Below are 143541 nucleotides of genomic sequence, written 5' to 3' on the forward strand. Positions count from 1 at the left end.
CCTGATTTGAACCACGAAGTGTAAAGACGTTTCTGAGATAGTCGGGGGAAGCTGAGGCCAGCCTGGGCACTAGATGATGTTGAGAATTTATTAATGGTGTTAGGTACAAGGATGGCACCGTGGTTTTGTTGTCTAAAATGTTCTTTCTGTTAGAGACACACACTGAAATATTGACGGTGAAATATATGTGGGATGTGCTGTAATAGCCTGCCCCCAAACAACCCAAAAGGTGGGAGGGGTGACAGGGTCCGAAGCTGGATGACAGGTACGTGGGAATTCATTGTGCCCCGTTCTCTATTTTTGAATGTCCCTGATATTTCTCATACTAGAAAAATTTTTTAATGTCTAGAAACCATTTCCTACAATATACAGAGTATCAAAGATACTTGATATAAATGATTAAAGGAAGTAAAAACACTTTCATTTCAACAACAACTCCCGTCTCACAGATCAAGAGAGATGTAGAATAACTTGCGAGGCCCTGAGATGAAGCAGCACATGTGCCGTCCTGCAGCTGGATCCAGGCCGGGAAGCCCAGCTTGGGTTCTCCCACACTGTGTCCTGGCGACTGGCCTGTCCACTGACATGTACTTTACTTAGATGGCTGGGCTGGCTGAGGTCAAGACACGGGGTGGGAAAGGGAAGGGATTCTGACAGGTAATTACTGCCAGGCTGATTGCCAGGGAAGACCAAAGAGCCATGATATCTGCCCTAGCGTGCAAACAGCACACACATTCCTTTTATTAGATACGCACTTGGACGCCAGGAGCCATCACTCATTAAATGGAACTTTTGACACATTAATCGTAGTATCCATGAAACCTGGAATTTTTTTCCTCAGAGAAAACCTTATTCATAACCGAGGAAAACCCTCAGCACTGTTGTTACCATGATTAACCTTCAGTCTACTACCTGGCAACGCAGAAACTCTTAACCCCCGGGAAGCGCTGGAGAACAAGGTGACGCCTGGCTGCAGGTCACTTATTCTAACGTGGCTCCTCCACCTGGGCAGACCGGGGTGGGCCTCTGTGGCCTGGTCCTGGTGCTCAGGAAGGGGGCGTGCAGCACGGAGCCCGGGCGGCTGTGGCACTGCCACCGGGGCACCAGCGGGGAGAGTGGACGGAAGAGGCGCTTCGGCAGCCTACAGCTGGCACACGTCGGGCGGATGCCCTTGCACCAGCCTGCGAGCCCTGAAACGCGTACTTTTTCCTCAAGAACCTTTCCAAACCCCAGTGAAACTTCTGGAGCCACCAGGGAACTTCTTTTTTAACAGCGCTCCTGAAAACCAAGCACTCTCTCCGGCACAAGCCAGCCCCTACTCATTATAAGACTTATAATTGGGAGACGCAAGAAACATAGTAAAAAGCCATAAACGTCGTCTTTGATGAGGTCACTGCCTTGGCCTCCCAAGGCTTTTCTACAAAGTGGATGGAACCCGCATGGGAGGACCAGGCCACCACCAGGGCCTCACCACGAGGCGCATGGAGACCGTTTCCACTGCTCTGTGAAGACGCTCACAAGCTACATCACCCTCACAGGCCAGGAAGGCACTGCGATGCTGAGCCCCCAGAGAAGCTGGTGTCGGACGTCCCTGTCACTCGGGCTCTGCAGGCGACCGGACCCTCACCGCCAGCCAGGAGGGAGGCCTCTCGCCCCATCTACGCGAGGACCAAGGCCAGAGGGAGGAGGACACGTGAAACACTTTGGCCCCCTCAAAGGGAAAGGACGCTCGGCACTCCTCACCTTTGAATCCCTCTTGGTCACCAGCGTGTACAAGGTCTTTTTATTCAAATCGAAATGGCTGCAGACGTCCCTGGCAGCCTCTGGACCCTGGGTCACCATGGTGGCCATCAGGTTCAGGCAGGCTCGAGCCATCCTGTTCAGAGACAAGAAGGAAAGCAGGAGTGTCAGGACAGCAGAAACACAAAGCCACCCCCCGAGAAGCAGCTGCACACTTGGCTGTGTGGTCTGCTACCCCCAAACCAGAAAACGGAAGGAAGGAGACATGCAGACACACTCTTTCTTTAAAAAAAACCCTCAGGAAATCTTCAAAGAAAGCTAAAAATCTGAGTTTGAGTAGGATCTAAGAACACAAAAGGCAAGGTCAGAAGAAGATGGCCGCGTCTGTGTCCAGTCAATGGTCATGTATCTGGACCCACACCACCCCTGCCTTTGCAGGGCACGGCGAACACTTCCGCACAGTGAGCATCCCCAAATGCGAGCTCCTGGCTGCCTTCCCATCCTGCAGTTACCCCAAATTCACGGCTACTGAGCACCTACTATACATACTAGGCACCGTTTAGGTGCTGGGAGGATGGCGTTTTACAGGACGGTCAAGGCCTCCACCCGCAGGTACCCAGAATTCTAGGGGAGGGAGACAGCGAGTCGAGACGTCGATTATGGCACACGTATAGCTGTGGATGCGGCGGCCAGAGAGGGCCTCCCTGAGATGACACCTCTGCAAAGCCCTGAAGGCGGAGAGGGAGGGTGCCCGTGAGGACCTCGGGGAAGAGCTGTCGGGACAAAAGAACAGGCAGCTTGAAGGAGGTCTGAAGTGTTCCCAAGACATCAGGGAGAGCAGCAGGGCAGGAGGAGAGGGCCCGGTCAACAGAAGGAGGGGCAGAGCCACAGTCTTGATGGCCCCGGAAGCTGCTCCGCTCTGTTTGTGAGTGGAGGAAAGGTCAAGGGCACTTGTGGGGCGCGCAAGGCAGACCAAGCCCAGGGCTAGTCCTGCCACGGAAAGGCGGGCAGCTCACCTGTAACCCGAGGCGTACAGGGACTCACAGATGAGCTTCATGTGGTTATTCATTAGCATTTTCACGATGTTGGTTCCCACCACGTGAAAATGGGAAAGGTCACTGGCTGTCCGCAATAATATGGCCTCCAAAACTTGAAATATTAAAAGCATCTGCAGAGACAGAACCGAAATGCTTACGAACCATCTCCTTTCTTTTCCTCTTCTACATATGTTTTCCTCTAGTCTTAGCCACAGCCACCTGCAGGTTTAAAACCTTCAACTTGCAGGATGACGCCTACCCAGATCCCAAGGCAAACACAGGGATCTGCCAGGCCCCAGGCTCTGGAATCAGTCTTGTTCCAATAGTCTAGCTAAATAGAGAGAAGCTTGCTTACAATTAAACCAAATGAAATTCAAGGAGAAATTTCTGCTACTGATTCAGCCTCACTGCTTTGGAGATATTCAGGTCTACAGCAATAATCCTGAGATTTCAACAGGTTCATAAATATCCCAAGCTTTGAACCTCTTTGGAACCAGAAAACAACAGCTCAATATATGTCTGTACCTGTGACACACAGTCTTTACCTATTTCCCTTTTGTTAAAGCAAACCACAGTGAGACTAAGTGGATCTAGATTAAGAATCTATGATCTTTCCTTCTGGTATTATTCACCAATAACAAGTTACTATTTTCCACTAAAATGCTTTCAAAGGTTATAATGCAAAAATGAATGTATCCCTACAGCACAGGCACAGAGCATCATTTTCTGTAGAAAGCTGGTAATGTCTTGGAAATTTATATCACATTTCTCTTCATCAAGCTTAACACAACAGTAGCATTAACTTTTTCTTCTCTCCATCAGGCCAGGTCAGAAATAGCATACTTCACTTTCAGGGTGCTTCTCCCCACTCAGGAGCTGGAAAATCTCTGCACACTCAACAGAAATCTTTATGTACCCCTCCACGACATCATACACATCTTCTCGTGGCAGCTTCTTGGCCGCAGAAACAAAGGCTTCCAAGGCTGAAATGAGAGTTAGGATCAAATGTGAACGAGGACAGTCTAGAAACAATCTCAGCCGCCACTGCAACAGAGGGAGATTTCAGCAGGAACACCCAGGTGACTGGAAGTGCCGCTTACTGAGATGGAGAACAGAGGAGCAGGGAGGAGACGGGGAGATCAAGAGTTAGGACACGGTCTTTCCTCCATCACCACTAAGTCATAGGCAACATCTTTCAAGGGCACTGGTTTAGAGCAGAACGCTTCCTCATGCAGGTATCCTCCCCGATGTTGATACTCACCCACTCCTGAGCACCCTCTGGGCCTTTATCAATCTAACCCTGCTCTCCCCTCCTACCCACCCCTCCCCCACCACCATGAAGGGACTATATAATGGATAGAGAAAATGTGCGATATCTATACCTATATACAGAAATATATACAATGGAATATTATGCAGCCTCTAAAAAAGAAGGAAACTCTGCCTTTTGAGACAACATGTATGGACCCTGAGGGCATTAAGTGATATAAGTCAGACAGGGAAAGACGAACACTGTATGTTCTCACTTACATGTGGAATCTAAAAAAGCCAAACTCATAGAAATAGAGAGTAGAATGCAGGTTGCCAGGGACTGGGGGATGGGTAAAATGAGGAGATGTTGGTCAAAGGGTATAAACTTACAGCTATAAGACGCATAAGTTCCAACGAATCTAACGTACAGCACTGTGACTATAGTTAACAACACTGTATCATATACTTCAAAGTTATTAAGAGAGTAGATCTTAAATGCTATCACCACAAAAAAAGTGGTAATTATATGAGGGGATGGAAGTGTTGACTAACCTTATTTGGGTAATGATTTCACGCTATACATGTGTATCAACTCACCACATTGTACACCTGAAACTTACATATGCTATATGTTAATAATATCTCAATAAAGCTGAAAAAAACAAAACAAAACACAACAGAAAGAAAACCTTGCCTAACACCTGGATGAAAACAAAACCCTCTAACATTGATCAAATCCACTTCTCTGATGGTCCAGTGAGGTGATCCTACCACAGAAAGTTACGAGAACATATCAAAAGGGAGGGAGAATCCGAGACCAGATTCAAACACAAATCCAACAGAGCCTCACACAAGGGATTCACACTTTCACCCACTGCCTTCAGCCCTGCCACACCTCCCAACTCCTTCATCTGCACCCAGCACCTGTCAACCCTGGTTTCCTTCTGAAACCAGTTCAAATGCAGTGCCCAAAAGTACAGAGCTCTGGGCAAAACCACGAACGTGTCTAAGGTTACAATCCTTCAAATAATTAAACATGCTCTTTCTTCCACCAGAAAGTCTCCTATCCCTGTCCTTTAGAGGACTTGTGCTGGAACAGTCTGTACATGATTTTACAGATTGACATCAGCTTTTCCACTTGATCGTTCATAAGCTTCCCGGTGGCAGGGCCCACGTGATTCTTACTCACCATTTTATCTCTACCCTAGCAAATAACAACCCCTTGTAAATAATGAACAAATGAATGTATGAAATGTATAATTCTGTGCTACAGCAGGTATCATCTTCCTAGGACTGGCTAGCAGTTGCAGGTATCAAACGTTTAAAAACAAAATCTGTGGGGCTTCCGTGGTGGCGCAGTGGTTGAGAGTCCACCTGCCGATGCAGGAGACACGGGTTCGTGCCCTGGTCCGGGAAGATCCCATATGCCGCAGAGCGGCTGGGCCCATGAGCCATGGCCGCTGAGCCTGTGCGTCCGGAGCCTGTGCTCCGCAACGCGAGAGGCCACAACAGCGAGAGGCCCGTGTACCGCAAAAAAAAAAAAAAAAAAAAAAAAAATCTGTGGACGACAAACTGGAAACTGAGGGTATTCTGGCCATTAACTTAATAATTTTTCAGTTGAGAGAAACACTGTCACTGTTTCATTTTGACACAGTGCCAGTGTTCCACATACTAGCATATTCAATTGTGTTTTGTCCTTTTAAATTAAATACTTTCTAACGGATTACAAGGAGTTGTGATGGGTGGTCACACTTTTCAAAAAATGAAATTATAGAGTCTGCTTTATATCAGTCACTAGTCTAATCCGGGTCAACTGACAAGTCCTGTGGTGGCTTCATGTGACAGCTTATTACCTGTTATCGGGTCAGTGTGAGCGTTGGAGAATCAGAGCTACGGAAAACAGAGCTGACAGCCATGGTAGTAGCAAACGTGCTCACTGAACAGCCCCGAGATGACTCACCGGCAGGACTCCACAAATAACCTGCTGTGTGAATGAGTAGTACAGTTATTCACTTTCCTAGCAGTTGCAGTAAAGGATTTTGGAGCTTGCTGAGGGATGCTGTCCAGGAAAGGGAAGCATACAGTCGCAGGGAACTGTCACAATCAAGCAAGTCGGGGCCCTGGACTCGAAAGCACCCGGGTCTCGGTTTCCCGACTTCAAATCGGGAGACTGGTCTCTGCAGAAAGGAGCGGCTGTGTCTGCACATGGAGGCCCCACCCAGACCGAAGCCGGGAGGCAGCCTCGCACGCTCGCACTCTCTTCCCCGAGCCCCACACTCACCCGGCCCAGCGCCCTGCGGGTCCCTCAGCTGAGCCTTGAAGCGCACGCCCGTGAGCTCTTCGGTGCGGGCCCGCTTGGCTGCGCCCGCTGGGGGAGCCGCGCCGTCCTGGCCGCCCGGGGCCTTCCTCTTGGGGCGCCCCATGGCCGAGAAGGCGGGGGCGCACCGGGATCCACACACCCGGGGTCCTGACAACAGGACACACGCGGACAACCAACGCGTGTCTCGGGCCAACACGTGGGCTGAAAGGGGCGGGGCTGGCGGAAGAGGCAGGACCTCCGGAGGGAGGTCGGCGGAAGGGGCGGGACCTCTGAGAAGGGCTGTCCGACGGGAAGCAGGTAGTGAAGGTGCGGGAGCCCGGCGTCCTGGGTTCCTCCTTGGTGCTAATGATCCAGCTGGCTTGCTGACTGCCCGGGGCAAGCCGACACTCCACGACACCCCCGCTCGGCCGCGGCGGGGAGAGGCCCATCGGCGGCCTTCTCGAGCGTTCTTGGAAGGAAGAACCCCCAGGTCCTTCACTCCCGGAGGGCCCGAGCCCAGACGCGTGGTAGCAGCACAGTCAGATCAGTTCTTGACCTGAGGGCGCTCTGATGAAGCCTCTTGAACTTGATTGACATGCAGCGGGATTCGATGCTTTGCCTATTCGAGGCCCTGCGGGTTGGCCGGGAGGGTGGATGCCCCTGGCTAAATGCCAGGCGGGCTTCTGCGGGGAGGTCCTTGGTCAGACACCCAGTTCGAAGTCGTATGGATTCCCCTAACCCTGACCCCTAGCGTATCTCACATCTCGGACCAAGACCAGCTTGTTTGGTGGGATGTCGCCCCAGACTGACCTCCACTTCCCCCAAACTAATGGGAGGACGGGCACCCTTCCGGCCGTGCAGGGTGGGAGGAAAGGATCAAATGAAGTAACGTCTGTGAAAACCCTTCGTGGACAGCACGGCAGCCTCGACATCTAAGCCACCATCATTAAAATGGAGACAGCAAAGCCAGCTGTCCTGAGCGGAGAAAATGATGCAATGCATGAAAAACTGCTCTGATGGGAAAAAAAGTACTGTGTGTTTTTGTAAGATGTTATTAATTGGCTTGAGAGTCACATTAAATGTTCTGAAATAAAATGGAGGCATAAATAAATAAGTAAAAACAGGCTGGTGCATTTTTTAATACAACTTCATCAATACTTGGTTATGTGTTCAAATAAATCATGATCCATTAGATGAGTAATTTGGTGATTGCAGGAATTGTCTGTCAGCTTGTCCTTTAGTTTCAGGAAGTACCCTCCTGTGTTCTGTAAGCAGATCTGTGGTGAGCATCTGAGAACGTGGTTTTTTTGTGGCCTGTTGGAGTTTCAGAGTCTCTTATAGAAAAAGTCTATGGGGTTGACCCTGAGTCCCTCACCTGACAAGACTATTGTGCCTGTGGAAATGTCTACCTTGTAGGCAAGTCAGAAGGAGTGGCCTGAAAAGGTCTGAGCTCTTGCAGCGGTACTAAGAGAAAGGGATATGCCCAGAATTCAGGCTGTAAAGGGCAATACTCTTGTTAGCAAAGACAGACTTAATTCTGACTAATTGTCCACATGGGTTCTCTTCTGTGGTTAATTGCCAACCACCAAGTTTGTTTTCAACCAGGGTGGACCTGACCAAAGAGACAGCAGGGAGAGGTAGGAAACACTCAAAAACTATTCAGTTTCTGCCTGTGTGGCCTTGGGAAACAAAGAGAGTGGGAGAACTTGGCAGTACTACCCAGCTGATAAGTAGTGGACCACTCACCCTGTGTGTCCTAACCCCAATTTAAAAACCAAGAAACAGGGGACTTCCCCGGTGGCAAAGTGGTTAAGAATCCGCCTGCCAATGCAGGGGACACGGGTTTGAGCCCGGGAAGATCCCACATGGCGTGGAGCAACTAAGCCTGTGCACCACAACTACTGAACCCGTGCGCCTAGAGCCCGTGCTCCACCAGAGAAGCCACCACAATGAGAAGCCTGTGCACTACAATGAAGAGTGGCCCCCGCTTGCAGCAACTAGAGAAAGCCCACGTGCAGCAACGAAGACCCAACGCAGTCAAAAAAAAATAAGTGTCTATATAAATGAATACAGAGACCTGGGCCTTGAGCTTGGTTAATGTCAATCTATCCTAAAAGGCAAGTTGACTAAGTACGCTGTCAAAAAGCCTCAGGATGCAGGTTTTCAAATCTACAAGCTTATGAACTGGTCCTTGGACTGTGGTGAATTAGCCAAGGGAAGAGTCCAGCCTCTAATAGACAACCAGTTCATCTCCACTGGCCATATTTCTCATTCACATCTGTTAAGTGAGTGTGTTTATTTATTCCCATTTCAATCTTACAAGGTTAAGTTCAAGTTCTGGAAATGGATAAAAGGAGAAGCTCAATCAAAGACTGTACCAAGTTCATATTAAAGCATGTTTACCACGGACTCTCAGGATGTGAGAATGATATATTGCTGTACACAAGCTGAGAGTTTACCCTGCATTATTTCATCTGGTTAAACGCTTGTTAATGCAATCACATTATAGAGAGGAGAGGTATGGAATTCCTTTCTCTATTCTGATACAAGTTTTAGTCTCTTTAGTGATGAATGTTTTAATATGACACTTACCTGCGATCAAAACTGTTCCATTATCTGCTTGTTTAGCAGTGGGAAGAATGAAGCATTCTTTCAAAAACAGTCACTATGAACTCCAGTGAAAGATAGTGTCCATAGGCTAGAAGAGATAAGTAAACCTACAGCAATATTTGCTATGTGCATTGCATTATACAACCAGCCATAATAGATTCCAAAAAGTATTACATGGTAGACTTACCCTCAAGAGATTTACAGTATCACTGGGATGATAAGTATCATTGTGATAACCCGATAAGTTCAATCACAGTAAAGAATTTAACCAAGAACCCAAGATGATATGAGATGCTACAAGGCCATGTAATAATTATCAAATGAATTATTTGAGCAATAGATACATCACATTTGTATGATCCAGGCTAGGTTGTTGTGAGTTTCTTACTGAAATGAGAGTAAAGCAGAGAAGAAAACGGAAGCATCGTATTTGCCTTTTTTTCTCCTCTGAGACAAAGTTGAAGAAAAGCAGAAAATGTTCCCCTCTTGTCCAATGTGGAACTAGCCAAAGTGTGAGGCCAGTCGATAAAAATCATGACATAGATGATGCTGTCTTCTTAAATTTCCCCAAGTCCACTCTCTGCTCACCTCCCCACACATGCACACACAGCACCTTCTTGCTGCCCCCATCTTCCCAAAGCCCCAGTTGTTGCAGCTTTCCCAGAACTTATATCCCAGGACAATGCTTCCTCCAGAATTATTCATTTTTCTGCCTCCCTCCCTATGCTAAGTCCCCCTTCTTCCCCACACTTTCTCCTTAACCTGTTTCCTTACGAAAGCTGTTTTTAGCTAGCTATCAGAAGATAGAGAAATTTGGTGAATTTACCATAAGGTGTTGGAGAATAATATCAACTTGCAGCCAACCCATGAATATTTCTACACTTTAAAAGAGGGCATTTGGAGATCACAACTCCCCCAGTGAATTTCTAGTAGTTGCATTTTAGTCACTGTGACATTGAATGGGGGCTGGAGCTGGGGTACGAACAGGCAGGTCATGGGCCAGGAGGCAAAGAGCTTCTGAACATTCTGCGTGAACTGCCTGTGAATTCCAGCCATTATCCCATATTTTATAGTTGGGGGGGTATGCCCCCGTGTTTAAAAATATACTTTCAAATCCATTCAGGAAGTATGCACTCATCCTACTAGGACAACTCCCATGAGAGTCATAGCCACAATAAATACGTATTGTGTTGATGACCAGGGTTTCAGATCAGACTGCTCAAAAATACTAGGTTGGGCTTCCCTGGTGGCGCAGGGCTTGAGAGTCTGCCTGCCGATGCAGGGTACACGGGTTCGTGCCCCGGTCCGGGAAGATCCCACATGCCGCTGAGCGGCTGGGCCCGTGAGCCATGGCCGCTGAGCCTGCGCGTCCAGAGCCTGTGCTCCGCAACGGGAGAGGCCACGACAGCGAGAGGCCCGCGTACCGCAAAAAAAAAACAAACAAAAAAACAAAAACTAGGTTATTGAGTTGATGGCCCTAATCTTTGAACAGTGAAATGTAGCAAAATCCATACCCAATTAAGAGATTAAAATATCAACAATAAATTTCAAAGCTATTGTGAAAACTGGTCTAACATCTTAGTCATTGGACAGAAATATGGGAAAATATAGAAAATTTAAATAACAATGTATTCAAACTAATACCTGGTATGAGAACTTTATACACACAAACAGAATACATGTTCTTCTTAAATAACAGTGAACAGTCATAAAAATCGACTACCTCCTAGGCCACAAAGGAGGCCCTAATAAATTTCAAAAAAAAAAATCAACATCATACAGACCATGTTCTCTGACCATCAGGCAATAAAATTTGACTTGATAATAAGAGGGTAGGTTTTTAAAAATCCCATAAGGGGCTTCCCTGGTGGTGCAGTGGTTAAGAATCCACCTGCCAATGCAGGGGACACAGTTTGAAGCCCTGGTCTGGGAAGATCTCACATGCTGCAGAGCAACGAAGCCCATGCACCACAACTACTGAGCCTGCACTCTAGAGCCCACGAGCCACAACTACTGAACCCACATGCCACAACTACTGAAGCCCTTGCACCTAGAGCCTGTGCTCCACATCAAGAGAAGCCACCGCAATGAGACGCTCGCGCACCGCAACGAAGAGTAACCCCCGGGCTCGCCACAACTAGAGAAAGCCCGTGTGCAGCAGTGAAAACCCAACACAGCCAAAAAAAAAAAAAAAAAAAAAGTCATGTAATTAAGAAAAAAATCCCATAAGCCTGGGAGAGGGAAAACAAAAACAAAAACAAAACTTCTAAGTAATCCTTGGGAAGCATTAGGGAAATTATGAAAGACTTGGAATGCAATAAAACGAACACTTTACATTGCTTAGTCTGTGGGACACAGGTCTTAGAGGAAAATTTATAGCTTTAAGTACATTTATCAGAAAGCAAGAAAGGTTGAAAACAAATGAACTGATAATACATATTCAAATCAAGAAATTGGAAAAGGTACAATAGAATCAACCCAAAGAAGTAAGAAGAAAAAAGTAGCAAAGATAAGGAGAGAAACCAGTTATAAAGAAATTGAGAAAAACAATAAAGAATATTCACAAACCAAAAGCTGATCGTTTTTTAGATTAAGTAAACAAACCTGTGGCAAGATAAATGGGGAAGGAAAAAGAAAAACTGCAGAACAACAAGACACAGGAGTAAAGGGGGAAAACAGGATACAAACATAGGTTTCTAATAGTAAATATTTAAATGTATTTAGAAACAACTATTCACAAAAACTTTCAAAACTCCAAGAAGTTAACAAATTACCCTTCTGGAAAAGGATAAGAATCCCAAAACTGACACAAAAAAACACTAGAAAATTTGGATAGACCAATAATTGTTAAATAAAATGATATGGTAACCAAACCTTTCCCAAGGTACAGGTGATTTTCGGGTAAGTTCTTGCAATCTTTTAAGAAACAGATAATCCCTACCTTATTCAGTTTGCTTCATAAAACAAAAAAGAAGGAAAGATTCCCAACATCTTTTATGAGGCTAATATAACCTTAAACAGAAAACTAACCATAGATAATACAAAGTAAGAAAATGATGGGCTTATTTCACTTATGGACATAGATGTGTGTAAAGAAAATATTAACTAACCTAATCCAACACTGCACTTAAAAAAAAAGACACAAAATACAAGGATGGTTTGATGTCACGTCTATGCAATGCACCACATTAACGGAGTAAAGGAGAAAAATCAATTATCTCAATAGATGGAAAAACGCATTTGAAAAAATACCTAGTCATGATTTTTTAAATTCATATAAAACTAGGAATAGAAGGAACTTCTTTAACTTAATAAAGATTATATGTACCTAAAACCTACAGTCACCATTTTACATAATGGAAAGATTTTAGATGCATTTGAATTATGACTGGGAACAATAGGAAAGACACAGATGAATTCACACTCTGCTGCTCTCTATTACTAGAGGTCCTGGTTAATGAAATAAGGTAAGACAAAGAAACAAGATATGGAAGAATTAGAACAGACAAAACTGTCATCTACTTATAAAATTCAACAGAAATACAAACTAAATAAAACTTTAGCCAGGTTGTCAGATATAGGATCAAGTTACCAAAATTGGTATCATTACCTCTACACTAGCAATAACTAATTTAAAAATGAAGCAGAAAACAAGACACCATCACAAAGGGAAAAAAACCTGTAAATTATTTCAGGATTCAACTAAAATGACTGCACAACATCTTTAAGGAGAAAATTGTAAAAGAAGATCTGACTAAACAGACAATAAAATGTTCATGGAAGAATGTCTTCACAGTGTATATTTGTTAGTTAATTCTTCCTAAATTAAGCTATAAAACAAATTATTGCCATTCCAGTCAAAATTAAGAAACTCAAAAAAAATCATGATAAATTTGTGTGGAAAAATAAAGGTCTATGAGTAGCTGAGTCCAAAATACTTCCTTATCATGCATGAAGACATATCTTAAAATTATAATAGTCAAATTAGAATGGTAGTGGTAAAAAAATAGACAAATAGACTGGCGTAACAGAATATAGACTCAAAAACAGACCTGTGTCATGGAGGTATAGGTTAACAACTCTGAAACTGCTTTTATGCATCCTGGAGTTAAACGAATAAGCAAATGGATGGAAAATGACGGGGGTCAGGTTTCTCACTGTTGAAGAGGGCAGTTACTAAACAACAAGGTAAGGCTAGAATGAACCCTGTGGGACTGATAAGAGTTGGAGATATCACTATGATCTCATATTTAACTTAATATAAACAGAGATAGATTGATACAGAAATAAGTATAGATATGTATTATACCTGGGTTTGTACACATGCATATATTTCCTAGCTCTTTTCACTGACAGAACCTAGAAGCAGTGACACCCCAGTAGCAATGAGCACAACCAGTGCCCCCATCTTGATTTCTAATGCCATTACCAAATAAAAGGAACCAGGACACTTTGGAGAAATGGCAAATTCTAAGGCTGGGACAGAGCACGTATTGAACAAGCCCTGAGCATCTTGTAGTACCAGAAAGTAAGACATGTTTCCCCAAAAATGGAGGATATGTCAAAGGGACACAGGAACCAACTTGAAATAATTCCCAATGGAACAATTTGAGTGACAAAATAATTAACATACTATTGGATTATAATCCCAGGTATAAAATAAATGTACATGCCTATACAGATTATTAAATGATGGTATAAATAAATAAATGGGGAGAAGATCTTTCTTACAAGGTAAGATTCCTTACAAATCTTCTTACAAAAGTAATCCAGGGCTTCCCTGGTGGTGCAGTGGTTGAGAGTCCGCCTGCCAATGCAGGGGACGCGGGTTCGTGCCCCGGTCCGGAAGGTTCCCACATGCTGCGGAGCAGCTGGCGCCCTGAGCCATGGCCGCTGAGCCTGCGCGTCCGGGGCCTGTGCTCCGCGGCGGAAGGGGCCGCGGCGGTGAGGGGCCCGCATACCGCAAAAAAAAAAAAGTAATCCAAGTAATATATGTAGTTACTTCCTGCTCCAAGAGATGGAGCTTAGTTCATACACTCTCTCCCCACCTCCTCCAGTGTAGGCTTAGTGACCAACTTCCAAAGATTAGAGTATGGAAAAGGAAAAACTGTAACTTTATAGTGGAGAAACATGACAAACACTACCTTAACCAAGTGATCAAGGTTAACATCACCAGTGGTAAGTGCTGTTGCTATCAGGTACCCTTGACATGATGTGATGAGAAGGGCATTTCACGTCTATAGCATCCTTCCCCAAACCCATAACCCCAGCCCAATCATGTGAAAGACATCAGACAAATCTAAATTGAGGGAGTCTAAAAAATACATTACCTGTACCCTTTAAAACTGTCAAGATCATGAAAAACAAGGAAAAACTGGAAAACTGTCAAAGATCAGATGAGACTGGGGAGACATGACAACTAAATGCACTGTGATGCCCTGGGCTCGATCCTGGGACGGGAGAAGGACACTAGGGGAAAAGTTGGTAAAATACGAATAAAGTCTGGAGTTCAGTTAACAGCAATGTACCAAGTTGGTTTCTTACTTTTAACAAAAGTACCAAATAAGCATGAAAAATATGGATATTAGATGAAACGGGATGAGGGTGTATGGAATTCCTCTTTTCAACTTTTCTGCAAATCTAGCATTATTCCAAAATTAAAACTTTATTCAAAAGAAAACAAAGATCGTTGCATATACAGGAGCTTGATATATGATAAAGGTAGCACTACGTTTTTCACAACGGGTTTTCCACCAGAACACAGCTGTCATGAAACCCACGGCTGAATCTAAGCCAAAATGGGAAAGGAAAAGACTCATATCAACATTGTCATCACTGGACACTTAGATTCAAGCAAGTCTACCATTAATGGCCATCTGATCTACGAATATGGTGGAACTGACAAAAAAAACATCGAAAAATTTGAGAAGGAGGCTGCTGAGATGGGAAGGGGCTCATTCAAGGATGCCTGGGTCTTGGACAAAGTGAAAGATGAACGTAAGTGTGGCATCACCATTGATATGTTGTATCACCATCAATATCTCCCTGTGGAAATTCAAGATCACCAAGTATTATGTGACCATCATTGATGCCAGAGGACACAGAGACTTTATCAAAAACATGATCACAGGCACTTCTCAGCCAGACTGTGCTGTTTTTGTTTTTGTTTTTGTTTTTTTTTTCTGGTACACAGGCCTCTCACTGCTGTGGCCTCTCCCGCTGTGGAGCATAGGCTCTGGACGCGCAGGCTCAGCGGCCATGGCTCATGGGCCCAGCTGCTCCGCGGCATGTGGGATCTTCCCGGACTGGGGCACGAACCCGTGTCCCCTGCATCGGCAGGCGGACTGTCAACCACTGCGCCACCAGGGAAGCCCTGTGCTGTCTTGATTGTTGCCGGTGGTGTTGGTGAATTTGCAGCAAGTGTTCCAAGAACAAGCAGACCCATGAGTGTGCCCTTCTGGCTTACACACTGGGTGTGAAGCAATTAATTGTTGGTGTTAACAAGAGGGATTCCTACAACCGGAAAGAGATACAAGGAAATCATTCAGGAAGTCAGGACCTACATTAAGAAAATTGGCTATAACACTGACACAGTAGCATTTTTGCCATTTCTGGTTGGAATGGTGACAACATGCTGGAGCCATGGAAGGTCATCCATAAAGAAGGCAATGCCCGGCACTTCCCTGGTGGCGCAGTGGTTGAGAGTCCGCCTGCCGATGCAGGGGACACGGGTTCGTGCCCCGGTCCGGGAAAATCCCACATGCCGTGGAGCAGCTGGGCCCGTGAGCCATGGCCGCTGAGCCTGCGCGTCCGGAGCCTGTGCTCCGCAACGGGAGAGGCCACAGCAGTGAGAGGTCCGCGTACCACACACACACACACACACACACACACACACACACACAAAGGCAATGCCAGTGGAACCACACCGCCTGAAGCTCTGGATTGCATTCTGCCACCAACTCATCCAACTGACAAACTCATTTGTCTGTCCCTCCAGAACATCTACAAAATTGACGGAACTGATACCGTCCCTGTGGAGCCGGGTGTTCTCAAACCCAGCATGGTGGTCACATGGGCTCCAGTCAACGTTATAGTTGAAGCCAAGTCTGATGAAATGCACCATGGAGCTCTGATGAAGCTCTTCCGGGGGATTCTGTGGGCTTCAACATCGAAAAGGTGTCTGTCAAAGATACTCACCATGGCAATGTGGGTGGTGTCAGCAAAAATGACCCACCAATGGAAGCAGCTGACTTCGGACTGTCCTAAACTATCCAGGCCAAATCGGTGCTGGCTATGCACCTGTGTGGGACTGTCACCCGGCTCACATTGTTTGCAAATTTGCTGAGCTGAAGGAGGTTGATTGCCGTTCTGAGAAGAAGCCAGAAGATGGCCCCAGATTCTTGAAATCTTGTGAGGCTGCCATGGTTGATACGGTTCCTGTAAGCCCATGTGTGTTGAGAGCTTCTCTGATCCCCCTTTGGGTCGTTGACTGTTCGTGACATGAGACACACAGTTGCTATGGATGTCATCAAAACAGTGACCAAGAAGGCTGCTGGAGCTAGCAAGGTCACCAAGTCTGCCCAGAAAGCTCAGAAGGCTAAATTAATATGATCCCCAATACCTGCCACCCCCATCTTGACTGGTGGTAAGAGAATGATCTCAGCCCTGTTTGTCTCAATTGGCCATTTAAACTGGTTACTCATATCAGTGTATCATAAAACCCTTCAGATGGAAAGAGAATGAATGGCACGTGCGCATGTGTGTGTGTGTGTCAGTTTTAAGTTATTAGTTTTTAAAATCAGTACTTTTTAATGGAAACAACTTGACCAAAAATCTGGCACAGAATTTTGAGACCCCCTTAAAACAAAGTTTAATGAGAAAAAAGAAAAAAAAAACCACCAAAAACGATGGCACCAAAGATCAAGGGGAAAGAGATGGTGTGGTACATTGCAAAGCTCATCCACAAATCTCTCCCAGCCTGGAGTGCAAGCCTCTTGGCAGTGAGACTTCGCAGTTCCTTCCTCCGGAGGGGGAGGTGTTTCTTCACCCATCCAGGAACAGTTTGGATTCAGAGGTCTCCGCAGCCAAGTACCACTGCCACCGTAGAGTATTCCTGGCTTTGCTAGTTTGCATTATGACAGTTCTGTGCATTTTCATTATTTCCTTTACTATCTTTAGTCTTTATTCTTCAGTTTACTTTTTTTGGTGTTTGTTAACATTTTCACTACATCAACACTGCAATTTTACTTTGCTGCTATTGAAGTAATCCTGGACCACTAATTCCAAATGTAATTATATTTTCAAAGAGGTTTTGTGTGGGGCAAATCACCCCTGAAAGTGCAGAATGGTAGGCAGGTCAACTTGAGCGTTCTGGAGATGAGTAAAGCCTTGGGGTGGGGGGATGGTGACTGGTGTACACAGGGACAAGCGGACAGCCCTGAGTGAGTGAGGGTGGCAACCCACGGGGGAAGAGCATTCCAAGTAGCAGCTACAGCAAATGCAAAGGCACTGAGGGGACTTCCCTGGTGGTCCAGTGGTTAAGAATACCCCTTCCAATGCAGAGGACAAGGGTTCGATCCCTGGTTGTGTAACTAAGATCCCAAAGATCCCACGTGCCACAGGGCAACTAAGCCCGAGCCGCAACTACTGAGCCCAGGCTCTCTGGAGCCTGTGCACCACAACTAGAGAGATGCCCACGTGCTGCAACGAAAAGATCCGCATGCCACAACACATGACCCAACGCAACCAAATAAATAAATAAATAAATATATATATATATATATTTTTTTAAATGCAAAGGCACTGAGGTAGCAAGGCAATAAGAGAGTTCAGGAAACAGCAAAAGGGCCATTGTGTCTGCAAGGGAGGGAGGGCCAGAGTGGTAAAAATGAGGTCAGTTGGAGAGTCAGCCAGACACAGTTTATGCAGTTCTTGTTGACAAAGTAAGGTCTTCATAATATTTGGATTGTCTAGATTTGCAGTTCCCAAACTGGGCACCAAACTGCCCAGAGTACCGCAAGAAACTCACATATTGGAAGGTTTTTATAAGTTGAGGGAAATACAGCAATTCCTGACATCTATTGCAAACCATGAACTCAAGGTAGTTCATAACTTCAACATTTAGATTGTGCTACTTTTCCTTTTTTTTTTTCTGCCTCTGCAGTCACATTGTGTTCTCTTTTTAAATTTTTATTTATTTATTTACTTATTTTTGGCTGTGTTGAGTCTTCGATGCTGCATGCGGGCTTTCTCTCGTTGCAGCGAGCGGGGGCTACTCTTTGCTGCAGTGCACGGGCTTCTCATTGCGGTGGCTTCTCTTGTTGTGGAGCACGGTCTCTGGGTGCAAGGGCTTCAGTAGTTGTGGCACGCGGACTCAGTATTTGTGGATCGCAGGCTCTACGGTGCAGTAGTTGTGGCACACGGGCTTAACTGCTCCATGGCATGTGGGATCTTCCCAGACCAGGGATCAAACCCATGTCCCCCTGCATTGGCAGGCGGATTCTTAACCACTGTGCCACTGGGAAGTCCCTGTGCTACTTTTTTTTCTTTCTTCTTCTCTTCTTCTTTTTTTTTTTTTTTGGTGCTATTTTTCTATCAAAGATGTCAGAGCTTCACAAAGCTGGGATTTCAGTGGTTACTGTAATAAAAAGCAAGTACCAAGCAAAACCTACATGAAACAGAAAATAAGGGTGGCAGAGTCCAATCTGATTTCAAGGTTGGAGAGATAGCGATGTGCCTAATGGGTGTGCATACCCCCTTAGTAAATAATTGCGGTTATTTAAGGATAAGATAAAAAATATTTTTTCTTTTACATAATATACATTTTCCCCAAATAGCTACTTAATTAATTGTTAGAACATAAATACTTGCTAAGCTGTTTGGATCTAGCTATTTAATAAATTTTTAACAGTTCAATAATTTTTTTGGCCTGGGGGCCCTGCAAAAATTCACTGGGACAATAAGGGCACCATGAACTGAGAAACTCTGGGAACCTCTGCTCTATACCCTTAAATGGAATTCACTTTCATTGGTTCTGAATTCCTGTTAATGGACTTTAATTTGTTTTTTGGGGTTTTTTTTTTTTTTTTTTTGGTAGCTTTAAGCTTCCCCTTGGGAATGATCATTTAAATTAAAATTTTCTTTTTTTTGTTTACCCAGGTTTCTAGCTGTATCATTCACAATAGCCAAGACGTGGACGCAACCCAAGTGTCCATCCAAAGATTAATGGGTAAACAAAATGTGGTGTATACATGCAATGGAATATTATCTAGCCTTAAAAAGGAAGGAAATTCTGTGACACGCTACAACATGGATGAAACTTGGAAGCATCAGGCTCCGTGAAAGAGGCCAGACACAAAAGGACAAATGCTGCATGATTACACTTAGATGAGGGACCTAGAGTAGTTAGATTCATAGAGACAGAAGGTAGAATGTTGGTTACCAGGGTCTAGAGAAAGAGGAGAATGGAGAGTTCTCGTATCATGGGAACAGAGTTTCAGTTTTTGAAGACGAAGAATGTTCTGGAGATGGACGGAAGTAACGGCTGTACGACAATGTGCATGTACTGAATACTACTAAACTGCACACTTAAAATGGTTGAAATGGTAAATATTAGGTTATGTGTGTTTCACCACAATAAAAAAAAATGATTTATGAAATTCATGGACCGCAGTTATTATTCCTAAGGCAAATTAAGATTCTCACCTACAGAGGGCGCCCTTGTCAGTTCCTAGTACCTTTCCTTGGTGGGTTGCAGAAACTACTGTCTGAAGCTGCAGGTTTCTCCTCTCCCAGCACCTGTGCAGCAGTCCTCTCCCTTCCAGCCTCTCCCTCACCCTTCTGAGGATTTTGCTAAAGGATTTTTACTGCTGTTGACCAAAGGGAAACAGACTTGGCTTATACATGACCACCCTTGTCTTTTCTTTCTTCTCGGAGAGACACAGTTACGAGAGGCACCAATATGGTCTATATATTCACCACTTAAAAATGGTGAACATGCACCAGTCAGAATGGCCATCATCAAAAAGTCTACGAACAATAAATGCTGGAGAGGGTGCGGAGAAAAGGGAACCCTCTTGCACTGTTGGTGGGAATGTAAATTGATACAGCCACTATGGAGAACAGTATGGAGGTTCCTTAAAAAACAAAAAATAGAATTACCATATGACCCAGCAATCCCACTACTGGGCATATACCCTGAGAAAACCGTAATTCAAAAAGAGTCATGTACCAAAATGTTCACTGCAGCTCTATTTACAATAGCCAGGACATGGAAGCAACCTAAGTGTCCATCAACAGATGAATGGATAAAGAAGATGTGGCACATATATACAATGGAATATTACTCAGCCATAACAAGGAACGAAACTGAGTTATCTGTAGTGAGGTGGATGGACCTAGAGTCTGTCATACAGAGTGAAGGAAGTCATAAAGAGAAAAATACCGTATGCTAACACATATATATGGAATCTAAAAAAAACGGTCATGAAGAACCTAGGGGCAAGACAGGAATAAAGACACAGACCTACTAGAGAATGGACTTGAGGATACGGGGAGGGGGAAGGGTAAGCTGGGACGAAGTGAGAGAGTGGCATGGACATATATACACTACCAAACGTAAAATAGATAGCTAGTGGGAAGCAGCTGCATAGCACAGGGAGATCAGCTCCGTGCTTTGTGACCACCTGGAGGGGTGGGATAGGGAGGGTGGGAGGGAGGGAGACGCAAGAGGGAAGAGATATGGGGACATATGTAGATGTATAGCTGATTCACTTTGTTATAAAGCAGAAACTAACACACCATTGTAAAGCAATTATACTCCAATAAAGATGTTTAAAAAAAATGGTGAAGATGCTACATTGTATGGTATGTATATTTTACCACAGTAAAAACTAATTTTAAAAGAAAAGAAAGGTTATATAGTGTCAGGCCTTTGAGGACTGGAAGAACTGATGACAGATTCAACCAGTATTTTGTAGGGAAACGAGATCCCAAGACCTCAGGTATGTCACAGAGGACTGGGAGACAGGGATGCTTCCGGGCAGAGGAAGAGCGTGGAGGCTGACAGAGTGGGCCAGAGGTGAGGAGAAAAAGGGGCATTCAGAAACCAGAGTCAGGGAGAATTCACAGAAAGCAAAAAAATTCTGGTGAAAAAGCCCAGCCCGGTTTCCTGACAGGGGACCAGGGCCACTGTCGTCCAGAGGAACAAGTCGGAAACTATTACATTTCCATCATTACCTAACAAGGCAAAGGGCATTTGATCACAAAGACATCCCTAGGGGTTTGAATGGAAAGCAAACACTGTCTTATGCTCAAGCAATAATAATACACTAAGGCCACGAGATGGTTATGTTTATTACCGTGTATGGGGCTTCTGCCTTGACTTGCCTCTCATCTAGGTCCGCTCTAAACTGTACCACCATCCACAACTCAAGTACCAACAGTGGCAGAGCTGGGATTCGAACCCTTGAGCTCTGACCATGGAGGCCATACAATTACCCACTGCCACACGCTGTGTCATCTGGCAGGACAAGCTTGGTAGTTCAGAGCTAGATGTGTTTCTCCCAAACCAACTATGGAACATCCTTCCATCAGCACAATTTCCCTTCTGATGGCACAGAACGAGGTAGGAAGAGTAGGGGACTGTGATCTCTGGAGAAAACTTCCCTGCTCTCAGGTGCGGTCCAGGCAGGCTGGATTCCCTGCAGCATTTGCTGTGTCACTGGCAGCAGGGAGGAGCCTCAGGGCTTCTGTGGGAACAGCACTTTCCAGCCTCAGAGGGGAAAAGGGTGTCTGCTCCTTCCAGGATGGAGACATGCTCTCCTCCAGAAACGGAGTTTACCACCTTGAATACTTGGGAATGTTTACGCTGAAAACTCCCAAGAATCAGAATTCAATCATTCACAATGCTTCAGGAATCCCCCCCCCCAAGTTTGCTCATGCTACATTCTTCTTCTATAAAGAGAAAAATATGAGCAACATAAAAATAAACTGAGAGAAATGAAAATATGTATTTAAGAAAACATTAAGGAATGTCTTGGAACCAGTATCGATTTAGCCCAATTTCCTGAAATCCTACATCTAATTTAAATAGGCTGTGGGCTTTTAGAGCCAAAATGGACTTTTTGAGTCCACCATTTTCATTTTGCAGACGAAAGTCAGGGAGGTCCAACGCCTCCGTCAGTGGCTGTCTGTCAGGGGCAGAGTACAGGCTATGGCACTTGAAGCCTTTGACCCTGGACGGACACCAGTTTTGAGCCCATATTCTTAAAGGTTTCCTTCCATAGGCTTTTGGGCCAAACATTCCCCCCACGGCCTCTCAAGTGCATCCCAGCTTTCACAGTCTTCAGCAAGCAGCCCTTTGCTATCGATGTGGCTCTTTCGTGCCAGCTCTAGGAACAAACCACCGTTTGTTGCTTTTTAAAAATAAGCCTTTTTAGCTCTGGACATCGTTCGGCCTCAGTATCCTGAGCTGAAAGGTTGGTTTCTTTGCAGCTGACAAATGATGGCTTATGTCTTCTCAGAACGGCTGCAGCCCATCTTTGTTGAAAGCCCCAAAGCCTTACTTTGATAGCCCAGTGAGAGCACAGGTTCAGGCTGGAGTTTAAGTGCCCAGCACACAAACATCCTCCAAGCAGGTTTGGCTATGTGGGGAGGGGAGTAGCCAGGATCTCAAGGAAGGAGGAAAATAGAGATGTAACTTAGAGCTGGAAAGAAGGCACAGAGTTGCTTCAAAAGGAAGGGAAAAAAAGGCAGGAATCAAGGTATGTAATTTACAGTATCCTGCAAGGATCCTCTTACACACAGAACGAACGCTCCAGGTACAGAGGCACTTCTCAAACTCACATGCGAGAAGGGGCAAGATAGCCAATGGTACCATCACATAGAAAGGAACGCTCTTAGTTAACTCCATGTTGACATTCATCCCCTAATTTCTGCACCTTTGCAGTTTAAGAGGACTTCAAATTCTGCCACAGATGAGCTGTGAGGGTCGTGCTGTCGGTTTCCATATCTGAGACAGGAGATACTGGTAGTGCCTGGGCCAGCTTCATGGATATGTGGCCTGTGTAGTAACTCAGGACCCTGTGCTCAGAGCCCATGCTGGGTTTAATGCCCTGCTATCACTATCTTGAAATTCGGGATAATTTTTCTACAAGGAGCTATGCGTTTTCATTTTGCACTGGGCCAGTGAATTCTGGAGCTGGTCCTGGTTAGTACCCCATTGTTTAGGTATTTGATTGAATAATATTTTCAGAGAGGGAAATGGGGGCGGGGAGTAACTGGCTTCCCTTTTGTTGGGGGCACACAAAGTATGAGGACCAGAGGGGAAAATAAATGGAATTCTTTAATTTTCTTGCAAGATTCCAAAATTCTTAAAGACATCAGGTTAGGAGTAAGATGATTTAACAGGGCGCAGCTGAGGGGCACAGCAGAGGGCAGGGAGGGACCTGTCCTCCAGCCTCGTCACTCACATCCCACAAGCACCCAGGCACACTGCGCTCTCCATCCTTCCCGAACACTTTTCCAACCTGGCCACTCCTCCCTTCTCTCTGGACCTGCAAAGCGCCAGCCCAATGCTCAGTCACAGCCTCCAGGCTCCCCTCCCCTCCAGACCATCTCCCTGGACCCACTTTGCAGTCTTTGTTTGATCTTTTAAAAAAAATGGCTTTATAAACAACAAGGTTCTATTGTATAGCACAGGGAACTATATTCAAGAGCCTGTAATAGGGCTTCCCTGGTGGTGCAGTGGTTGAGAGTCTGCCTGCCGATGCAGGGGACACGGGTTCGTGCTCGGTTTGGGAAGATCCCACATGCCGCGGAGCAGCTAGGCCCGTGAGCCATGGCCGCTGAGCCTGCATGTCCGGAGCCTGTGCTCTGCAACGGGAGAGGCCACAACAGTGAGAGGCCTGCATACCGCAAAAAAGAACCTGTAATAAACCATAATGGAAAAGTATATGAAAAAGAAAAGAATTTTTTAAAAGAATATATATATAGTATATATACATATACATATAACTGAGTCACTTTGTTGTACAGCAGTAATTAACACAACATTGTAAATCAACTATACTTCAATAAAAAATTTAAACGAAAAAACAGTTTTATGGGGGAATTCCCTGGCAGTCCAGGGGTTAAGATTCTGCGCTTCCACTGCAGGGGGCACGGGTTCGATCCTTGGTTAAGGAGCTAAGATCCCGCATGCCGCTCTGTGAAGCCAAGCAAACAAACAAAGCCACCCCAGCTTTACGGAGATATAATCCGCACACCACACAACTCACCCATTTATGGTTCAGCGGGCTTTGGCCTATTACATCATTCATTTTTTTGAAGTTGTGGTAACTACATGACATAAAAATTGCAATTTTAAGTGTACAATCAAGTGGCCCTAATTACATCCACAGTGTCATACAGCCATCACCACCACCTATTTCTCAACTCTTGGAAACCTCTAATCTATTTTCTGTTTCTACAAATTTGTGTATTCTAGCTATTTCATGTAAGTGGAACTATGCAATATTTATCATTTTCTTATCTCACCTAGCATAATGTTTTTAAGGTGCCTCCATGCTGTAGCATGATCAGAAGTTCATTCCTTTCTATGACTGGATCACATTCCACATTTTGTTTATCCATTCATCCATTGATGGACACTTGGGCCGCTTCCACCTTTTGGCTATTATGAATAATGCTGCTATGAACACGAGTGTACAAATATCTCTTGGAGTCCCTGCTTCCAGTTCTTAGGAGTATAATCCCTGGACCCACTGTTGACCCCTCCAGTCCAGTTGCATTCAGAAGCCAGAGTCATCTTTTACCAACACACACCTGATTGCATCACTTATCTGCTTACAACCCTTTGCTGGCTTAAGACGGAAGTGCTCACAAGGGCTTAGGATAAAGATGGAAGTGTTCTGGGGCTTCCCTGGCGTTCCAGTGGGTAGGACTCCTCGCTTTCACTGCCAAGGGCCCGGGTTCAATCCCTGGTTGGGGAACTAAAATCCCACAAGCTGTGCAGTGTGGCCAAAAAAAAAAAAAAAAAAAAAAAAGATGGAAGCGTTCACCAAGGTCTCTGGGTCCCTGAGCTCTGGCAGCTGACCTCTCCACATCACCCTGCTCTCTGCTCCACGTCCTGCATGCATTTCTGGAGCCATGCTTCTTTGGGATTTCACATATGCTGATCCCTTTTCCTAAGATGTTCATCCTCCCCAAATATTGATACCTAGCTTTTGCTTGGCCAACTCTTCCCGTCTTTCTCACCCATCTTGTCTTAAAAAGGTCCCTAACACCTCCTTCCCTCCCTCCTTCCCTCCCTGGGTCTCGTTCCCATGGCTCCTTGGCATTCCCTTGGCATTACCTGTTCAATGTCTGTCTTCCTCACTGTACCAATGACTAATACTAACTGAGTACTTACTCGTTCCAGGCCTTGTCCTACCCATGTCACCTGTTTCAACTCATTCAATTCTCACAATAAGCCTGATGCCTTTACAGGTAAGAAGATCTGGGGATGCTGTCACACCTAGTAGCAGTGTCCACACTGGCAACTGGAAACCAGCACATCCCTACGGGACAGTGGTGGCAGCCACCAGCCCTGAGGGAGCATGGTTCCCTTCCCGTGTTAGGAGTGTCCCCAGGTACGTAGGTACCTAATTCATATCTAAAGTAGATGGATGAATGGAATGGAAAGAACATCAGGGAACCGAGTTTTAAGCAAACGTCTCTTACTGAATGGCTGCTAAGTGCTGGGCATCCTTACCCACCCTCCCTGCCTCAGTTTCCCCAGCCTAGAAGTGCACAAGAATACCTAGGTCCAAGGGTTATTGAGAAGGTTGAATATTTTAATGTAAATTTTAAAAATCATTGTGCCTGGTAGACTGGGTCCCACTAACAAATATTGATGTTTGCATTTGCCCCTCTCACCCCTAGCCCAAGACAGGGAGGTAATGGCCGGAATCCGAGTTCTCCTGGCCCTGCCCCTGCCCCTGCCGGAGCACGGTGTGAGACGCAGTGACATCCAGCTCGCCGGGATCCTTGTAGCCCACCTCTAAGAGGTTCCCCCAGGTAGGCCAGCGAGTCTCGGTTTTCTCTGTCCAGGCCTCCCCGCCGCACTCTGCGGCGTGCGCGGTGCAGTTCAGAGCCGGCCGGCGCAGGGCGCCCGGGCCCGCCCTTGGGCCTCATGATCTACATTTCCGCGTCAGGCCCGCCGCGAACTTGGCATGCCCTCCCGCGGTGTTCGGGAACACTTTGTGCCGAGAGCCCGCCCGCCCGGCCCTCCTCCTTCCCGCCGGCGCCGCCTGACCCGGACGCCCAGCGCAGTCCGCGGGGTTTGGGTTCCTGGACCCCAGGTACCCCACCCGGCGCGCGGCCACGGAGCCCCCAAGTACTTGTCCTCGGTTCCCCCGAGCCCGAGCCGTGCAGCCCGCTCCTCGCGCACGGGCTGGGCGTCCAAACGTAGGTTGCACCGCGCGTAATCGAGAGATTCAGAAAGATGCTGTGGCCCATTTTAAAACAAAGCCCATTTATTGCGTTCGGCGGCTGTTTGTGCCGGTCCAGTGTCAGATCCTCTGAGCGCGGCGGACAACCAGGACCCAAAGGAAACGTAGTCGCAGAGAAAAGAAACCGGCTCTGGAGCCATCTGATCCGTTTTCAGCACAATGCACATCCCTCCCCCACCTCCACTCCCCCCAGCCCCGAGATGGTTCCCCTCCTGGCTGCGTAAGCTTTGGCGTCGGGCAATGCTCCGGGTCTCGGTCTTCTCTTCTGTGAAATGGGGAAAACTGTGCGTGCTTGGTGATTCTGCACGTGGAGCGCGCTGGGTCGCAGAGACGTCAGTGTTGCGGTCCCACACCTCCAGTACCCCACCTTCCCGCGGCCCCCACCCCGGGGCTCCCGGGCTCCAAGCGCGGCTCTGGCTCCTAAGTGCGTCACGGGCACCGGCCGCACTCCACAGGCGGCCAGGGCGAGGCTGGCACGGGGCCAGCGCGGGCCAGGCCAGGGGCGCTGAGCCGTCTCCGGGGCGGGGACCCGGGCGTGGAAGGCGCTAAAGTTGCGCGGCCCTCGGCGCACTGTTGGGGGCGCCCTCCGCGGCGGGCAGCGCGCCAGGGACCGGCCTCCGCAGCTCTGGGCGCGAGAGGCTACACTTTCCCTTCGCCCCCCGCCCTCGTTTCCTCCCGCGCGGCCGCAGCGCAGATTTCCTCTCGGGGAAACCACGCGGACTCTTCCCGGGGCTCCTCGCCCCGCCCCAGTTCTCCGCCCCCTCCTCTTTGCTGGGGAGCCGGTGCTAGCCCGCGGCGGGGAGGAAGCTCTGGCAGCCTGGGCCAGGAGGTGGCAGGGGGCCGCGGAGCCGCTGGCTATCAACTCGCCCTGCCATGTGACGCCGCCCTCCGCCCAGCGACCCCCCGCGCGCCCCGGGCCCGCGCTCGCGCTCTGTCGCGCCGCGCACCATGCTCCTGCCGGGACACGCGCGCCCACCGCCAGCGCCCCAGCCAGCACAGCATCCCGGCCTCCGCAGGCAGGCAGAGCCTCCCGGGCAGCTCCTGCGACTCTTCTACTGCACCGTCCTGGTTTGCTCCAAAGAGATCGCAGCGCTCACGGACTTCTCCGGTAAGAAGCGACCTCCCTCGCTGTGCGACCCCGGCGCCGCGGGGCGCCCAGGTGAGCCCTCGGTTGGGGGCAGGCGCCCGAGGGGGCAAGGCCGGGTTGGTTTAAAGTTGGAGCGCGCTCAGAGCCAGTTTTCTTGCCTGATAATAGGAGCCCTTAGCATATTCAGTAGCTGCGCATGTGGGATGGTGGCAGGGGAGCCCCCCCCACCCCGAGAAGGAAGGGTGGGTAGGGTATTTGGAGTTTTTCCCTCAATGAGTTGACCTCCTCGTCAATTTCCCAGGGTCAGGGACCCGACTCCGACGGATGCGGGTCGGCTTAAAATACCTTAAACTGAGCCCTGTGCCGCGCTCAGCGCTGTTGGAACACGTGTTGTGGTCCACGCTGCGCTTGGTTTGCTCTCCGTATAGGCCGGGTGTGCCCCAGCCAGCCTCTCAGGTGCCCACGTAAGGAATCCAGCCCAGAGGACACTTGACCTGAAGTCTGCGCCGACAGGCACGAGGGAAGCCCAAGGGGATGGGAGGTCTGGTGGAGATGCAGTAAGAAGATGAGTAGAAGCTTACAGAACAGAGAGGAGACTGAGGGGTAGGACTTGACCGCCAAAAGGCACCAGCGTCCCCCACCTCCATCCCCCATTGCCCGTCCCCTATCGCCTTAACAAAAAACTAACGACTTCCCCCTCCCAGTAAAGGATGAGGCTTTTCTTTGGGGGGATTGCGACCAAGGCTTCCGCAGCTGATCTCAGATAGTTCTGGCGCTGTAGGTGTGGCGCAGCAAAGTGAGAGAAGTTGCTGGGTTGACGAGGGCTATAGGAGCCGCATTCTTACGTTACGGCCGCGCTTGCTTAGAGTAACAGCGTCCTTGCCATTGTATCGGACCTGGGTCTCCGTCTGGCGAGGTTGGAGGCCTTTCACCCTTTCCTCGCCCCTGCCCTGCCCAGGAAGCAGCTCTGAATCCTACTCTTCCCCTTCTCCAGCATCTCCTGCCAAGTCCAGGCTTCCCGCATCCCTGCCTGAGGGTCTTTTGCGGTATAATCACGGCAAACAGGAGTCGTTCCTCAGCCCTATTTGTGCAGTAGACTAGTACATGGCAGGGGACACTGGCAAATCAGAAGCTGAGTTGGGTTTCTAGTTTACTTACAGAGAATGTCATTGTTAGCTGAGAGCCCTTGGGTCAGAGTTTCTTTGCTTTGAATATTTAATATCAAGGCAGTGTTTCCACCTAGCAAAGGAAGCCAAGATATGTCTATTTGGCAAGGAAACTGTGGTCCTTAAAACCCAGCACCACAGGATCAGAGCGCTATGGTAAATGTGCTGGGAAACTGCCGAATAGCAAGTGCTATTGACTTTTTTTTTGGTAATAGAACTTTCTGGGCTGCTAGGAAAGTTCTCTCTTTGCTGGTTTAAGCTATGGAAAGCAGTTCTGAGTTCAGCCACCATCAAGCTCTGAATATTGTTAAGGAAAGAACTGAAAGCCAACAAGCCCTTCTTTTGTGACATCATCGTAACTGAACAAATATTGCTTTAGGTAAATCGTGGTGTAACCATTAGATTGTTTTCATAGATTAAAGACACTTAGAGTTTGTTTCTTCAGTGGAGCAGTTGCAATCCTTGAAGCAGTCTATAGGTTGCCACCCAGGTTTGGAATTGTCTGTACGGAGCAGCTGTTCCAGAGGGTGAACTTGAGCTCTCAAACAGGGATACTCGGCCCTGGGAAATGGATGCTTTCATACACGTTTTTCTAAATGACTAAACAATAAAAGGAATTTTCTCCTGCTTTGGATGGGAACCTAAATTTCAGGGTTTAAAACTCCCTGAGCCAGCGTTGGGTTGGCGGTGATATTTCCAGGTGCATCCACAAGGAGTTCCCATGTTTCCTCTGGGCAGCCTTGCTCTTGTGATGTGAAGACCAGGGAGAAAGTGCCCGGGAGCCTTTTGGGAAGAAGAAAAGAAAAATAAGCTTCTCTGAAACCACAGACACACTCAGGTTTAGATCTAAATTCTATCTTGTGTGGCGTCGGGGAAATATTAGAAAAGGCTCAGGGAGAAAGATGAAGTCTTCAAAGTTGATTCATTTGATTTGAAACTTCATGAACCTTTAGGGACCCCCTAACCATGTGACATACGGCATCGAGGAAAACTCCTAAGCTCCGAAGATGACAGTCTGAGGGTTCAGTTGAATGTTTTCGTTGAAGCAGTGCATCCTGATCACGTGACTCCAACACACACCTCCGCCCCTGCCACCCCCCACTGTGGCCTCAAAGCCTGATGCCTGCTTTCCTGGGGACAGGAGGTCCTATTCCTGCACTTGGAGGGGTGTGTAGAAACCAGTGCCTGAAAAAAGACAGTGGACCCTCCCTGTCGGAGCCTGACAGCAATAGCTGAGGGCTGGAGAGCACCATTTGACAATGTAGTTACTTGCTTGTTTTTCTAAACAAGGAAACATCAAAAAGCCAGACAGAGGGAGGGTGGAGGGAACTTGGGACCCCCTTCAACCTTCCTGAAGAAGGGAATGGAAGAAGGGTGGTGAATCCAGGTGAAAGAAAGTGTCAAAATGAAAGGGGTCCCAGCTATGGTCTGTACAGTACGGGGCCTCCAGGGAGACGAACGGTGCAGAGTTTTGGAAAGTCACTTAAGCCTTTCTCTTCTTTGCAACTCTTCCCTGAGCTTTTTACCGAGGCCGTCAGCTGCTGTAGTTTTCCTGGGTCATTGATTTTTTTGGCCCCAGGGATTCCAGCATCGGATCTCACTCTTAATAAGCCAGAGGCTGCATCGGGGCCTGCTTCTCCCCCTCCGTGCTCGTGACTTGTGTAATCACCTCCAAGCCTGCTAGGAAACAGGCTCCCTAAACACCCCCTTCCCTCTCCTCCCTGAAGACGTTGAGATGCTGCCAGCGGCCACTGGAAGGCTATCATCACTGCATTAAAAACACATCCCAGGAAGGCAAGAACAGTTCATGCAGAATCACTGCCTCTGATCCTTAAGCCCGAACTCAAATGTGCTTGGCTTTCATCCATTTTCCTCTGGGATGGTCTTCTGTTCTTTTGACTGCATTCCCAAATTGAGGATTTAGCCTGAGAGGTCCAAACTGATCACTGATTTTTTTTTTTTTTAATAGAAATGTCATGTCAGCATCATCTTTGTTCAAAGAACAAGGCAGGATGAGGGCAGAGGGGAGGGAGGGGTGCCATTTTGGTTCCAGCCATAAAACGCTAAGGACCCTCTACATTTGGTCCTGCTTTAAAGCGGGATGTTCCAGCGCGTCCCTGAACTTAGTTTGCCGTGTCCCTCAGGTCTTGTTCATGTTTTTGGTGGTTTTACTGTTTGCCGAGAGCAGGCACAGCCTTCTCCATCTGCTCTTCCCTTTCTCCCTCTTCTGTTTTGTTTTGTGCTTTTTCTTTTTTCTTTTCTTTCTTCTCAAAGAAGTTCAAAGTGATGGATGGGCTGATGGGCAGAGAGGGAAGGAAAGGATAGAAAATTCATCCCTTGGATTCCTAGAACACTCTTGACTTTTGACAAAGTCGTCATGACCGTATGTTTACACGTTTGGTTTTACCCTAGGGCACGTAGTGGTAAATGTGGGAAGCGGAAAGGAAAGGAGGTGAGAAACAAGGGGAGCGGAGCAGCTTTTAAGGCCTTCCTTGTACCCAGATGTCCTCAGACCTCAAAGAAAGGGCACTGCACGAGAGAAGTGGGTCTCTGGGCTGACGTCCTACCTCCCGCCCCCGGGAATCAGTAGCCCAAGCAAACAAGATGTGGGGCTTGTTATCAGATCATTTGCAGCCCAGCAAATAAGCCCCATCCTAGCTCCTATTTCATTGGTCAGGAATTTCAGAATGTGGAAAAATGGTCATTCAGTTGATCTTGGGGGCTCGGGGGTGGGAACTTGGTCGTGATGGAGTTGTCCATGTAGCAGAGGTTGAACCTTCCTGTTCTGTTCAGAGAGGCAGTGGGTCTCAACCCCGGCTGCACACTAGAACTGCTTGAGTCTAAACAACTGTACGGATGCTCTAGCAGCAACTCAAGGCATCTGATTTAATTGATCTGGGAGATCCAGGCATTGGTCTCTTTTTCAAAGCCCCCAGGCAATTCTAGTGCACAGCCAGAGATGAGAACCATTGCTCTGGTGTCAGAGGGCAGGCCTGCCTCCTGTCTTTGTGTCAGTTCATCCAGGGGGACACGGGCATGACGGGGTCTCCCTTCACCACCACCCCCGCACTCCAGGGCTCACCACCAGGGAGACCAGGATGTATTTTCCCAGCTCTCAGTTTGCCACTGCATCCCAGCACACACGTATGCACACACTTATACATACATGCACGTGTGCCTATGTGCACACGCACAGCTCTTCTTTTTAGTATGCCTTGGTCACATCATCCTTTAATTCAGGATTGTCTTCATTTTCAAAACTTTTATGGAGCGAAAAGCCAGCTCTTAACGAAAGAAAAAACAAAGCAAATGTCTGCAGGAGTTGTCCAGCTGTCACAGAAGAAGAGGGATGAAGAGTAAGTGTCTCAGAGGGCTCGTCTGTTTCCATGGAAAGTAACAACGTTTGAAAAGTGTTCTCCCAGCTCTTTCTGTAGCCGAGAAGAGGAGTCTGGGTAAGGGAGTGGTCCTGTTATTAATGGCTTTGGTCTCCCAGGCGCTTTATTGGAAAGGGCAGCCTAGTAGCCATTTCAAGGAAGGAACAGAAAGGAAGGGAGTAAAAATTAATTGAGCACAGGGTTATCTGATTTCATCCTCATAGCAACACTGTGAGGTAAGTAGTAGTGTCACTTTACCCAGCCTCAGAGAGGTTAAGTGACTTGCCCAAGACCTCCCAGCTAGGAAGCAGAGCAGAGGCAGACCCTAACTCCAGCCCAGGAGTAGGGCCAGGCTGGGGGGCTTGGCCCGTGTGGGTGCTGAGTGGGGGACAAAGCCAGAGGAAAAGTGCCACAATTTGCTTAACCTTTCTGTATAGTCCTTGGATTGACCGTGGTGGTTTCAGTTGCCCTCTGAGTAGACTGACCTTTTCCCATTGCTTCCTTCCACATCTTCTCATCACAATTCATCCGTAGTAGGTACAGGCACAAGGTGATTAGTGGATACAGGAGAAAAACGTTAGAACTTCTGTTCTTTTCTATTTATTTCTTTTCTATCTTTAAAAAAGAAGTTATGTTTTGCTTATAATTAACATAAAGTTGAGGGAGTTCCCTGGCTGTCCAGTGGTTAGGACTTGGTGCTTTCACTGCCGTGGCCCATGTTCAATCCCTGGTCAGGGAACTAAGATCCCATAAGCCATGCCATGTGGCCAAAAACAAAAACTAAAAACAAAAAAACCCCATACAAGTCGACAGTAGAACAGTACATAATCTCTTTTTTTAAAAATTTATTTTATTGAAGTATAGCTGATTTATAACATAATTTCTAAATGTAATATAGGGGAGAAATGTTCTCAAAATATTTTTACTGATGGGGCTCATGATCTAAAAAAATTGGAGGCCACTGGTCTTCTCAGCCATCCTGTCAGCACCTTTAAAATTCTTGAAAAGACACCGCTTTGGAAATAACATACACTGAAAGAGCACCTGCCCCCATGTGACCCAGCCCCTCCCCTGCCACGCCCACTACCCCAGTTAACAACTGCTGGTAACATTTAGAGGCAGGATGTGAATCCCGCAACTGTCTTGTCTCAAAAATCCATACTCCTGTCATTCAAGCTAAGTAATGGGCGTGGAAGCTAGGGGCGAGGCATTCTGAACTTTTATGATACTTGGCCACTATTTTATTTTATTTTAATTTATTTTTAAAATTTATTTATTTATTTATGGCTGTGTTGGGTCTTCATTGCTGTGCACGAGCTTTCTTTAGTTGCGATGAGCGGGGGCTACTCTTCGTTGCGGTGCGCGGGCTTCTCATTGTCGTGGCTTCCCTTCTCGTGGAGCATGGGCTATAGGCACGCAAGCTTCAGTAGCTGTGGCACTTGGGCTCAGTAGTTGTGGCTTGCGGGTTCGAGAGCTCAGGCTCAGTATTTGTGGTGCACAGGCTTAGTCGCTCCACGGCATGTGAGATCTTCCCAGGCCAGGGCTCGAACCCATGTCCCTTGCATTGGCAGGTAGATTCTTAACCACTGTGCCACCAGGGAAGCCCTCAGCCACTATTCTAATGAGGCTGATGTGTTTGTATCTTTCTGGAAGGAAATAGCTTCCCTGAATAACATCAGTCCTAGAGTCACCTAGATTTTAGCGATAGAAGGAGACTCTCAGATGGGAGGGTGGCTGACCAAGTGATTCTAATCTGTTTTCTCTGAGCTTCTCTCTTTCCCTGTGGGGTCTCTAGTTCTGCTACCCCTTAGCTGGCCCCATGTGTGCACCATCTCAGTTTAAACTCTGACCCATCGTAAGGGGTATATTCTTTACTTGGTTCCCTTAGCACAAGTAAGAGAAGTTAGCTAAAAATACTACAGTGTATCAAGAACATAAAGCACTGTGTGTCGCACAGTGCTTTAAGAACTTCATGTTCATTAACTCATTTAATCCTCACAACGCTACGAAGGGAATACTGCTATGATAAGTTGAAGAAATAGCATCAAGAGAGGCTAAGTAACTTTTGGGGATTTGAATGCAGGCGGCTTCTCTAATGCTAAAACAAATAAATTACAAGTTGTTTAAAACAGTGCCACTTCTGTAATGTTTATCTCTTAATATACCAGATCCAAAGCTTTCCCAGGACTTACAGGTATTGTCCGTTCCATGTCATGTCTAGAGATAGCACCGTCCAGTCCCAACTAACTGATTACAGGATAGGATCTATAATTCATTTCTGGAACTATGGTGGAACTGGTGTTCTGGAATTGTTTCCCCAACAAAACACTTAGGGCTGGTGAATAAAACATAACAAACATCCTTTAAATGCATGAGTGAGTGACTAAATGCAAGGAGTAGCCAGGGAACAAAAATGAAGAGGGATCAGAGAACTGAAGAAGTTTGCTGTCACCAACCCTATGGCTACACTGGGGCCTTTGATGAGCTTTACAACCAGGATTTAATAGGTACATCAGGGCAAGAGACAAGGCATTAGACCAATGTCAAGTGACAAATTGGAATAAAGATCTCCTTATAAGGCCAGGACATGGAAGGGCTAAACACTCATAAAAAGATGCATGAAAAACAAATCAGCCTTCTTGTAAAGAAAGATGACAAGGAAACATCTCAGCTTAGGTTCAGGATTGGAGGAAAAAATAATCTCTGTTGAGACTATGTAACCACAGGTCTGCCTTTTCAAGAGTCTGGGTTTTGAATTCACATTGCCTTTACCAGGAAACCCAAGCTGAGAAACTAAAAAAGTTGTCCCAGGTTAGTAGTGCCCCAGGGTGCCTGGGAAAAACACACAAATACTCCCTGCATAGAAACATCAACACAGGCTCCACAGATTCTGATAGATAAAATTCTGCTGATTACGAACACAGTATCCAAAATTACACTATATGAATAATAATCAGCATCAAAAACAGCAGAGTTTTTAATAAATAAAATAGGGAATATAAAACATAAAATAATAAAAGAGAATCTAAAACATGAAGAAAGAATGAAAGGCTATCAAGAAAGATCAGGCATATTTTTTTAAGAAATCAAATATATGTACTAACGTGAAAAATATATTCATTGATGCTCAAAGCTTCATGGGTAGATTAGATGCAGCTGAAGAGAGAAATAGTGAACTGGAAAATAAAGCTGGGAAAATTATCCAGAATGCCGCAAAAGAGATAAAGACACGGAAAAAAGTTTATAAGACATGGAAAATGGAATGAAGGTTCAACATACAGCTGATCAGTATTCCAGAAAGGGAGAATAGGGAAAATGAGGGAGAGGCAACACTCAAAGTGATAATACCTTAGAGTCAATTTTCAAGAGTTGATGAATGATTCAGATTCAAGCATCTCAAGCAAGATAAATAAAAATAAATGTATGCTTATCATATTAAAACTACAAAATGCTAAAACAAAGTGACAGTTTTAAAACGATCATAGAGAAAAAAATTTTCATCTATAAAGGCTTGCCCATAACAGTGAGAGCCAGAAGCCAGTCAAATATTTTCTAGGTTCTGGGGAAAAAAAACCTGTCAGTACAGAGCTATATACCCAGCTAAACTATCTTCAAGAGTGAGTGTGAAATAAGGGCATGTTTACCACTAATAAAGCCTTACTGAAAGAACTACTGAAGAATATACTTCCTGAAGAAGGACACTGAGTCTAGAAGGAAGGCTTGAGATATAAAGAAAAGAAATGATGAGCAAAGAAATGGTATAACTTCTAATGCACTTTACCTATATTTTTTGCTGTCTGCCTGCTTAGAGAGTGTCATTTCCTTGCCTTGATAGAGATGTTCTCTAAGATATCTTGTCTTTTTGGCAGCTAAAATCAAGAGATAGCTTTTTGACCCAGTTGAACTCTTCCACTGACTTATGACTTTCATCCTGAGGGTACCAAGTACTCCTTACCAGGTGGGCATCAGTTCCCTTGTGAGTACACAGTGGAAGGTCTGTATGAAAGAACAAGAAATGTTCTCAGGCCTTTCAGGTATCAGATGCTGTGCTAGGTATCATATAGGCCTACTCTAAAGAGTCAGTTCTGTCCTGAGAAAGCTTCTTTCTCAGTGGTTTCATAGTCACACAGATAACAAGCAGTTTGAGGGATGAAGGATAGATTTGGCAGGTCCCATTCTCAAAATGGTACCCAAAGCACAGAGCTTGGAATTGAGGGTTTAGTAGTGTATCCATAGACCTACCAGATGACACTGCCCGTGTATAGGTTTTACATTTTCACATCTGCATTTCAGGACACCTGTATCACTTGCTCACTCAGGCTCCTGGAGATGAATTTCTCCTGCATTAACCAGTTAGGGAACGAAGCGATGCTTGGGGTTAGTTTCGACCTGAGAGTCAAGTTTTCTATACACAGAGAAGCAGGCAACATTAAAATTCAAAACTCAGGCCACTGACTCTGAAATGTATGTTTGCAAACTGTCTGATTTCATGTCTGCCTCAGATGTCCCAGGAATACAAATCACCTCATTTGGGGTTGGAGGAGCAGGGAGGAAGAAACCTAAGAATGATCTTCAAAACAAATCTTTAATTCGGATGAGGATAATAGAATGTAATCCCATTTCAAGTCTGTCAGCATTCCTTTGATGATTACAAATGAGTCCCTTTTCCCCTGCAATGTGGGGGAATAATCTGGATAAAATAACCCTTTTTGTCTGTGAGGGCCTGAGCGATGCCTACTCATGACAGCTTTCAGAGTAGTGTTTCAGAGTCTGAGAAGGGCGCTCTGCTACCAAGTCCTTCCCTTTCTACTCTTGAGTTAGAAGATTTTTCCCTCTTTTCATGTTTGGCGGCTTCCGAAGGTCTCAGGCTTAGCAATCATAAATCAATCGTAGTACTGTACTCTGGAACGAGAGAGACCTGAGTCACGGAGCCCTTTCTCTTCTCTGTTTGTTCAGCGGGAGACAGGTGGAGATGAGAACGCACGATCTTATCTAGAAGGCCAATTTGTACAGCTTTTGAGGGATACACTTCAAGGAGTGCATGCAATTATAGTCTCCTTTCTATTAAAAAAATGTACACTGACTCACGTTCAGGCTCACACACCTCTTTTCTGTCCATTTGATGGTGAAATTAAGGGACAGTCGTTTTTAAACACCTTCTTCTATTTTGGGAGGCCTAAACACACCTTCCAAAGCTAACAATGCCAAATGCTTTGTGGACAAGTCAGACCGGATATAAAGACTCAGGTGCCATCTGCAGCCTCAGCATGAAAAGGGGCCTCAAGGCCCCGGTGCTGCAGGACCTGCTGTGTGGAGTCTGTCCTTCAGGCGGTGGAGAATTCTACAGAACAGAGCCTGTGGTCTTCCCTGTTTTGCCTCTTTAAACCTCAGTTTAAGTGTGAAAGTCCCTTTCTTCTGATTTACTTTTTTTTTTTTTTAAGCAAAGGGCTCCAAGACTTTTGTCCCCAGGATTACGTGTAAACAGTGTTATGGTTCCCTAAAGCCATAAACCAGTGCTTTGAGGAAAAAGTTCTCCTCTTGTCGCAGACTTCTGCGTTTCTTTCTGGCTCTTCAAGGCAGGTTATTTGGGTTGTCAGTCTTCACCAAGAATGCCATGTGGTCCTTATAGTAGATGGCTGTCTTCACTCAAGGAGAATTTAGCTTGTCCTAATGTTTAATCTAAACCAGTGATTCTCAATGCTTAGTGAAATAAGGCAGAGAAAGACAAATGCTATATGATATTTACTTATACATGGAATCTAAAAAATAATACACATGAACGTATATACAAAACAGAAACAGACTCACAGACTTAGAAAACAAACTAATGGTTACCAAAGAGCAGAGGGAAGCGGGGGAGGGATAAGTTGGGGCATGGGATTAATAGATGCAAACTACTATACATAAAATAGATAAGCAACAGTTACTGTATAGCACTGGGAATTATACCCATTATCTTGTAATAAGTTGTCACGGATTCTAGTCGGCAAAAATACTGAAGCACCGTGCTGCACACCTGAAGCTAACACAATACTGTACATCAGCTATATCTCAGTAAAAAAAGAAAGAAAGAAGCCAATGATTCTCAACCCAGGGAGACTTTGTCCCCCCAGGAATATTTGGCCATGTCTGGAGGCAGTTTGATTCGTCACAACTAGGGGTGCTATTGGCATCTAGTGAGTAGAAGCCAGGGGTGCTGCTAAACGTCCTACAAGGCACAGGATAGCCACTACGGCAGGGAATGATCAGGTCCTCAGTCCTCATGCTGAGGTTGAGGAATGCTGGGTCCGACAAGACAACACGCCATGGCTTTATGTTCTACAAGTTTGGAATCTCAAAAAGGTGGGAACATTTTTAAAAACCAGAGTTGAGTCTGGAAAACCTAGAGGTGGCTCCACGATGCTCTTTTCAAGGCCAGCTCGCCTTCTGCAGCCACCCCAAGAGTGTTCAGTTCCTCAAAGCCAAGGACGTGGCAATCCAGGCACTGCTCTCATCCAGTTTTTCTTCAGGCTCCCCTCAGCCCCAGCTTCCTCTCTGGAACTTGCCTGTGTCTTTGGCCCTTTTGTCCTCCTCATTTCAAGCTCAAATACTAGCCATCGTTCATGTCAATCTAAAATAGCCCCCTGGACGCAGAGGTGTTTAGACTTGAAGTCGCTTGCTCGCTCGCAGTGCGAGGATGTGTTTGCAACACCTCTCAATTATTTCACAACTTCACTGAAACAATCCTAGGCGCGGGGCAGGATGGGGGGGCAATTTGATTTGAATTTTTAAAAGGAAGAGAGCAAGTCTTGAAAACCATGCTCAGATCTGCTTTTCCCTGGCTCCTCTCACTGCCTCCCCCTACTTTCCTCCTCCTCTGTTCCTGCTTCCCTTCTTCCTGCACCCTGTCTAACCGCCCCCCACCTTTGCATCCACAGACTGACAGCGCATATACCCGCTGACATTTCTGTGCAACGTTGTGTCCCCATCTGTGCCGCCTGTTATATACTCTGTAAAGAGACCTGTTCAGAGATGGTTCTAAGAGTGTTAATTGCATGGATGAATCATCTATTACTATTTCAGTGCAACCCTGCCCACCCCTCTGTGCTGAATGTTATCACCTTATCAGGCCACATTTGAAGCTTCTGTGGTCATGGGACCGGGCATCATTGTAGGGCCCACACTGAGTAGAAGGAGAATCAAACAGATTCCTCTGAAATGATAGCTACAACCCCTGCCCAGAGGCCACCAGACCGGCGGACAGCCAACCACTGTCAGAGCTTGCCTTTCTCTGTCACCCTTCTTTCAAACAGGTTGCAACACTAATTAAAATATTTCTTTCTTTCTGCCAAACACAGAGAAAATATAGTATTGTTTCCAAAAGAGCAGGCAGGGGCACCAGCAGGAATGGGTGTGCAATATTTGTAAAGTTTCGTGACTCAGTAACTCTGAATCTCCAAGCATTTTAAGAGCTTTGTCCAAAAAAAGGTCTATTGTGTGGCTCTTGGCACTGAAGAAAATAGCAGGCCTGTCAGAACTCTGTTTCAGATTTAATTTTAAAGTGGGTGATGTAAGAATGCCGTCCAATGGGAGGGCTTTGCTGCTGCTTCTCATTTCCGCCCATTTTGGTGTGACAGAACTTGAGTGTTCAGAATCCGTTTATATGAAGAAATTGAAGCATCTTCCCTTGACACCATGTTAATAAAAAGGCACCACATCCCTAAGCAAAGTACAGTATGTCTTTCAAATGAATATGACTTCCTGCAATAAAAGTAAAAACATATTTGACTGTATATGTATATTTGATTATGACTGTCTCTCTGTGTGTGTATATATATTTATGCATATATACAGAGCATCTTCTTGCCAGATCTTCTCTTTTTCTCAATACACTTTTTAAAAATTATAACTTTTTTCTTTTTTAATTAAAGTATAGTTGATTTACACTGTTTCAGGTGTACAGCAAAATGATTCAGTTATGTATATATATGTATATATGTGTGTGTGTGTATATATATATATTCTTTTTCAGATTCTTTTCCATTATAGGTTATTACAAGATATTGAATATAGTTCCCTGTGCTATACAGTAGGTCCTTGTTGTTTATCTATTTTATATGTAGTAGTGTGTATCTGTTCATCCCCAATTCCCAATTTATCCCTCCCCTTCCCTTTCCCCTTTGGTAACCATAAGTTTGTTTTCTGTGTCTGTGAGTCTCTGTTTTAACAATACACTTTTGAAAATGTAGGCCTAGAGACATTATTGATTTTCCCAAATGCTCCAAGCATTTGTTATTTACTTCCGGATACAGATGTTATAAAAATAAGCAGAAAAAAACATTTTATGAAGATGCTCTTTCCTAGTTGTTTTCTTCCCAGGATATTAAATAGTGAACAGTGATTTTTTTCATCATATAGACATGTTAATATAGAGTACACGTTTATCCTCTATGTCTCTGTGTTAATAAAGATTATATACTGTGTTTTTAAACAAAGAACCAAGGGATTCTATTCAACCATTGGATTCAGCTGAACCAGGTTGTAAGCTTCTAGGCTGGAAAAATTTCTCACAATGTTACCAAGCATCAGTCCATGTTATGGGAGTGACTTTCCCTGCTTCCAATGCCACTGGTCCTCAGCAAAACAGACTCTATTTCCTTCTTCCTGGTTTCTAGAAAACTCCCTTAAAGACCTGGACAGTCACTGAATTTAAGGTTTTTTTTTTTTTTTTTTTTAATAATGGGAAATTTAACATGTAGACCCCATACGCAACATGGATCGCCCCAGGCTGGGTCCAAAATAAAATCAGACCAGGGACAAGATCAGTCCTGGGAAACTGAACACAGATAAACCCACCATGACTCTCCACAGCCCCAGGTTGTTACTGTGAGGAACGTCTGGCCAAAGGGAATGTCTTAGTTATTTGCTCCTTTGTGTGTAGCTAAACGCGTGTGTGCGTGTGTGCACACACACACGCACAAGTGAGGGGCCTTTCATCCTCAGAATGCAGTCAGACAGTGACATGTGAACCAAACTCAAACTACAGTCTTCCATGGAACCTTCTGGAACCTTCTGGAATGTGACTTGCTACTGCCTCAGGGTCTTTCATGAGAGTCTGCACCATTCATCTTCATTACCCACTTATGTATTCTCTTTCTTTGGCAAGGTAAATTATTAGGTGGCGTATACGCAGTCTGATATACTGAGGGTCCTATGTTAAGAATGTCAGATGTTTGTGATTCAGTCTCACAGACTGGGTTAAAATTGCAGGGCTAAGTACTAGTTTTAAATTACATCATCATCATCATTATTATTCCAGCAAGCTGTGAGGTACGGACTTTACCTGACCATATCTGCACTTCCGCTGGCTTTGGGGAAGAGTGAATTTGCTGGAATCACCGAAGCCTGAGAACCAGGGGAAAGGGTTAAGCTTTTCTCACTGCAGGGCATTCGGGGCCCAGGGCTGATGCCATTGCATACTAAATTCTTCCTTGATTGGATTTTAATACAATTATCACCAAGGAATGAAGTCACGAAAGGATAATATGCAGACTTCAGAAACAGAGCTGTCCAATAGAAATATGACGTCATCCATGTAGGTAATATTAAATATCCCAGTAGCCACATTAGAAAAAGTTAAAGAGGTGAAATGAATTTCCATAGGAAATTTTGTTTAACCTAATGTACCCAAAGTATCATTTCCACCCTAATAAGTATTTTTTAAATTATTAATGAGAGAGTTTATGTTCTTTTTTGCTTATGAAGACTTGGAAATGCTGTATGTAATTTACCCTTACAGCACATCTCAGTTCAGACTGGCTGCATCTCAAGTCCCCAGTAGCCACGTGTGGCCCGGGGCCGCCGTACTGAGCTGCGCAGCAGTAGAAGGTTGAGCAGGGCACAAAAGTCTATAGATGTCTAGAGCTGGGCAGAGTTGAGGTAGGGGATCAGCGCGGAGCCTCCGGCCTCAGCTCTTGGTGAGGGCATCTTCTCACAGAGCCCCCGTCAGGCTGCCTCGTGAAGGGGCCAGTGCCAGCTGCCCCAGTTCCTCCCTGGGAGCTTGGCCTCCCCAGCTTGCCTCCTTGCCGCGTGGAGGAGGATTGGTGTCCTCATGCTTCCTCCAAGCCCTTTCCCGAGAACCCTCCTAGATTTCTGTCCTTGGGCGGGGAGAGGGCTGCCGGGAGTCACCAAACTCTAACAGAACCTTCCAGCAATACCAGAAATTGATCAACCCTACTCGCCTTGATCCCTTTCTGCCACATGGACATCACAAGGATTTCAGGCTGTCATCCTGTGCAAACCCACCACGGGGCATCGGGGCTCAGTGGTGCAAGAGTTTTTGAACTGTGCATCCTCCTACTGGAAAGCTTATTTCTCCCAGAGGCTGCTCTTGGTTAACCTTAGCCCACAGCGGAGAGAACACAGGCTGGGTACCAGTAAGGGATCTGCCAGGATGTCTCCCAGCTTATTAGAGGCAGGACCAAGATTGGACTCAGGACTCCGCTCCTGTTCGGAGTCACTGTGCTGCCCGCAGGATCAGCTCTCAAAAGGAACAGATGAGGACTTCCCTGGTGGCGCAGTGGTTAAGAGTCCACCTGCCGATGCAGGGGACACGGGTTTGTGCCCCAGTCCAGGAAGATCCCACATGCCGCGGAGCGGCTGGACCCGTGAGCCATGGCCGCTGGGCCTGCGCGTCCGGAGCCTGTGCTCCGCAATGGGAGAGGCCACAGCAGTGAGAGGCCTGCGTACTGCAAAAAAAAAAAAAAAAAAAGGAGCAGACGTGAGGGGTTCAGAAAGACCCCAGCCCAGAGCTCTCCCCTTCCCTGATACCACGGGCTGACCTGGCTGTTTATTATTCCTCTGGGCTCACGCTAGAATCACTTCGGGGGTGCGTTCAAATATACTGATGTCTGGAGCTCCTCCCCAGGCTAATTGAATTGGAATATCTGGGCTGGGGCCTGGACATTGATATTTTTAAATCTCCCGAGGTGGTTCTGACATTCAGTCAAGGTTGGCACTTGCTGGAAAGCATTGCACACTTTTAAATCTGTCCATATATTTATTCAATATTAAATATTTATTATTATTTTTCCAGACACAGAAAATTCATAATACTAGTCCAAAGGCTTCCTTAATACTCTTCACCCAGATTCCTTAAACGTTTCCATTTTATCACATTCGCCTTATTCTTTTTTTTTTTTTTTGTGGTACGCGGGCCTCTCACTGTCGTGGCCTCTCCCGTTGCGGAGCACAGGCTCCGGACGCGCAGGCTCAGCGGCCATGGCTCACAGGCCCAGCCGCTCCGCGGCATGTGGGATCTTTCTGGACCGGGGCACGAACCCGCGTCCCCTGCATCGGCAGGCGGACGCTCAACCACTGCGCCACCAGGGAAGCCCCGCCTTATTCTTTTCTAAGTTGCAAGTAAGACGTCCTTTACTCCCAAGTACTCCCATGTGTTCCTTAAGAACAAGGAAGGACAGTCTCTTACATAACCAAGAACAATGATCAAAATCAGGAAATGAACCTGCCACAATACTGTTTTCTAATCTACAGACCTCATTCAGATTTCACCAGTTGTCCCAGTAATGTGCTTTAGAGCGAAAGAAAACCTCAGCTCATGCAGTATTTTCAGTTGTCATGTCTCTTTAGTCTCCTTGCAACCTAGAATGGCTCCCGGTCTGTATCTTTCATGACGTTGGCATTTTTGAAGATTATGAGATGGTCATTTTATAGCCTGTCCCTTAGTTTGGATTTGTCTGATGTTTTATTCTTACGCATTTGGGCAGGACGTTGCAGCAGTGAAGCTGTGTTCTTTTCTGTGCGTTGCATGGGGAGGAATGGGATGTCGGTCACCCCGTTACTCTGAAGTGACTTTGATGTTTGGTGAAGGTCTCTTTTGGATGACAGATGCCATCATCAGCCATCCTCACACAAATTGAGTCACTGTAGGTAGCAATATATCTAGCAAAGCCGTTAGGGTCTTGAACTCGGGAGAAGCAAGTCTTAAAGCAGAAGAGGGGAAAGAATAAAAAGGTTCTGGAACCTGGAGCTTTGGCAAGGGGCACTGGTCCAGGAAAGGCACTGCCAATGTTGCTCCTGGCGTTGGGATGAAGTGACAGGACAGCATTTGTCCTGGAAGGGGCTTCGGATTAGGGAGAGGGGCAAGAAGAGAGACTGCTTACGTGTGGCTTTGGTGAGGACTGAAATGTTCCTTTTTAATCCTCCATCGAAATCAGAGCAACTCACCCTTTCTGAGCTTTGGTGCGCCTCGCAGCTCCGTCTGTAATGGAGATCGATAGCTTCCAGTTTTAGCCCCAGATATGATTCCTGTTAAGATCATGACCAGCTTGACACTTCCTGTTTATTATCTGTTGCATATCTTCAGATCAGATGTGGTGTTTACCACTTCAAAGAGCACTAGAACTTCAACGGATGGAATGCATCCGTTTTGCTTCTGGCTCAGAAGACCTTCTTATTCCACAGACGAAGCCTATTACTTGTTTTAATAAACTATCAGAACTTGGTTTTCCTTGTGTGTGCATGTAGGGGACAGTGTACTGACTGAGGTGGAGTAGGAGATGGTGTTTATTTCTGTCCATCTGGTATACCAGGCCTCCCGAGGGCCCCTGAGTAGCAAGCAGTTTCCCTCCTGCACTGCTGTCGGTATTTCTGCTCATGGCTGTCTTTGGCTCATTCTAAGAATGTGTCATTCCCTCTTCTTTGTTCCCTCTCCTTACTTCATATATTTACCTTCACCTGGGCTGTTGGAGAAACGTCACCTTGTCATGGAGATAGTGGCCACAACAAATTTAAGTTCCCCAAACTCACGCTGTCCCTCGGTCACTTCCTCATACCGCTGAGCCAAACAACAACTGATGGAGGTAATAATGATAAAGATGAATGTTTATGCACAGCTGACTCTGGATGTTCCCCCCCACAAAAGATATTGGAGTCTTAACCTGGTACCTGTGACCTTATTTGGAGCTAGAGTCAATACAGAAGTAATCAAGTCAAGATGAGGTTATTACAGTGGCCCCAATCCAATATGACTGGTGTCCTTCAAAAAAGGGGAAATTTGGACACAGAGAGACCCACAGGGAGAAGACCATGTGAAGAGTACAGTTATGCTGCCACAAGTCGAGGAACTGCCGTAGCTAGGGGAGAGGCCTGGAACACAGCCTTCCCCAGAGCCTTTGGAGGGAGCGTGACCCTGTCGACACCTTGATTTTGGATCTCCGGCCTCCAGAACTGTGAGGCAATACATTTCTGTTCTTCTAAGGCACCGAATGTGTGGTACCTTGTTACAGAAGCCACAGGAAATGAATACAGCAGAGTTCTGAGCACCATGCGTATAATAGCTCAGTTAATCTTGACAGCGGTCCCCTGAGATAAGAGTTATTATCGTTACCTTCATTTTATAGATGCCTGGCTGAGGCTCAGAGGGGTCGGGCAGTTTGCTCAAGGTCCCTGGAGCTGATAAAACCCCGCTTTACTCAAGCCTGTAATATCCACCTCTGGCCGTCATCTTACGTCTCACCTCTCCTTCACAGCCGCCCTGTGCCTCTTCCTCCCTCCCGTCCTCCTTCCCTCTCGGTCTCCTCTAAGGGGCCTTCTCTGTTGTTCTGCCTCTTGAAGGCGTCCCTGCCCTCGGCTCTTCCCACACTAGCCGTTCTCTCAAGTTTCACTTGTGTGCCGATCACTTCCTGGTTTCCCTCCTCCCAGGTCCCTCTCTGGAGCTTCTGACTCTGGACACGCCGCTGGGATGCCCCACGGGCACTCAGAACAGAGTCACAAACCCTGCTTTTGATGCTGGATTTCCCAAGAGGACAGCATCACCAGTTCAAAACCTGGGAGGCATCCCTAAGTCTCCCTTGTCCCTGTGCCCCTCATCCCCATCCCCCATTCCCACCGATTCTAGGGCTAAATCACTGTCACTTCAGTCTGGACCCAGCTGCATAATCAGGACCCAGATGCCAAATGAAAATAGGGACCCCCTTTTTCAAAAATCAGGGGGAGAGAGCTGTTTAAGGCACTAAAATACGAAGTTTTCTTGTCACACTGGTTTTTATTTGCTCTTCAATGTTCTAAGAGAAAATGGACACTTTAAATTATTAGCATGGATTTTATTGATCATCTTCATATCAATATTTTATTGATCATCTTTATTTTATCATCTTTATCTTTATTTTATTGATCATATTTTATCAATATTTTAATTATTTAATTATTTTATCAATATTTTATAGATCATCTTCATATTAGGCTATGCTAGTTTTAAATACAAATACAAGAGCGTTGAGTGGGTACGTGGCATTACAGAAATGATACATTCTTATTTTGTGTATATACTGCCCATTCTGCTACTGCTCTCTACCTTGTCTCTTACTGATGTGTAAGGAATGATGGAAAGGAAGAGAAGCTGTGGGTTCCTCTGTCTTTCCCTTTCCTTCTGTGTCATCATTTTCAGCATACGTATCTGGCTAATGTAAACACAAGTAAAAAAAAGATACGATGGGTTTCTTGGTTGTCCCTATTTCTTACAATGCCCTTGCCATCCTTCCTCATTCAAAGCAGATTCCTATTCTAACAGAGAGTGTGGCCTCTCAGTGCTGTCAGCATCTCTGCTTACCCAGTTGGAGATGTAACACGCTTTCCTGATGCTCACTTTGAGTTTTGCTGGTCAGATCGCACTTCTGCCAGAATTCTGTGCTCGGGGCATGTCAGACACTGCGTGGCAACGTGGTGGGAAACAACGGTGGAAACCTAGGTTATGGGGGTCTCCTCTGCTCGAGCACATGCCCCGTTGGCCTATGGGGCTTCGTTTACAAAACACAAGTTCAAAGATTCAATTATTAAAGTTTCAAGGTGGTCACAGCAGAGCATTAAACCAAGAGCTGGGCTTTTCTGAGCGTGGGGCTGGCTCTGTGCACCGGCGCGGGGCATAGACCCACGAGGTCGACTCTTGATCTCCATCCCTCCCTCCCCATCCCTCTGCCCCTGTCTTAGCTCAAGCCTTCATCCTGGCCCCCCAGAGGACTGCAGCCACCCTAATTTCTTCATAGGTCTCTGCAGTCCATCTAACACAGGCCCCTGGATTCAGGATTTCTCGGAATTGCCAATCTGACCAGCATCACTTGCCTGCCTTCGAGCCTGCAGTGGCTCCCATCTGACTTCAGGTTAAATGCAGACTCCGTGGGAAGACCTCGCTAACTTCGTCAGCCTTCCCTCCTGACTTCATACCCGGTGCACTGGCCACGCCGAACGTCTAGCTCCCTTTGAGCCTTTGCACATCTGCCCCTGCTGCCTGAGGTTCCTTTTCACCTGGTTACCTCCTGCTCTTTCTTCAGGCATCACCTCCCACCTGGAAGCCCTCCTCGCCACCTCCTCGGGTGGGTCAGATGTCTCTTGTTACTGCACGCTGCCCACCAGACACCCACTGTGCTCCTCTACCACAGCATTTAAAATCACTCAGCACAATACTATGACAAGGTGTAGAGAGAGAAGTGGTGAGCAGTTCCTCCTTCATTCGGCATCCTGGACTCAGGCAGGGGTAATGAGGGGCCCTTGAACCTGGAGTAGAGACCCAGGCCCAGAGTCGGACTCACCCTGGCCCCCATCACCAGTGGGGCGTGAGATCTTTTGTGCCGCCGAAAGTGGAATACTTCCCTGACATCACAGCAGGCTGTCGTGGGTATCATCGTGAGCTAGGAGATGACAAGGCTTTTGTTAAAGGTTGAACATTTTATAAAAAGGAAGAATGAATACTTATATATATTTTTTGAAGCAAAGACCGAGTTCTGCCACATGGAGACTTGTTCTGAAGGCAGTCCCAGTTCTGCATGTTTGAATTACCTACAAAGGCTAGCGCTTTTGTGGCTGTGTAAATCCCACTCTATCCTTAATATAGAAATACACTGGGTCCTCATTATTCGAGGTGGTATGTCCTGTAGAGTCCTGCTGTATAGCCCTGAATTAGCAAATATTGAGACATTGTTCCTATGAGAATGCACAGCCTAATTTTATACATGTTTCTGCTTAATGACACCTTATTTTATAAAAATTTTTATTGCAGTATAGTTGACTTACAATGTTGCATTAGTTTCAGGTGTACAGCAAAGTGAATCAGTTATACATACACAGATATCCACTCTTTTTAGCTTCTTTTCCCATGTAGGACATTACAGAGTATTGAGAAGAGTTCCCTGTGCTATACAGTAGGTCCTTATTAGTTATCTATTTTATATATACTAGTGTGTATATGTCGATCCCAGTCTCCCGATTTATCCCTCCCCTCCCTTACCCCGTGGTAACCATAAGTTTGTTTTCTACATCTGTGACTCTGTTTTGTAGATAAGTTCATTTGTACACTTTTCTTAGATTCCACATATAAGCGATATCATATATTTGTCTTTCTCTGACTTCATTCTGTATGACAATTTCTAGGTCCATCCATGTTACTGCAAATGGCATTATTTTGGTCTTTTTCATGGCTGAGTAATATTCCATTGAATGCATGTACCACATCTTCTCTATCCATTCCTCTATTGATGGGCATTCAGGTTGCTTCCATGAAAGACACCTTCTTTAATACCCATTGTTGATTCATTAATGTTGAACTCACGGCCAACAGCACTGAGATTCGTGCCTGGACGCAGCCCCTCTAACACGTGTACTTTCTCCGTAAGGCCCATCCCAGCTTCTTGTACTGGAGAACGGGAGACAGTGGTGCACCACCGTGCTTGGGGCTGTTCAACACAGCAGAATCACCAGCACAAAGCACAAAAATGTGACAAACCTGGCACTAGGTAGACTATGAAAAGGACCCACGTTTATCGTATGAGAGCTGAAACCAGAAGGCAGAGCATCACCTGGTTCCACTACGGCTGGGACCACGCACACTGGGGGACTCAAATTTTCCCAAGAATGGCTAGGAAAGCCCTGGGAGGATTGATTTTGGGGGTGTCCAATAAATATTAGTAGGCGAGTTTGCAAAAAACATTGCGAACTATCATGAGGGTCAGCTGTATATACCACTGAACCAGGGTTGGATTTTCCTCTACTTAGCCATCCAGAAGATGGCCAGAAGCCAGTTGGTAGAATAAGACTCCAGCACGGTGGTGAATAAAGTAGACATGACGGGATGTAATCGCTCAACTGTCACCCAAACAGTTGTGTATAAAAGAAGGCAACAGACCCAGAATAGCAAGTGTAAGCTGAGGGCTGTCAGAAGGAACAGGTGTCAGCCAGGGAAGGATACAGAAAAGTAAATAAAGAGCTCATAGGAGAATGAAGAAAGCGTGGGTCCCTGGGGCCATTGAGTGAAGCTGAGTCCACTGGAGAAGGTTTACACCAGGGGCCAGCATGCCAGGGACTCAATTAAGGATGAATGTAATGATTAAGGCCAGGCCGGCCTGATTACCGTGCGGGCGCCCGTATTTCTTTACATTTGCCAGCCTCCCCTGTTTCTGCAAAATACAAAAGAAGAAATGCTGCTACTTCCCCTAATTCTAAGGTGAAACCAAAGAAGGGGGCAGCGAAATGACCTGCCCAAAATCCTGTTAAACCCACGAGGAGGCTGTAACAGATACAGTAGGTCACCTGGCCTGTTCAGCACAGCCTCTTGGATACGAAGTTTACACCTGTTGCAAGTTTTAGAAACTTCCCTGCTCTGCTTTTGTTAACTGCCTAGGGAACAAAGCCTGTTTAGTCAAGAGTACAGCAAATCCTGCCCCTAAATCCAATCATTTTAACCTTCCAAATAGCTTTCTGAGGTTTACAGCGCTGCTCGCCAGTCATCATCTTTAAGGAAAGAGTTTTATTATGATGAGTAGTGAAATCACTATATAATTTTCCAGTTAACTGAATAAAGCTCAAAATGCACGCCCTAAAGTCTTTCTACCTTGAGTGCATCAAGCCACCTTGATCATCCTACACATCCTGAGCGTGGGCTGTCGGGGAAAATAACAGTCCGGAGTTGAAAGGCTGTTTCAGGGGCTCCTTGGAGAGGCAGCACCTCTCTGCCCCCACATCCATGTGTTGGGCTGTGTCGGGCCCTCTGGTTGGTCGGCTTCCCTGAGTGTTTCTGAGAGCCTTTTGTTGTAAGTGGGGATAGAGCCACTAATTTGGCCAATTCCAAGGCAGGAAAGATCAAGTGTAGATTTCACATCTGAGCTTTAAGTGCGGATTAAAAGTTGCATTAAGTTATCAAATGCACCTCCATCCTGCCTTAATCGCCAAGTGGCTCTGTAGTTTGGGGGTGACTCTGCATCCCAAAGAAAAGAAAAAGTATTCCGTGTAAAGGCTTCGGGCAAATGGGGATTGATCCAGTTACTTTTAAACAGCTCTAATCCAGATGGTGTCGGCTGAATAACTTTCTGGGGTGGGTACCTGATTACCGAATAAGGTGTTCATTTTTATAGGATGTGAAATCTTTGGTTGAAAAGGCACAAAGGAGCTCCTACCAGACTGTTCAAACATAAAATAGTGTCATCATACGGTTGTAATTCAAGTCCAACGCAGTTCATTTAGAATAATTTGTAATCAATTGATTCATATCTTTCTCTCTCTCTTTCTCTCTGTATATGTTTATATACATATGCTCATATATATATAATACATGCATGTATGTACATATATATACACTATAGTATTGTGTTGTAAGTGGTGGAGAGAGTCCTCCTCTTGGGCTCTTTAAGGATCACACCAACACAGCGTGTTGGAAATTACACTCAGAGAGGCATGTGAAATTAAAGGATTGATTATACTCACAGGTCCTATAGGAGGGAGGCGTGGCACACCACGCAGGGTGCCACAGGGGAGAAGCACCCAGGGAGCAGCTCAGCCAATCAGGTAGGGGGCCGAGAAAGAGAGAGGACCCATGGGCAAGTACCTTTACTGGGGGTCAGGGTGGAGTACGTAGCAGAAGTCATGAGGGGTTTTATTGGTGCGTTTGAATGTCACTGGGTCATAGTCAGAGGAGCACGGCAGGGACCAGCCTTATCACACCAGTGCAACTGATTGCCTGGGTGGGATGCTCACAGCCTGTTTGTGGGGATGTTGAGGCATTAGGAATATAGGTTTAAAAAACTGACAGTACCGGGGGCTTCCCTGGTGGCGCAGTGGTTAGGAATCTGCCTGCCAATGTAGGGGACATGGGTTCAAGCCCTGGTCCGGGAAGAACCCACGTGCCACGGAGCAACTAAGCTGGTGCACCACAACTACTGAGCCTGAGCTCTAGAGCCTGCGAGCCGCAACTACTGAGCCCGTGCGCCACAGATACTGAAGCCCTCACACCTAGAGCCTGTGCTCCGCAACAAGAGAAGCCACTGCAATGAGAAGCCCACGCACCACAACGAAGAGTAGCCCCCGCTTGCTGCAACTAGAGAAAGCCCACACACAGCAATGAAGACCCAACGCAGCCAAAAATAAAAAATAAACAATAAATTTATAAAAAGAAAAAATTGACAGTACAATTCCCTAGCAAGATCTATAAGTACTGGGTGACGTTGGTGCCATGAGGGTTAATCAGAATCTACCACTCACCCATTCACGTCTGGTCTGCCCTTTCTCTGCCAGTCTTACTCATTTAAAAACTATTCATTGCCTTCCTACTATATGTCAGACTCTTTCTAGGTTCTGGGGATAGAGCAATAAATAAAACAACATCCCTGCTTATATTCAGAAGAGGAGAAACTGACAGTATCTCCATGTAGTGAAATACAGCAGAATCAGGGGTAGTGGGGCAGGAAGTGCATGTTTTTCAGAGCAGCTAGGGAAAGCCTGTCTGATAAGGTTACATTTGAACAAAGGTCAGGACGAAGGGAGGGAGGGAGAAAGTAGACACTCGAAGGAAGAAGCTTTCTGGTGAACAGAACAGCCAAAGCAAAGGTCCTGAGGTGGGAGTATGTGTGGCTTTTTTTTTTTTTAATGAATTAATTTATTTATTTTTGGCTGCATTGGGTCTTCATCATTGGGTCTTCATTGCTGTGCTCGGGCTTTCTCTAGTTGCACCAAGTGGGGGCTACTCTTTGTTGCGGTGCGCGGGCTTCTCATTGCGGTGGCTTCTCTTGTTGTGGAGCATGGGTCTAGGCATGCGGGCTTCAGTAGTTGTGGCACGCAGGCTCAGTAGTTGTGGCACTTGGGCTCAGTAGTTGTGGCACACAGGATTAGTTGCTCCATGGCATGTGGGATCTTCCCAGACCAGGGCTCGAACCCGTGTCCCCTGCATTGGCAGGCAGATTCTTAACCACTGCACCACCAGGGAAGTCCCTGTGTGGCATTTTTGAGAAACAAGATCAGTGTGGCTGGAGCTGAGGAGGAGAGTTTTAAGGATGAGGTCAGGTAGGTAGTGGAAGGGGGCTTGATCTCATAAAGACTTCGGATTTTTTTGTTTGAATGAGTCGAAAGCCAAATAATGGATTGACACGTGTAAACAAATGCTTAGACAGGCACAAGGATCTGACCCATACGTGTAAATACACACCTGGTCATCCACACAGAAAAATCCGCTTAATATATATGAATATGTAGGGGAAAGTATGGGGTTTGGTGAATCAGAGGGTCAGTGTGCAGAAAGGGAAAAGAAGGAGATGTTGGGAGAAAAACTAACGAGATAAGAGATCATTGACTAAGCGATTGTCAGGAACCAGAGTTAAATACAAGAATGCAAAGCCCGGGGGAAGTGGAAAAATGGGACCTGGGTGCCATGTGGCACTCATGAAAGATGAAAAAATGTGCATTCCTTAGGCAGAAAAGTCACAGAGAAGAACCGGGCGGCTGTCACTTTTCTTGTCAAATGTTAGCAGCCAACTTCCAGGGTTATTTTTTCCATGATTGTTGATCAGAAATTTGAAAGTATTTTAATCACATACACTTTGGGGTTCCTTTAAATGCTCTTGAAACAATGGCAGGCATGGAAAATGTTGCAGGTTTTGTGCCTTCAGCAATAGTATTTTTATTTGGCTTTAAGAAAATCAAGCAGCTTTATTGACAAAGAGCATAGCTTGAGTTTGTTGAGAAAAACGGGTCAGAAACTGGATTTTTGGAATTTGTAGGTTCAAAAGTAACGCATCAGAAGCCAGCAAACTTTTCCAAATTTGCACTCGGCTGGTTCTTTTGGGGGAGTGTTGTGCTCATTTCTGTAAAAAATGCTTCCATGACACCCTCAAACCGGGGGACAAATGATTAATGGTGTAATCCCCATCGTGAGTATGAGCCCGTCCTTGGGACATTTTTATAGACTGTGAAAGCAAATATCATCTGCTGTTTTACCGTGTCTTAATGCTGAATCCAAACCGAGGCTGACCTAGGAAGCAGTGGATTTGGGGCTGCTTGTCCTTGCTTGTTTGGGGCTCCCTTTTCCATAGAGCTTGGACTCCCAATCTCTTTTCCTCTTAGTACACTCATGCAGTCCTTAAGGAATGAAACTGACGTACCCAGCCACTGTGTAAGCTGCTCTACTTATGCTATCTTACGGCCTGCACAACTCTGTAAAGTAGGTATGTCTCCGATATGACAGATGAGAAAACAGATCTAAAGGGGTTATATTTAACGTGCCTGAAAAGCATCTGATCTGAGGGGTTTCAAAGCCTGAATTCCCTGCATCGTAACCTGTGGCCCCCACGTCTGTGCTTTGGCACTTTTATCCTGGGCCAGCACCCTCTGGGGCACCACACCAGTCTGCCCACAGCCCCAGACCCTTCCCACACTCATCAGGACATGGAAACTTGCCTACCTGTGAGCATTCCATAAAAGCCCACTTAGTCTCTTTTGCTGATGCAGCTTTTTAAAGTTTTAAAAAGTCAGTGGCATTGTGAAGAGTGGTGACTAGTAGGCTAAGTAATGAGACCTCTAGTTCTTTTTATCTCCTTAGTAATTCAATGGCAGCAAGGTCTCAGCTCAAAGAAAGGATTATCCCAATGAGGATTGAAGGTCATGTGAAATGGTGTCAACACCACCATCATAAATCAGTGAGATGTGTTTGGTGAAAGTTTTTGGTACTCCTCAAAGACCTACCAGCTTCCTACTTAACACAAGTACCCGTTGACAGAATGCTGGAGTATTAGTCAGGGGAGGCTAGCTGCTGAAACCAACAGCTCCCAAATCTTGCTGGGATAACGAGGCTGTGCTCCATGAGGTCATTCAGGGACCCAGGTTCCTTCTGTCTTGTGCCTCCCCCATCTTCTGGGTGCTCAGAATCTGTCCTTGTCCCTTCTCTCTTCCACATGTGACAGCAGACGGGGAGACAGAGGGAGTAGAGAGTCACACTGGGTCTCGAGGGCCAGACCTGCAGGAGGCAAGCATCACTTCTGCCCTTTTTCTATTGGCCAGAACTTTCCACTGGTCCACTGTATTGTCAGGAGGCCTGGAAAAACTGCTCCTCCATGGACTGAGGAAGAAATGTATTGTCTCTGCCCCATCTAGACTCTCACTTTACCTCTGTCCTCGGCTAGTTTGTTTTGGGACCAGGATCTGAATTGCATCATTTAAGAGCAGCACAGCTACCTTGGTCATCCCTGTCATTGTGATTCCCCCCCAAACATCTAAGAAACAGGCCGATGGCTCTAGTTCTCATAATTAACCTCCAGAGTCAACGTTTTCATGCCAAACCTGGGACTAGAGAAGAGACTTAAAGTCTAAATAGACTTTTTGATCTTAATGCTCTTGGGTGTGTGGTTCCCAGTCTCGAGCCCTTTATCCATTGTGGGGCCTTTCCTGCATCCTTAGCCTCACTGACTCATTGCTCTAAAGCCGCGTGGGCTGCCCCTCCTCGAGCTTTAGCCAGTTTTCCAAACACACTCACAAACACAAAAGAAAAAATACCCTTTTCTGGAAGAGGACTTCAGACATGTAGAAACACCTTTGAGTATTTGTGAATAAAAGGGTGTGGTCTCTTATCTAAAGCATTAACCGACTGGAGGGAGCTGCCTTCTTTTAAGAAAATGGGGGCGTGGGGTAGCAAGAACAGTACAATTGAATTCCATTCTCTTCCCAGAAGAAAGGTTGTGAAATTGGCCCCAGGTGATAGGGGCCTTGAGCACATGGATGTGGGACCGGGGACTGAGGTACTTACATTCTGCACTCGGGGTGACTCTGGGGACTGAGGTACTTACATCCTGCACTCGGAGTGACTCTGGGGACTGAGGTACTTACATCGTGCACTCGGGGTGACTCCCGCAACCTCAGCCCTTGGGAAACTTGGACTTTTGTGGATGGCTTCCGGCTTCAGAAAAGAAAGAGGAAGAATTTGCAGCCCGTTTGGCATCTTCTAAATATTAGTAGTTTTTAAACCTTATTGATTTAAAAACTGGAGCGAGAGAGAGAGAGAGAGAGAGAGAGAGAGAGAGAAGGAAAGAGAGAAGGGAGGGGAGGAAAGAAGGAAGGAAGGGAAGGAGGGAGAGGGAGGGAGAAAGGAAGGGAGAAAAATTTTCTTTTCCCTCCAAGCTCAGCAGTGACATTTCTGGACCGTGACAGCAGCTACTGGGCTGTGTGCTTGTCTCTGAGTTGACCGTCTCTGAGTTGACCGTCTAACCATTGATGCTCAGAGCAGAGAGGGGCGACTGGGGGTGTTATTGGCATTGCATCAATGAGTAAGTTCATGTCCTTCAGGATTTACCATATGGTAGCAATAGCTTAGTGTTGTGCAATGGTTTATGATTGATAGAAGGTGCTCTGCCCGTTAACGTCATTTGATCCTCACAGTAAAACGTGAGGACATCAGTTCTGAGAGGTGACGGTCACAGTCACTCACTTTAATCCCAGGTTGAACCCTGGTTTCAGGGTTTTTAATCCTCTGCTCCCCCCACTTCTTCCCTGTCCGTCCCCCTGTTTCAGGATGAGGATTCCTCAGCAGTATGGGATTCTGAAATGCCTTCTGAAATCACCCAGGTTAGAGGCAGCTCTTAGCACTGACCGTGCTTTACAGACTCAGTGAACGTTCCCTTCAGAATGATGTGCTTAACAGTAACCCTCAGATACTTCATGCAAGAAAAAAACGGGGGGGGTCTGGTCAAATATGTGCGAGAGATTCTACCTCCTATGTCCCTCCTCACGCCCCAGTGCACAGTGGCTTCTCTGTGGCTCTGTGGAGTCCTGCAGGGCAAGCACTGTTTGCCTTGGTTGAACCCATACATTCCAGGCTTATTTCGGATAGACCCTTCTTTTTCCCTGCGCAATACCTGTTCTTCCCATAGAACTCTTTACCTCCTCCCCATTCTTGAATGGGGATTCAAGAATCCCTATTCTTTGAAAATCAGTCACTTCCATTCTGGTCCTTCAGTGGTCCCTGGATTATTTGTGTATAAATGGGTTTTCCTTGTAAATGCAATGGGGGTTATGATCCCAAGGATATCTTTCTGGAGACAGAGAAGAGCTTCTGCCCCTCTTAGGGGTTCATTTCCCATGAACTTTTCACCTACCTTTAGAAACAGGGAAATATAAAAGCCTTTATCTAAATTACTCTAAGGGCTTCCCTGGTGGCGCAGTGGTTGAGAGTCCGCCTGCCTGCCGATGCAGGGGACGCGGGTTCGTGCCCTGGTCCGGGAAGATCCCACATGCTGCGGAGCGGCTGGGCCCGTGAGCCACGGCTGCTGAGCCTGCGCATCCGGAGCCTGTGCTCCGCAACGGGAGAGGCCACAACAGTGAGAGGCCCACGTAAAGCAAAATAAATAAATAACTCTAAGATTTGCCCAACCCAAGCCTCTCGGGATGTGGCTTTGAGGAAGGTTTGAGCCATGGCCGTGGCTGCAGGAGTTTCTGCTGATACACAGTGGAGGGTTCACCAGGGAAGAGAGTATCCTGGAGTTAAACGGAAGCTGTTCCAAGGCGTCTGCGCTGTGCGCAGCTGATGAAGCATCTACACCCTCCCACTCCTCCTCTCCCCCAGTTTAAGCAAGGATCAACGGAGCATTTACAGGCCATGCCAGATTCTGAGGAGTGATTTCTTTTTTTTTGCAGTACGCGGGCCTCTCACTGTTGTGGCCTCTCCCGTTGCGGAGCACAGGCTCCGGACACGCAGCTCAGCAGCCATGGCTCACGGGCCCAGCCGCTCCGCGGCATGTGGGATCTTCCCGGACCGGGGCACGAACCCGCGTCCCCAGCATCGGCAGGCGGACTCTCAACCACTGCGCCACCAGGGAAGCCCCTGAGGGGTGATTTCTTAACAGAGTGTGTACTTCTGCCTTCTTTCAGGGTAGTAAATATTTGCCCCCCAATATACAGCTAGACTGTGAAAATGCTGGCAGAGAGTATTAACACATAAAGCATTTTTGACTGATGGGGCATTTGATCCAGAGAGAACTGTGAACAAAAAGCTACATCTTTAAAAAGGATCCCATTTGAAAGTTGGCGAGGGCATAAATGACATAAAATTGGCCGTATGTTGATTAAAAAAAAAACAAAAAGATCCCATTTGAACCAGCCAAGAAACCAAGGTGTGGGGAAGCTGAGTGCTGTGGTCTGAATGTATCTGTGCAACTAAATTTACGTATTGAAATCCTAACTCCCAAAGGGAAGAGGTAGGGCCTTTGGCAGGTGCTGACGTCATGAGGGTTGAGCCGTCATGAATGGGATTCACTAATCCCATGAATCTCTTACAAAAGAGACCCGATGGAGTTCCCCTGCCCCTTCCACCATCTGAGGACCCAGTGAGCGGAGGCCAGCTATGAAGCAGGAAGATGGCTTTCAGCAGAACCTGACCATGCTGGTGCCTTGATCTTGGACTTCCAGCCCCCAGAACTCTGAGGAACGAATTTCCGTGGTTTATAAGCCACCCGTCTGTGGCGTTTTGTTAGAGCAGCCTGAGTGGACTGAGACACTAAGTAACGTGTTGACCCTACACAACACATTGGAAAGAGTGCGCGTGTTCGTTGGGGAAGCCGGGTGGCACGCTGGAAGGGGCTTTGGACTGGGAGCGGGTCATCTGTCATCTGCCCTTTGTTCAAGGTCAACCTTGGCGGAAGGTTCTTGCTGCACCCCAGTTCCTTCCTTCATCTTGGGAGATGCCTGATCCAGAGGGCATCTTCCCAGCTCCTGGCATCCTCGTTTCCAAGAACCTTCTCCTCCGCTGACCTCTTGCACACTCCTCCGTGGCCACTTCCGTGGCCACTTCATCACCTGCAACTGCTCCGTCTTGAAATCTGTTCAAACAAATTTTGGGCACGAGTTCCTCCCTCCCCAGCTTGCTGGTGTGCTTGCCTCCACTCTGACCTTGCTGGATCTCAGCAGGACCTCTCTGTTCCCTTGGGCCTCTCCCGTGATCATCTCCTTCCCTCTATTTAGCTTGGAGCCCACAGTCCATCATTTCAAGCTCTCTCTTGCTAGCATCCGCTTTCAAATGTTTTGAACCTTAATCTACAGTAAGGAATATAATTTACATACGACCTCTGACTCATATGTACATATATTTTTACACATACATACAAACCTGCATAGACCTCTCCCAACTTTAAAACAATCATAATTATTTAAAAATCTCTCCCTGGACATCAGTTCTTATGACTCTAGCCTTATGTCTCTCCTTATCTTCACCAAGTTGTTGTAAGGGTCATCTGTATAAACTCTTAGTTTCCTATGGCTGCTTTAACAAATGATTACCCAGCACAAGCTTATTCTCTTACAGTTCTGGAGGTCAGAAGTCTAAAATCAAGGTGTTGGCAGGCCTGCATTCCTTCTGGAGGCTTCAGGGCACAATCTGTTTCCTTGTCTTTTCTAGTTTCTAGAAACCACCTACATTTTTTGGCTCATGGCTGCCCCATTCCAACCTCTGGTTCTCTTGCCACACCTCCTTCTTCTGACTTTGACCTTCTTGCCTCCCTCGTATAAGGACCCTTGGAATGACACTGGTCCCTCCCAGATCAGCCAGGATCATCTTGCTATCTCAAGATCTTTAACTTAATTATAACTGCAAAGTCCCTTTTATAATGTAAAGAACATATTTATAGGTTCTGGGGACTGGTCTCTGTGGACATTTGGGGGGGCGGGCATTATTCTGTCTACCAGGTGAACCATCTTAGATTTCCTTAACTTCCACTCCCTTTCAGCCTTTTCTAAACAGGCTTCTGTTCCCCACTCACCATCCCAAATGCCTCTCCAAATGGTCCTTGATGCCCTCCATGTTGCTGAAAGCAGTGGGCAGTTCTAACTGTCCTTCTTTGGACCTCTTAGCAGCTTCTGACATAGTCGGCCAATCAGAACGGGGCATGGAAGGCACCTATGGGGGCCATAAGGTGGGCGGGCCAATGGCTTGTCCTCATGAGGGTTTCCCGCTGTCACTATGGAGGAGGATCTAGTGTGGATGGGATGGGGTCAGCTGCAGAAAACGGGGTTCCATGGCTCTCCATGTCCTATACATCAGCCACAGGCTCCTCAGTATCTAGACTTTCTTTATTAGTGTGGAGTATTGGTCACAAAACTGCAGGTAAAGGTTTTCTAAACAAACATTTATCTACCAACAAAAAAGTACACAGATCCTAAGTGCGTAGCTCGGTGAACTTTCACAAAGTGAAGCATGTATCCCCCCTTCAGGTCAAGAAACAAAACTTTGCCAGCACACACGCACTCCCTGTCACGTCCCCTCCCTGTCACCTAACCCCTCTCTTCCCAAAGGTCGCGCTATCCTGGGGAGGCATGGGTGGTTTTTAAATTTTTGCCCTTTTATATAGACTTTCTTTTTGAGAAGTTTTAGGTTCACAGCAAAATTGAGCAGAAAGTTGAGAGATTTCCCGTATATCCCTTTCCCCCCCGACCCCGCACACACAGCCCTCCCCACTGTCAGCATCCCACACCAGCAGTGCAGCTGTTACAATCAGTGAACCTACTTTGACACCTGATTATCACCCAGAGTCCATAGTTTACACTAGGGTTCACTCTTGATGTTATACATTCTTTGGGTTTTGACAAACGTATAATGATATGTATCCCCCAGGATAGTATCAGACAGAATGGTTTCATTGCCCTAAAATTCCCCTGTGCTTCACCTGTTCATCCCTCTCTCCCCCCAAACCTCTGGCGACCACTAATGTTTTCACGGTCTCCATAGTTGCGCCTTTTCCTGAACGCCGTATAGTTGGAATCACACAGTGTGGAGCCTTTTCAAATTGGCTTGTTTTACTTCGTCATATGCGTTTGTCTCCTCTGTGTCTTTCGTGGCTTCATAGCTCATTTCATTTAGTGCTGAATAATATTCCATTGTTGGACCTAGGCATAGGTTTTCGAAGAAGGAATTGGACTGCGTCTAGAGCAAGCTTTACTGCTGAAGTATCTTCTTTGAACTTATATTAGTGTTAGGACTGATGTACGGGGAAGGAGGCTCCCCTCCCCCCTCAAAGTGCAGAAGGGCCTAAAAGACCTGGAGTTAGTCAATTCTATGCATTGAGCTTCTGCCTCTAGAATATCACTCAGAATGTGAATATGGTATGCAGGGGGCTCGGGCCACTGTGCTGCATCGTGTTGTGTTTTGATGTAAATGGTCCCACGGAGATCAAGTTTGTTTACTGGGCACAGAGTACATGACACACAGGGTGAAGAAAGGTGATGGCCCGAACACAGCAGAAGTTTCTTTCTCACTCATGTGACGATCTGTGGAGCAGGCAGCAATTCCCTCTGTGAATCCAGGCCCCAGGCCCCTTCCGTCTTGTGGCTCCACCTGCCCCAGGGCCTTACCATCACCTTCATTTAGCCAGAGTAACACATGGCCTTTTGCACAAACCGTAAACGTGAAGATGAAGTCATGCTCCCAGAATTAATGTAACATTTCAGTCAGCCGATCATCTCCATGAGTGATGCGTGATGGACAAGAAAGTTTTAATGATGAAGCTAAAGCGTGGGGGTACCAGTCCGGGAAGCCTCAGGGTGGGTGCTGGCCTGGGGGCAGCCTGAGGGCCACCGTGAGTTCCCTGGTGTGGCTCAGCTCAGCCCATAATGCTGAGATCCCACAAATGATCTTGTACAAATCAAATCATGGCTTAATCAGGGCTCACCTGTGTATCCTACAGGATGACACTGACCTGGGGCCCTAGGACCACCAAGGGGCCTCTTCCTGGCCCCTCTTGGTGCCCTGAGGGGTTTGAGTGACCTTACGAGTGACAGCATTTCACCAAGCAGGCCCTTGACTCACATGCCCGCTGGCAGTTTTGCTGCTCAAGCTAGACTTTGCTTCTCTAAGCAGCGTTAAATCAGGGTAGCTGATGTCTTGGCCTTTCTTACGATGATTGTCATGGGCGGGAAGGAAAAAAAGGAGTCGCAGTGAAAGACCTACAGTCTGGATGCAGTGTGCTGTCAAGGGCGCCCGGTCTCCGTCCTCAGGTGGGCAGGTGTGGATGGGCTGGTGTGCCCACCGTACCGCAGAGCATCTCAGTCCCTTTTCTGTGACTGTCAGGGAAGCCCAGGGAGCTGGACTGGGTGCCTTTTGCAGAGCATTACGGCCCGGAGAGGATTTTGAAAGCCAAGCAGGACTAGCTGGAACACGGCCTGGCCGTGTGGGAACTGGGGAGCTCTAAGGCTGCCTTCCTACACTCTCCCTCTTCCCCCTCAGAGGCCGAAGGCTGCCAGGCCGTCTCCCACACACCTCACCAGAAAGTCCCTGGCTTCCCTCCCAGCCGCCTTGCGACTGACCTCGTGAGGTGTGAGAAGGAGGAAAGGAATCTGTGTTTCAGATGAACCTTCCCTCCTCCTTCCTGAGAAAACATCCAGGCCGCCGGCGCTCCTCCGAGCCCGAGGCCCTGCTCAGCTCAGCCAGCCAGCCGTAGACGCAGGGATCGGGAGCCTGTATGAGTTTGCCGGGGCTGCTGTAACAAATGACCACTAACTTGAGTGACTGAAAACAACAGAAATACATTCTCTCAGAGTTCCAGAGGCCCGAAGGCTGAGATCAAGGCGTCCGGAGGGCCGTGCTGTCTCTGAAGTTTCTAAGGAAGAGTCTTTCCTCGCCTCTTCCAGCTCCTGGTGGCTCCCAGCAATCCTTGGTGTTCTTGGCTTGTAGAAACATGGCTGTCTGCCTCTGTGTCTCTTCTCTTCTCATCAGGACATAGGTCATACAGGATTAAGGGCCTTTCTTACTCCAGTCTGACCTCATCTTAACTAATTATGTCTGCAACGACCCTCCCTATGTCCAAATAAGGTCACATTCTGAGGTTCCAGGTGAACATGAATTTGGGGGGATGGGACACTATTCGACCCATAACAGAGCCCCACCATCCTCCCCTTCCCTTTCCTTCAGAGAAGGCCCTTATCCCATGCAGGGGGCCTGCGTTGCTTTCTTCTCCAGGACTGAGGCAGGCCCAGGAGTGGTTTCCTAAAATAAAACGGCATCCCCTCGCCCCAGGAAGGCCTGGCCCAGCTAGTGGGAGATCAGAGAACCCGAGTCTCCCCCAGGACAGGCATCTACATGCCCAAGGGACACCTACTCGCATTTTTTTCCTGCTTTATAGAGATGCTTTGGGACTTCATGGCTCCTGGCCCGTCCTTTAGTGCTTCCTGGAGGGAAGGAGCCCTTGGAGGCTTGCAATGTGCCATTCCAGACCAAGGTTTCAGGCCCAGATGGAAAAACGAGCATCCGCTCCCTCCGCCCCAGCTCCGGGCCTGTCTGGTGTCCTGTCCAGGCAGCAGCTGAGGAGGCCCCGCCCACACCTTCCTCACTGATCAGCTCCTCCCTCCGGGGAGCCGAGGTCCTCCTGCCCCCAAATCCATGAAGGAGTGGTGAACTCCTGGGCCTCTTGTAACCCGGCTGCATATTTTCTAGGTTACCTAACCAAACTCCTGCAAAACCACACCGCCTATGCCTGTGATGGGGACCATCTGGATCTGCACTGCCCTCGGCATTCGACGATAAGTGTCCAGTCGGCATTTTATGGGCAAGATTACCAAACGTGTAGCGCGCAGCAACCTGCCTCTCAGAGAGAAGACAGCTTAACCTGTGTGGCGCCCACCACACTGCAGGTATTGCCTTTCCCAGATGGTTTAAGATGACAAAGTGGGTTTCTCTGTCTCTCCCTCTCTGTCTCTCTCTCTGTGTATATACTTGTGATTCTATAGTGTACTCAAAGCAAACCCGCTCCATGAAATCTCAGTGTAGGCAAATCACGCATTTTGCAGGCGAGCTAGTCTTTGCTTCTCAAAAGGATTCTTTACCAAATGAGTCTAAATAGAATTCCTGCTTATTGGAGAGCTCCCTTAATACACTTGCAGAATGAAGTTATTCATAGGCACACTCCTCCCTGCAATAAAGTATCATCATGTTGGGCTTTAACCTCCAGGCCTACGTTGCCTATCAGTACCCCGGGAAAGAGGAAAGGCTGTGCATTCTTTAGTGGAAACCACAAGGCAGACATCAGAAGTCATGATCAAATTCTTAGAGAATGCACTCAAGGAAGAGGAACATCACTAATTATCTTTTTTTTTTTTTATGGTTTGCTTCTCCAGTTGTAGATAATCATGTTATTCTTGTTTGGAGCTATTTTGGGCAGTTTCTGCTGGTTCGTCCTTGATGGTACCAGGAATTAGGGGTGGGGGGTGGCTGACTCATTCTTTTTTCAGTCGGCATTGGGGAAATCTGTGGTCTACGGGGAGGTCAAAACTAATATAGCAATGATGATTCTAGACTATTCTGGCTTTCAATTATCCAAACAACCTCTGTTCTGCTCTCCCAGGCCCCTCAACATTTATAACTAGTTAGCTAAGATTATGGAGTCACTTGGCCTTGGGTTTTTTTAATGCCTCCAAAGTTCCCTGTGAGTCCATTGGAGTCATGGTGGTTAGAGCAGATAGGTGGCAAATTAGATGTCAGCTTGATTTTGTCAGTTGTGGGAAATGTGGGTGATGGTAAATTTCCTAGGCGGACTGAGGAGACATGGAATTAGCTGTAATGCTGTGCAGCTCTCCCTAAGGCCGGAAGAGGAGAAGCAAACATAAAATGATCATGTAAGGATTTTTCTATTTTGTCTACTGTGTGTTACTTCCAAGCTAAGCATTGTAGTACCCGGGTGGTCATGTGATTGGTAAAGACACCAACTGAGGAGCCAGAAGAATGTGTTTGAATGAATCCCCTGGTTTCCACACCCTGAGGAGACACAACATGTGTCTTCTGGAGACAAGCAGTTCCTTTACTTGTGTGCCCCACCCTACCCCCAATCCTTCCCTGTACCTTGAGAATGTTCCCTTTCCTCCCCCCAACACTCTTGCCCACCTATCCCGGGTACCCAGGCTTTCTGCTGCCCTCCTAGGGACATAAAAAGAACGTGGCTGGTGCCACCAGGGCGGCAGCACCTGCTTTGTGAACGTATGAACTCCTGGCGTCCTGCGGTTCCAAAACACGGGCACCTCGCCCTCCAACACGGGCGCCTGCCTCTGCCGGGCATCCCCGAGGGAAGAGGATGTTGCCATAACTGGGCAGACAAGTCAGAATTTGTGAACACAATTCTGATGCTATGTGGAGGGTTTGTTTGCCAGAAACATCCCCTCACGCTAGGAGATCCTTTACTTTGTCTTTTAACCTGTGTTTGGGAGCTGAGGCAAGGTGCTTCCTCAGGGGGCAGTTGCTTAACGTAGGAGAGAACAGGTTGATGTCCACACAGGAGCACCTCCCCTGATCTAGCCCACGACTGAATGGCTATAGGAAGTCCCCTCTCTGCAACTTCCAGCTGTAATACAGTTTGGAAAGAGCTCTGCCCTTGGGTCCCATTCCATGGCTGTAACACAAAGAGCCATCCAAGGGCTGAGTTATTTCACGATACCCTCGGCCGTGGAATATGCACCATCATCTGGGGGCCCTTGGGGTCTCCCTGGGCGTTTTTCCTGATTTTACGCACATCCACGGGGCCCCTGCGGTGACGGGGGGATACCTGGTAGGGCCAGCATCCTTCACGGAGATATTCCATGAGCCACTATGAGAACATGGCGACTCAGACAGGCTCGTGAGTCTGCAGTTCAGTCCAATAGTAATAAGTAGATTCTTGGGAACATTTTTACTGTACTTGGTGTGGACGACCTCTGTGTTTGTCGTCGGCAGGGCCTGATCCGTTTGGGAACCGGAAGGGCAGCAGCGTGACGCTGGCCCATCTGCGACCCAGCATTGGGCGTTCCCCAAGCTTCCGCAGAGCAGACTCACAAAGGTGTGATCTGCCTGGAAAAGGTCGGGAGAGATTTGAAGGAAAGCTTTTTTTAAAATTTATTTTTATAAAGGAAAAATTTTAAGCCAAATACTCAACAGAAAGCCTGCATGTTCCACCCAGAAAATTGCTCCACCAGGAAACGTGGGTCCCACGTCCTTGAGGTTAGCGAGGGTGGGAATCAACTTTTTTTTTTTTTTTTAACCTCTTTATTGGAGTATAATTGCTTTACAATGGTGTGTTAGTTTCTGCTTTATAACAAAGTGAATCAGTTATACATATACGTATGTTCCCATATCTCTTCCCTCTTGCGTCTCCCTCCCTCCCCCGCTCCCTATCCCACCCCTCTATGTGGTCACAAAGCACCAAACTGATCTCCCTGTGCTATGCGGCTGCTTCCCACTAGCTAACTATTTTACGTTTGGTAGTGTATATATGTCCATGCCTCTCTCTCGCTTTGTCACAGCTTACCCTTCCCCCTCCCCATATCCTCAAGTCCATTCTCTAGTAGGTCTGTGGCTTTATTCCCGTCTTGCCCCTAGGTTCTTCATGACCTTTTTTTTTTTTCCTTAGATTCCATATATATGTGTTAGCATACGGTATTTGTTTTTCTCTTTCTGACTTACTTCACTCTGTATGACAGACTCTAGGAGGAATCAGGCTCCCTGACTTCAGACTATACTACAAAGCTACAGTAATCGAGACAGTATGGTACTGGCACAAAAACAGAAATATAGATCAATGGAACAGGATAGAAAGCCCAGAATTAAATCCACGCACATATGGTCACCTTATCTTTGATAAAGGAGGCAAGAATATACAGTGGAGAAGAGACAGCCTCTTCAACAAGTGGTGCTGGGAAAACTGGACAGGTACATGTAAAAGTATGAGATTAGAACACTCCCTAACACCATACACAAAAATAAGCTCAAAATGGATTAAAGACCTAAATGTAAGGCCAGAAACTATGAAACTCTTAGAGGAAAACATAGGCAGAACACTCTATGACATAGATCACAGCAAGATCCCTTTTGACCCACCTCCTAGGGAATCAGCTTTTTAATTTTCATTAGTTGGCCTGTGTTTGGGTTGGGGTCTCCAAGGCATCCCCCAGATGCTGAGCTCCCCTGTGGCCAGTGTCAGGTGTTTCTAAGGATGAGGAGCTGTGATTACGGTTCCCACTCCCCATAGCCCTCTGTCAGCTTTAAAACCAGGGATCCCTCCCACAAGGGGGCCTCTGAGTCCCCTCCAGTCCACACTCCACGGTGCCCTGATTTTGCTGCCGTCCCTGAGACCCTCCATGATGCAGCACTCTTGCCCAAACTGTCAGCAGTGGTGCCAGGTGAGCCGAATAGGAGCTGGTTTTCTGAGGGAGGCCTGGCACTCTTGGAGCAGGTTTCGTTTGGGGGAGACATGGGGAGACAGGCAGCCGACCTGGTCAGCCGCGTGCGGGTGCTTCCATCTTAGACACAGCTGGTACCAGCGAGAAGGTTTTAAAACGGGAGCCCCAGGCCAGGCAGGCAGGTGCCCTTCCTCCTGAGAGCCCAGAGCAGCCCAGGTGTGGAGTCTCACAGACACTGTGTGTGGTTCTCAAGCCTATCCCTTTTCTACCCCCTCATTTTAGAAGGTGCTGGATGAATGCCAGAACCAGCGGACCTGCCACCTCCTGGTCAATAGCCGTGTTTTTGGACCTGACCTTTGTCCAGGAAGCAGTAAATACCTCCTGGTCTCCTTTAAATGCCAACCTAGTAAGTAACTTGCGAGGGGCACAGCACACGCAGGGGGTGGGTTCCCTGACGACAGTGCTCCACCAGCTGACGTTCGTCCAGCTTTGAAACTCTTGTTCATAGGAATGTCGGGGCCCCATCCCACCTGGTGTTTTAGTTTGTGTGTATTTGTGTGCGTGTTGTGTGCGCACGCGCACCGATCTGTGTGGATTCTTGCAAATCCCTGAATTTTAAAAAATCCTTCCTAATATGTAAAACTTGGTTGTACTGATGCTAAAGATGCCAGGTGACGAGAGACTGCAATGGCTTTTCCCCACATAAGGAGCTGCTTCTCCTTTTCAGAGGAAGGCTTGTTATGAGGCTCCCCCTCCCCCGGCTGCAGGGCAACTTATTTTTCTGAGGAGGCTGGTGGCACAGCTGCCAGCTGAGCCCCGGATTCCAGATCTTTACAGACTGGCTTCTTCCCACTTTCACCTTCAGCGGGGGCTCCTGAAGCAGCATGTTTCCTAAGGAGAAAGAAAGAGGAAGAGGACTTGGCGGGAGCAAGCTCTTCTATTCTGATTTTGCACTTCTCTCCACTAACTTGCGCCATTTCTAACGCACACCAGTTTTGTGGTTAACCCATTGCAGGCTAAAAATAATTGCTGTTCCATGAGGAGGTCACATCTCCAGGCGTGGAGGGTCTGCCTGAGAGAAGCCAAAGGTAATTACGGGTTCCTGGTAATACTTGGAAAACTTGTTGAAAGACAGCAGTGTTCTAGCAACAACATTTAGCCAAACATCAGGGATAATCATTTGTAAAATTCTGTACTGCCACAGCAATGCAACCGTTCTCATTGTTTTGCATCTTGTTCTGTGTTGGTTTCTGCCTCTGGAGCCCAGCATCTCCCCAGACACTGGTGGCCTGGGTTCCTGTGGGGGGTGAGGCATCAGCCACACGCATGGAACGGTCTCAGGCGCACGTCTTCAGGGAAAGCCCTGGGTGCTTCGGCAAATATCCAGGCTTCTGTCTCAAATCCTTTCCTTGCTGGGACCCAGAAACCTTAGAACAGCCCTATGGCTCAGCGCCCCTACCCTGCACCCAAACATACACTCAAACTCACTCATACTCACACGTGCACCCATGCACACACTATCACACACTCACAATGCACACGCTATCACACACGGTGCACACACCTGGACTCTCACACGTATACACTATCACACCCATACACACTATTATACACATATGCACTGTCACACATGTAGTCATACCACATATGCACACTCACTCACAAGTACGCACAATCACAGGCTCTCACAAGCAGGCCCAAAGTTTGCAGAACAGCCGAAACTCCCCTGCTCCCCACCCAGGGATTCTCACCAACTCCTGCCCTACCTCACAGACTCAGGAAAATCACTTCTAGATGCCCACGTTTTTAGTAGCGTCCTCCCTCTGCTGAATCTCAAAAAATGACCACACCCCCTAGGGCTTCCCTGGTGGCACAGTGGTTGAGAGTCCGCCTGCCGATGCAGGGGACACGGGTTCGTGCCCCGGTCCGGGAAGATCCCACATGCCGTGGAGCGGCTGGGCCCTTGAGCCATGGCTGCTGGGCCTGCACGTCCGCAACGCAACGGGAGACCACAACAGGGAGAGGCCCGCGTACCACAAAAACAAACAAACAATGACCATGCCCTTGACCATGCCCTGGCCATGGTTTTGGCCACGCCCTTGGCCTCACCCTTGACTGTCTTAGCTTTCCCTTCTTTTTCTCTTCTGCCCATTTATTGTGATATTCTCTCACATTTTCTATATGTTGGAAATAGTTCATAATAAAAAGTTGGACAGGACCAGCCTTTAGAAGAAGTGAAAAGACCCTCATGAAATTGGCAGGACCCTGGATAAGCCAGTGCTGGGCCTCAGCCTGGTTTCTCCAGGGGGCAGTTAGGTCTGTTTGCTAATTTCATTTCCTCAGACACTTATTAAGCAACTGCTGTGCACAGGTGTGGGCCACGTTTTGGTTATGAAGAGAACTCGTATCTCACAGAGGATTCCTGGATGGTGGTTCTGTCTTGGGTGATTTCCAATGTCCCTTCATAAAGCGAGCATTTATTGAGATCTTCACATAGCCAGCTGCTTCTCATTCTTTAGATTCTAGGCCAAAGACCTCCTTTCTCCAGAGGGACCTTCTCTGTCCAAAAAAATATCTAAAGAAGACCCGTGCGCCCTTGGTACTGTGCAAGAGGCTCCCAGGAGGAATTGACCTCGGCAGGAACTCAGGGAAGGCTTTCCCGGCAGATGGTGACAACCTTCTGGGGTAGAGTCAGGGCACAGAAAGCTGAGTCCTTACAGAGGCCTGTGGCAGGGGTGGCACAGGGTGGGGCGGGGGCCGGAAGGAGCAAACGGAGCCCTAGGCAGAGAGCTGGAGCGTGATCCAGGGCCCTGATGGCCAGGGAAGTGGGTGGAGTCTTCCTGTAGGGCAGCATTGAAGCAGGGAGGCTACTCGGCTGGGGTGGTAGAGGCCCCTCTGGCTGCCCTGTGTGTAACGGATTTGAGGGGCAGAGCCCTTGCATCTTACTCTGTTTGAATTGCTACAACAAAGTGCCATAATTTAAGTGGCTTATAATCAACAGAAATTCATTTCTGTCAGTTCTGGAGTGCTGGGAAGGCCAGGATCAAGGTGCAGATCTGGTACCTGCTGAGGGCCTGCTTCCGCATAGGCGGCTGTCCTTTTTGCTCTAACCACACGGCGGAGGGGCGAGGAATCTCTCTGGGGTCTCGTGTACCAGAGCACGAATCCCATTCATGGGGGCTGCGTACTCATGGCCTCATCACCTCCCAAAAGCCCCACCTCCTGATACCATCACATGGGCATCAGGATTTCAGCATATGAATTGTACGAGGACACAAACATTCAGACCAGAGCCCCTGGGCTTCACTGGTGGTGCAGTGGTTAAGAATCCGCCTGCCAATACAGGGGACATGGGTTCGAGCCCTGGTCCGGGAAGATCCCACATGCTGTGGAGCAACTAAGCCCATGCGCCACAACTACTGAGCCTGTGCTCTAGAGCCCACGAGCCACAACTACTGAAGCCTGCGCTCTAGAGCCCGCGAGCCACAACTACTGAGCCCGCGTGCCACAACTGCTGAGCCCACGTGCCACAACTACTGAGCCCGCGAGCCACAACTACTGTGCCCGTGAACCTAGAACCCACCGCAATGAGAAGCCCACGCACCACAACAGAGAGTAGCCCCCACTCACCACGACTAGAGAAAGCCTGCGCACAGCAACGAAGACCCAATGCAGCCAAAAATAAATAAATAAAAGAAACCAGAGCCCCTCGTGTGACCCGGACATTGGGGGCCTAAAGCACTGCCGTTTAGGTGGCAGCACCTATTGCTGCTATGAAGTAGGGGTGGAAGTGAGGTCCCCGCACCCTCCTGTCTCTTTTTCTGCAACCCTGTCACCTCCTGAGGCTCTTCTCCATGGCCCCGGTTCCAGCCCCTGCATAACACTCTAATGGTCCAAAGCCCCCACGGCTGCACCCAGGTGCGCATGGAGCCGGCTGTTACCATGAGAGCCAGTTACTCCCATCTCTTCCCAGCCGTGCCTGTGTGCAGTGAAATCTGCCCTGATGGAAGTTCTCACACCGGGGAAATTGGCTAAGGCTACAAATCAGGGCTTACTTGTATGTTTGTTTTTTGGAGAGTATTGTACCAACAGTCCTCACTAGAATCTTCTTTTCCCCGATCGTGTGCCATGCTTCACTTCCTCCCTAAATATCATCCCTTCGGAGAATTTTGGTTCCAGTGAGTCTTTGAATTTAGGGTTCATGTTCCTGTCTGCTGTGGAGCTGCTGTGTGACCTTGGGCAGTGGAGGGAAACTTTCTGAGGCACCATAACTCAATTATAAAATGAAGATAAAGCACCCTCTACCTAGGGCTGTTGTAAAGACTAAAATTACAGTGCTGTACGTAAAATGCTTAGCACAGCACCTGTCATGGACTTGAGCTCAGCGATTGGTAGCTATTATTCCAAGAGGCAGATTAAAATAATTCTTGCTAAAGATGTGAATGACTGAAAGGCAGTGATATACCAATGGCTGGGGGTGCAGGGGGGTGCGGTCTGCCCTGAGTGCAGGCAATAGCAGGGTGCACTGTCTGCTGAGAATTTAAAAACACAATAGAAGAGACCAAGTATCTGTCTGCATGTTAACATTGCCATGCACTGGCAGTCATAAATAATGTCAATAATAACATGTTCGCATCATGGCAGATCACTCCACATGCCCATCTTTGAAAGGCCACTGCTGATATGCAGATGTGTCTATGCATTGTTTTTTGTTTGTTCGTTTGTTTTTATAAATTTATTTATTTTTGGCGGTTTTGGGTCTTCGTTGCTGTGCACGCGGGCTTTCTCTAGTTGCGGCGAGCGGGGGCTACTCTTTGTTGCGGTGCGCGGACTTCTCATTGCGGTGGCTTCTCTTGTTGCGGAGCACGGGCTCTAGAGCACAGGCTCAGTAGTTGTGGCACAGGGGCTTAATTGTACCGCGGCATGTGGGATCTTCCCAGATCAGGGCTCGAACCTGTGTCCCCTGTGTTGGCAGGCGGATTCTTAACCACTGCGTTACCTGGGAAGTCCATATGCATTGCTAAAGAGGAATGCATGGCACACAAAGACCTCTACTTAGGCGAGAGAATTTGTTGCTGTTGTCCTTTAAGCAGAGTCGTGGTTCTACCTCTACCCAGGCTCCTGGGTCAACCATCCGAACCCACAGAGATGTTGGCAACCCGTTTCTGGAAGGCCGCCCACACGCTAACCCAGCTCTAACACAAATTCTAGTTCTCTAAGAAAAGCAGCAATTATGTTAATGGTCCCATTGTTTTTAGAACCCAGAAATGTCACTCTTAGGTGACAATGAATTAGTACACCCCCAAGGAACCAAAGGACTCAACATCATACAGCGCTAACCTCCAAGCACATAATGTGACGCTCCCAGGCCCCTCCATTCCAGGAGATGATTTGCCCATATTCTGGGGACAGAAATCACTGGAGGCCTTACATGGGAGTGTCATGTTACTCTGGGTGAGTTTGGCTGGTACCGAGGCTGGAAGCTTTCATGAACGTGGCTCAATAAATCAGAGAGATGGGGGCTACTAAATGCGTTTCATGACATGCCTTAAAAAAGCTCATCTAATTTTTTTTAAATTCTGATAAAAAAAGAAAGAAACCATTCCTGTTGAAAAGTTTCCGGATTACAGAGATAAGGCTTGCTTTCTGTCCTGTGTTCTCCCTTCTCCTTCTTGGCAAGCTCTGCCAATGGAAGGCAGTTCACCAAAAATTCTTAGCATTTTTGGTATTCTTCTAGTTGGAAGGGTACTTGAGCTCTTTTGGTGTGTCTACTAGGCCCTCTGTTCTGCGTCAAAGGCCGTTGCTCACGCTGGACCTTTGAAGTCAGGCAATATTTCGGAGTTGGTGGGATTTAGTGTTTACTCATCAAAAGCACTGAAAAACTCATACCAGTGCGGATATGACTCACCGAAATCAAACCCTCCAATGTCAAGGTCAGACACAGTGTTCTTTTTATTTAGAAAAAGGAAACAAAACTTTTCTTGGCTCTAAGTTTAAACTGTTATATTAAGATTCCAGTGAGTGGGTAAAGGGCCTCCTAGACATTTGCTTAGTCATCACCTGACTTCTCCCTCCTCTGATGGGTCCTCAACTATGTTCACATACTAAAGAGAATGATGAGCATCTGTGAGGATTCTGTGAGCATCTGTAACCTGGTTTCTGCTCTGCACCTTTCATTCATGAATCTTCCCATCATCATGTTTTAAAGAACCATTGCCCAAGTTTTCCAGCGCCAGAGCTGATGGTAATCTTGAGATCCTAAAATGTTTCCTTCAAGCAGTTCAAAAATTTGGCCTCACTGCTACGTCTCTGTTTTCAGGAGAGAGGCATGGGAATTTACAAGTTACCGAAAGGTGGCATTTCTATTAGGAAATTATTCTCTTTCATGTTTTAAGTTTGGGACTTAAGCATCAGCGATTCCAGGATGTGAAGGTCCCACCGGCCACCGTTGCGCTCTTGTTTACTGCTCACGCCTTCTTCTGCAGGGAATTTCAGATTGGTTTGATCACAACCCCGAGTGAGAAAAACATTTTACATTTTGGCCCTACATAACGCACGCTCAACTGAAAAAATCTTTTATAAACTACGGTTTATCCTTACTTTGCGTGATGCACTTTGATGTTTTCTGAACTATTCTTTATTTTTTAAAATTTTAATCACAACTCAGCAAATTAATTTCATGACCTCAAATGACAATTGGAAAACTTTGGTTTCAGGGGATCAGGCTATACCTCCCATCCAGGAAAGAAAAGTGGAACAAAAACATGAATGGGAGAGAGAAGTGAAAGACAGGTTGACTGTGAGGGTGATGGAGGGTGTGGGCTAGTTTTCCTTTCTGTTTCTTCCCGTCCTAGGCAGCCCGTGACACCCTGAGCAGCTCGTGGAATTTAGCTCTCGTTTGCTGTTGACACCAATGCTTGTCTGGCTGAAAGATGTGCCTCAAAGTAGAAAAAACTAGGACTGGGGTGATAGAGTGGGGCTAGCATTTTTTCATGATTTTTCTTATACAAACGTTTGGGTGAGGGAGGGAGAGAACCCCACATGCAAAGAAATGACCACGGTCCCCTTTATGTTTTGCTTTGCTTTTATCTTGCAAGGTGTAAAATAAGTGGGAGGCTAGGAAAAGACATTTATAACATGTAAGAGACCAAAGTTCAAAAGTTAGCATCCAGTATCTATGAATCACTCCTACAAGTGATTTCTAAAGATCTGAAACACAACATGCAAAGGATGTAAAGAGGGGGCTCACGGAAGGGCTGCTTTGAGTAGTAAATTCCCTGATACATTTAAAGGTCCTAGAACAAGGCCTAAGTTCAGAGAAGGTGTAAACATCAGCTATTGTTATTTTCAAAATATCTTTGTTGAGGTGTAATTTACATAGCAAAACATTCGCCCATTTTAACTGTACAATTCAATGATTTTTAGTAGACGTACTGAGTTGTGCAGCCGCAACAGTCCAGCAATAGAATATTTCCATCATCTGAAACTATTTCCTTGTGTCCATTTGCCATTGTCACTTCGTGTCCCCAGCTCTCAGCCTCAGAAGACCCCTAATCTTCATTCTGTCTCTAGAGGTTTGCCTTTTCTGGATAGCTCACAGACATAGAATCATACGTTAGGTAGTCTATTGTGTCTGCAGTGTTAACTATTATTACTTTAAAAAATCAAATCATTAGTAAAACATTTTAGTCAATTGAATGGTTTTTGGGGACACTCTTTTAAAAAAAACCAACGAACTATATCTTCTCCAGGGCGCATGTATAATTCACCTCTGTATGACGTTGCAAAGGGAAGTTTCACTGTGGTGCACGGAATAAACAAATAAACTTTTCCTGAATTCTTTGGGAACAGACTATAAGCTGGAATCGTCCTCTCCTAGGACCCACGCCAGCCCAAGGGCCCGTTTTCCTGGATCACCAGACTTGGGGCCAACTCTTCACACCTCTTCGAAGAGGGATTCTTTTTTCTTTTCAATATTCTTTTTCATATTCTTTTGCATTCTGGTTTATTACATGATATTGAATATAGTTCCCTGTGCTCTACAGTAGGACCTTGTTGTTTCAAAGAGCGATCCTTCACAGACACTGTGCCTTGCTGCTTTTCCTTTCCTAGACAAGGACATAATTTACTTTCCCATCATTTCTCTTTCTCTTTGTAAATACACAAACGGAATACTAGAACGTTACGAAGTTGGGTGGTGCGGTTTAGCTGGACTCTCTCCTGAACTTAATCTTCCATCAGGTGATTCCTGGTCTTTACCTGTGTGAGTCCCAGTATGGCATTTGAGAAGAGGCTCCCTTCGATTAAGGAACGTGGGACCTCAAGTGGGAAGAGAGAGAAACTCCCTTTATGGCCTGGCCCAGGACCTGGCCCAGGGAGCCCTGCTGTCTTCACCCTGGCATCTCTCCTCCTCCGTTTGGTCCTTAGGGTAATTCCTGGGTCTTTGCACTTGTTGACCCTCTTCCTGCAGAGGATTTTGCAGGGTCAGAGAGCCCATGGCAGGCAGGACCATCCCGACTCTCCCCTTCCTGGGGTGCAGCCCCCCGGGGGATGGGACCTGGCCGGGGCACGAGCAGTGCTTTCTGATTCCTTCTGAGGAAGCTGATGGTGCCACCTGTTTTTGTTTCTGCTTCAGATGAATTAAAAAACAAAACTGTGTGTGAAGACCACGAGCTGAAACTGCACTGCCACGAGTCCAAGTTTCTCAACATCTACTCAGCAACCTATGGCAGGAAGACCCAGGAGAGGGACGTCTGCTCCTCGGAAGCCACGTGGCTCCCCCCCTTTGGTATGTGTCTTTATGTGGCTGTTGTCAGGGTGCTGTCGGAGGAGGTTAGGGCTCCGGTCCCTAAGGAAGGAGGCCACGCGCTGGCTGGTACCTGGACTAGAGGGAAAGTCAAGGGCAGGGGGAAACCACCCCCCAGGGTCCTGTCTCCCTCTGCCCCACATTCTGGAATCGTCTGTTGTTCAGTTAGTCTACACCGAGTGTTTACTGAGCACCTGCTGTATGCAGGGCCTGTTGTAAGCATGGGGGAGTCATCAGCGACCAGCACAGAGTCTCCCTGGAGCTGACCTTCCAGCAGTGGATGAGGAGACAATGAGAAAGCAGATAATAAACGAGCTAATGTGTCGCACTTCCGGTGCCCATAAGCATTAAAGGGAAAAGCACATGAGGGAGGGAGGGAGGGAGGGAGGGAAGGCCGGAGAGCACGCGGAGGATGCTGCAGGGAGGCACAGTGCTGTGGACTGATGGGTGTGCTGAGCAGAGACTCGGAGGGGCAGAGCCTGCAGGTCCTGGGGACGGCGTCCAGGCGGGGAGAAGAGCCCATGCTAAGGCCCTGAGGCTATGTTCAGGGTGGAGAAGAGCTCAGTGAGTCATTCTTAGAAGTCCGCAGTTTGGAGCTAAGATGATGGCCCGACACACCTGAGAGCTCCACCCTTCAAAGTCACCCTCTGTTATTATTAGGGTTCTCCAGAGAAATGGAACCAATAGGAGATAGGTGGATAGATAGATAGATAGATAGATAGATGATAGGTAGGTTGATAGATAATTGATAGATTGATAGATAGATAGATGATAGGTAGATTGATAGATAATTGATAGATAGATAGAGAGACTGATTTTAAAGAATTGGCTCACACATTTGTGGAGGTTGGCAAGTTTGAAACCTGCAGGGCAGGCTGGCAGTCTGAAAACTCAGGTAAGAGTTGATGTTCAGTCTTGAGTCTGAATTCCGCAGGAAAGCAGGCTGGAAACCCTGGCAGAAGTTCTACGTTGCGGCCTGGAGAAGAACTCCCTTTTCAGATGACCCCAGTCTTTGCTCTTAAGGCCTTCCATGGATTGGTTGAGGTCCACCCACGTTATGGAGGGTGATCTGCGTTACTCAAAGTCTGCTGATTGACTGTTAGTCATATCTTTTTTTTTAAATTGAAGTATAGTTGATTTACAATGTTTCAGGTGTACAGCAAAGTGATTCAGTTATACATGTATATATGTGTGTGTGTGTGTATTCTTTTTCAAATTCTTTTCCATTATAGGGTATTACAAGGTATTGAATAGTTCCCTGTGCTATACAGTAGGTCTTTGATGTTTGTCTATTTTATATATAGTAGTGTGTATCTGTTAATCGCAAGCTCCTAATGTATCCCTCCCCCCCTTTCCCCTTTAGTAACCATAAGTTTATTTTCTATGTCTAATGTTAGTCATATCTTAAAAATACCTTCCCAATAACATCTAGACTGGTGTCTGACCAAACCACTGGGCACTGTAGCCTAGGCAAAATGACGCATAAATTAACCATCACACGCCCCAATCTGTGGTGGTGAAACGGCCTCAGCTCCACCCGCCGTGTTACCAGAGAGAACAGACCAATTGTGAAACGGCCCAAGAAGTTGCACTTTATTCATCAAACCTGAAATGAGCTCCTTAATGTGTTAAATTGCTGCAATCGATTCCTGGATCACATGTGAAATTAAACATTAATTAAAAAAAGAAGTTTATACATAACTAATATCTTGGATCTGAAAAAAAAAAAAAAAAAAGAAGAATGTAAAGTGACCTAGCTACACAGGCACACTCTTAGGCAAGGCTGGAGAGAGAACCAAAAAGCAATTCACAAGGAACACGTGTCACACGTGTCTCCGAGGCCCCTCGCCCAGCCTTCAGAGAAGGTAGAAGGTCGTCTGAAGGACAGCCGAGGCAGACAGCAGAAGCAGGCCGAAGTGGGCATCCGGCCGCTCTTAATTAGCTCCCGTCTTAACAGGCTTGCCTGCCACGTGGGCAGAGAGACCCTCGTGAGGGTGGCTCCTGCTGTCTGTGCGTAGTGCCCGGTGCTCCAGCAAGTGACTTGTGAGTTTGGAAACTCCATTCTCCCTCCCATATAACATCTCCCCGTGTTCACAATGTCTCCTTTTCCCTTGTTCCTGCTGCTGTGTTAGGTCAAAGGACCATTGCCTGGTCATCGCAGGAGTCCCCCTGTCCCTAGGCATGGCTTTCTCCCCTGGGTGGCCAGAGCTACCTTCTAAAAGGCAAATCTGCCCTCCTGAACATCCTGCAGGGGCTCCCTGTATCATCTGGTTTGCTTAGCTGGACAAGGCACCCTTGGTGATCTGATCTCTTTCGACAGAAAGCGACTCCACTTCTTAATATCAGTGTGGGACAACCCATTTCTCGGGCTCACTGAGTCTAGCTTAGCCATGTGTGTTTTGGGAGACAGCAATAAGTAACATCTATCTCAGGAGTTCTTTTGAGCAGAAGGTGGTCAGCCAGGTAGGTAGATCTGTGTGCAGGCTGAATGACTGACGTTCCGTACGTCACTGCCTTAGGTTCCTGGGAGGTTGGATGGGAGTTGGGTTTACAGGGAAAAGTCATCAGCCAAAGAAAACGTTAGCAGACCCCGTGGTTAAAAGACAGGTTTCCATAGAGAGTTCAGGGAATCCTCAGGTCAGCTGTGAATAAGCCTTGTTGACTCAGGAAAGGGCTGTGAATGGGAGACTGTGCCCCTTGCTTGGCTGTTCAGTTATTAAACCCTGAGCCCTGGCCAAGTCACATGGCAAAAACAGCCTGCCAGGGCTTCCCTGGTGGTGCAGTGGTTGAGAGTCCGCCTGCCGATGCAGGGGATGCGGGTTCGTGCCCCGGTCCGGGAGGATCCCGCGTGCCACGGAGCGGCTGGGCCCGTGAGCCATGGCCACTGAGCCTGCGCGTCCGGAGCCTGTGCTCTGCAGCGGGAGAGGCCACGGCAGTGAGAGGCTCGCGTACTGCAAAAAAATAAATAAATAAACAGCCTGCCCATCCCTCTCCCCCTTCCCACCCTCCCCTCGCAGTTGCGTGCTTCTGCCCATGGCCCCTTGAGTGCCCGTGAGGGTGAGGGTCAAGCTCTTCACTGCATTCATGAACCGCCACCCAAATGCCAGAGATCCGCTGGCCCCAGGCTCTGCAGTGCGAAGGGGTCCAAGGGAAATGAAAGGGTCCTTGCGGGTCCCCCTTCCGCTCACTGTCTCGGGTCCCCCTTCATCTCACCATCTCGTGTGCCCTTCACCTCACCGTCTCGGGTCCCCGTTCATCTTGTCCCACAGCCTTACGTGGAGGCCTCTGGTTTCACCTTTTGGGTTAGCACTTAAGGGCAGAACCGTGCATGTGTGCAGAAATATGAACCCCTGGCTGCCTGTGCTGGTGAAGTTTCTTGATCTAACTGAAGGCTAAGAAATACTCCACTTCTTGGCCCAGGTAAACTGTACGTAAGGGTTTTAAACTGAATTTGGCGTGTTCGCCCCACAAAAATCATCAGTTTTCCCTCTGATATAAACACACTTTAATATCACCCACTTTAAAAAGCACCCTCTTTTGACCCCCTGTCTCCCATCCACTGCGTCTGCAAGTCCTGTGGACTCTCCCCGTACCCAGTATCCAGACTGTTTGCTCCCAGCCCACTCAGGGCTTCTCTCACCTGGACCATCTGGGCTGCCTCTTGACTGGTCTCCGGCCTCGCTTCTTGATTCCACACCCTCCCTGAGCCCCTTCTTCACTTAGCAGTCAGAGGGATTTTATTTAAATCAAATCAGATCACATCCCCCCACCCCACTTAAAGCCCTTCACTCTGTCTACTGTAGAATAAACCCAGTCTCCCAGCTGTGGTGCGCCTCTCTCTCTCCTTCCTTCACTACCTCTGGAGCACTCCACACTCCTTCATACCCCAGGGCCTTTGCACAAGCTCTTCCTCTGGCCTGGAATCTCACCCCACATCTTTGCATGGCCAGCTCCGTCTCGTCATTCGGGAATCAACTCAGATGTCATTTCAGAGAGGTTCTCCGAGGCAGCCTGCCAGCACGGCACCTTGTCCCTGCCATCCCACTCGAGCTGTCCCCATTTGATTGTCTTCATAACGTGGAAATAGTCACTTATGTGCATATGGTCTCTCTCACCTGGAGAAGGCCAGCACTGCAGGGGATATGCCTCTTTTTTCCTGTGGAATTCCCAGCAAGCAGAGCAGAGCCTGGCACAGAGCAGGTGCCCGTGTGAATCTCGAGCCCTGTGAATGAGTCAGAGCCCCCCTTCCTAAGTGAGGCACCCACACTGGCCTCCGGCGGGTGGATGGTTGCCGGCCTGGAATGTGGGCCTGGTGTTGTCACAGCTTCCAACCTCTCATGAGATGCTGGGAATCTGAATTTTTTTTTTAATGTGAAATTTTCCAACTTTTAAAACACCGTGCAAGCCAAACAAAACATGCCTATGGGCCACATCCGGTCCATGGGCCACCGGTGTGTGATCTCTGCTCTCAGTTCTAAGTTATTACTGCAGCTGGGCCTCAGCACTTCGAAGAAGGAGAAAGGGCTGTTTATTTTTAACCCCGGAACCTGGTATGAACTTGGGAGGATGGTTGCCTAAAGGCCAAGTGGTCGGGTCTCACCTTGGGCCTCTGAAAGGGGATGTGTGTGCCTTTACTCTTGCATATAAGCTAAAGTCTGGTGCCGCCCCACGAGCTCAGGGTCTGGGTACCCAGGGCAGCCCCGCATACTCGGTCAGAAAGCAGGTCGGAGCGAGGCTTTAGCACTCAGATACCCAGCGAGAGCGTTTCCACTTCTTTCTAAAAGATGATTGTTGTGATGATTGTTGTTCTGCACAAGCACCGTCATTGTATTAAACAGAAATAAGAAAAAGATTGAGCCACAGATTTTTCCCATCAAATGAAAAGATGTTTCTTTTCAGGATCTCTTCCAAGTCCTGGTGTATGATGAGCAGAGAACAACTTTTACATAATGGCAATTCTGAAGTAGATATATTTGAATTCTGCTTTGAAATTTAACTTTATGTCACGGGTGGTTTTCCACATGACCAGTGAATTCCTGACAAAGTCAATCACTCTCTTGTTAAAGGGATACAATATGTACTTTACTTACCCATTCCCTGGTGGCTGTTTCATTGCTTTTTTTTTTTAAATTAATTGATTTATTTTTTGGCTGCATTGGGTCATCGTTGCTACATGAGGGCTTTCTCTAGTTGCGGAGAACAGGGGCTACTCTTCATTGGGGTGTGAGGGCTTCTCGTTGCGGTGGCTTCTCTTGTTGCGGAGCACGGGCTCTAGAGCGCAGGCTCAGTAGTTGTGGCGCTCGGGCTTAGTTGCTCCGTGGCATGTGGGATCTTCCCTGACCAGGGCTCGAACCCGTGTCCCCTGCATTGGCAGGCGGACTCTTAACCACTGCACCACCAGGGAAGTCCCTATTTCATTGTTTCTGATTTTTAAATATCATAAACAATGTGTAAGGAACCTGTGCTTGTAGCTTTTTCTTTCCTCTGGTTTATTTCCTTGGGATAAATTCCCAGAAGTTTTATTCCAAAGGAGGGCATGGGCATGTTTACAGTTCTTCCCATGTACCACCAGAGGTCTTTCCAAAACCTTTTCATACCAGTTTATGTGCATAAACAGTGACGTAGAACTGTGGGTTTCCCTGCAATTTTTGCAGCATTCTGTATGATTTTTCTTCATGTTTCCAAGTTAATAGGTATATAGTGGCCTTTCTGTATATTTTTTATTTGCTTTTCTTTGTTTATGAATGACCTTGAACCTTTCCCCTTGTGTTTGTGGTTATTGCATTTGTGCTTTGCACACACTGTGTCTCTAGCCTTTGTCCTTTTGTTGTTGTTGAGATCTTTATTTTTTCCATTAATTTTTATGAGCTCAAGACAGAGTAAAGATATGAACCCTTTATACATTTTTTTCTGCTGGACGTTTCCCATGCCACGGTATATTTTTTTCTGAACTAGTAGTCCGGGTTTGCTATATAGGGCTGGTTGCGTCTGTGTACTTCATACATAGGATAAGTTCAAAGGGAATGGGTTGAGTGGTGGTGGAGAGGGGGATGCCCCTGGTGGGAGTTGGGCAGGTACATGTGGTCCCCAAATCATGGTGTGACGGCATCATGTTCCCACAAGCATCCTCAGGGCTGCCCAAGGCCTGGCTGTCAGTACCTCCCATAGCGGAACCCAAGCTTCTGCTGGACATCCCCAAGGATATGAGGGGACTCATGCTGTCCTCGGCAAGGCCTCCGGGTCTGGGCTGGGAGGAGGGCAGACAGAACCTCCACGCTCTATGGGTGATCCTCTAAGCTGGTCCCATCTGGAATGTATCAGGGAAGGCGCAGCCACGGTGAGGCGCTGGTCACACACCACACCCTGGCCTTGGACAGGGCTTCCCAGTCTTCCCACGTCATCACACACAGAAAATTATATTTGCATGGCACAGAGAGGTAAAGGGAGGCACTGCCCATACCCAAAATCAAGAGTCCAAGGGAAGCCTGGAGGCCTGAGGAGATGCATTCAGTGTACCTGTGTGCATTCACTGGTTTTGTTTTTTTTGTAATTTATTTATTTTTGGCTGCGTTGGGTCTTCGTTGCTGCATGCAGGCTTTCTCTAGTTGCGGCCAGTGGGGGGCTACTCTTCGTTGCAGTGCATGTGCTTCTTATTGTGGTGGCTTCTCTTGTTGTGGAGCGTGGGCTCTAGGTGCACAGGCTTCAGTAGTTGTGGCACGTGGGCTCAGTAGTTGTGGCTCACGGGCTCTAGAGCACAGGCTCAGTAGTTGTGGCGCACGGGCTTAGTTGCTCCGCGGCATGTGCGATCTTCCCGGACCAGGGCTCGAACCCATGTCCCCTGCATTGGCAGGTGGATTCTTATCCACTGCGCCACCAGGGAAGTCCCTGCATTCACTGTTGAAGTTGGGAAGCTCTGCCTTGAAGATGCGCTTGGCTCAGGACGCAAAGGTTACTGATGCTGGGCTTGTCTTCAAGGCCCTTGGATTTTAACCATCTCCTCAAGGTCCTCCCAACTATGCCCACTTCCCAGTCCCAAAGCTACTTCTGTAGTTTTAGGATTTTCTTTCCCCAGCAATGTGTATTTGTTTTCTTTTTTTTAAATTTTTTTAAATTGAAGTATAGTTGATTTACAATGTTGTGCCAGTCTCTGCTGTACAGCAAAGTGACTCAGTTATACACATGTAGACATTCTTTTTTATATTCTTTTTTTTTTTTTTGCGGTACGCAGGCCTCTCACTGTTGTGGCCTCTCCCGTTGCGGAGCACAGGCTCCGGACACGCAGGCTCAGTGGCCATGGCTCACGGGCCCAGCCGCTCCGCAGCATGTGGGATCTTCCCTGACCAGGGCACGAACCCATGTCCCCTGCATTGGCAGGCGGACTCTCAACCACTGCGCCACCAGGGAAACCCCTCTTTTTTATATTCTTTTCCATTATGGTTTATCACAGAATATACTTTTGTGTACTATACAGTAGGACCTTGTTGTTTACCCATTCTAAATGTAATAGTTTGCATCTACTGTATTTGTTTTCTATTGCAGAGTAATGAAATATTCCCAAATTTAATGGCTTAAAACAAAAATGAACATTTATTACCACACCGTTTCTGTGGGGCAGGGATTCTGGGGTACCCTAGTTGGGAAGTTCTTGCTTAGGGATCTCATGGTGTCTCATGGTTGCAGCTGGCATGTCGGCTCGGGCTGCAGTCATCTGAGGGCTGGACTTCCAAGGTGACTCACTCATATGGCGGGCAAGTTGGTGCAGGTTGTTGGTGGGAGACCTTGGTTCTCCCCACATAGGTCTCGAGCGTCCTTGAGACATGACAGCTGGCTTCTCCCAAAGCCCAAGATGCAGAAGAGCAAATGGAAGCCACACACCGTCACCTCCACCCAACTCTATGGGTCTCACAGACCAGCTGATTCTTTGAGGGAGGAGGCTACACAAGGGTGTGAATTCCAGGAGGTTGAGACCATTGGGGGCCATCTTGAAGGCTTCTACGGGCTGAACTGTGTCCTCGTAAAATTCCCGTGTTGACATCCTAACCTCCAGTACCTCAGAATTGTGACTGTCTGGGAAGATGGGGCCTTTAAAGAGGTGACTAAGTTATACCGAGGTCATATGGGAGGGCCTTAATCCAACGTGACTGCCTATAAGAAGGGGAGATCAGGACACGGACACACACAGAGGGAAGACCATGTGAGGACGCAGGGAGAGGTCAGCCATTTGCAAGCTAAGGAGAGAAACCTCAGAAGGAGCCAACCCTCCTGACATCTTGGACTTCCGGCCTCCAGAACCAAGAGGAAACAAAATTCTGTTGTTTAAGCCACCCAGTTTTTGGTACTCATTACCACGGCCCTATAAACTACTACAAAGGCTGACTGACCGTCACAGCTGTCAAAAAGCGACATTTTACCGTCACACAGGTTCAAACACAGGTAGATCTGGTGTCTCTTCTTGAGGGTGGTGACCCAAAATTTCTGAAAGATCTTAAAGCAAGTCACACCCCTCAGCACTTATGGCTCTTTTTGGGACTTCCCTGGAGGTCCAGTGGTTAAGACTCCCTGTGCTTCCAGTGCAGGGGGCGTGGGTTCAATCCCTGGTCGGAGAACCAAGATCCCACATGCCGCGCGGCATGGCCAAAAAATTTGAAAAAAAAAAAAAAAAACCCGAAAACGTACAGCTCCTCTAGTGGAAGAGAAACTGAAAGAAAGGTATGGAAGTGATCAGCGTTGGTTCCAGAGAAACACCAGTGAAGCAGCATCCTAACACAGGAAGGACTGAACCTTCCCACAGACCCGGGCGTGAACTTAGGAAAGCAGGCCTCCAGAAAGTTCCCTGGGCTGGGCCTCCGCTATGGGACGTCATTTCCTGCTGCAGCTACATTTTCTGGGTGGGCTCCAGGGACTCTATTTCCTTAAGAAGTGAATGAGAAAAATGACACAATGGACGTCAAAGGCTGGGCTAAGGCCGCCCCAAGGCCAAGTGTGGGCAGGCCTGGACTTTTCAGCCAAAGATCAAGGTGCCAGGGATTCCCACTGCCAAGAAAGTCTCTTAAGAGCAACCAGCCTAATTATCTGAATAAACACAGGTTGTAAAGAGCGATTAACTTCAGTTTCTGTTAAACAGTAGCCTCCCCCCCCCCCAAAAAAAGTTGAATGTCTTGTTATCACATGTATTGGGGTGGAGGGTAGTTTGCCAGGCAGAGAGGTGCAAACAGAATCAGCCTGGGAGGGAAATAACCACTTTAAAAAAAGAATCCTGCCAATGGTTCAGAGCTCAGCATCAACAAGGAAATGGTCAGACCCGAAGTGGACCTGAATTACCTTGGGCCTCTTCCTAAAAACACACTGTGGCTTCTTTCCTTCTCACCAAGATAAATTCTTTCACTCCCAGGGTAGCTATGAGTGCAGAAGCCTGCCTCTGTAAATCACGCTGGTCACAAGACCTCCTGGGTGCAAGAGGATTGTCGTCTTACAGATGGGAGTCTCTTCCCCCCGCCCTTCCTCTGTTAGCCTTAAAGAATATGGTCAGGCACATGTCCTAAGAAAATACAAAGGTTCCAGGGCTCTTATACCATCTGGCAAGAGCATGAATTGGTACAACTCTTCTGGGTAATGGGTTGGCAGTGTGTATCAAAAACTTTAACATTTTGAATGCCCTCTGACAAAGCAATCTACTTCCAAGAATTAGAAACTATCATGCCTGTGTCCAAATGTTTATCTCTAAGGATGTTTCACATAGAATTCTTTATAGCATTAAACCATGGAACTCATCAGAATGTCTGCCAATAGGGTATTGTAAATAGAGCCGATACATCCATAAAGTGAGAATCTCTACACCTCTTTAAAATGATGCTTATGTTAAAATTTTCACAAATATATTAATAAATGAGAAAAAATAGCATGCAGAGTAATATGTACATGATCCCATTGAGGGGGAAGGACATTTAAACATAGAAAAGTGACTACAAGGATGTTCTTTAAAGGTTAACCTTTTTTTTCCTATTAGTGGGATTTACTGGGGCTTTTTATTTTCCTGGTTTAGGCATATTTGTGATTTTCAAGTTTTCAACTACAAACATGTTTTTATTTTGAAACAGAAAAAAATAATAGTTTACAGACAAAACCAATCATAGTTATTATAGGACTTCTAAGAATAACTTCGTAATTCGTACGGTTACTTCTTCCCAGTGTAGGTGGCTTATACAGAAATCATACAGTGCATTCTCAGATCTCTTGAGATTTAAGGTTTCTTTTTTTCAACTGATACATGTGCTCAGAGAAGAACCTGTGCGTCCACAAAGCAATGAAAAATAATGATAAAAATAAACTGCAAGGGACTGGGGAGAGATAAATTAAGAGTTTGGGATTAACAGATACACACTACTATATATAAAGTAAGTAAACAACAAGGACCTACTGTATAGCACAGGGAACGATACTCAGTATCTTGTATTATAATAACCGATAATGGAAAACAATCTGAAAAAATATATATGTATATATGTATAACTGAATCACTTTGCTCTACACTTGAAACTAACACAACATTGTAAATTAATCATACTTCAATAAACAACTTTTTAAATAAACTGGAAGAAAATTCAAAGGATACATTTTTACTCCTAGGTAAACTTTTCATGGCTTCTGGGGCAAACTGGGTTATACAAAAGAATAGTTTATCATTACATTTGCAGAAAAATTTACATTTCTGAAAATAATCGCCCCAGAGACCCTCGTATTCAAAAGCTGTCTTCTATCCAGACATGAATTTTATTTTTCTTTTTAAGAAAGTTCATTTTGTACGCTTTCATTTCAAAGCAATGTAAACTCAAAAACTTGGAAAGTATCTTAAAATCGATAGGGGAAAAAAAAAACTTTCCCATCAGCCAGAAATATCCCCTGTTACCATCTTGGTGATTCTCCTTACAGTGTTTTAAAATTTTCGCTTATTTGCAGGTTAAACTTTAATATTTAGGTCTGATTGTACCATATGCTTGTTTTCATTTTCTGGACTCTTAACCATAGGAGGTATTCCATTCGCCCTTAGAGACAGCTGGTGAGAACAGTTCACATTTATGTGGGCTTTGACTTCCGCAGTTGCTTCATACAAACCTCACAGAGAGACAGTGAAAAAGATGTTCCTCGTGCTACGCAGGAGGGACACAGAGTCTCAGTGAGTTGAGCAGATACCCGGTGCTGGGCAAACAGCAGAGAAACTCCCATGCCCTCCAGGAGCTCTCATCCAATGAGAGATCCAGGCACCAAAGCAGCTAACCTAACGCAACACAATGCACCGTAAGCAGCACGACTGCCCACCGCAGACCCCAGCTCCGTGCAGCAGCCCTTTCCATGGGGCATCCCCCTTTGTGCTCTGGAAGCCATTGCCCTCGCCCCTTAGGCTTGGGGTGGTAGCATCTCACTGCTGTTCCTTGCCCCGGGGTCCTGCACCATCCTTCGAGGTGTTCACATCCCATCCACACCTTTGTAAAGTCTCTTTATCAAGCTTGCTTTACGTTGTCCGATTTGAGCGCTGGGTGGCCTGCCGGAACCCTGATGATACCCACTGCTCACGTTACTATTCTTTACTCTTCACAAAGACGTACTTGATGCTCAGGCACTTAAAACATTTCATCCTATCTTCATTGGCTGCTTGACTTGCTCTGTTTACTTTTCTTTCATTCATAAGAACGCACCAGATTAGGTCCAGCAAGATGCCTCCTTTAGACTGGAGTATTCAGAAGCAGTCAGAAAAAAGATGGATCTATTCCAAGCCAGAGCGAGTTGCAGAGAACTGACCCAGGGACCAAAAGGAGGCTGACAGCTTCCTGAAGCCCCTCCAGGCAGCTTTTCTCAGCACGGATTTGAACTCACGGATCACACCCCGCCCCTCCCCACACACACATAGCAAACACATTCTAAAGCCAGATATATGGGATGTTTGCATTCCCTGGCGTCCACGCCAGTCCACAATTCATTCATTAAATGTATCATTGTTGGGTGTCTGCTATGTGCCCAACACTCCAGTGATCATGGAACTGGGCTTAGCAAAATAAATCAGAACCTTCATGAATATATTCAGATCAAGTGCTTTTATAATAATGTTCCTCACCATTTGTTGAGATATACATATTACATACATTTAGATATATCACAAAAAATATATATTCACACATACACACATATATACATATATGTTTATAGGGTCCATATATTTTTATATGTGTGTATATATAATATACACATATTACATAAACAAATATATAATTTACATATTGTATATATGTGTGTGTGCATATATGTGTGTGTGTGTGTATTTATTTAATTTAATTGTCCTTTCCTCAAGATCATTGTCTTTCCAGCTTTGTGGTGTTTACCACAGATCCTTCCTTTCTTTTTTTTTTCTTCCTTTTTTTTGGTTTAGCCATACCGTGCTGCTATGGGATCTTAGTTCCCCAATCAGGGATTGAACCCACGCCCTCAACAGTGAAGGTGCAGAGTCCTAACCACTGGACCTCCAGGGAATTTCCAAACAGATCCTTCCTTTCAACTGGACTCTTTCACGGATCTCTAGTTAACATAATAGATGGGAGTTGGAGGGCTTCCCTGGTGGCGCAGTGGTCGGGAGTCCGCCTGCCGATGCAGGGGACACGGGTTCGTGCCCCGGTCCGGGAAGATTCCCACATGCCGCAGAGCGGCTGGGCCCGTGAGCCACGGCCGCTGAGCCTGCGCGTCCGGAGCCTGTGCTCCGCAACGGGAGAGAGGCCCGCGTACCGCAGAAAAAAAAAAAAAAAAAAAGATTTCCTGCAGAAGTGACAGGGTTGAAGCTGCAGCTGCAGCGGGGAACTGAGGAGGGATGATTCTAGGACCGAGCATCAGACCTCGGAGGAGGGAGCCGGGGCTTCTGGCCGGGCTGCCTAGAGGATGTCGCAGCGCGACTGAGAGCAGCATGTGTGGGGGAAGAGCAAGCGCAGGCTGCTTCGCTTGGGTGCTGGTGGGGGAGGGGAACATGATGAATGTCGCGTGAGGAGTGAGAGGCTCCTGAGGGAACAGCGAAGGCGATCCATTATGGGAGCTGGAAGCGGTCGGGTCCTCAGTTTTCCGATGGCCCAGGTGGACGTGGGCCCAGATGGCGTGTGCAGGTGCAAGGAGAGAGCCCAGGCTGAGGAAGGACCTCCTGTGGGGCGAGCAGGCCTGCAGGGGTCTCTGGGATGGAGCAGTCAGACAGATGGAGGGGAAGGGCACCAGGCAGCCAAGGTCAGGGAGGAAGCCTCCAGCAAGAGTGTTCAGGCACCCGAGTTCCGGAGATGGGCGAGGATTACGGCCGCCACGTCTCTCTGCTAGGACAGTGGTAGGTCCCTGTGATCTGAGGGAAGGGACCCTTGTCAGGGTGTGTGGAGGGCAGAGGCACATTGAGGAATGGCTGGGACGTGGGTGGAGGGGGACACAGCGGAGGTGGCCGGCATGGAGGACCTTGGCAGAATCCTGACTGTGAAGGAAGGCGATACGGCTGGAGACAGTTTCCGGGATTGGACTGCAGGGGTTTTGTTTTTACAGGGTAGAGGAGTTTGTCATCTGTAAGACATGAACAGACAGCACAAGAAAAGTCCTGTGAGGGGACTTCCCTGGCGCTCCAGTGGTTAGGACTCCACGCTTTCACTGCCACGGCCCGGGTTCAGTCCCTGGTCGGGGAGCTAAGATCCCGCAAGCCACGTGGTGTAGCCAGGAAAAGAAAAGTCCTGTGACTGAGGGCCCCTGTGCTCTCCCTGAGACCAGCTTCATAGCATCCGCCCTCGGGCTCTGCGGGCATGCACATCCCACGGGCATCTCAGGATCTGAAAACTTTCTTGAATGGTCCTTCCCCTTTGAAAGGCAGAATAGTTTTTTATTTTGTTTTGTTTTATTTTAATGAATTTACCATCTCGTCCTCCAAACTGCCTACTGCTACTGATCTCCCCTGTCCACGGCAGTGGCACCGCCATCTCCTCTGTCCCCAGGCTGAAGGTCTGACTCATCCTCAGTGGGGCCCTCACCACCCCCCCCAACTGGAGACCTGAAGAGTGGAGCTCAGAGGTTAAAAGGTTAAACCTGCAGACTTGGGGGCCTTTCCCAGGTGTTCACGTCCAGACCCTGCTGTCCTCATTCTTTAGCCGTATGAGGTTCCGTAACCTCTCACACATCTGTGTCCCCATTCACAAAATTGATATTTTATATATATATACACCCACACTCTCTCTCTCTCTCTCTCTATATATATATATATATATATGTATATAAATGTATATGTAATATAAACAACCTATTAGATATCAACTAACCTATTAGAGATTATATAAGCAACTTATGATACATAATAATGTATCCTATCCTATATATAGTCTCTCTAAAATATAAGATATTATAATAAACAACCTATCTCATGGGGTTGTTGAAACATTGTATCAGTTCACATACAAGTGCTGAGAGCAGAGCCTGGCAGAATGTTAGCTGTTATAGTGAGCTGAACTTCGCGAGGTGTCTAGAATTCTCTTCTTCTCCATTCCCTTCTCTTCAAACCCTTAACTCCTCCCAACGTGTATTATTAAAATTGCTTCCAAACTAGTCTCCCTGCCTTTGGTTCCTTTCCTCTCCCAGGGCATCCCATACACTGTCCCCAGAGGAAGTAGCATCAAGGCATTTTTTTAGTCTCCCTGTTGCTTGCAGAATAAAGTTCGAAATCTTCAGCTCAGCGTTCAGAGGTAGCTTGGTCCTGCTCCATTTTGCTTTTCCGGCTCATCTACTGCGTCTTCCTTGCCCACGCCCGCTATTCCAGCTCACGCTGAACCCCTAGACTCCCACGAAGTGCTTCTGGCCCACTTGCCTTGGTGTTTCTACCTTTCTCTCTTTGCCTGCCTCTGTCCAATTCATGCTGCTTCTCCCATGACCAAGCCCCTCTGCTCCATAAAGCCTGTCTTGACCACTCCGGTCCCCGGCAACTTCTCCTGCCTCCAACCCCATCACCTCTTGTCTGGACCAATCACTGCTGACACTCACTCCGTGTTTCACATTATTAGCCGTCAGGTTAATGTGGGTTTTGTCTCTCCAGCCCCATCCGACATCCTGCGAATGCAAGGCAGGCTTCTTCTGACTTGTTTTTCAGACGGTACCTAGCCCAGTGCCTTGTCCTCCGTACGTGTTCAATTAATATTTACTAATTGTGATGGCATCGTGCCAGGGTGCTGAAAACCACATCCTTGTGTTTATTCATCCATCTATCCTTTTGTTCATTCATTCATTCGTTATTACTGGATTTCCACAGTGGACCAGGCTGTGGGAATTAGATAAGGAACAAGATAGAAATAGTCCCCGTCCTCATGGAGCTTATGCTCACACAGGGAGAAGGATTCTCAGAATTAACCAATAACTAAAATATTTCAGAGAGGTAACGCTCACAAAAGAAATACGAATCTTTATTCAGTGTTCTGCGTGCTTTGCCTCTTCTATATGCGAGGCCCGTCACCTGACTGGGGAGACAGGGGCAGTGCCCAGTACAAGATGCAAATACAGGGCCCCTTGTTCGAAAATGCATAAGGATTTCCGAGCAGTGACAGCAGAGCGTTCGAGCAGTCTGATTAAAGTAAGCCCTTCCAGGCCTGCCTGTGTAGTATTGATACCTAGCCCATGCGGGGTGCTTTGATGAGACAGAAAATAATCAGAGAAACGATCTCCGTGAGATGTGAGATCCAGCTCAGCATCCTTATTTACAGAAAATAACAGTAGCTACGTGGTGGCCATACGTGGAATCCAACCAACATGAGGTTCTTGATTTTTTTTTGCCTCTCAGATTGCTTGTCTTACTCGGCTTTGCAAGTATTATCCAGGAGGTGTTATGGGAAGCAGAGATGCAAAATCCTCGTCAACAATCACCATTTCGGAAGCCCCTGTCTTCCGGGAGTGAAGAAATACCTCACCGTCGCCTACGCATGTGGTAAGAATCCACCCTCCCCAAGCTGCTTGGAGACCCTGCCTCTTGGGGAGGTGGTGAGCATGTGAACAGGAGTTTTCCGGTAACAAACCATTGCATTCACTCTACCCTGAAACTGTGCTGTCATCCCAGATACTGGCGAGCCTCTTCTCCTATCCCTTAGCCTTGTTTATGACATTCGCCTCAGATAAGCGATCGAATTGTCTCTGGTCCACATTTGTTTTAAAAGTGCTTTTAGCAATCAGATTGGCAGCAAGCGGGCTGGGCAGGAAAAGAACAAGCAAATGGGATAAAATGGATGTCACTGAGAAGAATGATTTCAAGCTGGGTTCTTAGGAGGCTCTGAAATGTATGGGTACGTCACACAAATTCACTCAGTATTGCTGGACTCCCAGCTAATCTTCCATCCCAGCCTTTAGGCTGTAAAATGACTAATTCTCTGTGCTGCCGACAGCCGTTTTATCGACGTACCCCCGGGGTTAAACCAACAGATCAAATGCTTACCCCACAGCCATTAAATATGTTACATGACAGCATCACTTTGCTTTCCTAGTGTCTTCAAATAATAAAATGAAATTGCTCATTCATTTGATTCTAATTTTATAAAGCCGCCTTTAAAAATCAGGTGTTAATTACCCTCAGAGGGTGCCGTGGATTTCTGGTTTGTAATCCTGACATGTGAACTGGTTTTTAGAGGTGTTTTTTGTTTTTGTTTTTGTTTTTTTTGAAATAAGTATAGAAGCAAAGGGAAAGCAAAGAACATCATAACTGAAGAACCCCATACTTTTGCTCATGGAAACCCCTTTCCCCCTGCCAGATACCCCTAGCCTGTCTTTTTTTTTTTTTTTTTTTTGGTAAGAGCTTTATTGAACTATAAATCACAAACTATACAATTCACCCATTGATCATACAAATCAGTGATCTTAGTAGAGTCACAGAATTGTGCGACTCCCACCATAATTCATTTAAGAACATTCTCGTCACTCCCCCAAAGAAGCCCTGGACCCTTCAGCGGTCACTTCCCGACCCACCCCTCACCCTCCAGTCCCACCCAAAGCAACCACCACTCTCTGTCTTTACTGATTTGCCTCTTCTGGACATTTCATATAAATGGAATCGGACAATACATGGTTCTTTGTGACTGATTTCTTTACCTAGTATATGTTTTCAAGGTTCATCTATTTGGAGTACGTGTCAGTACTTCGTTCCTTTTTATGGCCCAATAATATTTCGTGACATCCCCAACCTTTTCTATCCCGAGCTCAAACCGTTGTCCTCTGCAATAGCAAAGCTGTAATAGTCACAGTGCAGTGACTACAGGATCGTATTCCCGGAGTAACAGCACCCACACTCACATTCCAGGAAGCACGGTTTTATTTGCTTCCAGTCTATATGCTGGCTCCCGTGTAAAGCAGCTCTGGGTAGCATGGAGCCCGTTCTGGCTGAGTTTCCCCAAGATACCAGACAGATCACTCTGAAGTTCTAGTGACTCCAGGCCTCTCCAGCTGAGCGTTGAGGGAAGGGCAGGACGTAACCTGCAAATAAGGGGATTTCCTGGTGCGCCTTCACAGGCGAGGCCAGAGCAGTTCCCAGCTGAGGCTGCTCTTCGCGAAGAGAAGGTGGACTTTCAGAGCCTGGGGGTCACGTGTTCCAGTCCAAGCTTCCTCTCCCTCATTCGCTCATTCAGCACACTGTGGGCGTGTTGTCGTTAAAAAAGAAAAGACGTTGTCCGTGTCCTCATGGAATTATCAGCTGCGGGAGAGAGATGGGCATTAAACAAATAACCAGAGAAATGTGTCGTTACCCACCGTGATAAATGGTGCTTCTGAAAAGGACAGGATGCCATGTGGAAGGATAACAGTGGAGGGGCCCTTTTAGCTGGTGGGAGGTGGGGGAACGGAGACGTTTTCCAAAGAGAACTTTCCTCTGGGGCGAATTTGCCCCTGTCCTCTGAGGGGTGGGCAGGCGTGAGCTGGCAGGTGCTGAGTGGGGGAGACGAGGGCAGTGGGTGAGGTGGAAGGTGGATGAGGTGGCACGGGAGGGGCCGGGACCAGATCCCACAGGGTCCTGGGAGGAGGTGCCACTGGAGAGTTTTAAGTAAGGGAGTCATTTGGTGATGATTAGACCCTTAGAGGACCACTCCGGCTGCAGGGTGGAGGGTGGGCTAGAGCGGGATGGAAGCAGAGACCAGTCAGACAGCGGCAGGCAATGACTCGGACCCGAATGGCGCTAGAGGACGTGGTCAAAACTGGGTGGATTGAGAGGTTTGGGAAAGTAGGAAGACATTCGAGACGCTGGAGAGACCTGGCCTATTTGGGCAAGATTGGGGTCCAGAGAAGGTGACGAGGGCGGGAAAGATTTGTCCCTTGTCCCAACGGGGTGGGACAGAGGCTCTGGGAATGGATGGAGGGAGGGCTTGGGGTTCCCACCGCATGGGCCCTCTCTTCCCAACCTTCTCAAGATAAGTGCGAGCTGAGGTGTTCCGCTGTGAGGACTTGGGGGAGGAGAGAGGGGTTTGAGGAGATGGGAGAAGGTCTGAAGTAAGGGCCGTGGGGGCAGGCTGACTTCGGAAAGGGCGGTGGTGACGGAGCTGGGTGTGTTGAGAGCCCAGGGGTTTAGCGGTCAGCGTTCTGGGGGACCCTGGTCTGCCCGGTGGTGGGTCCCTCCCTCAGGACCAGCTTCTTGAGGGCCGGCACGGAGCAGAGGCCTGCTCCAGCCTCACTGGGCAACGGGGAAGGTTCTGGACGAGGTCGAAGGATGGCAGAGGGAGGCATCCAAGTGAGTCCGCTTGCGGGTGGGAAGCCGAGGTCAGAGAGGGGGCTTTGCATCTTGGTTTCGGACGTGGGACCGTGGACAGTGGCCCCCTGTCCTCGGCGTGGTTCCCCAGGAGTTATCCCAAAGGGAGGTGGTGACCCTCAGCCTGAGGCCACTTAATGTTCCCAGCCCAGCCCCGACTGTCCAAGCAGACACCTTCTAAGGCAACTTCTAACCACCTTCTGAGTGGTTGACGTTTTTTTTCTTTTTTAAGTGGTTGACATTTAAAATTATTTCTCCCCCCGACAGATGACCCTTCACTGTGAAACCTGAATCATGAAAACATGATTTGCAATGTCTGCATATTTTGTAGATTACCAAATGGGCATGAAAGGTTTTACATTTTAAAAACATGAGTTCTACTGATGTGGGAGTTGATACAAAAACAGAGGATGTCGGGAATTAATTTCTAAGAGAATCTGTCTTACTTGGGACTCTCTGGATATGAATGAAGAAACCAAGTTGAGCTGGTTTAAGCCGAAAGGGGGTTGAGGTTGGGGAGGTACCCTGAGGCTAGAAGGCCGTCTCCAGAAGCCAGGGCCGGAAAGCAAGGCCTCAGGGTGGGCCCAGCTGGAGACTTCACGTTGATGGCAGCGGTCCCTCACCTCTCTGCCTCTCTCTCTCTCTCTCTGTCTCTCTCTCTCCTCCCTCCCTCTCTCTCTGTCTCTCTCCCTCCCTCTCTCCCTCTCTCTCTCTCTCTCTCTGTCTCTCTCTGTCTCTCTGTCTCTCTCTGTCTCTCGCTCTCTGTCTCTCCCTCCCTCTCTCTGTCTCTCTCTCTGCCTCTGTCTCTCTCTCTCCTCCCTCCCTCTCTCTCTGTCTCTCTCCCTCCCTCTCTCCCTCTCTCTCTCTCTGTCTCTCTCTATCTGTCTCTCTCTGTCTCTCGCTCTCTGTCTCTCCTTCCCTCTCTCTCTGTCTCTCTCTCCCTCCCTCTCTCGCTCTCTCTCTCTCTCTGTCTCTCTGTCTCTCTCTGTCTCTCCCTCCCTCTCTCTGTCTCTGTCTCTCTCTCTCTCTCTGTCTCTCTCTCTCCTCCCTCCCTCTCTCTCTGTCTCTCTCCCTCCCTCTCTCCCTCTCTCTCTCTGTCTCTCTCTGTCTGTCTGTCTCTCTCCTCCCTCCCTCTCTCTCTGTCTCTCTCCCTCCCTCTCTCTCTCCCTCTCTCTCTCTCTCTCTGTCTCTCTCTCTCCTCCCTCCCTCTCTCTCTGTCTCTCTCTCCCTCCCTCTCTCCCTCTGTCTCTCTCTCTCTCTCTCTCTGTCTCTTTCTCCCTCCCTCTCTCTCTCTCTCTCTCTCTCTCTGTCTCTCTGTCTCTCTGTCTCTCTCTGTCTCTGTCTCTCTCTCTGTCTCTCCCTCCCTCTCTCTGTCTCTGTCTCTGTCTCTGTCTCTCTCTCTGTCTGTCTCTCTCTCTCTCCCCTCTGCAGACAGCCCTCTGACCCTGGGCTGGATGCCATACAGCTATCCCCACAGCCCGAGTGGTTCTTCTGTTAGATTTTTATGTTCGAACAACATGAAGACTGGCAATCTGGCAACTTAATTCCAAATTTCTAACAGAGAGCTATTTAATTGGCTGGACTGGGGTCCAGTAGCCCCCTCCTTTGATCTGCCTTGGCCAGAGACCATGTGATGTGATTATAAACATGGCTGCTAGAGAGGAGCCCAGCCAACCCCCTACTCAAATCAAGATGCTCTTACCTAAGAGGCTCATGGAAGATCCACCCCTATAGACATCTGTTCCACTACCTGGCTTCTGACCGCAGTGTCCAACCGGGCTTCGCTATTCTGCCCAGCAATCTTGCTGCGCCCACCCAGGAAATACCCCGCCCCTTGGGTTGGGGAGAGGTTGCCTCAGTGCTGTGAGCAATGTGGTCCCTGCCCTCATGAGCTATAGGATGGAATGTGGTGATTCCAGGCTCTGGTGACTTGGGGGACCAGGAGGGCTTCCCAGGGGAGTGGCGTCTGAGGCAAGTGAGACCAGGCGTGTAAGGAGTCAGCAAGGTGACGGGCAGGCAAAGGCTGGGAAGTGAGCACAGGAGCAGGACCGAGGGACCTTGGGGGATGGGCGACTAAGGATTGGCTTGTACCTAAGGGCAGCAGGGAGCCCTTGGAGGGTGTTCTCCGGGGACATAAGTAATTTGCATTTTGATAGGAACACCCCTCCCTATTTTATAGCTTCCTTTAATCCTGCCTTCCCCTCCCTCATTGCTCGTAGGCTGCGTGGAGAATTTCAGCGTCTTGGTGTACCCTCGGGGGAATGATTCAGGCTGTGGGCCTTTTGCCTTTTGAACTGTAGGCGGTGCATCTAGTTGAGAGCGGAGCAATCAGTCTTTGACTGGGCTGGGAGATGCATCGCTGGAGCTCCCTTCTTTAATGCATGGCTAGACGAGGTCCTCGCTCTCAATTTTTATCCAGGTTTTATTATTAGCCACATCTCTTGGACAGGATAGGTTTCAGACTTTCCTCCTATTAGGAGGAGGCAGACCTGGAGAATGGCCTGCTCTCCCCTCACCCCGACGGGGAGGGCTTCTCCCTGGGTCCACAGCCACTGGTCCTTGAGGGTCACCAAGACAGAGGCACAGCCAGCATCCCCGCCCTGACAGCCAGCATCCCCGCCCTGACAGTTCCTGAGAGGGACAGGAAACACATGGACCTCAGCCGGGGGCCTGCAGCTCCTCCCAGGAGATGGGTGCCAGGATTTGGGGGCAGGAGGGATGGTGGTACTGTAACCGAAAGTGGGGTCCAGCTGCTCGCTGCTTAAAAGTCAATAAAGAGGCCAGGTTGGTGGAAAAGGAAGTGTGCTTTCTTTTGGATGCCGGCAACCTACGCGGGGTGGGAGGGAGGGGATGCCTGTCCAAAGGCCGACTCCCCCCACTGACATCCAGTGGGCAAGACTTTTATAGGCTGAGGGAGGGGCTACGTGCAGAAACAGCACAGTCAGCTCTGACGGTCATCTTGAAATTGGTCATCGGTGGTCTGACCAGCGTCATCTTGATTGTTTTAAGTACAGTTAATCTTCAGTTCCAGGGTCGGTGTGTTCCCATTTCCTTGAGGCCAATTCTTGGAATTGTGACACCTTACGTCATGGCTACAGTCTGGTCAACACGTAGTTAACTTCTCTTGCCTGGCGGGGGTTTCAGTATCTATAAGACAGCTCACAGGATATGGCTCAGAATATCTATAGCCCTTGAGAAGGAACTAATGGTCCTTGACTATGCTTAATGACTAAACTATTATTATTTGGTCTCCTTTGACTGTTTTCCTTTCTTTCTGCATTTTCTCACTTCTCTGATTAAACTTATTCTTTGGCTAAAGTTTTTCCACAGGCAAAAGGCAGGCAGAGGACATAGGGGAGAAAGACCGTAAGGTCCTGCTCTGTTTCAGTACCAGGGTTGTGTGTAAAAGGAATAGATGCCAGGATCTGGGGACAAGAGGGATGGTGGTACCAGAATTTGGGGTACCCCCTTCTGTAGGTGCTAGGATTGGGGACAGGAGGAGTAGGTGCTGCAGGTTTGGGACAGGCGGGATGGGGGGAGAGACAGGATTCAGAGGTGCTCATGCAATCTGGGTACCTATTGAGAGGGTAAGCAGAGATCTTTTTTGTCTCTGATGTGAAAAATTATGTGGGGCTCTAATTTCAACCTGTGGAGGCTTCTTTCTTAAAGTCTACCCGGATCCAGGCTTGACACAGATGTACTCAGGAAAAAAAAATTCAGGAAGGGGGCCTGCCTAAATTTAGCGAACCACTGGAGCCCATTAGAATCATCATCTCTGGTTTCACCTAAGAGGCTTGAGGGGGACTATCTGAGTGGGAATTGCTTTGCCATCTTTATAATCCTTTAAAACAATCCTGTATCGGGTTCCCAAAGGCTGAACGTCCCAGCATCACAGAAAAGAGTAAGGGCATATGTGAGTGAGACCAGGAGTTGAAGCTTCGCCCTTTGCTAGGTGAATGGTTCATCTCTGAGCCTCAGTTTTCCCATCTGCGGGAATGGGAATGACACGCATCTTCATGGGGTCACTAAGAGGACTGCACAAGAGGCACTGTTTAAATGCTGAGCACAGGGTTCGGCACGTGGTGGGAGCTCCATGAAAAGGGGTTTGCTGGCATTTTCACAAAAGGACCTCAAGTGGAGAGGGACGGGTTTAGGGGTGGTAGTAAATGACACGAAGCCCCTGTCCTCATTCAGAATCAGTTTGAAACAGGAGATGCGAGAATCTGACAGGTGTGTTGACACCTGTTGTTACCTTAAAGATCCTAAAAGATTCTCCCAGGACGAGAGCCATTTTCACGTAGTAAATCAGCAAGTTCCCTGACGTGAGCCTACGGCATACAGAGGCGATTTAATGTTTTATTCTGCAAAGCTCATTCCTCCCAAGCAATTCCTCCTCGCGCTGGAAAGCCTCTGGCATTTGTAGGGAGCCCAGCCCTCCTGCGGCTGTATCTCGACTACAGGCCAAGAGGCAGACGTGGGAAAGAAACACCACCCCTGCAGAGAGGACTTAACTCCTGCCGAGGAATCAGGACGCAGAAGTGATGGAGAGGTTGTTCATCAGAAAGCATCCGGGGCAGCACAGCCCAGCTGTCTGGGGCACCGCCGGCGTCCCAGGATCAGCAGTGTGCCTGCCCCTTGGTCGGCCAAGGAGCATTCCCGGGGGGAGGGGTGGACAGCTTACGCCGCCTCTGTCCCCATCACTGTGCCGCCCTGGAAAGTGACCCTCGCTGCTGACGGTCACAAAGGCGCCAGGGCCTCCTGCACGTGGAAAATTCACAATTTAGGAACGTCCTCTGGTTGTTGATCCTGGGACATCCCCAAAAGACTTTTGTTAAGCACTTTGAGAAAGGAAATGAGGTTTTCTTGCTGCTGAAGATGGCTTACCAGCTCTTTTCCAAAAAATCAGTGCAGTTGAACTTGCCCGGTTTGTATTGGCTTCACTTCTATTTCCTGTTGCCACTTCTCCCAGATACCAGCTGAGCCGAAGAACAAACAAAAATAATTTTCTGTAGCGAAAACATTTGGTTTCCTCTCCCTCCTCCCAGCTGGCTGCAGTGCACCGGCTCTTCAGAATTCTTGCTTTGCCCCCCTGCTCAGCTCCTGCTACCGTCTTGTCCGCTTTGCCTGGGGGGTCTTGAGATATGGATGGTTTATTCTTAAGGTCAGTTTGGAAGAATCTTTAACCATCTTCCAAGGGAGTCTATTTCACGGCCCTCTCTCTTCATCCTTCTGTCATCCTTTCTTATAATACTGAGAGCTGCGTTCTAGCACAGAGACTTCGAATTCTCTCAGGGTTATTAAGGAAGGAGTGAGTTAAAGAGAGTGAACAGAAAGTGGAATCGCAGCCGGGAGAGGTCGGTGATGAGTTTTGAGTCGGTCCCATTCATTTTGTTTCACTGTGTCTCAGGGAAGTTGATGTTCAGAGTGAACAGCGTTATTGAGGTGTGATTTACATAGCTTAAAATTCACTTGTTGTAAGTAAAAATGATCCAGTGATTTCTGGTAGATTTACAGAGCTGTGCAGCCTTCACACTCCAATTTTAAAATATTTCCAAGATCCCCAAAGTTCTCTCACGCCCATTTGCGGTCAGTCCCCATCCCCACTCCTGTCCTCGGCAACCACGAATTTACTTTCTGTCTCTTTTTCTGGAGATTTCATAGGAATGGAATCGCACCATATGTGGTCTTCTGTGTCTGGTTTCTTTCACTGAGCATAATGTTTTTGAAGTTCATCCGTGTCGTAGCAAGTGTCAGTGCAGTCGGTCCTCTGTATCTGTGGGTTGCACGTCTGTGGATTCAACCAACCACAGACTGAAAATATTCGGAAAAAGAATTCCAGAATGTTGTAAAAAGCACAACTTGAATTTCCTGCACACTGACAACTATTTACATAGCATTTACACTGTATTTACAACTATTTACATAACATTTACAGTATACTAGGTATTGTAAGGAATCTAGAGATGATTTAAAGTACACGGGAGGATGTGCATAGGTTACATGCAAATCATATGCTATGTGTATTAGGGACTTGAGTGTCTGTGGATTTTGGTATCCAAGGTGGGTCCTGGAATCAATCCCCCAAGGATACCGAAAGATGATTATACTTCATTCCTTGTTATTGCTAAATATCATTCAATTGGATAGATATGCCATATCTTGTTTATTTGTTCTCTATGTTGTTTTTTTTAAATACTGCAAGATAGGCCTAAAGTTTAACCTTTCTGGGACATTTGATGATCACATGGGTACCGTTGGTGTATGTATGTGAGTGTATTGGACAAGCAGAGTGATTTATGTACTGATTTGAAACTTGATCTCTTTTTGTCTTATCTACATTGCATTTTAAAGTTGTATTATGTGTACAAAGTATTTAAAATATTTCTTTTTGGTTTTTAGTTCCCAAGAATATACTCACAGCGATCGATCCATCCGTTGCTAATCTAAAACCTTCTGTGAAACAGAAAGACGGTGACTATGGTAAGGTTTATGGCTTACTCGCAGCATTTCTCTTTAAGTGAAGGTGAACAGCCCCATGTGACCGCAGGTGGGTGCACGCTGGTTGGGATGGAAGGTGTGTGAGCTGCCAGCTCTGAGGATGGCAGTGCTGTGGCGGATGGTTGCAAACGGTGGCCAGCATTTTGTGCTTTAAATTATAAGTAGGATAAATCCCCCTTCCATTCCCTCTCTTATTTCCTAAAAGAAAAGTCACCTTGAAAAGAGATCTGCTCCGAAATAAATCTGGGGTTCCTGGATTATCCGACGAGCTTGTTGGAAAGAGGATCCCATAGGGCAGTGGTCCCCAACCTTTTTTTGGCAGCTGGGACCAATTTCGTGGAAGACAATTTTTCCACAGACCGGGGCTTGTGGGGTGGGGAGGGATGGTTTCGGGATGATTCAAGCGCATTGCATTTACTGTGCACTTTATTTCTATTATTATTACCTTGTAATATATAATACAGTAAGTGTACACCTCACCCTAATGCTGACAGGAGGTGGAGCTCAGGCGGTAATGCAGACGATGGGGAGCGGCTGTAAATACAGATGAAGCTTCGCTTGCTCACCTCCGCCCACCACCTGCTGTGCCGTCCAGTTCCTAACAGGCCACAGACTGATACCAGTCTGTGGCCCGGGGGACGGGGACCTCTGCCATAGGGAGCCTGGGTGGGCCACACCCAGGCTGGACCTGTGTGCTTCTATCCACAGGTGCCCTTCTTCCTGAGGTTTTCACCGGCCTTTTGCAAATAAGGGGATGAACGTTTTGGTCTTCTTATCAAATCTAGAATGGAGTTCAGACCCAGACCCTTGGGGCTCTTGATAGAAATTACAGAGCCCCCCCCCAAGACAATCTATATAAGATATTGCACTTTGCAGGTTGAGAATTGGTCTTGTGTTACTTTGATTACATTTATGAAATTTTCCCCCTAAGAATAAAACTAAAGTGTGCTTGTTATGGAGCACACAGGAAAGCACCAAGAAATAGAACTCACCCTTAGTCTCAAAGCTTAGAGATAACTATTGTTAGTATCCTATGTTCTTCTAGTTCCAGCCCTCCAGCTCTCCACCAGGCTCTGCCTCTCCCAGCCCCTCTGCTCTTTCTAAGAGGTCTCCCACCCAGATCCCATGAATATCCTGGTCCCCCTGGCGTGGAGGCCTGAGAGCCGTGTCTGACATTCCCAGGGGTCCCCAGGGCCCTTAGCCTACCCCATCAGGGGCTCCCTAAGCTCCATCGCAGCAGCTTAACCAGGCATCCGAAGCCAGAGCTGCCCTGTGTTCTGCTTCATTTCCAAAAATGTAGCCCAACACAACCTCCCTCCATAATTCCAGGCCTTCTTACCTGTGGTGAACAGAGCAGACAGCAGCTCTGTGGTTAAGTGGGACATAATTAAATCTCCTAGAGGCATGATGAGTGCCATTGCCTTAAAATGGGAAAATAAATGTGTTCCCTTCTGCGGTAGAGTAGATGAGTGAAGTTGGAACCAACACATTTTAGAATTTCTGAATCCCTTTTATCACTTAATATTTTCAGAGACTGCTTACTAAATGCTCTTCCTGGCTTAGTCTTCCCTAATTTTGTCAGAGGCCCACTTATTGGATCTCTATGACTTTTTATTTATTATGGCAGTCCTGGATTAGGAAAAAATGCATACTGTGAACAGTTGTGATTAATCGATCTTGCATTTTTTACGAAACAGGTATAAACTTTGACCCAAGGAAACCAAGAGTTCTGAGGAAAGATGGAGCTATTGTCAGCCACTCCCTGGCAGCATTTGCTTACCTTCGAGGTAGGTCAGTGAATTAATAACGGATTTACTGAATTCTTACTCACAAATGCTCTGTTTAATTACAACACTTGGTTGGCTAAAGAAAAAGGACTTTAAGTTTGACACAGCAACTGCAATCTTCTACAATCCAGAAACACAGAGGCCTGAATTTAGGTATGCTTGCCACTGGCAACCAACGAGAGAACCACACAGGGAAGTAGCAAAGGCTAAAGTCACACTATGTAGCAGTTGGGCTCCATGGGAATTTTCCACTTTGCAAAGTAGGAAGCTAAGGAATGCATTTTCCAGCTGTAAAATTTGGGAAGGGCATAGGATTATTGAATTCCACCCTTGGCTGGGAGAAAATTGGGCTGAAAGATGACTTGGTGAACAAAACAGGTCATGCTCTGTGAAAGGAGAGCCCCTTTCTGAGTCACCAGCGTTACTTCTCACGGTTCCAAGGTTTCCCTTGATAATCTTCCCCTTCAGGATCAGTCAGACTCAGCCCTCTTTAATTAGCAGAGCCCACATTGCTCAGGTGCATGCTACCTTTCCTCACCAGCCTCACTGCTCACCTCTGGAGAGACCGTATTTTGGAATGTCAACTCTGCAAGTTTCGACAATGCCTGCCTGACTCTGTTCAGAGAGCCAGAACCTCAGAAGACTTTTGTAAAATACATGGTAATACAATGCATGATGGCATTACTTACTCAAGGCCTGCCAGAGCTGGGGCTGTTTGGAGTAAGCCTTCCTCAGAAGAAAATAAAGGCTTAAGGAAACATCTCAACACAGGAGGTAGAACAGTCTTGGGACCTCCTTACCAATATCCTCCCTGTGTGGTGGTTGTGTGGTTGTTAAGAATCTTCTCTTTTCTAACCACCCTTCCATTTCTGTTTCTTGCTGTTACGGACAATTGTCATAGTTAAGAGATGTAAGGATTTTTATTGTTGAAAATATCACATATTTTCAAAGTCCCCGGAGAGCCCCTTGGAGGAAAGACATCATGAAAATCCTTCACTCAGAGGAGCAACTAGGAGGCTGCTTATGTGATGCGGCCATTCTGGACCCTGTCAGTTCCTCTCAACAACTGTCTTGGTCAGCTCAGGCAACCATAACAAGATACCATGGGCCCGGTGGCTTAAACAACAGAACTGTATTTTCTTCCAGGCTGGAAGGCCATGATCAAGGAGCTGGCAGGCTTGGTTTCTGGTGAGGGCTCTCTTCACGGCTTGTAAACAACTGCCTTCCCCCTATGTCTTCACACAGCAGGGAGGGAAAGAGAGAGAGAGAGAGAGAGCTCTAGGTGTCTCTCTTTTTTTTTTAAATTGAATTGTAGTTGATTTACAATGTTGTGTTAATTTCTGCTGTACCGCAAAGTGATTTAGTTCTACATATATATACATACTTTTTCATATTATTTTCCATTATGGTTTATCACAGGCTACTGAATATAGTTCCCTGTGCTATACAGTAGGACCTTGTTGTTTATCCATTCTATATATAATAGTTTGCATCTGCTAATCCTAAACTCCCAGTCCATCCCTCCCCCACCCTCCCTCACCCTTGGCAACTACAAGTCTGTTCTCTATGCCTATGAGTCTGTTGCTGTTTCATAGATATGTTCATTTATGTCATATTTTAGGTCCCCCTTGGTGTCTCTCCTTATAAGGACACTAATCCTGTTGGATCAGGGCCCCACCCGTATGACCCCATTGAACTGTAATTACCTCCTTATAGGTTCTATCTCCAAATATAGTCATATTCATTCAACACATGAATCTGAGGGGGACACAATACAGTCCATAGTAGTGACCTTGAGAGAGGGACTCTTATCCCCTGTTCTGCACACAGGGAAGCTGAGGCTCAGAGGAGTTGAGCCAGGTGCCTGAGGACACCAAGTGGCTGGCAACAGGGCAGGATTCAGACTCAGCAGATATAAAACCTGCCCTCCAGCTTCTCCAAGAGAGATGCATGCCTTTCAGAATTTTGAAGGATGGAAACCTCATGACCTCGAGTGATCTAAGTTAGACTGCCTCCATCCCTGTCTAACCTTTTACACACTCATCGCTCCCAGAGTCGTTGGAGAGATTTATTTGTTAAACACCCATCTCTCCACTAGACATTAACTATTTCAAGTACAGATGTTTGTCACCTTAGTCGTTGTCATATCCTACTGCCTGGAACAGAGCTGGCACAGAGTAGGTGCACACTAAGTAGTTAATAAGTGACCATATGAAGAGTCCTCCTTTGGTGTCATGAGCTGTCCTGCGCCTAATCATCTCCCTGTATTTGCTGTTTGTAGGTATTAAATTTTTAAGGAATGTAAGGACTTGGTGGGTTGTTACTTGGTTTTATAGAGGGATGTTTAGGCCGCAGTTTCATGACTAAGAGAAAGAGGCTCTGAACGTGTGGTGTCAGGTGTTAGTGAAATGAAGTTGCTATAGGAGTTCATTTGTCAAATCACAGAGGCTCACCAAGTCGTAGGGAAACAGGGACATCTGCACTTGCTGGTGAATTTCCTGGGCATGTCGCCCTCTGGGTGGTCACTCTAGAGGTCCCCAGCCCACCTCGTCCTCCTCACGAGGCAGGCCAGCACACTGCAGCGAAGGGCAGGACGTCAGGCTGAGCTGTTTCAACACGAGCGGCACACGTGAGAGCGTCACCCTCATCGTCGTTAGAAAGCGGTGCCCCAGCCAGCTCTCAGTAGCATCCTTACCCTTGTTGCAGGGATAGGATCTGAAGGCTGGACCGGGCTCCCTGGGCACCCACCAAAGGGAGGAGACCCTCCTACAGGAGGGACCCCGACAGGAGCCACCAAGAGTGAGCTGGGAAGATTCTGGCAAAATCAGCTAAATAGACAGTAGATTGAGCAAATCCAGAAGGACGTTTCCCCAGGTCAGGCTGTAGGTAGCTTTGCTCTATTAGTGCAGCCAAGTTCACATGAAGGACCAGCAGACCAGGACCCAGAATCAAGGGGCCTGTCCTGGGATGTTGAGACGCAGAGGCTGCTGGAACGGACACGAGGATATCCAAGGGTCCCTGAGTAATGATTCTGCTTTGGGCCATTTAAATGGTCTGTGAGACATTTTCTTAGGAGTGTTAGAATTTACCCTCCTCTCAGTAATAGAGACCTACTCCTTGAATTCATTCTAGAATTTTGATCATGGGTCTGAAGAAACTCATAGAGAATTTTTGATATTTGGGAAATGGAAAGAGGTGCCTGTGTGTGTGAGTGTGTGTGTGTGTGTGTGTCTCTGTGTGTGTGTGTGTGTGTGTGTGCCTGTGTGTGTGAGTGAGTGTGTGTGTGTGTGTGTGTGTGTGTGTGTGTGTGTGTGTTGGAGGCTTGCAGAAGGCAGTTCGCTGGCTCAGCCATTGTACCTCTGCAGGTGGTTCTGAAGGAGACTTATTTAGACAGCCTGGGTCAGAGCTTGATGTCCTCCATTCCACCTAGTTAGTGTTTTACTGGGTGCCCTCGTGGCCCAATATTTCAGCCCCGGCCTTGGGCTTGGGCCTGTGTGTGTCTTCGGCCTCTGGAAGCGCTCACTGTGGACTTGCGGGGTGCATGGGGTAACTGGGGCCATGGGTGAGAAAGCAGTGCTTCTCCTGAGTTGGGAGGGCGTCATTGTTTCATATGAAAGGAACTGCAGGCTATCAGGCAAACCCCCATTGAAATAGAAAGTATCATAACACATTCCAGAGTTGAAGTTACACGATCCCCTGTCAGGGAGGACGATGGGAAATCAGCGCCGCCTTGTCACATAGGTGTGGATTCTGAAGTGTTCCCACGGCCTCTAATCTTTGGTTCCATGACAGAAAGTTATTATCACATCCCTAAGTGCTGTCAGACCAGGCCCAATACTCTTTGTGCTTTCACCCGACGGTAGCAGGGCCCCAAGGGGTGGAACCCTCGCCCCAGCCTCTCGGTGTCTTATTTGGACACAAATAAGTTTGAGCTGGAGCTTGTGTTGGCTCCAGACCAGGGATCTAAGGGTCAAGGGGCCTTAAAGGCCACGGGCCACCATGGTGAGATTCCCGAGGGCTTGCTACTGCTGATGAAATTAAAGCCATTCGCTTGAGCCTGTGATGAACTAAGGCTAAAATGAGAATAAGACCAACAATAGCACAGTGTGAAGATTCTGTTTGACAAGGAGACTAATGCCTTTATTTTAACAGAACGCATTCAGTATAATAAGAAAAGGGGTCACAGAAGCCTAAAGTGGTCCAATTGATTTTAGAAAACAGACGGTATCCCCTTAGTTTAAAACCTGGGGCTTTGGAGAGAACCCCGGCCCCGAGCTTGGGGTCCCAGCCAAGCAGTGGCTATGGACACATTAAGTGGCTGTGACAGGAAGAGTTGAGCCAGTTCACCACCAGGGCTCCATTTAACTAAGATCTGGTGATTCTATGACTCCAGACTAGTTGGTTCAGGTGACTAGGAAGCCTTATTTCCAACGGGCTTTCCAAGAGTTGCCATGTTCTCCATCTTTGATTATTGGATATTAGCAGACTTGGTGTAAACATGGCCTGAAGAGTGATCACTTGGCAGGAGGCACACCGGAGCCAAGAGGCACCTAGGGTCTGATGAGTGAGAAGCGCTCCTGGCAATAGAATCCACACCCTCCCTCCCCGGGAGCAGAGGGAGAGAGGAAGAAAGGCAACTAACGTTATGGAGCCCCCAACCCACAGGGCACCAAGCCTCGTGCCATAGACCCACGACCCCTCCCTTCAAGCACTCAGCAGATAGCTGTGTCACCCCTGCTTCGGGCCAGGCACCGGGGATTTGGTGGAAAACAAGGTTCTTCAGTCCCAGTCTGCACGGAGCTTGCATTCTATGGCGGGCGAAGGGCGGGGGGGGGAGGACAAAACACACTCAGCAACTTAGTGCCATTCCAGAGGCTATGAGACCTAATGAGAGGGGAGACCTGGTCCAGACTGGGGGTGGGGTCACGGAGGGCTGGATGAAGAGGGGAGAAAGAACATTCCAGACAGAAGGAACAGCACGTGCAAAAGCGCCAAGGTGCGAAGCCGTCTGGCCCCTGCGAGGGATGGAGAGAGGCCAGTGGGTGGGAAAGCAGAAAGAAGAGGGATGAGTCTTTGGAGTTGAACTTGGGGAGGGTAGTTCCATGGACCAGGTCCTAGCAAGCTTCGTAGGCAGTGGTCTGGGTTTGATTTTTACCTTACGGGAGGAGGGGGACCATTTATAGGTTTTAAGTAGGGGAGTGATGTGATCTGATGTGCACTTTTAAGAAGATTACAGTGGCCACGGTGGGGAAGATGGATGAGAGGGGCAAGAGAAGAGAGAGGAGACCAGCTGGGGGTGGGGAGGATGGAGAAGAGAAGTGTTATCACTCCTGTTTTTCAGATAAATTCACTAGATCAAAAGATACCTTAATGAAAGGAAAATACAAGCCACTTACCCAGAGATATTCACAATGTATATACTGTCTAATGATCAATATCAAGAATATATAGAAACTATAGATAGATACAGATATATTTTATGTGTAAGAAGAAAAGCACACACAACCCCGTTTAAAAAGTGGGCACATGACCTGAGACAGCATTTTGAGACGAGGGATAGGTAAGTATCTGAAGAGATGTGTACATAACTGGGGATCAGGGAAATACAAGTCAAGCCATAGTGAGATGCAATTTTATACTCATATGATTGGAAAAATGTTAGAAGCCTGTCCATACTCAGTGCTGGAGAAGATGAGGATTTGCAGGATTCCTCATGCATTGCAGCCACTTTGGAAACCACATTGGCAGTATTTCCCCAATTCACATGCCTTACAGCTCATCCGGTTGCCCTCCTGGGTCAGTAGCCGAGACCGACACTTGCAGATATTCACCAGGGACATGTACAGGAATGGTCACAGCTACAAGGCCCACATATAGAAACCTGGCAGCCCCCCAGATGCCCATCAGCAGGAGAGCGAGTGAATAAACCACAGTGTAGTCAAGATAGCGGAATAACATGCAGCAATATACTGTCAAGTTCAAAACAAACACCAAACCCCCAACGCTGTAACGTTACACCTTTTCCATAAAGCTTTTAGGAATACACAGAGGTGCGATAAGCTATGTAAAAAGGCAAGTGGGGGAGTAACGAGCATGGAATTCAGGTGGTAGTTACCTTGATGGGAGGAGGCAGGGGGGAGGGGAACCCACAGGTTAGACATGGTTATTGTCAAGGCTCTAACTCCCACGTGGGGGGCTTATTCACAGCGCGGGTGCTGATTACAGAATTTAAAGTAATTAATTAAATAAATAAACATAAAGGAAGGCCGCGTATTGACCGATAAACAGAATGTGTCATATCCTGAGGATTATGGTGAGTTTAGTTCCGTCCACCTGGAGCCTTTAAAAAGAAATAGCGGGGCTTCCCCGGTGGTGCAGTGGTTGAGAGTCCGCCTGCCGATGCAGGGGACGCGGGTTCGTGCCCCGGTCCGGGAAGATCCCACATGCCGCGGAGCGGCTGGGCCCGTGGGCCACGACCGCTGAGACTGCGCGTGCGGAGCCTGTGCTCCGCAACGGGAGAGGCCACAACAGTGAGAGGCCCGCGTACCGCAAAAAAATAAATAAATAAAATAAAATAAAAAGAAGTAGAGATGGGAAAGGAGTGGGGGACAGTAACTAGCCCACAGTTACCCACCTGTCTGGGGCAGAGCCAGACCTTAAATCCTCCTCGATCCTGGCCTGAGTACCTGATTCACCCATGAGACCACCACTGGGAATGATGGTCTCGTGGGCGAGGAGAGAAGGGGGCTGTGGGTGATCACGGTCTCCCAGAAGCTTGACCAGCATGGGATCTTTCTGCCTGGAGCTGGCCCTGTCCTGAACCGGGATGGCTGGAAAAGGTTACAAGTGGATGGGACTCCATTCGCCCATCGGCAGCGCTCCTTCTAGGCACTGCAGGAAGGTGATGGCTACAGGCGTGGCTGTCAGTGGGCTCAAGGCTTACGCTTTCCCAGGAGGAAGAGGAGATGAATTGTGGCTGCACAGAAAGCCCGTATCCGAGTCCATGAGGACAGGAAGGACTGGAGAGGACAGTGGCCAGGAGGCTTGGGAAGGGGGGGGCCGGAGGCAGCGGGGAGAGGAAAGGAGGTTTCAAAGGAAAGGGAGGTGAGAGTGAAGCTGGGAGTGATGAGTCCACTCCCAGCAGAGGCTTTGATGTGCAGGGGGAGGAGAAACGATTTGCCCCATCAGATCAGGGCCTCGGGTCTTAGCAGCATTTTGTGGTTTACAGTTTAATGATTGCGTCCCAAATGCCAGTCTTCCAATCCCTGTTCTACCACCACTCCCAGAAATGAACACAGCACAAAGGATGTGTGTCTCTATCTGACCAAATCTTCAAAATACCTTGACCCTTAGGAAAAATATATTGTTATTAATAGCACTACAGACACAGCTCACTGCCCCTCCCCTGGCCAAAATCAGTTTTGCATTCAGACTTCTGTGTCTTAGAGAGAGTGATGAGATGGTGCTCGTAGGGGCGACGGCAACAAAGGACATTTGGGTCCAGTGAATTGAGCTGCAAGTGAAGGAAGCCGAATAGGGAAGTTGCATGTTTCAAGGAGATAACGTGTCCCACTTAGATCTCTCCTGTCAGATCACAGCAGCTAGATCCCTTGACTGTACATGAAACTTAACAACTGTCAAGTTCTGAACCTCCAGTCTTGCACCTCTGGGGAAGGACCGAGGCAGTGAAGACAACAGTCATCATTATATTCGAGTCTAGTGAACGAGGAGCCCACGTGCCTGGCGGAGGCTGGTTCCATCGAGACGTAGGAGCAAACGGCCAGTGCACATCTCACAAGCTGCTTGCAGCTCAGGAGCTGGGTTCCTGTCCTGGCTCCAGCTAAAGAGGCCAGCTGAGCTCAGACAGTGGCTCGCCTAGACCTCAGCTTGAGTCTCTGTGTCAGTGATCCACAAATACGGCCCACGGGCTGATTTTGTAAATAAAGTTTTATTAGAACACAGCCACACCTGTATCATCTTTCGTGTTACAACAGCACAGTTGAGTAGCTGCAACACAGACTGTATGGCCCACAAAGCCTTAAAATATGTACTATCTGACCTTTTGACAGAAGGGTCAGAAAAATCTGTCAACTCCTGACCTATATTAGGAAGTTAGCTGGATCATTACTTCCCAAAATGGGAGTGCTAACACCTCAGGGGGTACACAGCTGAAAAGTAATAGTCCTTTCCACGCAGGGTTAATGTAAGGATTAAACATATGTAAAGATTTAGAACAGGGTACATAGTACAAATTAGCATTCTTTCTATTTCTATTGTACAGTTATTTGGAGGTGGAACTTTTACTACCAGAACTTTTATTTATATTTATTTTTTAATCTAAAATTAAGCTTTGTAACATTTACTATATTAGTACTTACATTCATATATATACTTTACATGTAAATTAATTTTTCAAAATTTACTACTATTAATAATAGCTAACAGTTTATTGAACACTTGTTATGTGTCATTGAGTGTTCTGAGAGCTTCACAGGAATTAACTCTGACAGAAAGGGGCTTCTGGCTCCATTTTACAGGTGAAGGAACTGAGGAACAGAGAGGTGATGTAATTCGCCGAAAGTCACACTACTAGGGAATGACAGATCTGCATTTGAACTCAGGAGGGCCCAGCTTCTCAGGTCCTTTGCTGTGTGTCCTCTCATAAACATACATATGTTGACTATATATGCTCCAAACCTTTTTTTTCTTTTTAATTAGTGGGGGTATATGATCAGTTAGGTGTGGATGGTCTCAGAGATGCTGTCCAGGACTGCGTGTATCTGCTTCTGTGGGACTTTGGCCTGGTGGAGACTGACAGCTCCCCCGCGTCCTGACGTGTTCTCTTTCCCTTACAGCCCACCCTGAAAGAGCTGCCCTGCTGTTCGTGTCCAGTGTTTGCATCGGTCTTGCACTCACACTGTGTGCCTTGGTCATCAGAGTGTCCTGCACCAAGGACTTCCGGGAGCTGCAGCTGGCGAGGGAGCACCTGGTGCCAGGAAGCGACAAAGCCGAGGAGGACAGCCAGGATGAGGAGGGGGAGGAGGACTCCTCCGACTCCGATTTTCCGGGGGAACTGTCGGGGTTTTGTAGGACTACATATCCTGTCTACAGTTCCATAGAGGCTGCAGAGCTGGCAGAAAGGATTGAGCGCAGGGAGCAAATCATCCAGGAAATATGGATGAACAGTGGTTTGGACACTTCACTCCCAAGAAACATGAGCCAGTTCTACTGAAAACCAGATGCATCTTGATATGATCACACTTTCTGAAGAGGGAAGGGTTGAGAAGGCCCCTCCAGTTCTGTTTCACTCGTACCTTCTATGAAGGAGAACTTGTCATGTCATCCAATACTGAGGAAGCCAGAAAGTTCTTAAAGGGACATTTCAAACTGTTTACAGCACATTTCAAAATAAATATGGAGGGAAGAAGTCTTGGTTTTCTGTATTTATTTAAATTCATGTCTATATGCTAACAGAACTAGAGTTCACATTTATTGAGCACTTATAATGCCAGGCACTGTTCTAGGTGCTTTTCATGTATTAAGTCATTTAATGCTCACGACAACTTCGGGAGATGGTACTGTCATTATCGTTTTACAGATGGGTAAACAGAAGATTCCTATCTATCCATAAAAGAATTATACTAATATTCACAATGGCAAGCGTGAGTTCAGTCACTCCACGTTCACTGGTGGTAGACTTTAATCACTAACATAATTTGTTTAGAGAAGGGATTGGCAAAGTTTGTTTTCTTTTTAAGGGAAAGATAATATGTTAGGCATCGTAGGTCAGATAGGTCTGCCTACACCTGACCCTACAGGGTCAGGTCACCTCTGACCCTGGAGCTCAAAAGCAGCCACAGCTAATAGGTAATGAATGAACACGGCTGTGTTTCAATAAAACTTTATTTGTGGGAACTGCAATCTGAAATTAACTTTCACATGTCACATATTTCTCTTTTTAATCAATTATTTTAAAATGTAAAAGCCATTCTTAGCTCATGGGCTGTCCAGTAGCCTACAGGCAGTAGACTAGATTTGGCCTGCCTCTTGATTTTGTAAATAAAGTATGGTTTATAACGCCTAAAACATTTACCCTTGCAGGAAAAGCTTGCTGACCCCCGACTTAGATGAAAACTACAGAATTTCTAGTGGTAAAAAAACAGTCGACCAGATTCCCCAACAGCCTGTGGGCAAGGATCAAGGAGAGCTACCTTTCAAATTATTGCAGAAAAATAGGTCCTACCATATTAGGGGGAGGGGCAGGTGAAGAAGTAAAAGAAAAAGGAGTTGAGGAAACAAGATTCCTGGTGGGAGAACTGGTGATGGTTTCTTTTAGAAGGCGCCCCCTGGTGGACAGGAGGCTTATAGCTGTGCAGTAGAATAAGAAAAGAATTTTTTTCTCTTTCTTGTCCTAGGGGGCTTAGAGCGTTAAAATGATGGTGTTGACTATGAATGAGGTCTCCCTGCCTTATCTTACTTCATCATCACATCAGCCCTGCAAGCAGGCATATGTAGATGAGGGAGCTGAAGGCTGACAGTACTGGGGCCAAGTCATATGGTACCAAGTGCTGGAGCTGGCTCAGCTGTAAGGTGATCAGGAAATGCTAGCTGTTCCCTCAGGAACCCCAGTAACGACAGGTAGGACAGGAGGCATTTCTCTTTCAGCCCCCAGATCCTGAGGGCTAAGGGCCCATCTGAGGAATCCAGAGGAGGGGGTGGTGTGGAGGGAGGGGCCTGTCTCTCATCAACTAGCCCAGCTGCCTGGAGGGCAGAGGGGCTGCAGTTTTGTTTGTTTTTTAAAATTCAGTTTGTCTTAGTTCATTCGTTCTGCTATAACAAAAACACCATAGACTGAGTGGCTTATAAAACCACAGAAATTTATTTCTCACGGTTTTGGAGGCTGGAAGTCCAAGATCAAGGGGCCAGGGCCTGGTGAGAGCCTGGCTTCCTGGCTTGTAGCTGGCGGTCTCACTGGGTCCCCACGTGGCAGAAAGGCCGGGAGCTCTCTGGGGTCTCCTTTATAAGGGCACTAATCTTATCCAGGGAGGCTCTGCCCTCATGACCTGATCACCTCCCAAAGGCCCCACCTCCAAATACAATGGGCGTTAGGATTTACTCTGAGTTTGGGGGGAACACAAACATTTGGTCTACGCCAGAGATGAAATTCACACGAAGTAAGATTAACCATTTTAAAGCACACAATTCAGTGGCTTTTAGTACATTCACAGTGTCATGGGACCACCACTTCTATCTAGTTCCAAAACATTTTCAACATCAGAAAATAAAACCCCCGACCCATTCAGCAGTCACTCCCCATTCCGCCTTCCCTCCAGCCCCTGGCAGCTACCTCTCTGCTTTCTGTCTCTATGCATTCACTTATGCTGGAGGGTTCATATAAAGGGAATCACACATATAAATGTAATCTTTTGTCACTGGCTTCTTTCGTGTAGCATAACGTCCTCAAGGTCATCCACGTTGTAGCATGAATCAGTACTTTCTTCCTTTTATGGCTGAATAATATTCCACTATATGTATAGGCCACATTGAGTTCATTAGACATCTGGGTTGCTTCCACTTTAGGCTACTGCGAATAGTGCTGCTGTAAACATTCATGTGTGTTTTCTTTTTCTTTTTTATCTTTTGGCCACACTGCACAGCATGTGGGATCTTAGTTCCCTGACTAGGGATCGAACCTGTGCCCCCTGCATTGGCAGCACAGAGTCTCAACCACTGGACCGCCAGGGAAGCCCCTCGTGTGGTATTTTAACAGCAGTGAAACCACATAAGACGGCAACCGCAGATAAAGTTGATGAGATATCTCGCGGATTCCATTCAACAGAGGGAAGGGGGAGTGAAGGTGAGTCAGAGTGAAACCCCCTTTCTCACCCCCGCTTCTGCCAGTTTCAGAGGGTGCTTCCCTTACACTTACCTGCGAAGGTGGGAGAGTAGAGACTGGTCCAGAGGGGTACCATATGGACAGGCTGGGGTCGTGTGGGCAGAGCTGAAATGGCTCAGCACCTCCAGGAACCCGAGTCCTCCATCTGTAATGGAGGGAATTGGGAGAAGTTGACAGGGCGAAGATGACTCGCCTTCAGTCTGTCATTAGAGATAAATCTGTTCTAGGTCATAGCAGAGAATGAACATGTGGCCCCATTGTCTAACTTCTTCATGAGGATTTTGTTCTAATCAAAGAGAATCCTTGTCCTTTTATTTCCTGAGCTCAGCAAGAAGCACTTTGAAACTGTCTCAGGTCCCAGAACAGCCTCCGCCATGGTCTCTAGTCCTAATTCCCAAGCAGCATCTTCTCTGGCTCCGGGAACGTAACCACTGTCCTTCCGATGACCTTGTGCAGCTAAAGAGAGAGCACGCGCCAGCTGAAGGTTTTCACTTTTCCAGTTGGAGGAAGAGCTGTGCCCACACTGACCTCAGTCTCAAAGCTCTTGTTGAGTGCCGCGATGGGTCTTCCCTTATCTGCGTCTCCCCCACAACACCCACCCACGTGCACACTCCTCCCAGGACCCCCAAGGAGGCAGCTGGAAGACAGGCCGGCCAAAGCGAGGGGCAGTCTTTGGCCTGATCAAAAGCAACGAGTTGTTTATTTGCATTTTCTGAGCCCAAGAGAAGAATGTCACGGTCTTCTCATGGAAGGAGCCTGAGAGGTCCTGCTGAGAATGTGTTTGGACGGGCACCACGCCCAGGAGGAAAAGGACCAAACCAGATTTGGATGAAGGATTTCTGATGGAGCGTGGTGGCTGGTGGAAGCTCCCAGGTGGAATTCCACCCGGGGAGTGTGAGGCACACATGGGCTGCTGCTTCTAAGTTCTGTGTTTCTCTGGGCCACAGACACCCCACTGTTTCCAAGCTGTGGGGTTCCGGAAGTCCTGTGCCAAGAGGCCAGCTCTCGGTGGGAGGTTTGCACGTGTCACTACCTCAGTTACTTGCTGCAAATGCTGACTTTCAAAATGCAAGCCGCCTGCTGTAAAATTCAGCCCTCATGGATTCACGGAGCTTGTTAGCAGGGCCGCTCCCGCTCTGTTGATGCTGGGGCATTTGCTGCCGCTTCAGGAAAAAGCAGTGCTTACCCAGGGACCAAGCAGTCGGTCCCACTGCCGACCCCGCAGATGGGCAGTGCGCGGTGCTGTGGCCGCCCAGATCCCTGTACCAAGCCTGCTACCTGCCCCAGCTGCTGCGAGGGTGACCTAACGGCCCACAGCTGCCCTCTTTTGCAGAGAATTGCCCCCTCACCATTTTTGTCTTAGTCTGCGTGGGCTGCTATAACAAAACTACCACAGACAGGGTAGCTTATAAACAACAGAATTTTTTTTCTCAGTTATGGAAATGGACGTCCAAGCTCAGGGTGCCAGCATGGTGGGGTGAGGGCCCTCTTCTGGGTTGCAGCCTTCTCGCTGCGTCCTCACATGATGGAAGGCACACGGGGCACTAATCTCATTCATGAGGTCTTTGATCTAAAAACCTCCCGAAGGCCTCACTTCCTAATACCATCACCTTTGGGAGTTAGGATGTGAACGTATGAATTCGGAGGGACACAAACATTCAGACCATAGCACTTTTCTTACAAGTATTTCCCCTGAGAGCACTGTTTCAATAAACCACTCATTCAAGAATCTCGGAAACTGACCTGAGACATCCAGTGTGAGGGGCCTGGGGGTACCTATTGGTCCCTGTCGGCCCACACTGCTGGCACAATGCCACCCGCAGCCTCTGGGGGAGCCAGAGTGGAAGGAACATGGGGGAGCCTCCCCACTAGCAAGCGATGTCTGGGAAGAGTTAGCCGTTGGTTCATACATCTGGCATCTGGTGAGTCTCAGAAAAGTGATGCCCACAAGGGCCCCCTTTCAATCTGTCCCTGTCCTTCTCCATGCGTGGCGACCCCCTATTCTGGCTCCAGGTTACCTGGGGGACCAAGGTCTGACGCTGAGTCCTCCCTGGCAGCGGGGGGAGCTGCATGAACCTTCTCATCCACTTTCCCCGGGGCTGATCCACTCTCGGCAGCCCATATTGTCTAGTGGGGGCCTCCTGGAAAGCACCACTGCCCTGAAGCTTTCACCCCACTCCCTGCCCCACCCAGACCCTGGAACACCGATGTCAACCAGACTGGACATGCCTCTGCACCAGCCCCGGCCTCGGGGTCCCCCTCCTGCTGTGCTTCCCTCTTGTTCCCAGCTTCTGTCTGACTTGGTCTTAACTTGGTCTCAGGAAGATCTATCTGTGCTTCAGTTTCCTCATCTGTAAAATGGGCACAATAATAGTAACTCCTCCCTAGCGGTGTGGAGAGTGACCGTGCTTCACACCTAATAAGAACCACCGTAAATGAAAGCTTTTTTCTTCGATTATTTCTTCCTCCTGAGGGTCAGCATCCAGCAGGGCCAAAACTTCACCAGTTTTACCACATTCAGGGCATCAGCCAGAGCTCTAGGGCAAAGCAAGAACAAGCTGCTGAGGGGGAGAACAAGGCACCCCTCCAGCCTCACCACAGAGGGGAGTTTGGAGGAGGAATGACTGTCTGCAGGGCTCCAAGGAAAGTGTCAAGGCCTGACCTTCCTGGGAATCTTCAGCCAAGTCCATTGTGAAGTTTCCCACACTTGGACTCGAAAGGCCAGGCCCAGTATTGGCAGGATAGCTGTAAACCCGGAACTATGGTCACTGGGTTTTCAGAAGCCCATTGTAAGCCTGACCACCAATGCAGAGTTGGCCAAACTCCATCCCATGACTGGACGGTAGCCTCAGAGATTAAATCCTAAATAAATACTCCAACTAAATGCCCTGTCAATTGGAAGCCACCCTGGCCTATAGCTGGAAGTAAGACAAGAAAGAAGCGCGATAGCATCAAGCAGATAAGGGAGAATTCAGGAAGCCAGCTAATAGTTATCCAAGGCCATCACATCCTTTGTAGGAATTTCAAATCAACAGGCACCTCCCCGTGGGGGCAGTGCTGGGCTCCCTGGAGGATGAATGAGATGGTACTAATCACCACGCTGATCGTCTGGTACGGAGCCAGCAGCCACGTGTGCTTAGCTAATCTCAAACTGAAATCAGTTCATAACATTTATTTATTTATTTTTAAGTTTTTAAATTTTGACTGCATTGGGTCTTCGTTGCTGCACGCAGGCTTTCTCTAGCTGCGGCGAGCAGGGGCTTCTCTTCGTTGCGGTGCGCGGGCTTCTCATTGTCGTGGCTTCTCTTGTTGCGGAGCACGGGCTCTAGGCGTGCGGGCTTCAGTATTTGTGGCTCGTGAGCTCAGCAGTTGTGGCTCGCGGGCTCTAGAGCGCAGGCTCAGTAGCTGTGGCGCACGGGCTTAGTTGCTCCACAGCATGTGGGATCTTCCCGGACCAGGGCTCGAACCCGTGTCCCCTGCATTGGCAGGCGGATTCTTAACCACTACGCCACCAGGGAAGTCCGGTTAATAAAATGTAAAAGTCAGCTCTTCAATCACGCTAGTCACTCAGTGGCCACGTGGCCAGTGGCTCCCGTCTTGGATGGTGCAGAGAGCTCTTTTAGGCGATGCTGAGCTGGTGTATTAAGTCAGACTCGGAGACACAAGCCCAACTCACTGCAATGAAATGGAGCAGATATTTTATTACCAACCAAGGGGGTAATCAGATCAAAATCCCAGGCACAGAAACATGGGGTAAAGAACCTCCTACTCCCACCCTGGCTCACCTTCCTGGGGATGCCCTCACACGTCCCTAGTCTCCAAGCCCTCAGGGCTCGGTCCTGCGGGGACACCTCGGTGCAGCCCAGCCCTTGTGGGCACCGACCCCTGCAGAGCCGCGCCCGCAGCCGTCGTGTCCACCTTTGCTGCCCCAGCTGCACGCAGCTCATGGCGCCCTTTTGCTCTGGCCACCTGTCCTGCCGCAGCTGCTGCCACCAGCCCTCCTCTGGGCACTGCTGCTGCTATCAATTCACCTTTTATTATTGCCTCCTGAGAAGAGCGCACCTTCCGAGAAGAGCCAGCGCCCCTTCCTCCTGGCCCAGCAGGCTAGCGGCACCCCCAGGAAGGGTCCAGAGGAACCTCAGGCCAAGCCCTCTTCACACCAAGGCCCTGTCTCCCCATTTCCCAGGCAGCAGTGGCTGGTCCACCAGGCCCACACCTCCTACCCTCCTCTTCCTCGTAACCTTCAGGACCTTCCATCTTTTTGCTGAACCTGTGAGTGGAGTCAGCAGAGGCCCTCTTCTTTATCCTTTGGAGGTTTTAGCTTCACAAGACAGAGTATAAGAATGACATTAGCCCAATTCCCTGGTGGTCCAGTTCACTGCTGAGGCCTGGGTTCAGTCCCTGGTGGGGGAACTCAGATCCTGCGAGCCTTGGGGCGGGACCAGAAAGAAAAAAGAAAAAAGGAATGACATCAGATGGTCAAACCAAATGGCCATGGGAGCCCAGAGAGAACGATTCTACCTAATGGGCTGGAGATGCTTAATGGAGACGGTGCTCAACAGGGTCCTCAGGAATGAGCAGAATTTTTTTGTTTGTTTTTTTTGCGGTACGCAGGCCTCTCACTGTTGTGGCCTCTCCCGTTGCGGAGCACAGGCTCCGGACGCGCAGGCTCAGCGGCCATGGCTCACGGGCCCAGCCGCCCCGCGGCACGTGGGATCTTCCAGGACCGGGGCGCGAACCCGTGTCCCCTGCAGCGGCAGGCGGACTCAACCACTGCGCCACCAGGGAAGCCCATGAGCAGAATTTTAAAAGGTGAAGGTGAGGAAACCTGAGGGGGAGACGGGAGCTGCAGCAGTGGGCCAGGAGGTGGGAACAGGAAGGGGATGTTTGGGAATGGGGAGCTGCCAGGGTGAGGGGCGCCATGGGAAATCAGGCTGACGGGGTAGAGAACACCACGAGCTGGGTCTGGACTCCAGGGTGCAGGACTGGCTGTAGGGGGCATCACCCACTTTGGGCAGGATCCCTCCATCTCCAAGAAGCAAAAGCCAGTGTTCAGAGCACGTAAGGGACTTGCCTATTCAGCGCACCCACAGCCAGTAACGGGCTGGGCCTGGCCTCAAACCTGGGCCTCGAACTCTTGGAACAGTAATGGCTCCTGATTTTAAGGTTGCTGGTGACTATCCGGCTAGTCTTACTATCTTATAAGTTACCAAATTACAGCTTAATTTTCTGTTGGAGAAATTAAACAACGTTCTTAGAAAGCTATTCCAGGGACTGACTCGCAAGGGTGCTTGAAAATGCAGTGGGGACTTCCCTGGCGGTCCAGGGACTTCCTTGGTGGTCCAGCGGTTGAGACTTCGCCTTCCAGTGCAGGGCGTGTGGGTTTGATCCCTGGTGGAGGAGCTGGGATCCCACATGCCTCGCAGCCGAGAAGCCAAGACATAGACGGAGGCAACATTGTAGCAGATTCATTGAAGACTTTGAGAACGGTTCACATCAAAAAAACTCTTAAAAAAAAAAGATGCAATGAACTTCTCCAATGATACAAATATATGTCCAGGACCTGACAGATGATCTGTAGCAGAGCCATTCTTTGGAATGTTCCCAATCTTTGCCTGAAGATTGCTCACGGCCCAACTGCACTTCTTTCAGATGGGTCCGGCAGAAAATCCAATTGGGGATTTATCTTGAGATGAAAATGCAGCCTTCCTGCTTGTAAGCAAACTGCCCACGATATCATGAGCTCAGACTGCAGGACTCAGTAGAACAAAGACAGGAAGGCTGGTCACTTCCGATCGGAGCTGCATATTAATTCCCCGTACTTTGTTGCAACTCATGACTCCATGCATGGAGTTCTTTCAAGAAAAGAAAAATAGACCTTGTCATTTCCTATTGTTTCAAAGACAAAATCCAGCCTGGGAAAGATTACGGCAAGAGGAAGGGGACTCGTGTTCAGATGACTAAACAGCAATCTGACCTGGAAAATGCTTGATTAGTTTCCGAGGAAGGGAGGGAGTAGCAATTAGAGGGATGTGTAGAATCATGATATTACCTCCCTCACGGAGAAAAAGCAAAATGTTCCCAACCCACTAACCATGAACGAGCAAGAGAATGTGTTAGGAATCTACAAAACCCAGTGAGTTGCCTCCCAGCTCTGAGCTCCCCGAACTTCCTTCCTTAGAACTTGACCTCTGATTGTAAAGCCTCTGGACCCTGGGAGAGCAAGGCGTGTGCTGTCAGCAGAGGGGGACTCACAGGAGCTATAGCCAGACTCGCCTCCTCCGAGGTTTCTGTTAAATCAGACTTGCCTACATCACTCAGCTCAGGCACGTGGAAAACTTCTTTTCTTATGGAAGATGTCTTGGGAGGAATTCCAACTGTTCGGAAAAAATTAGAATAAAGACGGGTTGTACTGTGTTTTTAAATGAGGTAGATCTGTACATACAGACATGAAAACTTCTTGAAGTCTTATTCAATGAAAAGGGCAAATTGGAAAATAATGCATAGATTATGATATCATTATGTAAAAGAAAAAGACTCCCACATAAAACTATATTTTTCTGTGTATGCATAGAAATCTATAGGTCTGCCTCTCACATCTGCAGGTCGGAGAGGAGGAACGAGTGTTACATACCGAACAGCGAAGTGTTAAAATGTTATAGACATCAGGCCGAAAATATAAAGTTATATAAATGTTCTCTTGCCTTCCTTGACACGTATACCTTTATAACGACCTTGAAGCCCAGGTTCAAACAGAATTCCCAGGCTTTTCAGGGTTTGATGCGGCAACACGGCTGCATGGGGAGGAGGGGGCTGGTCTCATACTCTGGCCCCTGACCCACCCTTCGAGTCCCACCTCCCTTCTGTCCCTCCCTGGGAGGGGCCTCCCATACTGAAGTGTGGATGACACGGCTCCTGTGTCCATTCCCTGTTCCATCCATGCCCCCAACAGCCTTAAGTATGTGATCTCCTGCTGGGGGCCCAGCCCTGTAGGAAGTCAGGATGGCTGACAAGGCACTGGGTTGAAGGACAGGGTGGAGAAGGCTGGAAGAGAGTGGAGAGCAGGTGGGTCAGGGCGAAGGGAAGGGATTCTGTACAAGGGCAAACAAAAAGCCCAAATATGGGGGGTACCTGGGCTGCAAGATATAAGCAGGTAGGTGGCAGGGCTCAGGAAGCCCAGGCAGAGGCCAGGCTGGGCCTCTCAGCCTCCTGCCCATCGGAAACCCCAGGGAGGGAATTCCCTGGCAGTCCAGTGGTTAGGACTCTACGCTTTCGCTGCCCGGGCTTGATGCCTGGTCGGGGAACTAAGATCCCACAAGCCGTACAGCACGGCCAAAAAAAAAAAAAAGAACGAAACCCAGGGGAGTTTGTGATAAGAATGCAGATTCCCAGGCCCTGCCCCCTGAGACTCAGTGGCTCTTGGGTGGGGATTTGGAATCTATCCTCTTAGACAATGTGAAGAGCCCTGGGCGGGGGCTGCAGATGGGCTGAGGACAAGGTCCTTGAGGACCTCAAGAGGTCCTTGACCTGGGAAAGGCAGGGGGCAGGAAGCCAAGCAGGTGAAGACAGCTCAACTTCACGCCTCCAGAAACCCCTAACCCTCCTGTAAGCCTGTCTAAAAGCTCCCACTGACCCAGTGGGTATCCTTGGGTGTCTGCCTACAGGGCTGGTGAGAAGCTCAGGTGAGTGGGTTTTACAAGCACTTCCCGTATCTGTAGTAATTTCAGCTAGGGTGACCCACCATCCTGGTTTGCTGGGGGCCAAGGGGTCTTCTGCAATGCGGGAGTCTCAGCGCTAAAACCAGGGTCGTCATCCTGGGCAGTCGTGATGGGTGGACACACACGGGTGGTCACCCTAATTCTCACCTTCCTTCTGACCAGGCAGTGCAAGGATAGAAATCTCACGTTGCAACGAACAGCCACTGGGTTCTAAATCTCATTTTCCTTAAATCCATGTCCCAAAGAAATATTATAGCATTTGCTCTTTTTCGTTTTATAAGACATGTTGAAAAACTGCCATTCATCTCTAAATCCCTCTTTTCAGTCACTTTTAATATCCTTTTAATATAAGAAAGAAAGAGAGAAGGCCCTTGGTACTGAAACTTCACATACTTGGACTAGACCCAAAGGTGAATATTTATTTCAGCAAAATTTATTCAGGGTCTTGAAAGTCAAGTGTGTGAATATAAAATGCACCTTTTCAGTCTAAAATAATGCCCTTTTCTGCGCTTGGATGCCTGAATCATGAAATGTCAGGTTGACATATTCGGCGATCCCAGGAATGTGACCCTAGAAAACAAGAAAGGAGAATGCGGTGCTTCTAAAGTCGTGGGCTCCTTGGGGCCTGCGAGGCTGCCCAGGCTGGTTGGCGGACTTGGGTTCTGGGAGGGTCCGGTCCAGCGGCCTTGCCTGGCGCTGCTCCCATCTTACCCCCTTCCTGCTCACAGGGTCTGTTTAAACTCCTTTCACACACGAGCGTCATTCGTTTCAGCTTCAGCCCCTCACCCCGATTCCAGCGTGAAAGTGTATCTGGGTCTCACACAAGGTGCCCTCGTGTGGGCGGGGCCAGAAGGATCCCTCAGCACCTTCAAATTCCAGCCCCATCAACCCAGGGACAGAGCACCGCATCACCCCCCCCCCGCCCCGCTCACAAAGGCTCCCCGGCCCCAGAGCTGCAGAAACCAGGCTTTCACCCTCTCAGATCTTCATTTGCTCAGTTGTTCTTTCCATCAGAATCATGAGCTGTTTGAAGGGCAAAGAGAACACGGTGTGCGTGCATGGGTGCATCTGTATGCGCGTGTGTGCACGTGCATGTATGCCTGTGGGTGTGTGCATGTGTGTGTGCAGGCATGTGTGCCTTATCTCCCTCTGCCCTTAAAAGCACGTTGCCAAGTGGCCAGGGCATGAGGCGTCGTTCCCACTCTGCAGGTCTGCACATGTAAGTTTGAATAGCGGCCGCTGGCGTAGAGGTTTCTGCTGACCTGGGATCAAACCCCACCTCTGCCACTCGGTAGCTGCGTGACCTTGGGTGGCTGGCTTGGCCCCTCTGTGCCTCTGTTTCCTCCTCTGGAAAATAGAGATTATGGGAGTACAACCACAGAGTGCTGTGGCGGGAAGTAAATGAGGTTGGGAGCGCCAAGTGCTTGCACAGGGCCCAGATGTCAGAGTGCCCGGGGAACGGTAGCCGGGAGCCCCGGTTACCTGAGGATTCTCCAGGTGTTCCCACCCTCACAGGCAACCCTCCAACCCCACTGCTTGTTGAAAAGCCTGGCTTTGGTCAAGAAAGTGGGAAGTTTACTCACACAGAATTCCTAGGAAGTTTGTCTTTAATGAAAAGGAAAACAGAGAGAAGATAAAGGATGGAAGGAGCCTTGTCCATGCACACCTGGCCAGGCCCTGGGCTCAGGGGCCCTCTCGGCCACCTGGGCTGTTTCCCTGGAGAAGGCCCGGCTCATGTCACCTTGTGCCCCAAGAATGATTCCCTTTTGGTCAGCGCTGGAGCCCACCCACCATCCCCAAGACCACAGCCCATCACCACGCCCTGCCCAGCCCTCCAGAGCCCTTCAGGGAGATCACAGGATGGAAAGTCTTTGTTAAATCCTGTGTTCTAAGGCTCATCTAGGAAAACAGTGAAAGTAACACATTAGTGTATAGAAAAAACATCTATTAGAATGTGCTAGGCAGTGTCATTCCTACATATAAAAACATAAACATTGACATAGCAGTGTTATTCACAAGAGCCAAAAGGGGGAAGCAACCCAAGTGTCCACTGACAGATGATAAGCAAAAGTGGTCTGTCCACACAACGGAATATTATTCAGTCTTAAAAAGGAAGGACGTTCTGACACAGGCTACAATGTGTGAACCTTGAGGACATTTTGCTAAGTGACGTAAGGCAGACACAAAAGGACCAATACTGTGTAATTTCACTTATAGGAGTAGTCGAATCCAGGGAGACAAAGTAGAATGGTGGTTGCCAGGGGCTGGGGGTGGGAGGAACGGGAGAGTTGTTATTTAACGGGTATAGAGTTTCAGTTTTGCAAGATGAAAGGCGCTCTGGAGATGGGTTTCAGAACAATCTGAATGTACTTAACACCGCTGAACTGTGCCCTTGGAAATGTTTAAGATGGTAAGTTTTGTGTTTTGTGTATCTTATCACAAGTCAAAAAGTATACGTAAACATTGATATCCATACTTAAAAATGAAAAGCTAACATTATGAAACAAAATACTTGTGTGACTCTGCCAGTGATTGGTTCAGGTCTCCTCAGCCACGCTCAGCCCGCATTTCACAGCCGGAGTACCTCCTTCTAGAATGAAGGCTGCAGCTCTTTCTACCCTATGGTGAAGCCATGGTGGGAAAACCCCATATTCGAGACCACCATGAGAAACAGACAAAGGAAAGGAGTCGCAGTGTGCTGGTTGTGCAGGGATACGGGGGAGTGTGGCGGGCCAAGCGGGATAGGTAGGAAATTGGAGTCTAAAGGGGGCCAGACAATCTCACCAGACATTCCAGCAACCACGCTTCTCTGTATTTACTCAAAGGAGTTGAAAACTTCTCTCCACACACAAACCCACACACGAATGTTTAGAGCAGCTCTATTCATAATCATCAAAACTTGGAAGCAACCAGAAGTCTTTCAGTAGGTGAATGGATAAACTGTGGTCCGTCCAGACAACGGGATATTATTCAGTGCTAAAACGAAATGCGCTTTCAAGCCATGAAAAGATATGAAGGAAACTTAAAAGTATATTACAAAGTGAAAGAAGCCAATCTCAGAAGGCTGCCTATGCTATGATTGCAACCATACGACATTCTGGAAAAGGCAAGACTACAGAGACAGTGAAAGCATCAGTGGTGGCCAGGGTTAGGGGAGAGGGAGGGATGAATAGATGGAACTCAAAGGATTTTTAGGGCTGTGAAAATACTCTGTATGATACTATAATGTAGCTACGTGTCATACATTTGCCCAGACCCATAGAAAGTACAACACAAAGGGTGGACCTTAATGTAAACTATGGACTTCGGGTAATAATAATGTGTCAATGTAGGTTCATTGATTGTGACAAATGTGTGCCTCTGGTCTGGGGTCTCAATAGTGGGAAAGGCTGTGCATGTGTGGCAGCAGGTAGTTATGGGGACTCTCTGTACTTTCCATTCAGTTTTGTTGTGAACCTAACACAGTTCGAAAAAATAAAATCTATTTAAAAGAAAAAAAAATACGGGTAAATAAAGGCTAACTACTTTTTTAAAAAAGGACCCAGACAAGTTCCTTGAGAAATTAGAAAATGTCCCAGTTTATTAAATTCCATTCATTTCTTCATTCAATAATTTTTTTTTTAATTTGCCATCTCCTCTTTGGTGAGGTGTCTGTTCAGATTTCTTGCCTATTTTTAGTTGGCAAAATAAACTTATTTTCTTATTGTTGAGTTTTAAGAGCTCTTTATATATTTCAGATGTTAGACCTTGATCAGATAAGGACTTTTAAAAAATATGAGGGCTTACTCTGTGCCGAGCACTGCTCTAGGGAGTGAACAAAACAGAAAACAACCCACCCGCATGGATCTTACGTTCTAAGTAACCCACAGTAGGCCATCTTGTGATAAATGCTATGGGGACAAATAAAACAGAGTAAGGTGGAGGAAGAGACCTTGGGATGCTATTTATAGGAATGGTCAGGGAAGGTCTTGCTAATAAGGTAGCATGTGAGCACAGACCAGAAGGAAGTGAAGGAACAAGCCACAAAGCAGAGGGAAGAGGGCTCCCAGAAGAGGCAGAGTGCGTGCAAAGGCCCCGAGGAAGAGAACATGCTCAGCCTGTTTGGAGGAGAGCAGGAGGTCAGGGTGGTGGAGTCGGGTTGGGGGAGGGCAGGGGCTGGTCATTTAGGGCCATGTAGACCTCTGAGAAGGACTTTGGCTTTGGGTTGTGGATCCATTTCCTGCAGCTGCTGTAACAAATACCACAAACTAGGTGGCCTAAAACAACAGAAATTAGTCTCTGACAGTTCTGAACCCTAGAAGCCAGAAATCCAGGGGGCGCGAGGGCCGTGTTCTCTGAAGGCTCTAGGGGAGGATCCTCCCCGGCTTCCTCCAGCCTCTGGTGGCTCCATGTGCTCTTGGCTTGTGGCTGCATCACTCCAGTGTCTGTCTCCCTCTTCACATGCCCTTCCCTTCTCTCCATGTCTCCTTCTCTGTGTGTCTCTAAAAGGACACGTCATTGGATTTAGGGCCCTCCTGGATAACCCAAGATGATCTTGTCTCGAGGTCCATAATTTAGATTATATCTGCAAAGGCTCTATTTCCAACAGCATGGAGGTCAACGGCGGTGTGACAAGAGCCACTTCCGTGATGCTGTGTGGACTAGAGGCCACCTGGAGTAGGTTCAGGAGAAAATGCGAGGGAACAGCAGATGTGCACAATGATTTTAAGGTGCTTCTCTATAAAGGAAAGCAGAGAAGGGAGACAACAGCTAGAGAAGGATGAGAGGTCAAGAGAGGATTTTTTAATATGCTGTTTAAATTTTTTATTTATTTAATTTATTACATAAATGCAGTCACATTTATATATAATTTCGGTAAGCCACTTTGTGGCAACAATACATTACAACTATCTTCCCATGTTATTTACTGTACTTCTACCACTGACTTTTAAATTTTTTTCTTTATTTTTTATTGTGGTAAAATATATATAACATAAAATTTTCCATTTTAACCACTTTCAAGTGTACAGTTCAGGAGTATAAAGTATATTTGGGGGCAATCATCACCACCGTCCACCACCAGAACTCTTTTCATCTTGCAAAACCGAAACTCGGAACCCATTAAAGACTAACTCTGCCTTCCACGCCCCCCGCAGCCCCCTGGCAACCACCACTCTGCTTTCTGCCTCTGACTTTGACTACTCTGGGAAACTCATATAAGTGGAATTATGCAGTATTTGTCCTTTTGCGTCTGAGTCATGTCTCTTGGCAGAATGTCCTCAAGTTTCATCCATGTTGTAGCCTGTGTCAGAGTCTGCTTCCTTTTTAAGGCTGAATAATATTCCATCGTATGGATAGACCACATTTTGTTTATCCATTCCTTCCTTGATGGACACTTGGGTTACTTCTGCCTTTTGGCTACAGTGAATGATGTTGCTACGAGCATGGTACTACAACTACTACAACTGGCTCTCGTGTTTATTTGGATAGGTGACTTCAAAAGGTACAAAAGAGCATATAGGGGCTTCCCTGGCGGCGCAGTGGTTGAGAGTTCGCCTGCCGATGCAGGGGACATGGGTTGGTGCCCTGGTCCGGGAAGATCCCACATGCCGCGGAGCGGCGGGGCCCGTGAGCCATGGCCGCTGAGCCTGCGCATCGGAGCCTGTGCTCTGCAACGGGAGAGGCCACAACAGTGAGAGGCCCGCGTACCGCAAATAAAGAAAAAAAAAAAAAGAGCATATAGTGAAAGCATGACTCCTTCCATCCCATTCCCCTCCTCTCTACAGTTTTAACCACAAGTGGTCACAGTTACCAGTTCCTTGTGATTTTTTCGCAGAGTCTATGAGTATAGGAGCATTTATGTATTTATTTTTCTTTTTAAACAAATGGTTGAGTGCATACACATAGTTTTGTATCTTGATTATTCTATCCCCAGTCAGTACACATATCGTGTCCTTGTTCCTCATGGTGGTTGTAGGTGTTCCACTATGTGGATGTACAATAATTTATCCATCCATTCCTTTTTGATGAACATTCAAGATGCTTCCAATCTTTTGCTATTACAGTGCTGTTAGGTGTAGTAGACTGAATGGTGGCCACCCAAACATATCAAGCCCTAATTCCTGGAACCTGGGAGTGTTACTTTATGTGGGAAAATTTTGCAGATGTGATTAAAGGTGTGATTAAGACTCAAGATGAAGAGATGATCCTAGATTTCATCTATCTCCCACTTTCTGAAAGTTCGTTTTAGGCCACTTCGCTTTTACTAAAGACCTACGTTAGTACCTGTTTTGGCTAACCGAACGAATTTCGAAGAGGATTTTCATTTATATGAAAAAAAGGCAGAAATTGAAAAATAACATTCAGCATTTGTTTGGCAGCGAGCTGTTATAGAGGTCGTCATCCTCAGCAGCTAGAGTGGTACCACCAAGCTCCTTCCCTAGGAACTCCACTCAGCATCTCAGCATCAAGCCGCCAGAGCTTTGAACTGTCTGAGCATCTGTGCTCAACTTACTCTGTGCATTCATTAACAAGATGTGTCCTAAGGTAATTGCTTCTTTACTTTATGCCAGTTCGGCTTGCGGAAGATTTCATAGCAATGCTCTACTGTTGGATAGTGGGGGGAAACCTGTATCTGAGTGAAATCATATGTGTCCTTGGAGAGGCAGAGGGAGATTTGGTACAGACAGAAGAGAAGGCACACACAGAAAGAAGGTGATGTGAAGACAGAAGAAGAAACTGGGAGGCTGGCAGACACGAGAAGCCGGAAGAGGCAAGGAAGGACTTGTCTTCAGAGTGCAGACCAGCTGACACGTTGATTTTGGCTTAGTGACACCAATTTTGAACTTTATCTCCTAAATGTGAGATAATAAATTTCTGTTGTTTAAGCTACCAAGTTTGGTAATTTATAGCAGCCACAAGAAACAAACACAATAAATATATCCTCAAAATGTAAATCTACACACATTTGTGACTATATCTGTAGGAAAAATTGCTAGAAGTGGAATTATGAGGTTAAAGGATAAGTGTACTTTAAAATTTGATAGATATTTACCAAAATGCCCTTCATCAGGGTGGTCCTAATTTCAGCTCCTGCCAACTATAAACAAGAATGCCTATCCCCGACTTGGGGCGACTTCCCATCGCCCACCTGGTCTCACGCATGCACCTTTCACCGACAGGTGAAGTCTGTGAATCTAGCTCTGGCTGTTGGAATGTGAACAGAAGTGATGTGTGCATCCAAGGGAAGTGAGAAGAGGGTGTGCATTCTCCACTTTCTCTTTTCCTCTCCACCAGCTGGAAGCCAATTTCAAGGCCCTGGGAAATGGTAGAGCCCACATGGTGGAAGGAATCCATCAATGAGTCACTGAACCACCAAGCGGAAAAACACGTCCACCAACTAGAAACGTCCACACGGGACTCTTACAGAAGCAAGAAATACATTTCTATTGTATTAAGCCTCTGAAATGTTGGCTTTTGTCACATTACCCTAACTAATACGCCATGATACTATTTTTAAAATAAAAACACCAGATCCCCTTTTCTGAGGACTCACTTGGGAAGTGTTAGCCACATATGTCAAGGTTAAGAATGACATTAGCTGCTGGGACTTCCCTGGTGGCATAGTAGTTAAGAATCATCCTGCCAATGCAGGGGACATGGGTTCGATCCCTGGTCCGGGAAGATGCCACATGCCGCGGAGCAACTAAGCCCGTGCGCCACAACTGCTGAGCCTATACTCTGGAGCCCGTGAGCCACAACTACTGAGCCCATGTGCCACACTACTGAAGCCTGTGCACCACAACAAGAGAAGCCACCGCAATGAGAAGCCCGCACACCCCAACGAAGAGTTGCCCCCGCTCGCCTCAACTAGAGAAGGCCCGCGCAGCAACAAAGACCCAACACAGCCATAAATAAATAAATGACATTAGCTGCTCTTTATTCTTTACCATGATGAGGAAGTATCCTCCATTTCATGGATTACCAATTGCCTTCCAACTCGGGGGATGCGGTTTCAATCCCTGGTCAGGGAACTAAGATCCCACATGCGGCAGGGCAACTAAGCCCACACGCCACAACTAGAGAGAAGCCCACACGCCATGACAAGAGATCCTGCGTGCGCAACTAAGACCCAACACAGCCAAGTAAATAAATATTAAAAAAAAAAAGTAAACAGAAAATGCAAATTAAAACATTTCGGTAGATGAAAATTCTTCCCCTAAAACCAACTACAAAGCACAAGACTCATTTGGACAAATAACAAAAAGAAAACCTAGAATCAGATAGTCAAAAAATAAAAACAGAAATGGAAGGAAAAATTAAAAAAAATTTTTTTGTTTTCAATTAAGGAAGCAAAAAATAGAAGAGATGCTTCTGACACCGAATTCATTGTGCGGACAGAGAGGATTTGTTTTAAGATGGGGACCATTACGTAATTATAGATTAATGGGATGGATGATGCTGTAGGGAGTATGGCGGTGTGGAGCAGAGAGGGGGTCGGCCAGAGCTGTGTCCCAGCCGGGGAACAAGGCCCTGGCCTTGGCGGGAGCCCGGACAGTTTGCCCCCTGAAATGGGGGCAGATGCCAGGTGGGGGCGAAGGGGTGGCAGGAGCATGCGGACCGTCTCTCTGGTAGGGGCTTCTGTTTTCTCTGTGAATTAGGAGGCAAGAGAGGACGGGAGGAGCGCAGAGGTGTGGCGAGAGAGGAGACGTGACGTGGGTGCCTAAGGGGAGAAGCTAAGGACCAGGGGTGCCCTCCCTATGGCCATGACTGTGCTGTTCTCTCCATCGTGCTGCGCTGGAATGTTGTTTTTAACAACGTTTGGGGTTTTGCCAAACAAAGTTCCCAAGGGAGAGGGCCGAGTGTGGGAGCTGACTGGGCCTGCTGTGGTGGTTTAAAGGCGCCCTGAGGTCTGTGAGGGGGGGTTCAGATGCAGGGGTGGTGAATGGGCAGCAAACAGAGCTGTACAAAGACCCCGAGGGGTTGAAGAAGTGTCAGAGGCAGGGTTTTGAGGGAGGAGAGAGGATTATGATCTAGAACAGCCAGGAGGACATCGACCCACACCCACCTGGGAATCACCCACCTGGGAATCGGGGGATCGGGGAGAAACCGGTCCCCACTTCACAGGCTGCACAGAGAGCGGGCCTCAGGGGAGAGTCAGGCTTTCGATGCGACAGAGTGAAGGAGACGCTGGAGGGGAGGTTGAGCATATGAGGGATTTTTGTGGATGTACCACAGGCTCTCCCGAGCCAAATGGTAGGGGTCTGGATGAGAGACCCAGGAGTCTTGGGCCTCTTGGGACCATCAAAAACCGGAATAAAGGGCATGATGGGACCAGCCAGAATGGTCCCCAAGCAGATCACAGGGGCCTGGGACCCTCTACATTCTAGTGAAGTTCCTCATTCAACAACTTGCTCTTAAAATTTGACCCGTGGCAGGCACCATGAGAGAACCCCAGCTGGACCCAAACCTGACAGACGTCTTTCCTGGGGAGGCTGTGTCCGAAGATTGAGGCCATGATATGCTGGGTCCGTCACCTCCCTTGATCCAGGAGAACTCAATTATCACTTGGTTCTGGAGGGTTTGACTGTCCTCCAATCACATCTCCTGAAACTGTGAACAGTAACTGAAAATTTTGGAACTCTTTCTCTGTGCCACGTTAAGTGTTTTTACAGGGAGTGTTTCATTTAGTCTTCATAACAGCCCTATGAAGTTAGGTGTATTATCATTCCCATTTTACAGATGAGGACACTGAGGCAGACAAAGGTAAAGTAACTTGTTTGGATTCCAGAGCCAGCAAGAGGTGGTGTCAGGATTTGAACATGAGCCTGTGATCTTCACCCAAGTTCCTCTGCCTGCTACCAGCAAAATAGCCTAAACTGACACGAGGGGCAATGCTCAATTGCCCCAGCTCTGGAGATGAAAAGATTTTTCTTTCGATTCAGAAAGAATCCTCCCCCATAGTCACCCACTCAGTGATCGGCTCTCATTGTTTCTACCTCTCTCAGTTAAATGGCCAAATGGTGCTTGCAATGGTGATTTACCAATTCAAAACTACCAGCAGAAAATGCTCAGTAGAGGAAAAAGAGACGTTGCCAGATTAGATGTTGATTCAGGAGCGATGAGCGATTCCCACGTTTGTCTGTCTGACAGTCGAGCGCTGAAGCATCTTGCTTGGGTCTTCTTTTGAGTGTGGAACGTGGGAAGACTCTTTGAAGTGTTCCTCTGTTTTCCTCTGGCAGGCAAGTGCCCTTCAGTCTTTCAACACTCCAGCACAAAGCATTGGCTCAGTGCATCTCAATTTTCCACAGCCCGAGGCAACTTTATCAATTCTGTCTCTGGTTTCTCTTGTTTACATTGTTAAGCGTTGCAGGAATGGGGCCGCTGTGAGGTAAGAGGAAGATGGAGATGGGTTGTGTAGCTATACCAATTAGATTGGGTTCATCTGCAAGTAACCTAATAATGAAAACAGTGACTTAACCTGTAGAGAAGAACACACATAAGCCTTCCTGAGTGATACGGTGGCCCATGGTGTTACAGACCCAGGCTTCTTCTACCTCGTTGCTCTGCCACACGTGGCTTTCTTTTCCAAGGTCATCTCATAGTCCAATATGATTGCTGGAGCTCCAGCCATTACCACTGCATTCCAGGTGACAGAAAAGAGAAGAAGAGGAAGAAATCACTTTTAAAGAGATGTTCCACTATTACCTCCACCCCTTCACTTTAATTTCTCTCTCCAAAGTTTTCTTCTATGGCTACCTCTAGATGTGAAGAATATTGGGGGATGTAGTGTTTTAGTTGGCAGCACTGTACCCAGCTTTTTTTTTTTTTTTAAAGTGCTCTTTTGCTAAGAGAAAAGGAAAGAATTGCAACTGGGAGGCAAATGGCTGGCTTTGTTATAGTTACTCTGCTGTATTATGAGGAAGAAGATCAAGGTCATGGGTTCAGGAAGAACTAGGAGACATACATGTGTCTGGTGCTGGGATCTGTGGACAAGCTATGCTGGGTCAGCATATGCAAGCAAAGTGCCCCGAGGTGGTGGGTCTAAGGGTGATTTCTGCCTCCCCCAGAGCAGCCTGAAGGAGGGAGGCACAGGGAGGTGCTATTTAAATGGTAAAAAGAAGATGTTAAATTTGTCTCCTGGCCAATTCAACAGGGGTCCACTCTAGTTCATCGTGCCAGGGATGAGGGCCCAGCACTATGGGATCCCTGTCTGTCTCTCTTTATTCTGACACCCAGCTAATCACTGCAGGATCCTTGACAATGTCACAGAAAGTCAAGTTCAGGACTCGGTCCATCTCTCATGAGTTCAGACCCGTTATTACAAGTGTCCGTGCATAGCCCAGCTTCCCCAGGCTCAGTAAGCCACCCATGTAGGAGGAGTCTCAGCTGGGTCAGGTTCAGGGCCCCCCACTGGCCCAGATGTTGTGTCTGTGACAATTAAAAAAATAAGAAAAAGGTACTCTCTCTGGGGACATGCAGCTCCATGCTCAATCTCAGCACACACAGCCAGGACCATTTGTGCTGTGTACAACCTGGACAGCTGTGAACGGCAGCCCTGATAAAAAGGGTATAAACTAGGGGCTGGCATCACATTTCCTGGTCACCCAAACAACCATTACTGATTATTTCCCAAGCGTGAGGAGTACCTTGTACTCCTGCCCCATTGATGTGGGCCCTCCCTCCACCCTGCCAAGCTGGAGAGGATAGAGCAAAGCAGTGAAGAACATAGGTTCAGATTTAGATAAACCTGGGGTCAAATCCTGGCTACGCACTTATGAGTTGGGCTTCAGGGAGAGATAACCTACGTGGTTTAGTTAGAATTAGGCTCAGCTTTGAGAAGCAGAAAAACCCAAGAGAGTAATGGCTTAAAAAAATACCAGTTTCTTTTCTCCCCGTACTCAAGACGGCAGGTACATCCAAGATGTGCCTCCCTTCTCAAGGTCAGGTTATGGTCCATGGTGTTGGAGTCCCAGGGACAAATAACCTGCACATTCCAGCTCGCTGGAAAGAGAGGGGTGGGCAGGTGAGAAGGCACATGTCTTAGAAGTCACACACACAGTTTCTGCTTGTAACCCAGAAATCACGAGGTTATGCTTCAGTGGGAAGCTGGGAAGTGTAGATTTTATTCGGGAGGGTCCTGCTACCAGCTGAATATTGGGGTTTCAATTATTAAAGAAGTAGAGGAGATAGTGGGGGACTGCTACCGCCTCTGCTGTGGTGCGTGAAGCACTTAGCGCAGAATCCCGAACGTTCTTTGGACAGACCTCCATCTCACACCCAATAATCAGAATAGCGAGGATTTCTTGAGCTCTATCGCGGAAGAGTGAGACTGGCACGACCAGGGCGTCTGCTCTTGTCTCGTCTCATTATACATGAAGGGAGGCTTCACGGAGGAGGGGGTCCTTGATCAGGTCCCTGAAGTCCAGGTAGGAGTTGCTCAGGTAGAAGTGTGTCGGGAAGACGGTCTTCTGGGGGAGAGGGGGCAACAGGAGTTGAGGGGCGGACGCCAGAAATGCGAGCCTCTTAGGGGAATGTGTTAGGTCAGGATCCCTAGAAGCAGAACCTGAGATGGGGATTCATGTTCAAGAGATTCATTAAGGGAGGGCTGTCCGAGGGGAAGGGGGAAGAGGAATGGAGCAGAGGACGAGAGCCCAGCAGGGGTGTGGATGCAGCCTGCCCCACTGGAGCCCTGGAGCGAAGCGCGTGCACAGGAGTGGTCCACAGTCGGGCGTGGCCTGGGGAACTTGGAGGGGAGAGAGGCCAACTTCCCCATCAAGGTGGCTCCTGGCCGGCAGAGAGCAGTTCCCCAGGGAATGGGGTGGTGGTGGGAACTCAGCAGCCAATCTCACAGCAGTGGGGGGATGGGCACATCAGCCCAGTTCAGCAAATGGTGGGGGAGGGAGGTGTGCTCAGCAGTGACCATCACAGGGAAGGATGGGCAGTTCCATTCAGCTGGAATATGGGGACCCAGAGGGAATGACGGTGATCCCTATGTCGCCGGGGGGGGGGAAACACGAACGGCCAGCTGGGCCCAGATCATGACGCCAGCCAGTCGCGGGATGGGTTTGAAGCACCCACAGTGACCCATTCTAGCGGCTTTTCCTGCTTGAATGAGGAGTTTGAACTGAACTGTGACGTCAAAGGGGAGCCTTAGAGGGGTGGCTCCAACGAGTGAGGGGCTTGTGGTGGGAATCAGACAAAATCAGAGCAGAGAGAAACTGGAGGCAGTGGTCCAATTCAGAGACCGTAAAACACCATATGCCCCCAGTCACCTTCCTGATCACCCCAAACCCAATCATATTTAGTAGAGTTTCCAGTGATTGATGTGCTTTAATTCTTTTTTTTTTTTTTTGCGGTACGTGGGCCTCTCACTGTTGTGGCCTCTCCCGTTGCGGAGCACAGGCTCCGGACGCGCAGGCTCAGCGGCCATGGCTCACGGGCCCAGCCGCTCCGCGGCACGTGGGATCCTCCCGGACCGGGGCACGAACCCGCGACCCCTGCATCGGCAGGTGGACTCTCAACCACTGCGCCACCAGGGAAGCCCTATTTTAATTCTTTAAACATTGGTATTTTAATGACTGTAGATCTATAGTGAGGATAATATTTGATTAAAAAGAGTATCCTGAGACTTCTGTTTCTGGCCAAAATGGAGAACAGAGACTAGATTTACCCTCTCACCTGCAACAATCAAAAACTTTAAAAAGTATGTGAAACAACGTCTTCAAGACATTGGACATGAGGCAAAGAGGGGCAGTGCTCGCCCCACTCACTGCCTTGGGGGCAGCGTAGGCAGGGGCAGCCCCGGGGGCAGGGGGGTGGTCAGTGGCTCACCTGAGTTGGAGACATGGAGCTGAGCATCCAGGGACACCAAGGTGGCCAGAGTCCCTGGGACAGACTGTCGGGGATGAGAGGGGTGCACAGGGAGAGAGAACCCAGGGGTGAGCAGAGGCCCCTCGAGAAGGCGGCTGAGAGCTCATCACATGTGCTTGGGAGGGAACCACTCGAGGCTGGGGTGGGGGGGGTGGGTAAAACAGGCAAGGACCAGCAGAAGCTGCATCCCGAGCTCTGCAAGGAGAAGAGGTGCCTGTTCCACCAGCGAGACTGGAAAACCTCGCAATTCTCGGGACAGCCGGCCAGGCACTCAGAGAGTCTCGCTTCAGAGGTGACTTTCGGAGATTCTGCCCCACGTGTCGTGGCTGCTCCGGTTATCCCCGCGGGCCTGCTTTATGATGACCTCCCCACACCCAGCCAAGCTCCTTCACTCTGGGGAGCACTTGGTTTCCCGAAGCCGAGGACCCGGGGCCGCTGAGAACCAGCCCGTCCCCTCTGACTTCACTTGGCCACCACACGCTCCTGTTGGGAGTCTGCTTGGGAGTCCCAGCCTGTTGGGAGTCTCCAGCTATTGAAACTCCTTCTCACGATGGCAAAATCTTGAGCTCATGTGTAACTGGGCTGTGTCTGTATCCAAGGAAGTGCTATATTTCCCACAGCTTTCTATAAACTTCCTTTCACTGAAACAGCCAGACGCATCTGGGTTCACAGGCTGTGAACCTTTCTTTGAGATTCTAAACTTAGCAGCCTTTTTCCCCCCTCTGTTCCCCAAATATGGGTTCAGATAGAGCATACACTCTGGGAATCCAAAGGTCCAGTCGCTGCACCCCACAGCCTCGTGGCCAGGGTGGGGTGCATGGGGACCGGGCAGTGGGGCAGGGGTCAGATGGCGATGTAGGGAAGAACTGCCAGGAAGGGCCACGCCCGGAGGCAGGGGCCGGCGTCCACGTGCTTCCTGTGCATACTGTATGGATGGGAGCAGTAGCGCCTTCAGAGCTGGGCAGAGGCAGGTAGGCCACCTGAGGCCAAGTTGCACACCAGGATCTCAGCCACGCGCCCAGGCGTGAGCAGCTCTCTAAACTGCCTGTACTTGCCTATATTTTTGTGTTATCCTCTTACTGTTAAAACATCGGTTTTATTTTTATTTGGGGGTAGTGAAGGCAGCAGATCAGGAGACAACTGCTGCTGAAAAGACAGCTTGTTACTCACAGTTCCTAGGAGGAGGGGGCACACCGCCCCATGCAGGGCCACACGGGGAAGCACAAGGGTCGGTCAGGAGATGGAGGGAGTGCAGGGGAAATGTGAACAGAGCCTTTACTGTGGTTTAACTGGAAGGAATGGGCTAGGCAGGGTAAGCAGGCTTGAGACTGGCTAGTTTGAATAATTCCAGCAAGCTCTGGAGGGTAGGACTGTCTGATACCTAGCCCTGGGTGATGAGGGCAGGGAGATAAGTGGCCTTGAGTGTGAGAGTCCTGTGAGAGCTCAGTAAAGGAGGTCACTGGGGTGGGGCCTGAACTGGTTGGTTTGCATACAAAAGGTGTGCTCCCAGGTGAGCTGTTTGCTGTCTCTAGGAATCAGCTAACGCTGGGAGGGGCAGTCCCTCCAGGGCCAGCAAAGGCTCAAAGTCAAAGCATCAGAAACACATGGAGATGCCAGATCTCACTTTTGACCAGGACAGATTTGGATCAGGTAGTTGGACCCTGAGATGCTCAGCCAGCTGGCTGCCCAGGCTTGTCATTTTCCTCTCATTAGTCTTGCAGTAACGCAATCCTACATTTTACACATTTGACGTTTTTGGACCTCACATGTTGAATTCATGGCTAAGTTTTATATCATCTCCACTATTCATTTGTCTTGCTTCAAACAAATTATCTCAATTAATCCTTCAACAACCCTGAGGTTAGGTACGGCAGATATGATTAGTTAACTATCTAATATTCACTTTCCCTTTCTTCCTTACTAGCAGAACTCCAATTTTTTTCAAGGTAGCAATGCCCCTGGCTAAAATACTGCCCACTTCATACTCCTTAATAGCTAACATTGATGAAACAACCAGTTCTAGCCAATGTGATACAAAGGAAAGAGGTCCTAGGAACCTTTGCAGGAGGGAGCAGACACGAGTGGCATCCACATTGCAGCTTCTTGCCTTTTGCCCCTCCCCTGTCCTCCTGCCTAATATAAAAGCTGGGTGCTAGAGGCATGAGAGTCAACTTCCAAGCATGAAGAAGAAAGCTTCAAGCCATGGAAAATGGAGCAGGAAGCCAGAAGGAGCCTGGGTCTTCAGCTGCCCCAACCCTGAATTGTCTGCCTCTGGATTGGTTGGTTTGTATACAGGAGGTGTGCTCCCAGGTGAGCTGTTTGCTGTCTCTAGGAATCAGCTAACCCTGGGAGGGGCAGTCCCTCCAGGGCCAGAAAAGGCCCAAAGTCAAAGCATCAGAAACACATGGAGATGCCAGGTCTCACTTTTGACCAGGACAGATTTGGATCAAGTAGTTGGATCCTGAGAAAAATGTAACCTCTATTTGGCTAAGTTACTGTGATTATGTCACTGGGACACGCAGCCAACTTTAGTCCTAATGGATGAAATAGGCAATGGTATTATTCCCTTTTATAGAGGAGGAGACTGAATCCTATAATGTTAATAAAATTATCCAAAGCCTGGTGGCTCTTAAATGACAGAGCCTCTATGGACTGAACTGTGTCCTCCCAAAAGTCATATGGTGAAGCCCTAACCCTCAGCATCTTAGAATGTGACTGCATTTGCAGACAAGGTTAAATGAGGTCATTGTTGTGTGCCAGTCTCAGCCTGCTAATAACCAGTGTTGTGGCTGGACAAGCCCTTGTGGTTATTATGATTTCAAGACACAATCATAAACATTTTTTTTTTTTTTTCCTCCAAACATACTTTCTTTATTTCCTCCAGAGAACAGGCTTCAGTCCTCCAGTCCCTGTAAACATTTAACACAATTGGTGTGAGATCAAACTGCAATAACCATCAGGAAACTGAAAAAAAAATGTATTACTTACAGGACCCGGAAATTACACGGCACACCTGGGGTCACACTGCAAGATTGTGGGTAGAGAGCGCGTGAGCACAGGCCAGGGGTTCTCCTTTTATAGGGGTGAGGGTGGGGGCCTAGGGTTTCATGGGCTCACTACTGCTGAGTTCAAAACATAAGAGCAGGAATTTAAAGGGAAGGAAAAGAAAAAACAAGTGGCCCAAAGTTGGCAGTTATTGAAGTCAATCAAGATCTCTAAAACAAGAACAAAGACAAAAACAAAACAAAAGAAAAGATCTCTAGAACAAAAGAGCCTTAGTGGGGGAAGGCGGCCTGGCTCTTTACCTAGTCCTGTGGCTGGCAATGTGTTCATTCAATCAAAGCTGAAATCTGGCACTTGCATTACAAAAAAGAGAAAACCTCGTTTTCAGGGCTTACACCACAGTCATAAGGGTGAGGCCCTAATCCAATAAGACTCGCGTCCTTATAGGAAGAGAAAGAGACATGAGGGATGCGCACACACAGCGGAAGGACCACGAGGACACAGAGAGAAGGTGGCCATGTGCAGGCCAAGCACAGAGGCCTCGGAAGACACCAGACCTGCCAGCTTGATGTTGGCCTGTGGCTCTTTGTTTCCTCCTCAACTGCGTGCACATCTGCGGTCAACCCTGCTTCCTCGTCTGACCTGAGCTCCTCCACCTCGCCCTCCATACTCAGCCTCCCCAGGGAGAGGGGCGTCCAGAGCACCCCCTTGGAACCTCATCCTTGTCATGTTTCGGAAGAATGTCTAAGAGCGTGACGAAGTGTGGCAGGATGAAACCACCTGTACAGTGTGCTTTGTGGTTCACAGCCGGAGTCAAATGGGAGTTGAATTTTGTCAAATGCCTTGTAGGCACCTATGGACACGATCGTGTGATTTTCGTCCTTTCTCCGTTAATATGATAGATTTCCTAATATTAAACCACCCTTGCAATTCTGGAATAAATCCCACTGGGTTGTGAAATATCATATTTAATGCATTTTTGGATTCAATTTCCTTATATTTTTATTTTTAAATTTTGCCTTGGGACTTCCCTGGTGGGCCAGTGGTTAAGAATCCGCTTGCAATGCAGGGGACGCCAGTTCAATCCCTGGTTGGGGAACTAAGACCCCACATGCCGTGGGGGAACTAAGATCCCACATGCCGTGGGGCAACTAAGCCCATGTGCCGCAACTACTGAGCCCACGAGCCACAACTACAGAGCCCATGCAGGAAGCTCCGGGGGAAGCGTGCCTCATTCCCCTTTTGGAAGATACATCCCTGGGTTGAGGGTAGGGTGGGTGTCTACACACCTCTGCTCCACATACATAGCAGGAAGCTTCCCAGAGACATTTCTCTTCTATTTGAAAATGTTCTACGAATATTTGGTAAATTTTCTATTTGGTAGCATTTCTACAGCCCTTTGGAGAAACACAGGCCTGGAGGAGGACTCCAAGAACAAAAAGAACCTGTGTGCCCCATTTCAAGATGTGCTGGGTGGAACAGATCCATTGTAAATGTTTGGCCCTAAAATGTTTTCATTAAAAAAATGTAGATGATCTATTACATATGGTGCGCTCTGTGTGATGACAGAACTTCCCGTGCTCTGCTGAAGACCCCTCTCCGAAAGTGAAAGTCCGATCCTGTCATTGCTTCCCCAGTCACAAAAGCTGTAAGGCTGACTTTCACGGAGGACTTTCGGTGGTGACAAAGGCACACGCAGTAGCTTGTAAACCGAGCAGTCCGTTATGTGCTAAGCGCTATCCCCAAACTGCTTCCTGTACCAGGAAAGTCCACATCCAGCCACAGTGTGTGGGAGCCGTAGCATCTTCCAGGCAAGACCAGACAGCCCGGCGGAGGGTGGTGACTGTGGACCCTTATCACTGACCCCGAGGCATAGACTTGCAAAGAATTAACATCCCCCCTACCCCACCTTGCCCGACTCTGGCCCCATCGCCCCTTTCGATAATCAATGAGCAAAAAAAGGCAAAGCAGCTCTTGAATTAAGACGGGAGTGCTGTCTGTTCACTCCACATCTGCTTCACCTTCTTCAGAAAGGTCGGGGGAAGTGTCAGAATACTTGCTTTTGCGGGGAAAGAGTCAAGATATAGTAAAACACTGTCTCTGCCGCCAAGAGCTCTCAGTCCGTTCAGGGGACAGACATGCAAATAAAGACTGAGTTACAAGCCGCTCAGAGGGATAGATTCTAACCATGGCAGTCTGAAGCATTATAGGAAACGTACTGCTTTGAGAAAAAGAAAAATGCCCAATTCCTCGGTCTTAATTGTTTCAACAAGCATGGGATGTCCACACACTCCGAAATTCTCTCTCTCTCTCTCTCTCTCCCCCTTTCTTTCTCTGTTTTTAACAAATTGCTATTTTAGGCCAGGTAATGTTTCCTTTTCCTCCATCTCAGCTCAGGGTGAATTTTCTCATACAGACAGCTTCAGGTGAACTTTATTAATTTATATTTGCTAACAGTCAATTTGTGACATTTATTTTCTAGGCATGTGCACCAATTTTTGACTTCCTTTAGCGTAAAGCTAATAAGACCCTATATTCAATAACTTAAATCAGATTTACCTCCCAGGCAAAAATCAACAGCTGTGCCACTGGAAAACTCTCTCCTCAGTTCAATGCTGTTACCTCTAGAAATGCCAAGCGTTTTCAGACCTGGAAATAGCTGCAAGAAAAGGTGGACACCTGTTCACGTGAGCTGAGCTCCTTTTGTGAAGCTCTAAGAGTTAAACGCGGAGCAGCTCTCAGTTTGGGGGTTCTGATTTGCATATTAATGCCCTTAGTAGTTTTACCTCCATCTCTTTTATTTTACAATAAGTGATTTAGTTACAACACAGGATTCTGAGAGCAGGAGCCACTCCCCACCTCCACAAGGCTTGTGGGGTCCTAGTTCCCCGACCAGGGGAGTCCTAACCACTGGGCCACCAGGGAATTCCCAGTAGGAGCTTTGAGTGCATCTTGTATTTTGCTGACTTACCACTGAAATATACAGTTGCTCTGAGCCTATGGGACCTGGTCCAGCACAATGCAAATAGAGACGCGAAATGAGAAATGAGAACGGAAGGATAATGCTATCATGCCTGCCTACTTTGTCTGGGGGTGGGGCTGGGGGAGGCGAGAGTAAGCAAGCAGGGAGGAGGGGACAGAGGAGGCCTGTGGGCGTTTATTGCGCTGTAGTCACCCGCTCGTAGGCGGGGTTTATCTTGTTTCAAAACTATGCAACAGGGACGTTCCTGGCGGCGCGGTGAAGACTCCATGCTCCCAATTCAGGCAGCCCAGGCTCGATCCCCGGTCGGGGAACTAGATCCCACCTGCATGCCGCAACTAAGAGTTCACATGCCACAACCGAGGAGCCTGAGTGCCGCAACTAAGGAGCTGGTGAGCCGTAACTAAGGAGCCCGCCTGCTGCAACCAAGACCCGGCGCAACCAAATAAATAAATAAATATTAAACAACAACAACAACATGATGTGACAGGTGAAGGGGCAGAATGAAGGCGCAGGTACCATCCTCACCTTCATTAGCCCTGTGCTGAGGCCACCTGGGCACCTGCAGTACGACGGCCTCTCTCAACGAGCCAAGGAAAAGCAACAGAACGCGTTGGGTACCTTGGGCGGATGTACCAAGCGCACTGGGGTGGGGTCAGGGGAACGGCAGGGACACAGCTGTGGTCACGGGGCTGCTGAGCAGGGCTGCCACCCAACACAGACGGTTGTAGGATCAGGGATTTAGGCGACAAAACTGCAAACGGAGCTGCTGGTACTTCCCATTCTGCATTTCATGACGATGCTGGAACCCTGTCCCGTGGCTGCAACAGCAAGACAGCTGTAGCTGTTGTTTCCTTGGTCTGAATGCAGCGAGTTCAATCTATTCACAGTAATGATAGCCTGGGACTTGGCCTGTGGGAATCTGCTCATCCAATAACCTCTGAATCCATGCTAGTGTGGCCCAGAATCCTACGGCAAAGTGTCCTACGACCCGCGTGTGCTGGGCCTGAGAGCAGGTTGGGGTCCCTTCTCCAGCAGGGACACAACCCCAGACTCTTTTTATCGCTCTGGGCAGTGGTTTCAGAGTCAAGCCAAGTGTCTACTTGCTTAAAGCACCTCATGGGTGGGCTCACACATCTCTTTTCCCCCTTTTCAGTGGTTGGTGAAACGAAGCAGTCTTAGGATCCGTAATCCCATCACTATCGGCCTCAGAGTAAGTTAAAATAATCAGAGGCTGCCACTTGCCCGCTCTGGAGAGAGCACTCCTGCTTGGGGCCCTTCACAGGGGCGGGTTCCGTGGACGTTCCCTCCCCGATGTTCCCTAGCACGTGGTTTAACATCTACACTAGGTATACATGGAAACTTACCGTATAGTTCGTGGCAGATTCTGGGGCAAGCAGGTGGGCTTTTAGATGTTTCACCTTGGGTGAAAGAAACTTTCTGGGCTTTGGCTTCCTTATTGGTGCAATGACAACACTAGTTTCTTCCTGATTTGGCTGTCGAAAGGTTGTAAACGAGAAAACCCACGTAAAGCACTTAGCACGTTGGTAGCTGGGAAACAGCTCCGTACTCTGACATCCAGTATCGAACTTTTCTTGGGAACCAGTGACATCTCTCCTGGCCCTCTCTCTGGGGCCAGTGGACTTGGAGGAACAGAGGGACGACCCCTGGGATCTTGGGACGAAGGGTGGGCGATGGATGCAGTTTCCTGAGGCTTCATGGAGAACGGCTCAAGGCCACCTGCCCTCAGCTCGTGGCGGCTGACTT

The 143541-nt window shown here is 47.8% G+C and overlaps 2 protein-coding genes, 1 long non-coding RNA gene and 1 pseudogene across 5 annotated transcripts in view; 3 read left to right on the plus strand and 1 right to left on the minus strand.

The window, feature by feature from the left end:
- URB1 (URB1 ribosome biogenesis homolog) overlaps nucleotides 1–6562 on the minus strand; it is a 64422-nt gene extending 57860 nt beyond the window's left edge. Inside the window, exons 1-4 of the mRNA XM_049710488.1 lie at nucleotides 6310–6562; nucleotides 3621–3760; nucleotides 2757–2908; nucleotides 1744–1876 (exon numbers count right to left, since the gene is read on the minus strand). Of these exons, the coding sequence (XP_049566445.1) occupies nucleotides 1744–1876; nucleotides 2757–2908; nucleotides 3621–3760; nucleotides 6310–6451 (567 nt within the window). The 5' untranslated portion in view covers nucleotides 6452–6562. The remainder of the gene's footprint in view (nucleotides 1–1743; nucleotides 1877–2756; nucleotides 2909–3620; nucleotides 3761–6309) is intronic.
- An 8173-nt stretch (nucleotides 6563–14735) lies between these two features.
- On the plus strand, nucleotides 14736–16548 carry LOC101278694 (elongation factor 1-alpha 1-like; annotated as a pseudogene).
- A 9903-nt stretch (nucleotides 16549–26451) lies between these two features.
- Nucleotides 26452–111750, plus strand: EVA1C (eva-1 homolog C). 3 transcript variants are annotated; one of them, XM_033418193.2, is made up of 8 exons: nucleotides 26452–27588; nucleotides 62772–62968; nucleotides 66761–66884; nucleotides 75114–75266; nucleotides 91105–91248; nucleotides 100441–100521; nucleotides 102237–102326; nucleotides 111182–111750. In XM_033418193.2, exons 1-8 carry the CDS (start codon nucleotides 27378–27380, stop codon nucleotides 111556–111558), a joined length of 1377 nt encoding a protein of 458 aa, XP_033274084.1. In that variant the 5' UTR covers nucleotides 26452–27377; the 3' UTR covers nucleotides 111559–111750. The 3 variants fall into 3 exon arrangements, with proteins under 3 accessions (XP_033274084.1, XP_004264561.1, XP_033274087.1); XM_004264513.4 differs by having other exon boundaries at nucleotides 26455–27537; XM_033418196.2 differs by lacking the exons at nucleotides 62772–62968; nucleotides 66761–66884 and having other exon boundaries at nucleotides 26455–27537.
- On the plus strand, nucleotides 75719–76998 carry LOC125964538 (uncharacterized). The gene is made up of 2 exons (XR_007477648.1): nucleotides 75719–76013; nucleotides 76064–76998. It is a non-coding gene; the product is annotated as an uncharacterized LOC125964538 (long non-coding RNA).
- Nucleotides 111751–143541: the final 31791 nt, after the last annotated feature.

This window comes from Orcinus orca, chromosome 5 (assembly GCF_937001465.1).
Source record: "Orcinus orca chromosome 5, mOrcOrc1.1, whole genome shotgun sequence".
Taxonomy (NCBI): Eukaryota; Metazoa; Chordata; class Mammalia; order Artiodactyla; family Delphinidae; genus Orcinus; species Orcinus orca.

Coding starts and splice junctions, on each gene's coding strand:
- EVA1C (XM_033418193.2), top strand. CDS start 27,378: ATGCTCCTGCCGGGACACGCGCGCCCACCGCCAGCGCCCCAGCCAGCA. Junction 62,969..66,760: donor TGGCGCCCACCACACTGCAG/GTATTGCCTTTC, acceptor CCCTCATTTTAG/AAGGTGCTGGATGAATGCCA. Junction 102,327..111,181: donor AGCATTTGCTTACCTTCGAG/GTAGGTCAGTGA, acceptor TTTCCCTTACAG/CCCACCCTGAAAGAGCTGCC.